Below are 112,050 nucleotides of genomic sequence, written 5' to 3' on the forward strand. Positions count from 1 at the left end.
GGCAAGGAAGCCTGAACTATCACTGACTGCTGACAGCAGACTGCTAGCTCTCTTCTCTTAAGCCAGAACACATGCTCAATTCAGGTCAATTAGAAAAAAAGTAACTCTTTTCTTATCAAACACAAAATACATCATCTGAAGGGATGGGGCAGAAAATCAGGCCAAAGCTGGACATTTTAAAGGAATAAAAAACAGTCAATATGAAATCAATAACATAATAAAAGCCTGTTATGTGGTTTTCTTTGAATAATCCTCTATATTAATGTCAAAGCAGTTTATCTTGGAATGAATATATGTTTTCATCCACAAACAGCAAACTTCTGTGCTTTCAAATTGTTTCCTGCTCTGTGTTGCTGTAAATAGGGCACTTACTTATGAAAAGGAGCAGTAAGAAGAACCATAGCAACTATGCACTGTGAAGAGGGGGATCTCTACACTTCTAGGTTATCTACTCAGTTACTACTGAGTTACTTACTCAAACTTTTTGACACTTTACCAGTTGTCCAGTTTTGATTTTTTTTTGTCAAAGAGTAAAGAAAAAATCAAAGTAAAGATATATATATTAGGATGAGAGGAAAAAAAAATCAGGTGGCAACAAACAGCAATGAGGCACAAAAAGCATTTTCTGAGAGGACCATTAAATTGCACAGAATTTCCAACAAATTGGAAAATGCTGTGTAGGGCAAAAAATGCTTTTTTCTCTACAGACTGGACCTGGTAAATTGTATGAATCCTACTTTTTTTGCAGAAACCTGCTGCACCATCATGCAGTTGTCCTGTCAGAAGAGACCGACTTACAAGTTCTACTTCACAGCTATACATGAAAGCCAAAACACAATGGAGGAGGAGCCTGTGGTTCCCTTTTTCCTACAAAGAATTTCCAGATCACCAGAGATGGACTGTAGAAAGAGAGAAAGACAAAGGTGACAGGAAGGCATTATTTCAGCCTTGAAGTTACATAGAACTTCAAGGCAATACCAGGTTGGACCAAACTGTTCTACCTGTCCAGGCTCTGGGCAGTCTCCAAAAGCATGGATCACAGTAGAGGCAGAGGAAGGGACAAACCACGTGTAAGAGAGAGAAAGAAGCACATTGCTCCACTCACAATGGGCTTTTCATAAACACTGTTGGACTCCAAATAGAATAATTTATAGGAGATGTACAGATATTTTCTTCAGAACAGGTCTTTCAAATACCGATTTACAAATGAGTATTTGTGAAAACGAAAAAAAAAGATCCCACAAAACACTAAACACATATTCTTGGGTATGTATTTTTCTGTATTTTGCAGAGGGAAGTTTGTAAGAATAATCTTTGACTGTTAATAACCTGTAAAACTTCATGGAGAAAAAACCCGATTTCATCATGTCCTGCTGGGGTTAGGAGGGACTGTTCGCAGTGATGTATTCAAGTTCCAGTTCATAATTTCTGATGCTGGCTGATGTTAGAAAAAGCCCACAGTTTTCATAGAAAGAGGTAACAAAGACTTGGATCAGTTTATGCAGGCACAGATCAGTTTGTAACAGGTCCTTTGTTAAAACAAATCATCCTTGGAAGTTAAGAATCAGGTAGGAATTTGCAGGATTTCCCTTCTATAAACAGATGGAGGAAATCACAAGCATTTTTTCCATCCCTCTGAAAGGAGAACCAAATGACTCTCCAGATGAGTTTTAAATGATCTTATTACAAATAGCTGGAAGTGACCACAACCCAGCTTGTGAGACAGAAATTGTCTTTCTATGTAAAGCTCATGAAAAACAGGTTTCTCCATTATACACTTCTCTGAGGGGGAGGTGAAGCAGAGAGCAAAAAGACTTTGGTTCACAATATTCTTTTGCATAGGTATTCAGGTAGGTCTTTAAAAGCTAGTGGCTGTCCAGGCTAGTAACAAAATACCTATGCTCTTTCCTCAGTAGTGGCCGCTCCTCTTTGGTATCCTGTTTCATAAGGCAGACGTCTTACAGCAATGAAGAAGTCATACAGATGCACCTTTGAAAAGGAAGACAGTGTCACTTGTGTTGCCACAAACAAATTGATCTACTTGATTAAAGAACACACAGGAAACCTTTTGGTAGGGGGTGGGAGAGGGAGAAGAGGAAGCACTGATATATTCACCACTTGCTAGAAGCAAGTTATTTTGCCCTTGTAATTAGTTAGCCGCTGTCAGTAGTTGTGATAATATGTCTGTGTTGACAGAAAATATGGAATTATTACTTTGTGAGTAATTTTGAGTTACAAGCAACAGGATGTTAATAAAACCTTCCAGGTAGGCACAGCCCTATGTCAGAAAATATAAATACTCATTTTGGGAAGCATTCCTGCAGTTACAAAGTGTGATACTTACTGGTTGACTGCGTGATGCATGAAACCTTGTAGGAAGACCATATGCTTAAAACACAAAGGATGGTAGCTATGAACCCGAAAGTCTGGAGGAGAAAACAAACAAACCACAAATACATTAGATGACACATATTCCATGAATGTATGAACACTCCTCTATATCCAGCTACGTATTTTACAATGTTAACAGTCTCAAAAATGTGATTTTTTTACTCCATTCTGCCAATATAATAAAAATATAAGCATTTCTGTACTGTAATAAGCAGTTATGTCTTATCAAAAAAACAACAGAAAGAGAGATGGAGGATTTTATACAAGGGGGGAAAGAAAGCTGGACAGCAGCATAGTCTCTCCTTGTAGACTTCTCACTAGGGTTCTGCAATAAAGAAAAGAATTTTTCTCACACCTTTGAGTACAGTTCTTTTGCTGCCCCATTCAAACAAGTCTTTCCCTGCCACCTGCCAAGTAAACAAATCAGGTAAAACGAGTCTTCTAGTCTGTTTACATCATCAGGACTAAGTTTCTGAAAGCAATTCTTTATTCTAGAGGAGCTGTATTTCAGGTCCTGCTGCTGTGAAAATGCTGCTGTGAAAATACTGCTGCCCACACTCAGAAGTCATGCCTCTCTCTCCAAAGCCAACAGAGGCAGAGAGTATCTTTCAGTAAGTAGGCCCAGAACCCCAGTGGCTTTTAGCTCAGGAGAAATGATCTTGAACAAGGCTCTGTTCAGGAGCAGGTGTCAGAAGCTGAAGACTGGGGTGAAATCTTTTCAGTAACTTCTAGCTGCTGCAACAGCCATTTGTCAAAACTGAATTGTTTTAATTCTTTCCCTAAACATATTAGTTCCTATGAGTTAAAGCAGAGGGCCTTTGGTTTTACCTCTCTGACAGGACAAATACCCACTTTAGTGGTGAGTCTGGAGTCTCACAACAAAAAGTTTTTGTTGGCATTGCACTACAGAGCATTCACTGAAATTCACACCCAACCAAGACACAAGGAAGGCAAGTTTGTAAGAAAATTATATTACAAGTAATAGATTTCCGATGTCCTACTTAGTATATATGGCAACCAAAAAAGTGTCAGTCTTACCGCTCCAGCCACAAGTCCAGTCAAATTGTAACTCTTGGATGCTGCTACAATCGATGCAATGAGAAGCAGAATTGTACCAATTAGATAATGAAGAAACTCCTGTAAAGACAAGCACAGCCTGCATCAGAAGGAAAGCTGATTAGAAAAGCATTTTGATATGCCTCAGAATGAAAACAAGTTGGCAGAGGTTACTCAAACCCAGAGGACAAAACATCAGTCAAAAGAAGAAAAAGAAGGAAAAGGAGTGTGAGAGGGAGTGGAAAGAGACACATACCTTATGAATTGATTTCGTACCATACTGAATTTCTGTTCAAAAAAAGATCAATCTTAAGTATACTAATGTCACTGGAATAAGATCTACTTACCAGTATGGATGCAATCCTTTCAATTCAACGTGGTACATTACTGAGGGTGTATCAGCAAATACACACCTTGAGACAGTTCTGGAGGAAGGCAGAAGCCTTAATGGCATATTTCTCTTGCTTATATGAAAAGGAAATAAATAGCTACAGTGAAAATCATACGCTCCTACTTCTGTTAACCTTAGAAAGTGAGCAGTGGATATACTGCTGGATTTACCAGCAGCTTACATCAACCAAGACTGGAAGCAGAAGGGAAGCCATGAGGAGCACAGCTACACAGACACTCATAACCAAAACCCATGCTCCTATGTCTGAAAGGGTGGCTGCAGTAAAACATGATGCCATGGGCTTTCCTGAGAGACCACTGAGGCACCACGTGTAAGCTCCTCTCTAGTGTGACAAGTATCAGTCCAGGAGTCAATTTTACCTTGTTATAAAGCAAGAGTTATCTATGGATTTAGAATACGAATCCTCATAAAGCTTATGGAAACCAATATGGGTGTTCACAAACTGAACATGCGTTGTTTCTTTTGCATGGTGGGGTGAGCAGGAGTGCTTCCTTTATCTGCATTGCACTACCAGCATGAGCCAAACAAATGGCACGTATAAGGGAGAGGAGAGATTCTGTCCCTAAACAGATGAGAGAGAAAACAGTTCCAAAAGGAAATTGTCCAATGAAATCCCAGTCTGTCATACCATAGCACAATTTCCCTCTGCTCAGGTGTTTATAAAAAACTGAGGAAGATCTTTGCCATAAATTAGGCTCTGAGACTGCAACTTACTTTCCTCATTTGTGACTTTGTTTCAGGTAAGTAAGATCTTAACTCTTGCTTTTGCTAGAATAAATTATTTTTGTAAGGAGGCTTCTCCACCAGGTAGCAAGCAATTTAGGCATGCCATTGATTACTGAGAGACACCAAATAACACAGTGTACAGTGTACACAGGCCATTATTTTAGAGGAATCCAAGGGATGGGCAAAGGTGTAAAAGAACACTCAAAGGCAAAATTAGGTGGAGAACCAGCCCCTGGCATGACCGAGAGAGTGTCCCTCTGGAGAAATACTTCCCAGTTTTAAAAGCTGTCAGTGATGAACAACCTTTTGAGCAACTGCAACTTTAACTACTGCAGATAACACTCCTGACTGCAATGTGGAGACCCCGTCAGGAAACTCGGCCAAACACTAGCTGTAATTTCCTAGAGGCTCTGACAGGTCTTCCTATCCTGGTCTAAAGATATTTATATATGTGAGTGAAAGGGAGGTTGGTTGTAAAAGAAAAGCAGTGCTCAAGCATCACATTCCATAAAGCTATCTGAAGCTGAGTAGCCCAAAACTGCAGAGCCTCAAACTCACTAGTGACTTTGGAACATTTAGGAATGATTAAACACATAACAAGAAACAAAAGCAGCTTTTGCATAGCTCTGTTGCAGCAATGCACACATTAAATGCTGCATTCCAAAGCTGTCATTCATTGCTGATTTCAATCCCTGAATGTGTATTATCTCTAAATAAATAAGTACTTTCTAGAGACAGATAGTGGTGGTACACATGTAAGAAAATAAGAAGGGGTGCAAGTATAACCATATTCTTCAGCTAAAAAGAAAAAGAAAATTAATATTTCCCTCTGGGTAGCAGTGGATGGAAGGACAAACAGTTCTCTTAGATTTGCAAACAGCTTACACAGCTTCCATTAAACACCATGCAACCACTTCCTGGATTTCAAAACCCCTCTATATCTCTCCAGTTGGCTTTCCCCATTCTCTGTGGAACTGACATGTTATTATGCACATAAGGGAGACATGTTCTATGGGGTTATTAAAATCTGTTCTCCCACACTAGGATGCAGGACTCTTTTCTGTTAGCTGATCTGACCCAAAGCTACTGAGGAAGTTCAGGTCTCACATTTTCTGTGCTGCTTGTTAGTTCTCTGCTAAGATATGAGAGATGGATGTGCAGGGGAAATGCAGGAACAAGGTAGGAACAACCTGCAGGATATCCCAGAAATACCCAGGCTATGGAAATCAGGCTGAGGCTGCTATTGTTTTCTATTGCTTAGGTTACCTAAAACCATATCAAAAAGAGACACACTTGACTTAAATAGCACTCACAGACTTTATTTTGGGACAGGATGTAGTACATGAATTCTAATGCTATGATTTAGTTGACTCTACCAATCTCTTAGCTACTATAAATAATCTGAGCTAGGACCCATCGGCTGAAGGCTTGATAATCAGTAGCTTCTTTTCAATTGTCTCAGAATAACACTATTGCCTTTCCTGGAGTAAATCTATACTGGTATCTGTGTAAAGGAGGGCAGGATCAGATCCAAATCAGCTTAAAAAATGACAGTTGCAGCATGTACTCAACTGAATATTAATAACAAAAGCAACAAAAGGATTTGCATAAAAGACAGAAAAGAATTATGTGGAAGACAGCCTATCATTGTGTTATAGCATAAGGAAATGGACTAAGTAATCAAGCCATCAACCCCTAAGAGAGGCAAGGAACCCAGGTCATCTAAGTGGCTTACCGCAAGTGGCCAGCTAACGCAAGTGAGCTTCCTGTAGATTCTGAAGATATGGATAACGTAGAAGAACAAAATCATAACCAAGTCGCACATGGTCACAATCTGAAAGTAGCTGTACACGCTGTAATCTGTCCATGGAGAATTATTCACACTGATAAATCCAACCACCAGTGAGATCTGAAAGACAAAAGGCACATTAAAGATTTTTACAATGGTGCCTCAGAGGGCCATGAAGATGATTTTAAATGCAATAAAATGGCACTTAGAAAGAGAGGACAAATATCTAATGTAAATTGGAAGGTCCCAACAAAATGGAGGACAAAGTAAGGAGCTTGGTAATAATGTTTTAAAAATTGCTGTTAAAATGAGCTATAACAACCAGTAAGAGTGGGGAAAGAGCCAACTGCTAGAAGGAAAGCAGCAGTTTCGGCCTGAAGAATCCAACCTGAAGAAGTCTCAGAGAAGCAGCATTGAATGCCTGCAGTTGTACCAGTGGCTGAAGCATTTAAACCTTTCAGAAGGAAACCACTGAAAGCTATGAAAATGAAAGTGCCCATGACCACAGGCACCTTTACTGCCAGTTAGTGAGATTACTCACATGCAAATTCAGAGGACCTGGATGCAACTAAATTAACAGTTTTACCCTTCCTTTTCTACCACCTACCGAGAAGCAGAATAAGGAGACAATAAAGTAGTATGAAGGCAAATAACATAAACATTTAGAGGAACTGATTAATTCATCCCACCCCCCCAGTACAATAGCTATGAAGTTTTGATACTTTAGCACTGTCACAAAAAACATACAGCATTGTTGTGTATCTTCTTTCTGTTTCAGGCCTGCAAAGGACAGAAGCTATTTTATTTTACTTTTTAATCTAAAGCTACTTGTTTGTCTTACTGATCTTGCTGCTTCTCCAGCCTGGCTAGCCAGGGTGATAAAAATAAATCGACCCAGCATATACCCAAATATTTTCTTACTACAGACTCTGTCAGTGCTTTCAGCCACTGTAATATTTCGTTCATCCAAAGCCAGCCAGAACCAGTAATGATTCACATTTTAACTGTTTGACTAAGACATTAAAAAACTGTCTGAGGAAGCCAGCACATCAAGACTGCACCATCCTGTCCTGCACACTCATATTTCAAACTCCTAACTAACTACATCCATTATTGGAATGATTTCCTTAAGATTAAAAGAGAAAAAACCCAAATCCAACACCCAAACAACATATCCTAGATTTTCCCTGTTGTAATGTTAACAGAGTTTTACTTGCTCAATTCTATGTGGACAGGCCAAACATACACAACCTCAAGGGCAACTGAAAGCTCTATACACATGTAAAAATTTAGAAAGAAGAAATAAGAATATACAAGGTACCAAAGTAGTCAGTGAAGAATCTGCTCAGCTACTAAGAACAGGGTAGAAAGGTGGATCTGAACAAATGTGCTTTCTGTTTCAGATGTACTTTACAATTAATTCCGAAACCAGTTAGTAAAGAACATCCCTTCTTTGATCTTATATGTGCTTCAACACACAAGTAGGAAGAAATCACTGCATGGCAAGAGATAGTATGTCTTTCACAGATTTCCTTTCTTGGCATAAATTTCACAACATGAGATTGATGTGCTGTTTCTAAAAAGGGCTCTCTGAACAGAGGCACATAATGCTATTTCACAGGACCATATCAACAACTTCATATAAAGCTATACCATGTTTGCCACACTATATTGCCTGCATGGCTAGGAGGTACAGTCTGAGTTTAAAACTCACCTGTTGAAAAAGAAAGCTAACAAATGTAGGAAATATAGCAACATAGTATTATTTGTCCTTTAAAAGTGACAAATACCAAAGTTCCTTCACCAGATATTGGTTTATCATGATATACTAGGTGATGACTCTGGGATTTTTCCCCCTAGAATTCCCAGAATGCTCCCAGAGAACTTGAAAGATTAAATGATTAATATGTAACTGTCTGCGATACAGTTCAACATATATCTTAGAAGTCAGTTTGTAGCACACAGAGAGAGAGATAGGAGAGAAATGAATGGCAAATCACTAAAATTATCAAATATTATGAGTGTTCTTTATGTATCCATGCTCAGGGGAGCAGGTTAATACATCTTGAAAATAAAAACTAGAAGTGTAGAAAAATCAGGACACTGCCATTTCCATTTCAATACAGTATTTCACCAACTGAGAGCAGCAGCCATGTATCCCACAGCCAGCAAGCCAGTCAAACCAGAAGTACAGGTCAAGTGATGGTCAGTCTCATTAGAATATTTGAATGTGCTCCACAAAATATATCCAGGCTTCAGAACTGCATTACAAAAGGGGTGAAGGACACATTGCAGGACACTACTATCCATGTGTTTTCTCATTTCTGAAAAGCAAAACAAGCATCATTCATCTCCAGTGAGGGATTTTTTATTTAAATGAAGTATTTATTCTGTTTCACAGAAATCAGTTGGCCTAAACTAATCCACTTCTTCCCACTGGACCAGATATTTGAAGTGAGTCATGAATTGTGTTTAGGAATGCTGAAACTATGGCACAGTGAAGCCAATGTGAGCTAAAGGCAGTCAGCAATTGCCAGGAGGTACTCAAGACCTTACCAGATGAAACAGGCATGATAAAGGGAAGATGGTAAGAGCCTGAATTCTCTTCTCTATTTTGAGCTGGAGGCAAGGCAACCACATCCTCTGCAACATGCCTGTGGAAAATGTTGGCTCTTGAATAGCACTGACATAAGCTCTCAAGCCTAAACTCCATTCTGTTTTGTAGTGAGCACAGCTCTACCAAAAAACAAACATAGTTTACTCTTTTTTATCATCTACAAACTGCTGAGGGTGCAAGACCATCCACCATGTGCCAGTAAATATGGTAGAGCCTTGGTCAAGCCAGCAAGTTCAAAACAGCTCCAAGGAAGGGGCAAGCAGAAGTGCATGCCCACCAGTCAAGAGATTACAGATACAACTGTCCACACTAGTGCCCTGAGGGTAATGAAGGAACCATAACACAAAAAAAGACTTGTTTTGCTCTCTGTGTGCTCACAGGCCAGCTGGCACCACTAAGCATTTTCTGACCATGTGGTAGAAAGCCGTAGTTTGTCAGACAGCAGAACAATTTTATAACTCAGGAATCAATTTGTGCAAGTGCTTTGTATTATCTTTTTCTACTGTCCTGCTCTAATGGATGCAATAAATATATTTATTGCCAATACGTAATTCTTTTGTAGCATTTGGAGAGAGCTAAATGTTCCTCAGACACAGCTACCTGCACAAACATAAATCCAGCATGATCTCCAATATTGACAAGAACCTACTCTAAAGGAAAGCCTAATGCTCTGAGCATTACAGACACATTTCCACAGGCAAACACCGACACATCAAGGAAGTAATTGAATGTCACCAGCTCTTAAATTCTGACCCTTTTTGTAACCATCTTACTGTTTGAACTTCAGTGAATCATGGATTTTGCTGTTTCAGCTCCCCCATTTGCCAAATGACAACTAATAAAGATTTCACATGCATTGTGTAATTTTTTTTCACTTCAAAACACTTCAGATATGTAAAATAAGGCAAAGATGTTGAGCACCGCTAACAAGTATCTAGGTCAAGGTGACTGTTTTCCTTCATAATGTGAACTAACACAGCAGGAAAAGGTTAGTCTTTGAGGGCTGCTTTTTCATTGATTTGTTGCCATTACACTACACAAAACAAACAAGGACCCTGGCTCACTGTAAAAATGGGAATTTATTTCCTAATAACTGTCATTTATTTACAATAGGCTTTGTTATCATGTGCCACAAACCCCTCACAATGCACAAGATATTGCAATAATCTTTAATGCTAAGGATGCTTTACAATTCACGCTCTTGACCATTCTTGACTGTTCTGTACCACACATTATCACTCGCCCATATTCAACAGTTCTTTCACATCTCCATTAATGACTGTGAAGTAAGGGTGACCATTTCCCACTGTGCCTGTATAACATCCCATACAGTAGGGATGTACTGGGTGTAGTTGGGATAGACTAAATTGCCTTCACAGCTGCTCGCATGTCACTGTGCTTTGCATTTGTGGTTAAAACAGTGTTGATAACACATCAATCTTCTGGCTGCTGCTGAGAGGCGCTTGCACAGCACCAAGGCTTTTTTTCTCCTCCCTCCCTCATCTCAAAAGCAAGTAGTCTTGCAAGAGGGTGAGAAGCTGGGAAGGGACACAACCACGGTAGCAGTCTCCAACTGACCAAAGGGATATTCCAGACTATTTGATGTCATGCTCACTGACAAAAGCTCAAGAAAAATTTGTCTTCCCAAGTGATCATGACACATGCTGAGGTCCTGCTTTCCATGAAGTGGAAACACTTGCCTCCCACTGGGGAGAAGTGAATGAATTCCTCTTTTTGCCTTACTGTCATGTGCAGCTTTAGATTTCCTCACAAAACTGTCATTATCTCAATCCATGGGTCTTTTTTGCCTTCCTTCTATTTTCTCACCATCCTTCAGGAGAAGGGAGTGAGTGAGAGGCTCAGTGTGTTTGGCTGTTGACTGGGGTTAACCCACTGCGGGTAGCTCATTCCTTGCCTGGGACTTCTAGTTGCTGCAGTAGTACAAAGGACAATATTAGAAATCTTCATTGCACAAAGGAACTGAAGATAGTGTTTGCAAATCCCACTACCATATACTGAACTGACAGGCTGAAACTGCTGCCTGTTTGTGTAACTATTAACTATGGGTAATAATTTTCTTTTTCTGTATAGAAATAGAGATGTGAAATGCCAACTAAACAGCATGGAGGAAAGATGATGTCGATAAGAAGCAAAATAGCTTCAAGGTGCCCAGTTCCAGAGAAACACTATAACTCTTACCTCAAAGATTCACCATCATACTGTGACACACACATCAGCATGTATAATCTACCCAGGGCTACATTATCTTTTTATTGAATTATTTTATCATGCCATGTAAAACCACATTCTTGCTTTTCTCAGGGTATTTTTTCTTTCTTGACTGCACTCCCCTCTGCTACACTCCGATAAGAAGCTGTATTGTGACTTTTTGTCTCCAGTGTCTCCTTTGTGCTCTTTATTCGCCTTTCCTCTTCTTTCCCTATATTACAGTCGATATTCTTCTGCTTTGTATCTTTCATTCTCTTCCATCCAGATTTCCCTCTACACATGTGAATGCATGTAATTCTACCATTAATTCATTGAATGTTTCCTAGCTTTCTTTTCCATTGCCTTGCATCCAGACATTTGCTGCAATTAGCTAACTAAAAATTAGCACCATTCAGAGGAAAAAGACCAGGGGACATGGTTCAGCACATCACTAGACCTGTACAGACACTGCAGGCAGCAGCTCTGGTTTACCAGTCTCCACTTGGTAGTAGGCAATACATGAGAGTGCTTTTCCTTTCCTTTTTTGTTTCCATAGATGCTGTAAAACAGTATTAATAAGGGAGCTTCTCCATTGCACTTGCTGAAGCACCGATGAACCTTTGTACTGCTTTAACTTCCCTCTTCCTGAATCTGAAAGGAGGAGGGTCATGAAATTGATGAAAAAATGCTCAATTTCTATTCTTAAAACTTACACAAGTGCAAGCAATAGTACACAAACTGTCTGCAGATTTGGAGCAAAGCACTGACTCTCATCCAGTTCTACCACAGCCTTTAAAAAAACCCCACAGTATAATAACAGCTAAATACTTTTTCTATTTCAATGAAATAAAAGTCAAAGTTTCCAGTTTGTGATACCAGCCAAGATAGTAAGTAGAATTTTCCACTTGCTTTTCCTAAGCAAGCCTATCAGGGTAACCATGCCCTGGAGAAATGTCACTGGCTGCAGCTGTACATGTCTGAATATTACACCTCAACACAGTGAAGCAACACCCATCCATTATTAAGTACATATTTCTGGACAGAATAGAACTTTTTTGTTTAACAGCTTCCCAAAACAGAAAGATGAGCGAAGCGCAGACCAAGGTTACAATTGTAGTTCATGCAAGACTGGTTCGGCTAATTAAAGCAACAGCATTGACTGCTGCTGCAATTGAGATTTCCTTCTTCCAGGGTGGCATTGGAAAAGTCAGCTATAACAGCCAAACCCCTTTTAGAAAAAAAAAAAAGATAAAAACCCCAGCCCATTTAAAACTTCACTAATGACAGGTTGAATCAGCTGCCTCCGAGGGCATGGCTCTGTGAAGCAGTCAGATTTTGGTTGCACAGGAATCTCTCAGCCCCTGTGTCTCAGCAAATTTCCTTCTTGTCTGGCTGCTCAATTAAAATACGGAGGCTGCCAGGCCTCTGATTGGTGACTTCTCTTGTACATCACTGTCCACAAGGCATTGAAGATTAAAATGGTGGGAGGGTGACAAAAGGCAAAAATAATCTTATTCAGACCCTCTATGACTCCAATAAGAAGACAATTCTAAGTACAAGCAAGTGGTATTCTTTATCTATTAGTAAGAAATTATATGTCTGCTCAGGCACAGTCCTCAGTCAGAGGTAGAAATGTATGTGGGGTAATCACAGAGCCAGCAGATGAATGACATTATTGAAGAGCCTCTGTTACAGGGTGTTAGCATGGTCATTAAAAAGGCAATTCTTTGTACTTATTAGATACAGTTAAGTTCTGCCTACCTACACAGTGTATGTGATATTTCAGTCCCACCACTATCATCTTAACTAGCGTGCTACCTCAGTCTCACAGCTGCCTGAAAGGTGCGCTGAAAGGCAGCATACAATCCTCTGTGTCATTTACTGAAAGCAAAGAATTTAGTCACATGGCAAAGAGTACACTACATTCTCATCAGTTAGTGAATTAATTAAAAAAAAACATTTAAATCAACTTAAATTTAAAACATTTCGACTGTAAAAGCATTATCAGTTTTTCCTATCTACATAAAAGATGCAACACTCAAAATACTGCAGCAATTTAAGTGATACTTGAGTAATATTGCACAAGTGCCATAGCCATGACACAAACAATTCCCAAAACACATGAAAATCATTGCAAAACAATATTAATGGCATAGCTGACTATTAGTATGTCTGGAAAGGACAGGAACGGAATTCTAAATGCAGCAAATGCCCTAGCAGGGTTTTAACTCTGGCAAACACAGCTGCTTTCTGATTTGGAGGCATGTGGCCAGCAGGTCAAGGGAGGTGGTCCTCCCCCTCTACTTGACCCTGGTGAGGCCACATCTGGAGTGCTGTGTCCAGTTCTGGGTTCCTCAGTACAAGGAAGACAGGGAGCTACTGGAGATGATCCAGTGAAGGGCAACAAAGACGATGAGGGGTCTGAAGCATTTCCTTTATGAAGAGAGATTGCAGGAGCTGGGCCTGCTTAGTCTTGAGAAGAGCAGACTGGGATCTCATTAATGTACATACGTATTTAAAGGGTGTGTGACAGAAGGATGGTGCCAGGCTCTTTTCACTGGTGCCCAGTGACAGGACAAGAAGCAATGGCCATAAACTAACACATGGGAAGTTTCACCTCAACATGAGGAGTAACTTCTTTGCACTGAGGGTGCAGAGCCCTGGAACAGGCTGCCCAGGGGAGTTGTGGAGTCTCCCTCTCTGGAGACATTCAACTGGAACACATTCTTGTGTAAACTGGTGTGGGTGGACCTGTCTTGGCAGGGGCAGTTGAACCAGATGCTCTCCAGGGGTCCCTTCCAACCCCAGTGATTCTGTAACTCAAATAGAGGCCTATGTCCTTCTAAACACCTGCAGTGACTGGAGGTGCTCCTCTAGATAAACCCAGGAGACCCCTGCACTTTGCAAGCACGTTCAGAAATTCAGAAATGGCATGATAAGCTGTAATTGTTAACTTCCCTCCCCTGCAAGGCAGGTCTTTCAACATCTAGATCCTCTTGGAGAGCCATGTTAACAGTTCTTTCGCTCTGGTAAACCCAAAGGTCATGCCGAATGACAGAAGACACTCCATAGTGTGAGTAGGTTTGTGTAAACAGAGAAAGACTGCCTCAAGCACACAACATGCTTGAGGCAAGAAAAAGACCAAGAGGAGAAGAGAACCAATGGCCAACAAAAGTGGGTTTTGGAGAACATAAAAATTAAGAGGTCTTAACTGCCTAAGGAATGGCAAAATAACAGTGGCTTTTGATGGCAGAAAGGAATACAATAATGATGTACAGGAATATACATGCTCATGAAAGTACAAAGACACCTAAGGTATGTAAACATTGCTTGAGAACTTTGTTCTTCAAGGTTGCTACTGCAAAAGCGGCAATAGAGCTCACCAGCCCTGGGTCTGGAGAGGGAGCCCTCCTTGGGACAGGTAGATGGCCACCTCACCAACCGTACTTCCTTTAAGTTAGGTTGGAAGAAGAGCTTGTAGGAGCAAGGCACCTCTAAAACCACTACTCTGAACAGTTCTGATACATTGTTTGGGTTGTCAATATTGTTTGCCCTTCAAACAGTCAGAAAAGTCCCATATTATCAGTAATATACAATATAGAAAGAGCTTAATCCCTAATGGCAAACTATAGAGCTCTTGTACATAAAGTTCATGGTTGTCTAAATATGAATTTACCAACCATGCATGGCAATGCCACCTACAGAGAAGGAGCTCATATTGGCTGCCCAGCCAAGCCTGGCTCAGACTGGCTGACTGCTTGAGCCCAGGGTAAACAGTGCTTATTATTAACAAATACCCACCAACTTTGCACAGCAAGCTGCAAAGTTTGCCCCTTGACATGGATATCCAATACATATCTAACATATACATATCTACATATCTAACAGTATACAGGTACTTAAAACTCGAATACGAACATATAACACAAACCAGCGCCCCATGGAAATGATCATTCCAGTAACCTATCGATCTAGATGCACAAGTAATTAAAAGCATATGCAATCTCAACTGCCTGAAAATTGTTACAGATAAGGAATACCTCATAAACCTCCCAGTGCCTACGGCTACTAACCCTCAGCAGGCAATCTGTTCATCACTTGCCCTTACAGATGCTGCTCACAACACAACCTGTTCTCACTGTCTGAGGCGTTTATTGCTTGACTGATTTAAATCTACAGTTAACACCTGCCATAGCTCTACATGCCCCAGAGAACACCGCACTAACATTTGGCAGTCACAGACGGTAGTTGAAAAGTTCATATCTGTCATCTCCAGCAAAGGCTTTGCTAGCCATGGCAAGGAAGCCTTGAGGAAGATCTCCTGGAATTGAAGGAGGACCTGTTTATATCGCTGAAGACCATGTTGGTAGCTGTGCTGGCATATCATAATGATTATCAGGTAAAAAACAAGTGTGAGCTCCTGAAAATGCTAACATCATGACAATTTCCATAACAACAGGTATCATAAACTGGCTGCTGGATCAGACTGGACCTTAGCACACAAAAGAATGACCTTTTCTAAGTGCAAATACCTGATGCTTGGTAACATGCCAGAGAAGTGAAGGGCGATGAATGAAGGGGGAAAATGAGAACAGCTAAGATTCCCCAGTGGCACTGTTGCAGCTGACAGCTTTCAGTGTCTGCCCGGAGACTGACAGGGCTCTTGAACGCACTGGAACAGCACTCCTTTATGTACTAGGAAGCTTGACTCAAGCAATCTACAAAAGGCTCAATTAGCCAGCAGGTGACAAGCAGCAACTGGGGACAGTGTTTTTCCCAAATGGATAAGGGAGCTCTTGAAGCGGTCTTTCCAGTGTGATTACAGACTTACAGGGGAAGTATGCTAAGTTGTTCTGTAGTCCTGCGGCTGCTGGTGGCTGTCTCAGGCTAAGAGTACAATTCCCTCCCAGCAGCCAGTACTTCTTTCTTGAACTCACTAATGGCTTTTTTTTAATAAAAAACTACAAACCACAAAAACCATTTTAAGACAATTCCCCCTTGAAGCAGCTTCTTGATCTTGTCATCATCACACTTCCATTTTCCTTATGTGAAGCTGTTATCAGGAGAGGAAGGCATAAGTGCTGCAGCTGCTGCTATTGTTGCAAGAAGAGCATTGGCATTGAAAGCTGCAGTCACCTAGTTTTGACCAGTCAGACACATCTTTACTCACTAATACATTTGTCATACTAGAGCATCACAGTTCTGGGAGTTGTTTCAGTCATGATGATCCCTTAAGAATCCAAGTTATGCAAAAGAGAGGAAGCTCACAAGTGGGAGAAAAGAAATCACAGCAGGTTTAGAGTTTGATTTCTGTGTACAGCGAGTAGAAATTTCTGGCTGCAGTATACTTTACATCTCACCACAAAATAGGAGGACAAGGCCACAGCGCACATGACATGACAATGGCACAAAGGAGACAACCCAGCCACAGTACTGAGTGAATACTTCACATGGACTCCCCAGTGAAGGGAATGGAGGAAACACTTACTCGTAGTAAGCAAACACTGGTTTTGGGGGACAATACCACAGTAATACAGAGCATTACTTAACAGAGCCTCATGGTCAGGTATACTTCCCTCAGTGATGTATCACCACGGCTTTACAGGGTCATGATGAGACACAGCAAATTATTCCAGCACCTACACTTCTGGAGCCCAGTGAAGGTTCCTTGGCAAGATGCTCTTTAACACGTACAGGCTTTGAGCAGATGGAGACCACATTAGGCATGAATGAATCCCCTGGTTTCTGTTTCTCCGTGGCAGGAGAGTTTCAAAGGGACACCATCTCCAAAGAGAGTGAAGACAGGGAATATCCTGCACTTGCCCGTCTTAAAGGGAAGTCACACAGCAGTAAGAATCATGCTTTTCACCACATCTTATTGTCCATGGACACTGTGTACACTTGATTAAGATTTTAAGTGGCATTTGCAAATTTAATTTCCTGTAAAATGAATGTGTCAGGAAACCACTGCCAATACTTCACTTGGCTCTGTCAAGCATGCCAAACACATCTCAGGTGATGTGGTAAATTTCTAGGCTTCATTTCAGAAAATGTATTTGCTAACCCTGGTTAGTAACCTCCTCCATATAACCACCTCTGAACAAAGAGCACTACATGCACTTAGGTTGCTAATGAATGAAAGTATTGCAACAAATTCTAATGGATGCGTCAAATGAGAAAGGAAAGGTAGTTACAACTCCATGCTTTTAGGAAGCCTCTTTTAGCATATAAATAAAGCCTTCACTGACACATTCAGAACAGATTCTTTGGTGTTTAACAATGAATGTAATTGTCTTTTCACAAAATGTACTGGAGCTGATTTTTTTTTAGTATTCTAGAGCAGTTTCAATGTCATAAAAATTACTAGTTTCTTTTTTTGCTGAAAGAGATAGAAATTAAAACAGATGGTACAAAACCTTCCCTTGCCCAAGAGAAAAAGGACTATATTCTCAGCTTGTGATTTGGAGCACATGGAACCACTTCAGTCTTATGTACTTCCTGCCTTTATGTGCCAGACACTTGCTCTTGCTGACAGTAGTCTCTATGGCTGCACTGTTCTCTAAAAACTCTTATGGAAAAAGAAAGCTGAAGGGGAGCTGAAGTAAAACTACATCAGTTCCCTGGTTTGGTTTACTGTGTAACTTTGTGAACAGCTGCATCAGTGCAGCTCAGAATGGCTGCATGGAGGCAAGACAGAAAGGGAAAATCCATTAAACTGATCAAGTTTTGCTTGTGGAGTTTTGTCTCACCAAATAAAACTGTGTCAACCTACCACCAAGTGCTCCTCGGTTAACACACAAAGAACACAGTCTGCTTCCAGCTCTTAAGCAATTACCTGGGCAGAAACTGTAAAATGGCCACCCAGAGCATGGAAAAAACACAACTGCCCAAGCCAGCCTGTTCGTGTGATCTCAGCATGGAAGTAACAGGACTTCCCAGACTTGTTGGTTTTAATTACCACTCTTGGACATTCCTTACTCGAGTGCTCCTTGCTACTCTCAAGACACTAAAGACTTAGATAATTTTTTCTCTCTTTGCTCAGCACGTCACACAAGGTCCTTTTACTGCAGCTTCTAGTAGAATAACAAAAATAATTGGCAGCTACAACATACAGCTCTTTCACTTGAAAATAACTTCACTGCTGAAAAACATGTCCCATTTCTTATTGCTTTGCCAGTAGTCCATCACATAGTTGCAGACTGAAGACACCTGCACATTCTTGGGGTGGTTTTTGGCAATTATTGTTTACTTGGGAAATATAAAATGCCTTCTGCATACCTCAAAATAAGATTTTTTGTATAATATGTCATGACAACACTGATAGTTCTTATGACATTATTTTTCATGTGTTCTGCTATCAGCCAGATGAAAAGTCAAGCATAACACAGAATGGTTTTGAATCTAAGCTTTGTAGGTCAGCATCCAGCAATTTTCACCACACTTGCTACTTTGGCCATTATTTTCCTTAGGAAGAACTAAAGACAGAGTGATAGTAGGGGAAAGTTGAGAGTGGAGTCTGCACAGCACCCAGAGACAGGCTTACAGTTTCAGTACCTCTCAATATCACCAGAATTCTCTCTTCTGCCTGAGCAGCATTATTACTACACAGGCAAAATCATGCATTACTGATGTGCTGCTGCAAAGTATGAGACATTTTACTTCAATTACCTCCACAGACAGAAAGGTTTTTCAGGCTCAAGATCAAGTTAGAGGATCTGAGTAGTTCTCAAATCATTCCAAGCACCATCTGCTTTTGTGAATTTTCTTTTCTTGTACCAATGGTTTTGATTAGTTATTGTTTTCTTCCACTAACACATTTTGCTTTCTTTCCATATTTTACCTTCCTCTGAATACAGCTCTCCAGCAAATTTGTTTGTTGTCATCCAACACCTCATCCAATCCAGAAATTGACTGTGGCTCCAGCAAAACTAACTACTAGCATTTTCTAGTTTTCAGTTTTAGATGTCTTAATATTCTCTTGAATACTAATATTCACCTGTATGTCAGTATGCAAATAATAAGAGAGAGGTTTCAGCACACTTCAAAGTTACTCAGAATTACAGACTGTCTAGTTGACCATTCACTTGTGAAATATGTAATGGCTTTTGTCAAGACATGCTTAGGAAATTACATAGATACTCAGCAGAAAAGCTTTAACTATTACCTTAGGATTTTTAACAAGTTCTAATGATGCTGTTAAGTCAATTTTTATTGAGTTTATCCTTTATTACCTTGAAATTGTTTGTGTATTTTTCTTCTTCAGCCTTGAGAAGATAATTTTGATTTTCTTCTTTTTTGTCTGGTGAATCTGCTCTTTCCTTGTTCATTCTGAGCTGAAAAAATCAGCACTGGTTTTAGCTTCAGCCACCCTGCGTTCCGAGGCTGTGTTTACTGTGCCAGAACTATTGTCTGCTCAGTAACAACAGTGTCACTGTGGGAACAATCACCTTCATTCTGAACAGTGGTCCAAGTTAGCTTGGCCCAACCTGAAGGAGGTGAAAGAAAGGCAAAAAAGTCCAAGAACAGTTTCAGAAGCCCACAAGCATGTGCTGTGCTGGCTCTGCTTCTACATTTGAGCTCTCAACACTTCTGTCTTTTCAGTCTGTCAAATCTCTGCATCGAACCCTCTAGACAGGTGATACAATCACAGCTATTCCTACCAGCCAGATTTCTAAGATGGGGGGATACCTCTATAGGCTCCAGTGTCAAACATGGGCTGTACCGAAAGCAGGACCTAGTCCAGTACAGTGTCTGTGGCATCCTCCAGACTTCAGCTGTAAAAATGCAAAAGGTATGTAAGGGCTTCACAAGAAATTCTGCTGATCAGACTTCCTTCAACCTATGAACACTGCCCCTCAAGCCACCCTGGTGACAATACACATGCAAATTCATACTGCTGTCTCTAAGTGTACATGATGCCCCAAAAGGCTACAAGGAACCCATCTACTGCGAACTTGCCAAGGTAAGTAATATATGTTCCTAGAAAGTCTTACAATAAAATTAACCAGCAGTAGCATGGACACAGAGCAGACAAAGAAAAATAAGGGGGGGGGAGAGGAGATGAAGAAAATAAAAGTGGGGAGAAGAAAATAAAGAAAGACAAGACAAAAGCTACATTAGTCACCATCAAGCTAAACCAGGTGAAGTGGGTTAGATGTTGAAGATACTTCACAACTTCCTGTTAAAACCAGTTTTAACTCCTGTTAAAACCAGAGTTTGAAAATGGAGCCCCTAATAACATTAGTAATACAGCTTTCAAACTGTCTTACTACCATGTAAAATACAGAAGTTACAGAACTATGCTTTCTCCTCCATTTTATCTCAAAATATTTACAGACCACTCCAAAGCATTAGAAACCCAGGCACTCAGTGCATAAAGTATATGTTTGCAAGGTTAAAGAAATTATAAAAAAAAAACCAACAAAACCCAACCAACCAACCAAAAAACCAGGAATTAGTGCAGGCTTACAGACAAGAAACATGTTTTACTTCCTAATTTCATTCTATGCCAGACCCCACAGAACCCAGGATTTGAAGAGAAAGCATTGGTAACATTTGGATATTAGCAAAAATTCAGTAATCACCAGATCACTGCACCATCTCTTCATCTTGTCCAGGATTGCTGAATTTCAGTCCTTATGTTATGATCTTTTGCACAGAACAACAGCTGCATCTTCCATTTCCTTTGTGTGATTTCCATAACATATTGTTGTCATCTATTAGAATTATTTACACATACAATGGAAATACACATATACATATGGAAATGTACACATACATAAGGGAAATACCCATACACATACCATGATTTTTTTTAGCTTGCAAGCACTGCCAACAGCCCTTGATATTACAGTAAATGATGAAATGTTTCTTCCTTGTTCTCTCACATCTTTCTTCTTGGTCAAAGAGATTGAGGAAGAAAGAGAAAACAGAAGTAGTGATGCTCCCTTTTCAAAACCATGGCCATTCGGAGGCCCAGTATGCAGTTTAATGTGATGTCCCTCTAACCCAAAAGATTTTACTGCTGTCCCCTGCCAGCATAATGGTTCTCCTTCTTAACAAGATTGCAGTGCCACCAGCCACATTAACACTAGTGCAGGAATGTTTATAGGTTTAGCATGAAGAGTTCTTTTCAAAGAAAGATACGGCAAACACTTCTTACTAGAAGAATTGAATGCTAATACAAATGGACCCATGGATACAGTGGAAATACTGTCTGAGAAGAGATAAAGGAGAGATATGAAAATATTTATCTCTACATATTTTACTGGGTGCAGGAGTTAATCTAGAACTAAACTATCCTGATTACTTCTACCCACTGCAGCACAAACATTTAGTTTTCTTAGGAAATTATTTGAGAAAAGGACATTATTGTGATACCATATTAAAAGAAGTTAATTTGCCAAAAGTTCCTTAGATACCTGAGGTAATTCCTAATGCTGTTATTTACATGCAAGCTGGAAAGCAGAAAAATGTAGGAAGGTGAAGCTGAAAGAGTCCTAAGGAGAAATAATTTACATTATTTTAACTCCTATTAAAATTACCACAGAAAGCTGCTAGCTTAAATTCTGATTAATTTTATATTGAACAGCATTGATAAAATATTACTTTATGTAAAGTATGCGAAGCATTACACAAAATTACAGATTTACGTACAGTACAGATATTTATAAACACACACTCTATATGTGCACCAAAACCTGAAATTTCAGCACAATTATGCATGCCTGTGCTAGCTGTGTCACAGGTCATAGCTGTAGTGACACCACAGCAGGGTGGAGAGCAGAGAGGACTAGGCATTTCTAGCCCATGAAAGGAACTGGTCTTTCCACAGTGGTGAAAGAAAAAGGTAAATAGACTTATACCTCATCAGCAAAGCACAAGTCTAAACTTTTAGGACTATGTGTTCATTTGCAATGTAGACACGTGATTAAAATAATGTAGTTTGTCTCCTAAAAAGATTCTCCAGCCTCATTTCTAAGGGCAGGTGATGGCTGTTAATAAACTGGAAGCAACTGGGTGGCTTTTAAAGAGAAACTTTATCTGATATTATCCCACAGTATCCTAGAAGAATTATTCCTAACTTCTAATGTCAGTTTAGGAGTCTGTATGCTAATAAGTTACACAAGTTAAAAAAAAATGACTGGAAAAATAAAGGCAGATGGGAAAAATGAGTTTTGGAAAATAACTCCAGCATAAAATGTCATCAAAGTACAAGTTTTTGCAGAATGAGAACGTATGTGAGGAGGTATCACTACACATTGTCTTACATGCTCTTTCCTAGCCATTATTGTAATTAAGCTGACCACTCTGTAGACAATTCTGTGCCATGGAAATGAGGAAGAGCTTACCCATCTCTTAATCCTCTTTGTATTTGGATGCAGCAAAATCTCCTGCATTGAGTTAAGGCATCAGCTTGAGTCCTGGCAGTCCTCTACTATCCATTTCTTTGGAATTTCTGCTTTTCAGCTATACATCTCCCACACTATTCCCTATCTGGGGTCTCTGATAGACAGGGCATGGAGCCAGCTGGACTAGTGGTGCCCACCTCAGCCTAACACCTCAGCCATGATGCCCACCCTTACCAGACCAGTGCAGGCGCTGGCATTAGCACTTGGCCTCACTTCCCTTCTAAAAGCTCACCCATGATAGGGAATGAGGTGTTCCACTGGAGCACGATGCGCCTTCGCACATTATTATTAATGGCAAAAAGTTGTTAATACTCACCATTGCCACCAGCTACCATTATCAAGACAATACCACTTGGTGCTTCGAAAAACTGGCGTCGCTCTGGGCTCACATGAGTTTGTCTGAATACAAGGGCGTGTTGCTGCATTGGGAAGACGCAAAGGCGGCTTCTGACAGACCATAACGCTTCGTTTTGCCAGAGGAACCTGGATTTCCCTCCTTTCCGCGAGCAGCGAGAGGCAAAACCACCGCGGCCAACGCAGCAACGAACGGCGACCCCGGCTCCCCCCGACGGGCATCCCCACAAGGAACGCCCAGCGCGGAACAGCGTGACGCCCGCGCACGCCGAGGGTCCCAACTGCCCAAACGGTCCCAACGGCCGTTCCCCGCCCGGCTCGTCCCTTACCATCTGGGCCACCTTCAGTATGCCGGCGCAGGAGCGGAAATAGGCGCCGTCCATGAGCTCCGCGTCCGAGCCCGCTGAGGAAGAGGCGGCGGTGGAGCCCGGCGGGGCAGCGGGCCCCGCGCTGCTCACCCCGGTTCGGATCACTCGCGCCCCGTGAGACATCGCTCCTTCCCGCGCTCCCCTCGCCGCTGCCCGGCCCGGGACAGGGACACTGGACAGGACGGGCTGGCAAGGGGCGGGCAGCGGGGCTGGAGGGGGCCGGGCGGAGCGCAGCACCTCCCCGCGCTCCCCGCCCGGCGCTGCCGCGGGGCAGGGGCCACGGGGCGGGAGGGAGAAGGGAGGCAGCGGGGGTTCCCTCGGGGGGACGCCGCCGCAGCCGTAGAGGCGGTGCCCCGGGAGCAGCCTGGCAGCTGGGAGCAAGAGCCCCGCTCGGGCGGCGAGGGGCGGCCCCGGCACTCCCCACCCTGCCCCGTTCCGGGTCGTCCCTGTTTGCAGCTGGGTGACGTGAAAACAGAGGCCGGAGGGAACGTTTGCAAGCAGGGAGAAGGACGGGTATATGTACATCGTGTGGGTGAGGCAGGGGAGCTCCGCAGCGAACCAGCCACCACAGCAGCTTTACTCGAACGGCGAAAGACCCCGTCGGCCTGTCAAAGTTTGTCGGCGATGTTGTCGGAGGGGAGTTGCTCCGGTGCTTCACTGTGGAGGTACAGCTGCAAACGGCCTCTGCGTTTATTCTCACCAACAAAAAAAAGTCTCAAACCATCTGTTTCATGGTCTCGTAAAGAACCCCAAAACATTAGCATTAAATGGGCAGCAATAGGCAAACTGTAACGACTGTCCCAACTGCTCAGCCGCAGTTTTTGGATTAAATCATACAGAGATACTGACAAAACTCAGGAAGGAAGCTATATGTTTCCTCAAGTTTATAAATAATTTGGTTTGCTTTTTCACAAGTGAGGTAATAGTGGGCCTCTGAGCTGGGCATGTGCTGCTGTTATACTCAATAGAGTAGTAACCCAGCTTCTGCTTGCTCTGGTCTGCAGTTAGGATGCACAGAATCACAGAGTCCCAAGGGTTGGAAGGGACCTTGAAAGATCATCTAGTCCAACCCCCCCTGCAAGAGCAGGGTAACCTAGAGTACATCACACAGGAACTTGTCCACATTCTGTTCGTATTTAGTATTTAAAAGCTCCTTCAGCAAATTACATTGGCTTATTAGGGAAGACAGATAATTTCAGGTGATCTAAAATACAAATAAGGGACTAGCACAAATAATTTACATGAGCAAGCCAGGGTTTGCCAGTGTGGGTAATGGTATGTAATCAAGTAAGTAGAACATAGTTTCGGGCTTCTATGAACCCTGCTAGTCGTTTCAATGAAAGATATTACACATCCCACCAAATTTTAGGTCATGTCATTAGATAATCAAAGCTACAACACTTGTAATCTCCACAACAGTAAAATGCTAGCTGCTGAGAGAGTGGTTTGGTTTGTTCTTCTTCTTACAGTTCAAATTCAGAAGCATGTACACTTACAGGATTCTTTTGCAAGCCCTGTAGAGGAAGATTCTGGTAACTTCTGTACTTCCTATTAAGAAATACATTTTTCTTACACACTGATTCAGCTTCTCAAGTTCTTAATTTCTTTTGAAAGTACGCATATGACTGGGGCCCTGCTAATCTGAGTTCTGTGCAGTGAAACAGAAATACCTTTAAAGTAATACAAGTAGAACATCAGTCATTTGCTACCCAGAAGTTTTCTGTAAACTACTGGCACAAAGTCAGTCTAAACCATGGCTGAAGTTGAAGTTTTATTACAGTACTCCTGCTATTTACTTCACGCTTAGTGCATCACATATGATGATAAAAGGTACTGACAGCTCCTTAATAAATGAAACATGATGGCCATAAGTTGACATCAAGTATCTGACTTCAATTTTTCAGAAACCGTTTGTCTGAAACAAGTTATTTATAATGTCAAATCCCTTCACTTTACAAACTGTTTCTTTGTTTATTCTTATAAATATCTGTATTAAGAATTTCACTAATGATTTCATCACTTACTAGATATTCTTTTTAATAAGGTTTCTTTCAATCTTATGAACACTAAGCAATGCCTTCAGGTACAAATCTTGTTTTGTTACAAGATAAACGACTGCTAGCTTATCTTCTTTATCAATATTAGAATATACAAATGCATAAGTCATAGCTTGCAAGTCAGTATTGAAGACTAATACACTGAAGAAACAGATAACCTTTTTCATGCTTATGCATTTCTTCAGTCCTGAAATAGGAGGAGCAAATTTCAGAAGTAATTTTCAGCTTGTACAGATTCCTCCAATTTTAACTAGATATTGAACAGTTGAGAAACAGCCAGTTGGTATCTGGGCAACAGATGAGAAGTGAGAGAGATGAGAAAGAGCACAGGAAGTAAGGTAATTACCTTTCTAAAAGCAAAGAGCAAGGCAGGTAAGTAGGTAAGTTATGATTTGGAAAAACAAAAACAGCCCATCTTTCCCTGAGGATGAGCACTGAAGACTCAGAGAGGAGGTAGATATTTTGTGAGAATAATTCCTTAATTGGTAATAATGTGGGTGTGTGCTTCATTAATGGGTTTATTCTGACATGTAACACACAGTTTTCATGACAGTTCTTGGTAAACTGGATGAAACATATTACTCCCTTTTAGCTCTACTCCCTTTTACTACCTTATCCATGAATGTCATCTGGGTTGTGACTTTAGACCAGACCATCACAGTTACCACAAATCATGACACATTTGTGCAAACATAGTCACATTCTTTGGATTTAAAATAGGTACATCAAACATCATTTAAGAAAGAATTTTTATTAATACTAAAGCATTATTCCTGATGAGATTTTAATTCCAGCTATATTTCTGGTCACATTTTATCAGTTGACATTTGGATCATTTTTATGCCTTTGATTTATTTCCAGCAATGGAAAAGAGCATATGGGATTTTAATGACACGTTTTATCTGTGTAGATAATATGCATAGTTGGTAGCCCTTCTTCTTTCTCACAGCTGAGTAATTTTAGCAGCAGCAGACAGCCTGACCTTTGTTGTGCGGGCCAGATGCAATGTGCAGACAAATACAGGTTTTTAAATAATATCTTGGCTTCCCTTACTCTGAAATCCTGTGACTCTGACAGGTAATCAGGAACAAAACAATGTGATCAAGTACAGAATTAGCTGGCTGTTGATAAGTCTTCTTTGCTACAGGGCACACACATAAGTAAGTGCACACCATTTCACTACAGGGAGGAATAAAAGAAATTCTTTTAAGCAGTAAGATTTCCTGCTACCATATATAACTGTCCAACTAAGTTTTGGAAGACTGAAAAGAGTCCAAATCTTCCAAATCCAGGAATAAAAGTTTCACCAATAGTTTTACGTGAGGATTACATACTATAGGATTTAGAAGCTCAGATTTTAATTAGGACAGATTACTGGCCTAATCTGAGGAGAAAAGAAATGAAACACAGTCCCCTGAGAAACAAAATGTGTTACCTTTTGTAGGTGTTTTGTCAGTAGGTTAAACAATGAGCACCAAGGGGTTGTTGTCTAGACTTATGCCTTGGAGCTTGCTGGATTTGAGAAACCTGTTAAGATAATGTGTCTCAGGCACAGTATTCCTTCAGCAAGCTTCAGGCCTACAGTAACAAGTTCCAAAAGCAATCTCATGACTGTCAGAAGCTGTTAGAATCTGCAAACTGAGGAGTTCATCAGAATTCTCAGTAGCATATATTTCACTACGAAAAAACAATTTTAAAAATCCTTCTACTCCCAGGTTACAAAACATGCACAGTTGGGTCATTTATTTATTTATTTTAAAAGTTTTAGGTGGGTTTTTCTTCACTGTGTCACTTTTTATACATAATAACAAGACAGTATCCATCTGAGTTTCAATCTGTAGCATTCCATATCAAAAGTATATCTGTAACATTTAAAAGGTAACATTTACAAAATTGGCACATTCTTCCAGTAAGACTTGTTAAAGGTTTAGTAACAATATCTATACAATGTCTAGAAAAATATGGTGTTAATTTTAGAAGAAGCAGTAAGAAATTTTACTATGCAGTACAGCGTTAGATGTCTGTAAATATGGTATTGTACTATAAATAAGCATTTAATCTCAAAGCATATAGTGTCAATTCTAACAGAAATGTTCAAAAAGACCTCATTCCTCTTCCAAGCTTTTGTCAAGAATATAATCCTCAGGATATTTTCTACTACAGAATTCATTGTAACAAAATAGTTACTGCAAAGTTCGTGACTGCCAAGATATAAAGCTAAAATATGTATTTCCAGCATAGCAGGAGGTAACCACAAAGGCAAAGAACTGTAAAGAGAAGGGAAAAAATACATATTAGGAAAAATATATATTTGAGAGCACTGTCATTTCTATTAAAAAAAAAAAAAGAAAAAAGAAATCGATATGGATTTGGAAAAAGGAGAACAACAGGCTCAGTAAAATGGCACTTTTCGACCTTCTTGTACTTGTGTGGCCATCACAGTCACACTATGTAATCAAGATTATATTATGCACAGAAACATGGGCCTAGAAGCAGTCAGAACATGGCATATTTCAACTCATATCTCCACATTATACTGCCTCAGTATGGATCTTATAGATTGGACTTCCACCAATCCTAAACTTGCTGCTTTTAACATCACTTGCTGGTAAAGACTGATGATTAGTCCATGGGACAGTATCAGCTCAAGCTAATACTCCTGCACTGCTGCTATGTTCCATGAATTGCCTACAGCCCACCTGTACTTCAGTATGGCACACTGAGTCAAAATAGCTTGGTTTCCTGAGGAAAACTTAGATTCAAATGCAGGCCCAGACATGTTCTTAAACAGTACCAATTAGGTTACCAATTCCAGAGATCCTCTACAGGTGACTAAAGTATTCCTCAGTGCAAGCACCAGCCACAGCAATCACTTGAGATATTACTACTTTGTCAGAAATTGGTTACAAAATAAGCCTTCTGTAGCAAGCTACATTTAGTTTAGGTTTAAAGATTAAAACTACACAGTATCAGTGGCAGCATATGCACAAAGTCACCAAAGAATAGTGTGAACTATTTCAGTGGTACTGATAAGGCCAAGTTCAGTGCCACTGGTTAAGTTCCTGTTAATCACTACATGTTGTTCAAAATAGATCATGTTCAAAATGGTTTTATGATAAGCCCAGAATATTTTGTGCTGGTAACTGAACCAAATAAAGCTCACACTGCAAACAGAATTAATGCTACTGCTCTTAGAGGTGAGAAATAAGAGGACAAGAGAGAAAAACATAAGTTACAAGAAGGGACATTTCAAGAAGGTATTAGGCAGGGAGGAAATCACAGTGAGAGTAATCAAACATGGCAACAGAGGCTCAGAGGCACTGTGAAAGAGCCATCCTTGGAAATACTCAAAACACAAGCGGACAAGGCTGCAATAGCCTGATATGAGTTAGCCCTATTTTAAAGGAGGGAGAGTTGGACCAGACAACCTCCAGAGCTTTCTTCCAGCCTAAAAATATTTTATGATTCTACCAGTGTTTCTTGCTAATATACCATCATTGGCCTGGGTAGGCACTTCAGCTCTGAGAACAGGGCACCACTAAGCATGCATACAGGCAGCAAATCTAAGCCCTCAAACAGCAGGCTCTTGGTGAGTCTTGTTTAATGTAAATTTACTCTGTGGCACCAAAACCTGTAGATGATGATGTGAAATATTCTTACAATAGAAATTTGTAGTAGTCACCTTCTCCAATAATTTTATTTTTTATGAAATAGAAGCTCCATCTAAAAATCTTTAACAGAATGACTGTTGGGGATAGAGGATTTGCTAAATTCTCACACGTGTCTAACCATGAAACTCTTAATGGGTTCAGAAAGCAGGAATCTGCATTTAATAGTTTATTTAGACGATGTATCAGATAAGCACTATTAGGAGGTATTAGAAGAGATTCCAAGCATCCCATAAGACACTGAGCACCCATGCATTTTGCATAAAACCTATATCAGCATGGAATCTTATCTAGTAGCAAACAAGTTCCTGTCAATGGCAGGGGCTGAATAACAGACCAATAGTTATGAACTGTCAATGGAAGAAGACCCTGAACACCTCAGATGACAGGGATATAGTTATCCAATTCCCAAGAAAACAACACAGCAAGTGTTCTTCAAGTCTCTGTGTTCATGGCCACATACAACAAGCTTCAGAGAGAAGACAGGATTTGTGAATAGTCCAGAGAGGACAACTGTAGAAGCACGGACAAGCAGCAGAGCAGCTGTAATTCAGAATTACTGTTTACAATTGAATTTGACCACTGTTGCCACAACATGCAAAAAGCTCTTTTACAGCTCCATTAAACTGGCTACAGAATGTGTTCCCTTACTCAGCAAGTGACAAGGGTGGGTTGTTTTTTTTTTCACTCCCTTTGACTGACTGCTTTAAAATCAGCAGTTTGAAATTTGCTTTTCCAAATCTAAGTAGTAAGACTAACTAATGATTTCCATCCACACTGGGAAGTTACATGATTTTTCAGGCATTGCTCACCCAACTCAGAAGAAAGACTATCAAAGGATGAGGAGGTACCAGGAAGATCACTATAGAAACAGCAATACCATTTCAGGACCTTCCCAAAGGCACTGTATATATGGCTTAGCTCACAAAAGCTGAACGCATCTTACCCACATGCATGCAGAGTTAGCTGAGTCAGTTTAAACTGCTTTTGAAGTTGTCCAAGAGCATTTAAGTGACTTGGTGCTTATACAGTTTGTTTCATCTACTCTGATGTGCAGGCTGTAACCTCTGTCAGCGAACTAGTAACAAAAGGGGGGAAGGGAGGGGAAAAGCAGTATGATCATGAAAATATTACAACCTTTTCTGGTCTGTCATGTGCTGGTGGAATTTCTAGTCACAGCCAAAAAACATGAACTAAATTACAGCTACCTATAGGTTTTGTGTGTGAGCTTCTGTATCAAAATCTGCAGATTTTCCAAATCCAGGACACACACATTTCAAACCACACTTCCAGTGAGCATATTTTGATACAACTTTACTGTATATAGAATTGATTTCAACAAAAAAAAAATGAACTCACTGAAGAAGCTGCCCAGCTGTTGTAATTGTGACTGTCCAGTTCTTTGGTAACTGAAGATGCATCTACAATGGCAGCAATGAGATACAAAACGAAGGCACTTCCATTAAAACACAAACCCTGTTGAAAAACCAAATGACATAATTAATAGGCACACACATTTGATACCATTTCCTATTCCAACATTATAAAATTCTCCCCTAAAATATAATGCACACATGTAATATACACAAGAAATGTGATTCTTAACTATTTTTACCTTCATCCAAGTTCCTATTTGTAAGATTAAAAATTAACTGCTTATCTTGAGGATCCATAAACATTAAGGCACCTTTCAGACAAACAGTTCTCTCCATCACATTAAATCCAGAAAAGTTTTAAAGCTGGTGTGCTTTGATTTTCCAAAAGTGAAAATAAGGATACAGCTTGGTTATCACAATCTGAGTGTTGGGCAGTAAGAATATGACCTTACATGAGAAACGAAAGTGCAATTTGTTTACATTTCTAATCTACACAAAGATACACTGTAGGAATCAGTAACTTGTGGCATGTGAAGAATATTTGTAAAGCTTCCAATTCTTTCTTTTTTCTACTCCGAAGGAGAAAAAGAGGGCGTATTTTTTTTCTAATCATATTCTCACACATTTCAGTACCTTTCCCTTCTGCCTGATTTAGAGGGGAGAAAGAAACAGGTAAATCCAAAGAGAACAGTCTGAATGGACTACATGGGTCAGAAAACCCCATCCATGGCAGATGATGCATCTTCTCTTCCAAGGAGCAGTTAATGTTGCAGGGTACCTATGTTGATTACTAAGAAAGAAGCAAAGCTGATAATGTTGATCTCAGACAACAGTACGGACAACAAACAAAACCAGTTTGTTCTGGTTTTGCATGTCAGAGAGAATAGGAAAGGAAGGGAGAATTGAAGCCTAAGAAGATTAAAGACAGATAAGAAGGTATGAGTGGTTTTTTAAAATATGTTATTTTAATACTTTGTCTTTTACTCACTACTTGGCCATGGCTAAAGGAAGTTCATTCTTACAAAAAAAAAAATAAATCCCCTAAAACTCCACCCAGCTCCTTGTCTAATATATATGAATTTGGCCATAAAATATACTTTTTAGCTCACTGAAACCATGTTTAAATGGAATACTTATGACATACTTTGCACCTACTTACAACTGCAGGAAATGGTAACTCAATTATACCAGGTCCTAGCAATGTATGTGATCTGCTCCCTTCAGCTTTTGGCCCCATGTATGCACTCCAGAGTGTCAAACATATAACCCTTAACTGTTTCATCAGATGTCTCTAAATGTTACTGTACTAATTCAGCTCCACTTCTTCCATGGTGTGACACAGTGGGTGCTAGGAATATATGCCAATTATTCACTATTGACTTCACTAGTTACCAATTCTTGTTAGAATCCTAAAAAAAGCCCAAGAAGTTCAGAAGGGGGCACTTCCCACAGTGCCTCAAATCACTGACCAACAGCTTGAAGTGTTTGGTATGGAAGCACCTCACATCCGTCTCCAGGACATTTGGTTCTGGCAGAGTTTACTTCAGCCTTGATGGAGTGTGGCTCACTGCTGCATGCTGCTGTGACACACAGGGCTCAAACCTTTCTGAAGGGAAGCTATTCCCCAAATATGCTTCCTCAACTGCAGGCCCCTCCAGGGAGCAGCATGCTGTGCTGTCATCTTTCCACACATCAGTCTTCAGGTCACCACTGGCTATGTGAGATTCCCCATGCAAAAAGCCTTCTTACAGTTTTCAGAGTAGGCTGAAGGACATGCCTGTCACCCTGTAGCTCCTAAGTCCTCACAACTTCAGGGCATTTGGAAAAGAGCCACTTATCTACCCTTCTGCAGAGAAGCACTCAGATGAAGTCCAAGGCTTGGTACTTGAGATTTGATTCACACATTTATAAATGAGGGGGTTTATCTCACCTGTACCAGTTGATCTAATAAAAGGTACTATCTCTGTCCACAGATCTGGCCTCCTGTTTTATCTGGGCACTGCAGTATTAAAACAAACTGTCAATCTTAGGACAAGATATCAGCAATTGGCAGGTTCAGGTGAATTTCTGTAAAACACTGGGTTTCAGACTCCTAATTTGGTTGCCTACAGTATTTGTTGTGGTTTTTTAGATTTCCCATTCCAGAAAGACTCAAATACCCTGGAAAGCTACAAATTCATAGAATCATAGAATAGTTAGGGCTGGAAAGGACTTTAAGATCATCAAGTTCCAACCCCCCTGCCATGGGCAGGGACACCTCACACTAAACCATGCAATCAAGACTCTGTCCAACCTGGCCCTGAACACCATGAGGGATGGAGCATTCACAGCTTCCCTGGGCAACCCATTCCAGTGCCTCACCACCCAGTAAAGAACTTCCTCTTTAAACCCAATCTAAACTTCCCTGTTTAACTCATTACTGTTTGTCCTATCACTACAGTTCCTAATGAATAGTCCCTCCCCAGCATCCTTAAAGGTCCCCTTCAGATACTGGAAGGCTGCTATGAGGTCTCCACGCAGCCTTCTTTTCTCCAGGCTGAACAGCCCCAACTTTCTCAGCCTATCTTCATACGGGAGGTGCTTCAGCCCCCAGTCATTCTCGTGGCCCTCCTCTGGACTTGTTCCAACAGTTCCATGTCCTTTTTATGTTGAGGGCACCAGAACTGCACACAATACTCCAATTGAGTTCTCACGAGAGCAGAGTAGAGGGGCAGGAACATCTCCTTCAACCTGCTGGTCACACTCCTTTTGATGCAGCCCAGGATATGGTTCTGGGCTGCAAGCGCACACTGAAGCCAGCTCATTTTAAGTTTCTCATCGACCAACACCCCCAAGTCCTTCTGCTCAGGGCTGCTCTGAATTTCCTTTTTGCCCAACCTGTAGCTGTGCCTGGGATTGCTCCGACCCAGGTGTAGGACCTTGCACTTGGCATGGTTAAACTTCATGAGGTTGGCATCAGCCCACCTCACAAGCGTGTCAAGGTCCCTCTGGATGGCATTCCTTCCCTCCAGTGTATCAACTGAACCACACAGCTTGGTGTCATTGGCAAACTTGCTGAGGGCATGCTCAATCCCACTGTCCATGTCACCAATAAAGATGTTGAACAAGACTGGTCCCAACACCGATCCTTGACGGATACCACTTGTTACTGGTCTCCAACTGGACACTGAGCCATTGGCCACAACACTTTGTGTGCAGCCATGCAGACAGTTCTTTATCCATTGAGTGGTACATCTATCAAATTGATGTCTCTCCAATTTTGAGACAATGATGTCATGCGGGACAGTGTTGAATGTTTCTGACAAGTCCAGATAGATGATGTCAACTGCTCTGCCCCGTAAATTCCTGCAATATCTTGTAATATAGAGAAAAAAAAAGCACATAATTTTTGAGAAGTGCTGCTCTGCAAAATAACACTGTTGGGGAAGATGGAATGAAGTGCAAGCTTATTGGGCCTTTACTGCCAATATATTACTCAAACCAAATGGTTCATGCTAAATTACCATCTGCTTCTTAAGTTCAAGTTTACCAGATTTTAAAAGGCTGCATTGACTGTTTTAGCAAAGAACACACACTATTAAGGAGAATCAGTTTTTAAGCACATCCTTTGGGCTAATTTGCAGTAAAAGTAAGTGCATCTTAAGCAATCTGGTAATGCGCTTAAGCTGCAAAAAGTGAATTTATGACAGAGAAGGGCAGATGTAATTTCAGATTCTACATACAATAGGCATTGTTTGAACTAACTGTCGCCTAAGGAGGCAGAGTAATAAGTAGCAGAAACTGAAATTCAGGGTACTTCAGAGAATGGGATAAGATGGATATAATCTCACTCCTTCAGGTAGCTGTATATCATGCTGTCTTGACTGAAGACATAAACAACATCTCTCTGAAAAGAGACCCAGCCTTTCTCTTGGCCAGCCAGGAGTGGCAGAGGTCAAATTCAAAGGCTGTTCCCTACAGCCTTTAAATTTTACCTTAGGGGAAACCAAGCTGGAATGCAAGCATCTTTTATTTATTTTGCATTTATTTTCTCTTCATATTACCCTTTTCTATAAAAGGAGATTACCTTTTGGATCTACACTTACGTGAGCTTATCTACAGTATGTCTGGAACTCAGAGCAAGAAATACACTCAATATGAGGTAGAAACAAATCAAATACTCCAGCTTGTCTACTACATAGATCAGGGGCAACTTACTGATGTGCAGCTGCTGTCTGAAACAGTTAGTGCTAAACTGATGAAATAGGGCAATGACTAAAACTGTATCCGAGTGGATACAAAGATGCTTTCCCTTTAAATGTACTTTACTTACATTTAATGCAATGGGGAAAAAACAACCAACCTACACCTTCAAATGTACCCAGACACATAACTGCTGTAATCAAAATAATCAAACATTTCTATACCAGTGTTATAGCCTTAATGGCAATTGTTGGTCATGAAACTTAGAAGCAGAGAAGCTATCTGAACATAAGCTTGGTTGTTCTTACTAGTAATTACTATAGCTGGCTATTTATTACAGCAGCAAATGGGAAGACTAAAAGAAAAGAGTATTCCATTTTGGTCATGTACAAAATGCAGTCGATAACAAGCTGTTTGCAATATAACAGTCAAATATCACTAAAAATAACAGAATTCTAGTCAATAATCCTTAGCTAGTAGGGAAAAAAAGGGGCAAAGAAGGCAGATAACAGCATCTCACTGCATCAGACAAATGCACAGCTAAAATTTATAGTCATTTTTGGATGAGTCCCAAACTTCGGGTGAGTTGGCTGAGATGACAATGACTTTCAGGATCTATTACCCTGAACACCAGCCTGTTATGAAAATCATGTAAAAAATACCATTGAGAGGTGCAGCTAGCCAGGTTTGATCCATCCACAAAAACTGGATCTGAATTTTAAGTGCCTGGGAAATTTTTCTGTAATTATATTAGCTGTTTATCTGACTTGCATTAAGTCTTGAGCTCAAAGCAAAGAATTATGTAACATATATTTAACATTTATATATATAACACTAATTTTCAGCACTATTTTCACAGTAGATGATATATGGATTCTCAGACTGTTGCCACCTCTGAACCACCTTTATTTTTACTGTTTTAAAAGCCAGGGTCCCACTTCCAGTTCATGATGTTGATTCAAATAGGGATTTCTGCTGTTTAAAACATATGGCCAGGTCTGTTAGCTCAGAGGCAGAAACAGACTTATTCTTCATGGGATATAATCACTACATGACTAAAAAAAGCCACTGTGCATAAGTATCAGTCCTGCATAGATCATTAAAAATCAAGTAATTGCACCAACCACTAAAAAAAACAATGAAACATCATAGGAAAACTGTTCTAAAAGTGTCTGGGTAGTATGGAGGTTAAACACTGCAAGTACGCAGCCACACAGTAATTAAGGAAAATTCTGTAAAAAGCACAAGTACAGTTGGTTAACTACACCCATAGAATGCATTAATATTTTAGTCTCTTCATAATGAAGTAAACCTGAAACAACAAAGAAGGGGTGTATTTACCACTGTGGTCCATGGCACCTGGGGTATCCTAGTGTAGGTCATTGTCATGTAGATGATCAGAAAGAAGACTGTGAGAACCCAGTAAAACACAGCTACAAACATCACCCAGCCGAAGGCTGGATATAGAAAGTATTCTGTTCCAGCAATCAAGGTCCACACGAGGAGCCCCAGTACCTGCAAAAGTTATGGAGAAGAAAGGAAACTGTTATGGTCTTGGACCTTGTACATTTGTTTTAGGTCAAGGAACAACACTACTGCCATTCACATAACTATTTGATGACCTGAGCTGGGATGCTACACTGGGAGAACACTAACAAAAAAGAAAACCATATAAAACTGAATTTGCTGTGGCAGGTTGTCACAAAGTGAAAGGCAGAATGAGATGTCCCAGTGTTGATTTAGCTCACCTTTAACTGTGATGGAGCCATACTTGCAGCTAGTTCTTATGTTTAGATTGCTTATTATAGCCTAGTAGCTTATGTGCATAAAGGTAAATACTATTATTTTGCAGTCAATGAAGTCACTTTAGAAAGAGAAGCCTATGAAGGACTACTGGGATCTTAAGATCCCATCTGCCACAGTCACAGGTAACTGGAGTAGGAGGGGTCTTGTTCAAAATGTTTCATGCCTGCTCTGTGGGCTGATAGGGACCACAGACACAAAACAATTCCTAGGACTTACTATAGTCCTAGGAGACTAGGACTCGGTACTGCTATTATAGTAGCAAATATTATACTAGGACCTAGTATCAACAAAATATCAACAGCTACCACTATTGTAACATGCTTCTGGACCACAGCAGGTCGGGTTGGAAATGTCATTATATTCCACAGTTCTTAAAACACCTCCCAGGTGAACTGATCCTAAGTACTAGACAAGAATTCACACTTGAGCTAAGCAAAGCGCTCTGGGGAAAAAAGCTCCCTTTCTGATCCTCAATCTGGCAATCTGTTCACATCTGAGGGAAAGAAACGCATGAAGTAGGTATTTTAAACATAACCTCTCCTATTTTTGATAAGTGTTAGGTGATCTTTAATGTATTAAGAGGCATGAGGAGCAAATAAAACAGAGGTCATACCACAAGAAGAAAAGCTCTGCATTTTGCAAGTTGTCCAGCAGTTATTAAAATCATAATTATAAAAAGAAAGGATATTTTTATACCTTAAAACCAATAACAGTTCATCGTTCAGATTTCCATCCAAACTTAATTCAGCCCTCAATTTGTTGTCTTGTGTTCACAGTATACTCCTGTACATTATTTATACATTCATTCACATCCGCACTATGCATACATAAAAGCACTGCACAATTGTCTGTTCCACTCTTTCTTTGGTCTTGTAATAGAGAAGGCACATAATGGTCTTTTTAAGAGTATTCTTTTCCTTCATTTTCACCAATTCAGCAATTTCTTTATAAAGGAAGCCCTTGAAATTGTTCTGACTGGGATAAAATCAGCATACCAGCGGAGGGCAGCACTGCCTCACAAGAACATTTCAGTGTTACAGAATCACAGAATTGGGTAGGATTTTTCCAGTAATGGAGAGCAGTTACACCTCAGCAGCTTCAGCAGTCTGACTTTACACCTTTTTTCACAGAGTGATGATGATTGTGTCCCGAAAATTTGATGGTAGTTTACCTTGTTCCCAACAGCGCACAACTAGCTCGTGTAATTTAGTATGAAGTGCCTGGCCTCCATGCTTCCAGATTTTGGGTGGGATTCTGTTGACTCCAGCTGCCTTGCCAGTTTTCACCTCCTGTATCGCCTTAAGAGTCTCTCCCATGGTAGGGGCTTTATCCAATTCGTTTTTCACCGGATGTTATAAAATGTGCTGGAATCCTATGCCTTGGACTACACAGCACTAAAGAGTGTTTGAAAATGTTCAATTGTATGTACTATTTAATGCAAAGTTATCAGTTCAGCAATGTTTCCCATAGTTAATTTTAATTCTGGTTCCAACATTTACTAATAGCAGCAATTCAGTTAATAATGCCCCAAATTGCATGAACTCCCCATGATTAGATTAAAACCCAACTCAGTTTTAGTCTAAAAACTGAGGATGAAACAACCTTGATAGACTAATAAAATCAGCTAACAAAATACCATTTTCTTAGGATACAAAGTTGCTTTCCATTGTGCCCATCCACTTTAATCCAAATTTAAATTCATCATCCAGAAATTATACCAATTAATAATTGTCTCACACTTCATAAGTAGTAATTAAGGACAGGTTTATCCTAGATCTGAATATCGAGTAAAATACCATGAACAGAAACTTTGAAGATGACACAAAGAAACAAAGAAATTAACCATCATTAAGCACCATAATCTACTGACAACAGGGTTGGGTTTTAGAAAGCTTTTGAAAATAGAAGGAGACTTTCTGATAAAAAAAAGCATAAGACTATGAAAAATGCTCAATACTAAATTCAACACCGATAAGATTGATAAGAACATCTCAGAGATTATATAATGGATTATTTCTGGGAAGAGTAAAAACTTCCCAAGCAGCAAATTATTAAATCTTATAAGGGGAAAATTTGAGGTTACATGAGACCACTAACATTACCACACAGTGAAGCTAGCAAGACAGTAACTAGACGACTGGTACTCTCACTGGTCACTGTTTTTTTTCCAGTTATATTCTAAACTGGTGTTATCACTCCTCTTTCAAGATCATTTTAATACTGAAGTGGCTGCACACCTCACACTTATTCCAAAGAATTGCTTTTGCATGTTTTTAGCTAGCCTGTATCAATGGCAGAACAACTTATCTAAGCAATTGTGATGCACCATGGATGTTACAGATTTATATTCCTAACCAGTTCCTGGGTTCATATGCATCATAACTTTGATGGCTTGCATATCAGAGTGCAGCTGACATTTTCAGCTACATCCAGATACTCTTACTGCACATTACTGGAGCTGACAGCCTGAAATAATATTTCAGATTTCTTGATTAGACCTGAAAAGGTCATATCAGCTCACGGTCAACAATTCACTCTGTGTAGTTAAATGATATGGCAAATCATTTTATTGCATATATAAACATACACAATAAATTGATTTAAAGCTCATTTATCTACAAAATACCTAAGGAGCTAAAGAAACAGACACCTAGGCAAGTCTCTTGTGATAAGCTTGTAGTCTCAGCATATTAAATACTGAGATAGCTTATGCAGTGTTAAAAGCCTGTCTCATAATATTCTCACTGTCCCTTATACATTTGCTATTCAACAAACTGGATGACACTTGTGCATCTGCTGGAGCCAAGAATGCTGCTTTTCCTGCTGACTTGATAACAAACCTCCCCACTGGGAATAACTGGACTATATTTAAATGCTATTTCCATGAGCATCTAGTGTACAGTCTGGCAACTGAGAGGTATACGATACTGTAAAGCAAAGACCAGCAACTGCAGTACCTGGGGAGTGCCCATAGTGATTCAACATGCACAGCGTGCACACAGCTACCTTCACTGCTTCAGATCAGCTGAAAGACAAGGGAGAAAGCCCCATGCAGTAAGTGGGAAAGGCCTGTATCTCTTTATAACCAGGTATGCTACAGTGCATTAGTAATAGCTAAGTACGTAATTTATGAGCACGTCAGAATACTGGGCTTATTTAGAATTACAGGATCATAGTATGATCCTGTCAAAATGGGCCTGAGTAAGGGAGGAAAAGGAGTAAAAAGATTGAAGAAAATACTACGTGTGGTAGTTGATGAGAGGGGATGCTGGGTCCTGAGACTGTGAGGGTTCCAGCAACATGTGAAAAGTACTAATGCATACTTCAGCAGTTGGCAGATACCATAAAAAAGAAATAACTTTGTAGCAAAGTCCAATAATATTGAGTGTGCAGGTTTAAAATTAGATGCTTAATTGCACATTCCAACCCTTAAGTAAGCACCATAACTTTTCCACAGTGCTGAGAACTTCAGAGGAATAAGTCTGTTTAGTCATTTAAAAACTAATAAAGGCTTTGTTGCCTAGTAGATGTGACATATCTTGTCATCTGTCACTGGTACAAGTCAGCAGGTACAAAAGCAGGTCTGAGTTTGAATCTGTGCTTTCATTTTTTCTGTTTAAAGCAGCTTAAAAACTACAGAACTGAATCTGTACTTGCAAACTGTATTCAAAAAGCCTACGATGTAGTGATTCCTCTCCAGTGACACTGGTGTTACACATTCTGCTGCGTTCATCTTGACTGGTTAACTCAGCAGCACAATTCCTTTCAAAGGAAAAAAAGAGTCTCATTGTAGCAGAACTGACAGGGAGGAAACCCCAAGGCTCATCTAGTTTCATGAAATAAACAAATGAATAAAATAAACAACAGTGTGTCCCGTTCCTCCCCCCCCCCCCCAACTATTTGGCATGTTTGCCTGCAGCTTTTCCTATTCTTTATCCTAGAGATGCTTCCTAGGACCATTTCAGTTCTCTCTATGCATAAGTATTACAGGATTTATACAGAGTTGCTATTGGCACATATGGAAGTTATGGTAGAAGAAGACTAGAAGAGTTGTGCATTTGCAGCAACAATTGTCTCCTTTATTCAAGAAATCTATTATTCAAGACACATAAACATGGACAGAATTCAGCAAGTAGAAAGCAAAACATCTTGCATCACTTTCCCAAGAAAGGAGATTTACAACTAGAAGAAAGACCATTCTAAATTACTGTACAGCATTATTTCACATTAAATCACAAGTTAGGAGTTAAGAGCTACCTCAGCAGCCGCACATGCAGCCTGTGAATGTCTCAACCTCAATCATTTTCTTCCATTGGCTATTTTCTGCAGGCAAAAAGAAAACAAGGGAGTCTCCTGTGAGCACGGAGTGCAGGAACATTTCTCATGCTTGCTCCCTAGTTTCTTATCTCACCTTCTGTGGCCCTTTGGAAGACATGGTGGAGGTGCTTTTCATTAGGCACTAAGGGGGTAAGCAAGGATTCCCTAAGGGCAGCTAGACCAACAGTTCAGCTCTATAGGGGCTCACTTATTTGAAGGTTGATTAGTCAACACCCCTTGGGTGTTTGTAAGCATTTGGTAAGATAAGCAAACATTCTTCCAAACCTGTCATGACATGGATCACACAAAAACACAAGATCTTATACTGTGAATCAAAAACAGAGAAAAAAAAAGAGGGAAAAGGGACATTCTTCTTCTATTGCTTCTGGAAGACATGTCCAGGACAACCAGTCGTAAGAACAGGCAGATTTAACCGTCTTATATTTGACAGATACAGAATTATTTGCGTTTTCTTCCAGCTATGTCTAAATGGAGAGTTTGCACTGCACTTAACGTCTTTACATCGAGATCTTGTTCTCTTAACACCCGACCTATGAAGTGACATACAATGATTCCACCTTTTGCCACTAGAGGGAGCACAATCACTGCTTTTTTGTTAGAAAAAGCTTTACGAAAGGGGCACTTGCAGCTTCAGATGCTAGCGGAAACATCACAGAAGTGATTTGCACACAGTGCCAAATCCCTTCAAATTAAAAGGGAATGCTCAAAAGAAGCGAGCTATATATAGAAATCTTTCACAAGGGTTATACTAAGTTAGAGTGCCCACACAAAGCAACTGTGATAGGTTCACTTCGAGACTGGGTACTACAGCAACACCAAATGTAGGTTTATCCACAAACTGCTCAAAATAAGGAACATTTATTTGTTACACCTAAAAAAAACAAAAAAACAAAAAAAAATCCATACTATTTAGAAAACTCTATTTTAATGCCCATGGAGGAAAAATAAGGTGAAAGCCTACAAGTACTGAATAAATCAATCAAATATCAATCCAGACTAAAATACTTAAAATCTTGTTTGTTCTGCCATCAGACAAAAGGTGCTAAACATGTTTTAAACCTTAGTTTTTAAAACTGGAAGGATTTAAACATAAATAAAATTTGTATTAACAGTGTTGTAAGGATGCAAAGGTGATAAAATCCAAAACCACCTTTCAACTACATTTTTAGATATACAAAATCCTTGCTTAAGGGTCTTTGAAATTTCAAGGACCACCTTAATGTACACTGTAATAATGTAATAATTTCACTGCCTTAGCCTACTGCTTCTCTTTCCCAGTCTCTTTTAACACTTTCTTAACATGAAGCCTTACAATGAGTTGACATCAGGCAGTTGCTACTGTTACCCTCCTCATTACTGACAACAGGTTACTCTGCTTTTTCTCCCTAAACATTTGGTTATCAGCAGCAGTTGGAAGCATTTACTTTGCCAAGAGCTCCTAGGTGGAGGAAAGCTTTGTGATTCATTTGGGCTGTCTTCTGGTGAGTCAGTTTCACATAAGAGAACTTGTGAACTACACAGAAACACAGAATGGTTTGGGTTGGAAGGAAATTTAAAGCTCATCTAATTCCAACTCCCTCCCATGGACAGGGACACCTTCCACTAGACCAGGTTGCTCCAAGTCCCGTCCAACCTGGTCTTGAACACTGGCAGGGATAAGGCAGCCACAGCTTCTCTGAGCGGTTTCAGTATCTAACCACCGTCACAGTAAAGAGTTTCTTTCTGACATCTAATCTAAATCTCCTCTCTGTCAGTTTAAAGCCATTTCTCCTTGCCCTGTCACTACAGGCCCCTGTAAGAAGTCCCTCTCCAGATTTCTTGCAGGCTCTGTTTAGGTATTGGAAGCTGCTTTAAAGTCTCCCCTTAGCCTTCTTTTCTCCAGGCTGAACAAGCACAGCTCCCTCAGCCTGTCTCCATAGCAGAAGTGCTCCAGCCTTCATAGCCCTCATCCTCATGGCCCTGCTCTGGACTTGAGGGTAAAACCAAATTCCTTTGATTTCTGTATGTTTTGGCAATTTGTACACTAAATAAAAGGGTGCTGATTTTGCTGAGACTTCTCAGGGCTTTGCCTTTTTATCAAAATTAAATAATCCACAGTGCTCACAGAAACATGTCAGTGGTCATGATAAACATACCAATGCAGTATTGTATCATTTATACAGTACAACTCTTAGTGTCAAGCTGAGTAGCAGCTACAGATCTCAAGTCTCTCCTACCTTTGAAAACACTATTTGTAATAAAGCTGTGCAAAATCCACTCTTCTACGTTCATAGAATTTCTAAAAATTGTCTGAATATCTTCTGAATTATTTTCAAACAACCAGTTCTGGTGTTGAAACTTCCCACAAGTCTTCAAAGTTTATCATGTTCTTACTTCCATGGAAGCACCAGCAAGTACTCCTCACTACAGATCAAATGTGAGGGCTTGAAATACTGGCAATACAAACCATCACTTGAGAGGTCTCATCGAGAGAGTTGTTTTTTAGAATGGATTTCCTAAGAAAGAAAACTACTGGGAGCAGCATATGTCAAAAATATGCTCCAGAAATACATCTTCACTATAGACTGAACTCACTCAAAGAGTCTAGTCCAAATCCTATTACAAGCCACACAGAAAAACCACCTGACCCAGACTCAAAATGAGTCAAGGTCCAACTGGCAGACATTCCATTCAACAGGGAGCACACCTGTTCCCAAGTGAGAATTCACACCAATCCCTTCAACAGCTGACAGATCTCTGGTGCCTTTCACACAGCTCTACAGAGCAGAGAAGTCCTCCCACATCTACCCTGGCTTTCCAAGGAAGAGTCCAAGAGCACCTTTGCCTAAAAGAAATGGGCACTGAACCAGTCCTGCTGTTCAGACAGTGACGCTCATTATCCAGATCAGCCATGGAGTGAGGATGTACTGGCCTCAGCGCACACAGATAAGGGTGTCAGCATGCACTTACAAAAGGATTCACACTGAGAGGCAGAGCCAGCTTTCAAGAGTGCCCAAGAAACTTTAATGTCTCATTGGGAAGAGCAGATTAGCGATGGGCATGCAAGTGGGGAACTTTCTGGTCAGAATGGGTACTGCAACACTGCAGTGCTGCCTAGGCATAAAACAAATAGTCCCTGAGCAAAACGCAGTCGCACACCCCAATTTCATATTATAATGCATCTACCACCTACTAAAATGAATAAATCACAAATGTACTCCTCCAGCCTCCACTGACCACACTGAAATTCATGCATGAGGAGCCTTCTGTGATACGGTGCTCTGGCTCACTTCAACTGACAGCTAAGAAAAGTAACTTGGGGATGGGAGAGAGTAAGGAAACTGTACTGTCCATCTCAGCAGCATATTACAATGCTCAAAGGTTGCTTCACCTGAGAAATATGCATGGAATGTGTGAGACCAGAGCTAACCCCAGTAATACAGATCAAAAGATAGTTTAAATAAAAACCTAAGAGATGTTTTCTGGAAAACACAGACTATCCCATCTCCCATTAAAATTGTGAAATCACTACAAAATAATTTCTTTCTTACAGTTTCTCAGGCAGTATTATCTGAAAAAAAATAACCAGAGGTAGAGTGGTGGATAATCAGGAGGTAAACAATAAATAAAACCAGGTTTGGGTTGTAAATTTTGTTCCATGTAATCAAAAATGTCACAACTGAAGATTGGAAACTGTTAGGAAAGTAGTAAAATAATGAAAACCTCCACCAAACATATCACAAAGCTTTATAAATCAGTGATATACCCACACACTATGTTATGTTCATTTCTCTCTCCCATTTCTAAAATTATTTGGTTGGTTTATGCAAGGCTCAGAGAATGGTTCCTACAGGAAAAGAAAGTTAAAAGTTGGAAAAAAGTCCAATTTTCTATTGAAAACTTAAGGAGGTCATGACAGAAGTTTGCAGAACGGTGGGTGGCATGGAGAAGGGAACAAAGGACTGGATTAGGATTCACAAGCAGCACCCAGTTAAATTTTCAGGAAGAAAATAAAAAAAAAAAAACAAAACCGAGAAATTAGTGGTATTAAAAAAAATCCAAAAGAACTAAAACTGCAATACATAACCAAAATCCATTGCCACAGGGAACATCATACACATTCCTGGAAGACAGGCTGGCCTTTTCTGCATATATTACATATATACACAATAGCTAAGATGTAACCTTCAGCTCTGGAAATTCCTAACCATGCAGTTTGCTAGCAGCTAGGAAGCTACAGCAGGGAAGAATTGTGCTGTATGTGGTCGCTCTTACATTCCTCCCTAAGTTTGAAGCATTAGATATTATCAGAGACTGAATATTGGACTAAACAGACCACTGACAAGACCCATTGCAACCAACATTACTAACTTCTGATTTTAATTTGCCTTACTTTCCTGCAGGAGACTGACAACAAAGTACCGGAAGCTGCAATAGTGTTAATAGAATAGAATGGGATGACTACATGCCACATCAATATACCATTTGTTTCTAAAGTAGGATTACAAGGAATAATCTCAAACAATGGTGAAGAAACTGGTTTGAATTATATCATCATAAAATCTATCTTCTTTGCAGAGCAGTGGTTGATCATTAACAGGTCATTAAATGTGTACAAAGCATAAAGATTGGTCCTTGTGCCAGGGCACTTTCCACATTAAATACTTTTAAGGTTTGAGGGCTGCATGCAGGAGCACACTACTGTTTACTGATGCCCGTAACTTCTAATTTAAGGTTCTGCCTGAGGATCTGAACACGCAGAGACATTTATATAGGTTATTGTGTACTATGCATATATTAACTTGTGTACCCTTGCTAACACAGTGCTACCCATCATTTTATATACACAGACACCAACTCATCTTTGCCCGTAATGCTTTATTATATGCTGAAAGTACCTTTATGCAGAATACAGTGTGATGGGCATGTCCCAGGTCAGTCAGGAGAAAGACAGGCCACCAACAGCCTTATAGCTACTGTACTCACTGGGAATGCATTGGGGTTACTACTACCAATGGCTCCATCATGGTCACTGTTTAATGTAAAAATAAAGAGGGATAGTGCAAAATGTCACTGAAGACAAACAGCCTGTCCTAAAAAGCACTCACCTCTCCAGAAGGGCACTCTGTGAAACAGTTGGAAGGCAATGACCTCCACAGTACTTACCTCTATAAATATGACCTCTGCAAGCAGACCACTTGGCCTCTTATCTAACAATAATGAAGGATGCGAACAAAAGAAATGCTGCTGCTCCCTTTTCCTTCTATTCCAGGAAGGTCTGCCTGAGGTAAGGATTACTCCCACTACTTAGCATTTCCCAAGAAAAAACACCTTGCTATTGTGTAGTAATGCTGTTGATTACAAATTCACCGTCTCCAGTTTCCTGACAGAGTTAGGACAAGTGATACTTCTACAGCAAACACCATGATATCATGGAGCTGGGAATTACTTGCTTTGCTCCTCAGCAGCAGAGAATGAAAAATATAAAGCAATAGCATTTTAGACCCAAAACCAAAATAATCTGCCTTTTCAGGCAGATTACTGAGTTACTTTCTGAGGATGTTTTCACTTAAATACTGTTTTCAAGTATAAATTCTAAAGTAGGCAATTACAAAGCAATTTAGTCACACAGAAACTCATCGAACTGGATACATATTTCTTTGTTTCCTAGTTGCTTTTGCAGCCTCTAGAGGTGTTTTTTGGCGGGGAAATCTTGAAGATTCACTACAAACACCTTCAGATTTAAAACTAGCTAGTTATAAATCATTTAGGTAGATGAAACTACATGGTTAAATATTTTTGCATTAAACATTCAAATATTAATACATTTTGGAGCTTTGAGTAGAAGTTATAGCTGATTTCTTTAAGAAGCCACATTCACAAATTGGTCATCTGAACAGTCCTGTCCCTGTACAGGCAGTAGAGAAGCAAAAATACATTTTATATGACCCACATGAAACATAGGGTAATTCATTAAGTTGATTTATGATGAGTCTTATCATCGAATTAATACAATGCCATATGATTTAGATTGATTTAAAGTATCTTCATACTACAAAATTATGTGTAGATTTGAGAGCTCATATTAGTAGGGAACATCAATTAGTTTGTGGAAAGACTTAAAAGGAAAACCATACTGGCAGGCTTTTTGAATTCTTATTTTGAGACTTGAAGCTGAGATCTGGAGAAAGGAAGTTTCCTCACATTTAACAAGAATTAAAATTGATTAATTTCTTATCTCTTCTCAAGGCAGAAAGGGTTTCAACAGTGCAGTTTAACTGTGGGATAGGGTCTGGATCCTCCCAGTCTATGTGGTCTTGGGAGGCATTCCTTGGCTGGAGGAGATGGCAAGTTTAACATACTACTGTGTGGCTGGTTCACAAGCACAGTTTTTCTAAGAACTGCCGCAGGCTTTCAAGTTCAGTAGTAGAGGTGTATTTCTGGAGGTGAAGATATGGTATAGGACTTGTGCTCTGAATACGATCTCTTTTTACTTTTTATTACTTAAGCTGCAAAAGCTCAGAAGTAGATGTTGAGTTCAAAAGATACAGGGTCATTTGTGTGTGTCTATATCTGTCTTCCCCAATGGGGCTATTTTTTATTATTTTTATTACTACAACTAGCACTCTTTCTTAATGGAACATGATGGTAGGAAGGGTATGCTCAATGAACCCATATAAGTGAAGTGTTCTATATTGGTCTTGCCTCTTCTATCTACTTATAAAACTTTCCTTTGTAAGAAGCTTTATAGCACTCTATCTTACTTTATCCTATCTTTCCTGAAGGGATGCAGCTCCTGAGGGCAGAAAAATACCAGTGTCTCAATAAATGGCAATGGTTTGTGTAAGCTACTTTTAACATTTGGTGTGTGTGTCCACGTAAAATACACACACCCACAATGTCATTCTGCCATTATTTGTACATTAATAAGGTGAACTATTTTTAAAAGATAATTCCTAACAGTAGCTACTTCTCAATTATGACTGATTATTTATGTACTCCACTTTGTTTAAATGGTGTCTACGTTTTTCAAGAGAACAATGCTGTATACAGCTGCTTTATTAATGTCACTGCCTCTTTGTTGCTATTTTTACATCTTCATCTTCCTGTTAGGCCATGTAAATAGAGATGCCTATAATTAGCGGACACACAGCATTGTTTCACAAATCTTAGCTGTTACATTAAAACAGAAAGCTTATCACTTCTTTGGGAATAAACTGTATTTTGTCCTATACTTAAGATACACAATCATGAAGCCAGATATAAGGCAATGGAGAAATCAGAGTATCTGCTAAGAAAACCTATTGCTGCATTCTACATTAATTTAAACATCAGGAAAATGTGAACTGTTCATTAAAAAAAAATAAATTTTAGAAAGAAAGTATTTTTTCATTTCCAGCTGAACAACACAGGAAGTGGTGTTATTCAATACTGATTTTTTTCTCCCTCATTGTGGGACAAAATCCTCTGGTCACCAGAAGCTGAAACAGTTCCCCTTGTCTGACAAATAGAAGTCATGAGAAAGTAAGTCTGCATCTAGATCTGTTGCTGTCTGCCTATTTAGAAGCTTACTGTACCTCTTGATCATACCTACATTGAGCTCCAAATATAAAAGTCCAACCCAAAGGACAATTATCGATGTTTTTAGATAAGATTAAGACTTTTTCAAAGGCTGATCCAGATGTTACAGAAGTACCTAGTTGAAAAATCTTTTCCCTTCAGTGATAAAATTGTTTATATTTCCTGAATACATTTTGCATTAACAACATAGAAGAACAGCATGCCTATAAATATGTAACATATGCATATGCTTTTTTGTGTTCATGGACTTCACAGTCAGGAAGGAACATTTTGGCCATGTGAGCAATGGTATAAAGACTTCAACCTACAACATGCTTTTTGGAAAGAGGTGACATCTTGGCACAGCCATTGCAATGATAAGATTCCTCTTGTCTCTAAATAAGCTGCCATAATGTCTACTGCTCCCATTGTTGAAAAACCTCAGCCTCACTTCTCATCTGGATTTGTCTTGAAGTCAGTTTCCAGGCACGTTATTTTCTTAAATCTCCACCTGTCACTGATATATCAAAGATAACTTTGTACTAAGAGCTGTATTTAAAATTGCTGACAACTCAAATAACCATAACATTGCTTCTGCCAACAAGCTATGCTTCACACCCCATACGCCCCTGCTTTTTTTCTTTTCCTTCTTCATCTCTTTCTCTTTTTTCTTTTCATTGTAGTAGCAAAAAGAGTTTACTTTGAAGAAATCAGGAACAGGGCTAATCCAGAACTGAGTTTTCAACAGAGACCTATTCAAGAGTTGTTACCACTGTCCAACAATTACTGTTTGCAGAGAAGTTTAGTGTATAAAAGCAACTTTAAAATGAATAATTATGCAGAAGTGAAAATATTAATGCCAGAAGAAAAAAAAAATTAATTGGACAAACACGTAAAAAGACACTGCAATGCTTTTAGAGAAGCCCTTGTTACCCTGCTCCATGACTTGGTTTTTAAGGTTCTGAAGAAAACCAAAAGGTCCACAAGCCTGAATACTTCCCACAGCCTGTCTGCTCTCCATAATAAATACTCCAGTGGTGCATGCAGCAGAAGAGAACAAAGTAAAAAGCTCTGTTGGATACCTGACACTTGAAATTCAAGGTACCCAAGTCATAAATTAAGTATATATGCCTGTGTGTGTGAGGCAGGGTATTACATTCTCCAACTGCTTCAATGGGCCTTGTGTAAACAAAACACAGAACAACTGGCTGCAAATGTCAGCTTTCTGGTGCAAGAGAAAAAAAAGTCTCCATTCAAGAAGAAAAGAAAAATCAGGATCTGAAGATTTTAGTTTATTCAGATTTAAATAAGAGAGCAGAAATGATTTAATGTCCCTCAAATGTCTGCTCTGCTTTTCTGCGAGAGGTTGCTGCTTTGCAAGGACGGCTGCATACAAACCTGCTCCTGAATTATTGCACTCTACTGTCCAGTGTCCAGTGTCCAGTGTCCCAAGGTGTCATAGGTTGAGCAGTAACAGTCATTTCTTCTCCTTCTTGTGGCTGGTGCAGTGCTGTGTTTTGTCTTCTGGGCTGGGAACAGTTGCTTGATAGCGAGTATGTTTTGAGGGTGTTTTTGTTCAAGGCCTTTTCTGAGCATGTGCTCTGCCGGGGAGGAGGGGAGGCCGGGAGGAAGGAGAGAGAGGACACCTGACCCAGGCTAGCCAATGAGGTATTCCATACCATAGCACGTGATGCCCAGGATGCATACTGGGAGAGAGAGAGCTGGAGGGGTGGAGCTCTGGAGGAAAATGGAGGACAGAGCACGCGGTGCTTGGCCGGGCAGGGTGGAGTGAGTTATGGGTCGGTGGCTGGTGGGGTGTTGTATTCTTTTCGCTTGTTATTGGCTTTATCATTATTATTTGTAGTAGTAATGGCAGTAGTGATTCTGTGTTATGCCTTAGTTATTAAACCGTTCTTATCTCAATCCGTGGGGGCTACATTCTTTGGATTTTCCTTCCTAACTCTCCGGGAGTTGGGGGACTTGGTTTAAACCACGACACGAGGTAAACAAATCACTGGTTTGAGGTATCAGGTACACTAACCTGTGAAGTGCAGTGAACAGCGAGGCATGGAGACCTTCGCAGCTGTCTGCATTTAAGAGCTACCAGACTGAAACTAGAACTTCTGTATTTGCCTCCCGTAATACATAAGCACAGAAAAGTCAAGAAACAAGCAGGAACAAGTCCTGCTTATTTGCTACTCTCACTGTCCCCACAATACAGCTAACAGATTTTGAGTTTTCAAACATTCTAACTTCCATTTCTTTCTCTAAATCTGTTTTTCCAACAGATGTCAGAACTGCTGCAAACTACAGGGATTGCTATAGATTAGTGGATCTCCCATGCCTGAAAATTACACCTCATAGCAGACAGGTATTCCCCGTGCATTCTCCTTCTAACTCCTCTGCAGGTACAGCACTTTGCTCTGGGAGACGAACATGTTGTTAGACTGAAAACTGGTACAACCCCCAAACATACCTAGCAAAGCACACCCGCAGTCCTAACACAGTTTAGAATTTTGCCTTAAAATTGAAGCAAATTTCCTCAGCATATGATCAAAATATTGGTCTAAAGTATAAGCACTGCTTGCTTCTCATTCCATCCAACCTCCCCCATTGCCTGCATTACAGAAGCTGAATTGGCAGATCAGGACACCGGCTCTGTCATAGGGCATAACCTCATGCATAGGCACAGGCTGACTTGTGAGAATAACAGACAAGGCCATGAACCACTGGTAGATGAGTAAGGCAGATAACTACAGGGCAGTCACTTTGTCAGCCGTCAGCACCAAGATTTGCAACTGCTTACCAGTCAACTGCTTCTGCAGAGCCCAGGTCACAGTGCATCATGGTTTAAGGTGAAGGGAACTATGACTGGGTCAGCAGCTGGTTCAGTGGAGGTGGCCTCATCCTGACCTGGCAAGCAGCTGGCAGTCCCAAGAGCCAAAAATGCAGCAACCGACTTTCTCAAAAGCTATCTGCATCTGACCTGTAATTTATTAGCAGTAAGTGATGCAGCCAAAGTTATAAGGAGGAAAGCTCTAGATATGGTAATAAAAGGCAAGGTGCTAAGTAGGTACAGGCTTAGGGTGAATTCTGGGCCAGCAACAGGCTCCCTTCCCACCCAAGTGGTTCTTCTGTAAAAACCCAAACCTTTTCCTGTAGTTCTGTTTATATTCTACTATCCCAATATATACAATCAACTGAACTGTATTTACTTAGCTAACTGCCACACCTCTTCCCCTTTCTCCTTCCTCAGATTTGTATCACAGCTTTCTTCTGCCCAGTATTTTCTTCCCTAGAATGACAATAATGCCGATACAATAATGAGGTGTTACCAGCCTTTTTCAAATACTCTTTGTTGAGTACTTCAGCTATTTACCTCCCACTCAGAAGTTCCTGTTTTCCCACTGAGAGGGGAAGGGAAAGGCCTAAACCTGCACAGTGATATGGCAGCTTTTTGTTTAAAAAGTCTGTGTGCAGCCAGAGATAGACAGTACATTTCACTGCCCTCCCGCCCCCGCCCCAAAGCATGATATTACTAGTTTCAAAGCAAAGAGTGAAAATTTTTTAAGAACCAAAAAAAAAGATTTGACTACAAAAGTAGGATTTTTGCAGGTACCCTTCTTTTCAAGCTACCAACTATGGCAGTATCTAAATGCTCAATCCACACACACTGAAAACTCAGCCCACTATCATGAATCATGCACAAACCCAGAGGCATGTAATGTCCTTCTGCCAACAGTATTACAGGTCTTAGCAAACAGAACCAAAAAAGCAGAAAAGAATTAGGCCACTGAAAGGCATCCCTAACTGGGAGCTTTGATAGTTCACACAAAGGGAAAAGGAAAAACAATGGATGCATAGGGATTTGCCTTTGATACAGAAGGCATATGTCATGTGATAAGGCAGAAAACCCATGGGGGGACACACACTGGACTGAAGAAACACGTTTAGATTAACATTTGTGATGTTAAGCTGTTTTGACACCTAGGATTTAACAGTATCATGAGGTAATGGTGATGTGGATGTAACAAAATGACCAAAGATTCATCACAAAGTAAAATACCTCCATGTACTGTGACATACGTGACTACAGGATTTAAAGGAATATGGAAATTAGACATTTGGGTTATAAAAGGGCATGTCCAAGGAATGGATTTGCTCAGCTTCCCCTTTGACCATCTACGAGCTACTCTGTTCAAGCCAAAGAAACTGTGCATATTAAACAGGTAAATAAACTGGTAACAGACAAGGCTTTGGGGGGGAATTTTGGTAACAAGTGGGTTAATTGTGCCTTTTGTTTTACCCAGAGTCAGTGTTTGCAGAGTAGGTCAAATCAAAACAGGTAAGAAGTGTTAATTAGGCTCCTCATGATCTCAGCGTAATTTGACAGCAAGTACTCTTCACAGCGGTATTGGAGAGGAAAGGCCTTGAGGGCCATGATCTCTTATTAGACTAATCCATGGAGCTGGCAAAAAAAAACAAGTGGGGAAAGTTTCTGGGCATACACTTTTATTCAGCACTGAAAGGAAGAAACAACAGAGCTGCCCCTTTACCAAATGCTAACAAGTGGATAGGAAATGACTATCGGAAAGGAGCTGATGATCTTTAAGAGCCCAACAAACAATGTAAGCCTTCCGGGTAGGTAGGCTTTCATGCTCAGGTTCATGTTCATTGCATGTGCAGGTATGCTGGCATGACCTAAATAAATGGGAAATTTGCAATAGGTTTTAACAGCATCACAAACTTATTTATTATAACATTAGAAGCTCTTTATTTATTTTTTATTTTATTATTTATTATTCATTATAACCTCTTCAAAACAATATTGTTTGTGTACATTAGATCTTAATCTGATTACATTCCCATCAACTCATCTGTTCTCTATTTGCACCTCTTCTCAGGGTCATCTTCCTGTTTGTGTACACTGCCTAATCTGACAGAAACAGAAATGACCAGAAGTTAAAAATTAAGTGTTCTTCTGAAATGCACTTCTTTACCATGTTTTCTAACTGAGACCTAAACTGAAAAGGCATTTTGAAATAAAGCTCAGGTTTGTAAGTGAAAAATACTTCACCATAGTTTGGGGAGGGTTGCTTTGGGTGGTTTCTGGTGTTTTGTTTTTTTTTTTTTTTCTCTGAGGCTAGCATTACATTGTCCAGCTTAATAAGAAAATGAAAAAATAGATGTAACCAAGCTTAGAGAATTCAATTTCTTTTATTGGTGTGTACTCAGTTTTATTTTAACTTGGGCTGGTAAAACACTTTCTAAGAGACCCCATCTCACCTTTAATACATTATCTTGACTTACTTACTTCAGGCAAACATTTGCTAGATAGTTCTCAGTTACTGCATAAAAAGAATGTCAAGTTCTCTATACAAGTGTCTGGTCATGTCTCATGATTGCCAATGTCTAGAAAGAAATGCAAAGTTTGAGCAAAATGTTTGGAAACCTTACTCTCCTGGCTAAGATTCCTACTCTTTGTGCTGAGAAAATAAACAGGGAAAATTCTTTGGATGTACAGAATTGAACAATGAAGATGTAATCAGTAACATAAGAAGTTGTTTATCATTATTCCACTCTTGATAAGTCTCATCATTCATCTATAGTTCTATAGGCCTGAGTCATATGTTCAAGGCTGGTTTTTATATCCTCAGATGGAAGTCACAATTGAAACAGAAAACAACACAGAGAAGTCATCTCTTCAAGTAGATTATTACTTTACTCTTACATACTGCCTTGTAAAGTTAAGTCCCATCAATAAAGTTAAATCCTATCTATTCAAGAGAGTAAAATAAGAATTGTGGTTTTCCAAAACTAGACAGTAGTTTTTGAATGACAATGGTTTTTCTGTTCAGTACTAATTCCATTTTACTTTTATTTGATTATCCAGACTCATTCATTTGCATTACGGGAAGAAAAAAGTACACTAATAATGTATTCATTTGTTACTATGCTACATGTTAGTAACAGCACAGGGAAGGAGAAATATTTTCATCTTGGACATCAACTGGCAATCCACAGTAGTAAGTAACTGCTGTAACTGTATTGCACAGTCCAATGAGCATGGCTTATGAACACAGCAAGGTTTTCAAATATCAATAATAAATCCCAACAGAGATCCTGCTTTTCCACGCATCCCCAATTTCTTATACTGAAAAAGTTTTCAGCCTTTTTCTAAAAATCTTTCATTGAGGTTATCACAAGATTGTGGTAGGTCTGATAAAATCCAAGTCTGTCCATCTGCTCTACACCTATGGCTCAGCCAAAAGCATTTATTTAAAGAAGAGCACATTCCACAATGCAAGAACCAAACACAATATACCCCAATAACCTCCTAAATCACTGTATCAGTATTTCTAATACTGTTCTAAAATACTACAGTATTTTTCATAGTTTTGTCCACCTACAGCTTTATAAAACCATTAAAGATGAATGTCTCATACTGAGCAGAGCCTGTTCTTTCAGTTGCCTCACACCTCCTCTCCTAAGAGCCAATTATGCCAAATTCTTATAGGAGCTGCATCTTTCTATGTTGACTATCTGTATCAAATCTGAAGAACAGCAGACTGGGTAAAGATCCTGCAAAGCAGGCCTCTGCAAGTTGCCCTGAGCAAGAAGGCTTGAAGGAATGAAGGGACGAAAAAAAAACCAACCCCAAAATGACAAAAAACCCCATCCAACAAAACAAATCCACAACTTGCAAGACTGGGACAAAGAGGCGGAAGAGTGGACAAGAGAGAAACAGGCATAAATACATGTTGAAATCCTTTCAGTTAAGTATGCAACACCACTGAAAATAAGTACTTCACACATCTTAATTCTTCATTAGTTATGTATACATTATAATCAATAATTACATGACCACAGACTTTCCCAGTCTCCACAACAACACCTGCATGCAGCAACAGAAGGGAGAGCCTTCTTCAGGGCTAATGCCTTCCACTGTTTTGCTTTCTCTTTGTTTACTTACCTGGCATGCAGACTTTCCAGCAACTCAGAGCTTTGTATCTGCTTGGGCTCTTTAAAAGTACTTTGCTACCTGAATTATCTTGCAGGTCATTAGTAGACTATTAAATGCATTTCTGAGATAAACAAGTATGGTATCCTAATTTTATAGCCAGTGCACTAAAATTAAGGTCAAGAGTACTTCTTGGCAGATTTCACTAGAAAACTTTTCTCCCTCCATAGCACTCAATATGGCACTGCATTTTGCCTCTTCAGAACTTAGCTCCTACTGACTACAGCCACAACTGCTATTACTTTTGCACTCAAAGTTAAGGATCCAGAAAACAAGGACAAAAGCAAGCACACTGAAGCTCACTTGCATTTATCTAGCATCCCATGGGAACACCGGTGCAAGCATAAGATAAAAATCAAATTTTCCAAGGAAGCAATTAGCCAAGAGAGGATTCTTTCTTTTTAAATAATCCCTTTCCTTACTCACAACATGCTTTCCTCCCTGTACACTGTATGTCTTGTATCCTGGTTACTCCCAGAGAAACTCTCCTGTGCAATGACTATGACAGAAGTTTCTTCACAAAAATAACATGACCACGCAAGTTTTGACTGGCTTCTAGTGCCCACACACAATCCTGTAGAAATCCAGCACTGCCAGGGAGAGCATCAATTCTGGCACTTCTTAATGGCTTCAACTATACTATTTTTTAATGGTCTCATCTGTGCCTGTTACACTCACAAACTCTCTGAAACATGATGTTACTGGCAGCAGGGTACCATACGGTTTAGAAATTAAACTAAACCTAAATCACAGAATCACAGAATAGTTACGGTTGGAAAGCAGCTCAAGATCATCTAGTTCCAACCCCCCTGCCATGGGCAGGGACACCTCACACTAAACCATGTCACTCAAGGCTCTGTCCAACCTGGCCTTGAACACCACCAGGGATGCAGCATTCACAACTTCCTTGGGCAACCCTTTTCAGTGCCTCACCACCCTAACAGTAAAGAACTTCCTCCTTATATGCAGTCTAAACTTCCCTGTTTAAGTTTCAACCCATTACCCCTTGTCCTATCACTACAGTCCCTAACAAAGAGTCCCTCCCCAGCATCCTTAAAGGCCCCCTTCAGATACTGGGAGGCTGCTATGAGGTCTCCACACAGCCTTCTCTTCTCCAGGCTGAACAGCCCCAACTTTCTCAGCCTGTCTTCATATGGGAGGTGCTCCAGTCCCCTGATCATCCTTGTGGCCCTCCTCTGGACTTGTTCCAACAGTTCCATGTCCTTTTTATGTTGAGGACACCAGATCTGCACACAATACTCCAAGTGAGGTCTCATGAGAGCAGAGTAGAGGGGCAGGATCACCTCCTTCAACCTGCTGGTCACACTCCTTTTGATGCAGACCAGGATACGGTTGGCTTTCTGGGCTGTAAGCGCACATTGCTAGCTCATGTTAAGTTTCTCATTGACCAACACCCCCAAATCCTTCTCTGCAGGGCTGCTCTGAATCTCTTCTCTGTCCAACCTGTAGCTGTGCCTGGGATTGCTCCAATCCATGTGTAGAACCTTGCACTTGGAAATCAATGCAGATGCCATTATTTTGGGGTGGTTTTCTGCCCTTCTAAGGATTGAATAAAAGCACCACCCTCCCTGGCACGTATCACAGTTATGCTCTGAGCCTATAGAGGGCAACTGTGCATTTGTTTATGCTTTCCAACCTACAGGAGTAGTAGCAGGCATCTAACCACTGGTTCAACCTTGCCTCCCCTGATCTTTGTCAGTCTGCTCTACAGAGGTTGTCTCCACTTGGAGACAACCAAGCCTGACATTATCAGTTGTATCATTTTAAAGACAGAGACTTTGCAGAGGTTTTCCTTACATTGAAGGCCTTTTTTTTTCCCCCGCTCCCCTGCCCTCAATGCTTGATTCCTGTCTGCAGCACTCTGGATCTGCACTTTAAAGTTTCTCCTACAGTTTCTCAAAATCACCTTCAGCTGTTACCTACTGCAGGAGCTGCTGACTTGGTAACAGCACTACTGTTGAATAAAGAGGACAGATGATAAAACACATATTAAAGAGACTTTCATGTAATCATTATGCACACATACAGATGGAAGGGAATTAAGCCAGTTAGTGGCTGTATAGCCCAGGCTAAATAAACGGATTATATGCAAAAACAGTGGCACTTCAAAATATTTAAAACCAGACCTGGGCATAGCAGTCACTTTTAAAGCTCATAATATGAACCAGACTGTGTGAAGTAGAGGTTCTTGACCCTTGTAGTTGTGCACATCAGGCCATCAACTAAACACAAGCAACAATTACCAAAGTAGTATCAGAGAAGCTGCTTTGCCCACCTGGCCTCTTTCCAGTCCTACCTAGGATTTTTCAATATATTTAGTCTTTGTAACTAGATTATGATGAATCCAAAGACTGACAACATCTTTCTGATTATTACCATGCATATTCAGTTCTACAAAGTCTGATTTTAGAGCATCTCATATCAGACCAGAAAGATTGTGGCTGTCCAGAACAAACTGCTGCGACAGCATCACTGTAATAATGCAAGTTTGTTGAAACTGGTGTAGTGTTGCTTTGAAGATTTTTGTCTCAGCAAATCTGTGGTTGCATCGACATCATCTGCACACCCATACCTTGCAAAAAGGAACAGTGTAAACACCTAATATTGTGCTCTACTGGCAAAAAAGCAGTCCTGACCAGGACTGGTTCAAGTCTGCACAGTCAAGTTCTAGCAAAGCCTGGATCTGCTATTAATGAATACTGAACCAAGACACAGACTTTTACAGTTCACTGATATAAACTTAACACTAAACCTTTCTTGGACCAGACCCAGCTGCCACTAAAAGTGGCAACTTGATTTTTTCCTTACTTAGTGCCTTCTTTACTTAAGTTTTACCAGTCTTACACCTGAGCTGCTCCTTTCAGAGGCAGGTGCATTGGTGCCAGCAGCTTCCACAGGAATTGGCTCTGGGCACACGAACAGAGCTTCTTTGCCAAAAGTCTGATGGATGCTAAAATCTGTTTGCTATTTATTTGACCCTAGAAAAGAGGACTTGGTCCTCTCTGCAAGACACACTTTCTGCTGCTCTTCTGGAATTGGAACAAGTGCAGAAATACCATGCTGTTACAATATGTACTTTATCCAAAAAGAAAACAAAGCTAAAAATAGATATATAAGAGCAGGATCATTAGAAACACAATATATGACACTTGTTATTCCCAGGAAAGAACAAGAAAGAACAGCAGGCTGAATGAGAAGACATCAAACAACAGCAACGCACCATAATTCCCTCTACACTTCCCACTTAGAAGGGTTCAGAATCCCCAACAGAATTTCTTTCTCTGTGGTTTTAAGAATTCAGTTTTTAAGAATCATCCTTGAGCCACTGCTGCTCCAACCCTGTCTGTTGCTGTTATACAGTCAGTGCAGAACATAGCACAGAGCAGACACATCTGCAAGTTCCCCAGGTACACTGGACTGCTCCCAGAACCCTAGGGCAGGAAATGAAAGGCATCTGCTCTTGCTGAGGAAGCAGCACTTTGTTAATGCTTAAGACCAGGAGTCAGAAGCCTGGTGGCCATTTGTGATTGTGCAAGAGTGCTATGTGAATTACTCTCAATTAACCTTCTTGTTTGCATTCTTACTGCTTGGCCAGCAAATACACCTCTTCATCATACACGGCATGGAAAATGTTTTTTAGATGGGCATCATCTACTTTAAGATTCTCTAATTTGAAGTCTTAACATTGTGTAATAATTCAGTCCAAGGAGAAGGCAGGAATCCCCATGCAGAAAGAAGAAAATAGAATATAACACAAGGGTAGGAAAAAACCCAACAAACCAGCAAACCAACAACCACAAAGAAAAGGGGCAGAGACAAGTCCAGGATTTATATTCTTTCTAGAACAAAATGTAGCATCAATTATCACCATCACTTACTGTATTTGACAATATCACTCTCTTCACAAGCAACTCAGTTCCCATAGTACAACTATCCAGGGATATGGGACTTCTGGGGAAACAAAATATAGTCTTCCATATGATTTTTATTGGACCAGCTGGCATAGCTGGAAAAGGCAGTTTTCAGGGATGCAATCCCAGTCTCCTTCCAACTATATTATCTACCTTTGTCCTTAGATCCTGATGGTTTTAGCTTCAGCACTCATCCTCATGAGCCACACACCCAAGCACAGCATCATACAAAGCTCCTAGGAAGCTGTGCCTATTCCATTAGAAATAATGGGAGGACTGCATGTTTCACCAACATACAGACTCAGGCTGCTTTAGCCCCCCCCCCCCCCCCCCCCCCCCCGAATCTTTAAAATTAGCTTTGTAAGTACAAAATTTTTGTAGGTACAAAAGAAAGAAAGAAATTGTTTTCTAGGGTTTGGGGGGATGAAGGAAAAGGAATCCTAGTCACTATCCATCCAAGAACAAAGCTGATGTTTAAGTATCTCTTTAAAGCATTCTTTTCAGGAAGAGATAATGACATTTCATACATATTCTACCTTAACCTTGAGTTATTGATAATATTTTGCTTATTTGACCTTTTGTAAAATACCTGCATTCAGTCCAAGAGTCATTTTCACCCTCTTGCCATATCAGTCCTAATACTGTTTCTATCTGTGCTTGGAGCTCATTCCAAATCACACTTTCCAAAGCTTCTGTCTTCTTCTGTCCCCCAAACAGTTCTCTCTTCCCAAGGAAACATCCTGATCTTGTCCAGGAAACCAAAAACCTTTTAGGAAACAGAACTTTAAACAACTATATGAGAACTTTAAACAACTTCCTAGAGGAAGACAGAAATCATGTAGATGCGTATATTTCCTACACTAAGGACAGCTAAACTAAGGGTTAGCATTGGAACAACAGAGCACCTGAAAAAGAGAGAACTGAAACCTGACTTCAGTGAGAGTTTTGTCTCATCAGGAGCAAAGGAGAGAGCTTAGACTGTATGGGGGTTTTGTTCATGCACAGGAAAATGAAGCTACCGAATGAAGTGTCTGACTAGTACAGGATACTTCATTTTCACTCAGTAATACGAAGTATATTATTTTAAGACCATGCATACGTACATCTCCTCTAGCTAAAGCACTTATTCAGCATGTCAGAAAGTGCCTCAAGTTTTATCAGCTTCATGCAAGCAGGGATGCTATGACTGGAGTAAAAATTGCATTAAAGAAAAAAACAAGACAAACAGAAAAATAATCTCTACTATTCATCTTAGAAGAGAAAGTCTTGCTGTTACTCAGGTGAGGAAAAGGGCTTTACAAAACTTCTGTGCACCTCAGGGCTATTCCAACAACTGGGGGTGCAGGAGGAGCATGGAATCTATATACAAAACTCTGAGCTGCAGTCAGAGAGGGCACAAGACTGAAAGAGAAAGCTAAATACAAGAAGAGATTTAAAAAAAAAGTAAAACTTTTGTCTTTCGTCTTTTCCATAGTACATGGTCCCACTCTATTATTTCTGTTTTTCTTAACATTTATTATTTGTATTGATAACTTAATTCAAAATTTGAATATTTGTAGATTATTTTGGTACATCTCAGAGGAAAAAAAAGGGTGAAAGCCTACTGAATAAACATTTGGACACACCCAGTTGTTCTGGATTTGGTAACCTTAATATCTTAAATCTGACATACCTTTCAATATCTATTTAATATTCAGAGGCTCACTACATTACTAGAAGAACAAACAAAGTCACCAACATTTCTTTTCTGAATTAACCCTTCAGAAAACTTATATTTGAGTAATAATGAAAAAGTGATCAAAATTATTTTCCTTGTCCTGAAATGTAAATTCGAACCATAATTTTATGTGGTGCTAATAATGTAAAGACCCTCCATTCAGGCTTCTATTTCAAGTACACATCTTACTCTAAGCATTTCACTCCAAGAATAAAGAAATGCAACTGTAATTACAATTTACTATAATTTACAAGATCTCACTTGCAGCAGTAGCATAATAACCTTCCAAACCTTTCCAAGCTATGGAGTATTTGCTTTGTTAAGGACACAAGCCTTAAAATTACAAGGGCAAGTTTTAAGAGAGTGCATCTAGCAATACACCAATGTGAAGCAACTATCTGAAGTAATCGGTGTCATCATGGTAGAAGGTAAGTATTTTTATAACTACAACCACAGCAACCACAAAACTCTCTACCTCTCCAAAGTGATCCATAATGTTTGAGAAGCTGATTTAGAGGTCTAAAGACATATCACTGTCATTTATCTTGGCCATAAAATACCCAGAAAGCCAAATACATAGCCTTTCTGGGCCATCACTGTACAGAAAAGAAACACTTAAAAGAAGTCTCTGGAAATGGCTGTACTCTCTTCTTCTCAAACTACAAATCCTTCTGGGGGGTTAGGTGTTACACTATAGAAATTAGTATCCTATCTTCTATAGTACGTATTTTTACTGAAGTGTCAACCCAGGTGATGGACATCCAAATTGAAGACTTCATGTAACACTGCTTATGTCTTATATACTAGTTTTCACCAACGGATCTTGGTGTGCCTGAATAGATAAGGCATTCAGAGAACTTAGATACAGATAAATTTGTTGTCAGTAGTCACTGGCCAGATAAGGCCAGTGAATCCAATTCTCCAGAGCCAGAACTCCCTGCGCTGTTCAGCAAGCATCATTACTTCAGTAATAAGTATTTTTGATAAGCCAATTCCCAAATGCCTCTCTCAGAAACCCAGTGGCATTTTCTATTTTCCTCTTTGCACTGAAATAAACTAACCCTAGTTCTTCTACAGTGAGTGGCAGGAAACCATGTACACTCTCTTGTCACAGAGGCAGACGTAGAAGGCAAAGGAAATCTGTCAGCACAAGGTAATTTAGCCTACACTTCAGGCTGCGTTCCTGGTTCATTAATACTAGATGTGTGCAATGCAAGGCCAAATGCATTACAAAATTAAATTGAACCATGTTTGGGTACATGACGCTGTTATTGCTCAATATGCACAGTCAATCTCATCCTAGATTTATGCTGGCTTAAAGCAGCTATATAAAGAAGAGATAATACCTGATCCACCATAAAACCTGTCTTTATAAAAGTAACTCATTTTGAACAACTTGGAACAGCAGACTGAGCTAATGGTGGACCTGTGTTTTGCAGCACTGCAAAGAATCACTCAGTAGAAGCAGATAAGCTGAATTTACTGTCATTAAACCACAGCAAACATGGAAATCCATGTGGCAGTTAATTCAATCTTCACAGCACCCAAACTAGGGAAGTAAGAGCAAAATCTGATCTAGATCCTTCATTTAAGGGGCTGTAAGATTTAATAATGTGCTTTTCCGTTCTCTTTGGTTGAAGAATAACACAGATTTGCCCTTTGCCTATACAGAGAAGAGAGCTCCAGTTTCAGAGCCAGGGGTGACAGACTGTGCTCTTCCTGCTCATACATGTCATTGACTGGCAGCAGCAGTAATCAAATATTTATGCAGCCCCACAGTGCAAACTCTTAGAACATTTAGCACTGTTGTTTAACACCCCTAGCTTAGCTTTAACATAGTATCATAATGAAGATGGGGTGGGGGGAAGGGTCTGGCAGATGAGCAGCTACAGCAATAACAGATATTACTAAACCCAGCTCTCTTCCCTGTCCATTTTGTGGGTGTCTCCAGAGCAGGGGCAGCAGAAGCAAACTTACGCTCTTACCACAAAATGATCTGTTGGGGTCCAAACTCGTGAGGCTGAAATTCAGACACACACATGAGTCTGTCCTATTTGCAGGTTTGCAGATTCTTAGCGGAAAGTTCATTCTCTGAGCTGGGGGATCAGTACTGAGGGTCAGAAATAACTCAAAGAGCCAAACTGTGCAGACAGGCCTCAACTTTTATATATATATAGGATGATCAGAACAGTCAGTAACTGACTGGTTTAGAGTACAAAATTCCATTACAGCTGAAAAGGCACAGGCAATTTTGAAACAGAGATCCTGTGTAAAGCTAGTAATGCTCTCTCCCTTAAAGCCCATTTTCTCCCAGAATAAAAAGAACATACACAACTGGTGGAAGAGGCTTGACCAAAACCCAGTACCAAACATCTATATGCACACACACACACATAGAAGCTCACTTACTGGATTTTAATAACAGGTTTTATTTTAGTTAATTCCACATCAAGATATTCACTAATACATTTTCCTTTCCCTTTAATTTCACAGAACAACAGCTCTTCTACCTTTTTAAAAAAATAAGTGAAGAACCAGAAGTCAAAGGCAGTATCTAGCAATACTCTGCTTCTGTAGGGCCTGCCTTACTGCTTTCAACTTAGAATTAAAACCATCCTCCATTCTCTCAAATACATCATCAAAATCCAGTATAAGTTCATCTACATTAGAGACTTCTGTTAGCTCCTTGGAGTTGGCCAGAAACAACACATCTTCACACTGCTGATCAATAAAAATACATATGTGGAAGCCTGTAATGAAGATACAACTCTACAGTAGCCTGCAAAGTTAGGCAGTGCTGAAGTTCTTTCTGAAGCTGGTAAACATGTTCTCAAGTGCTTACGAAACTTAAACCAAAGCTGGCTCTAAATTTCAATATTAACAAACTCACCATCAGTGGACTCAAACCTTTCAAAAATGGTAGCTGAAGAACAGTTTTATAATTATTCCAGGAGTCAGGAGTGGCTGATAGAAAGTCCCCCTAAACCCCATCATCACTCTGTTTAGAAAGGTAAGCTATACACATATCACCACCTGTCAACACAAAACCAAAAGCACACTTCCAACAAAGGGTAAGCAAGAGCGTGTCTATGCCCTATGGCCATGTAGCTCAATGTAGTTGCAGCTCATGGAATGTTAGCAGGTTGGCTGAATATACCACATTCCAGCAGGGCCTGGGAAAAGCCCTGAGCACCTCTAGTTCATAAATGAAGACTTTTTTACTTACAGATCTACCACAACCCTTACAGTGCCTAAACTGAAACCAGCCTACAATCACCTACCTGCTAAATATCTCCAGAATTCCCAACCATGCTGGCATACAAGGTACCTTGTAGCAGGCTCTGACTTCACACTCTCACCACTACTGTCTTGCACAGTGGCTGGCATCTCAATGTGCATCCTCTCTCTCATGGCACTGTTCCCGCCTTAGGTCCTACACCATCCTTCAGCCTGAAGCTTCATATGGTTATTTTAACTTTAAAGTCAGCAAAACCAACAGTCATTCCGCTGCTCTGGTGAAGCACAATGTTTTCAAGCCTTGAAAATTAATCTGGTCGGATAAGTTAATCTTTACAACATCATCAAAGCAAAATGACATTGGAAACTCAAAAAATTAGTGGGGGCAACCAGCCCTTTAAGTTCCTTAACTACTAATCATGTAGATAAGCAGACTTGAAAGAAACACTGGCTTTCAGTGGAGATGCTGAGTATCTACTGCTTAACACGACAAGAGTAGGCGGGCTTTAAGTAGAAGTAAGACCTTTCGACAACTAGGGTTGTGTTGTTAGTGCAAACAGTACTAAAACTAAACCCCATACTGCCTGGCCCTCTGTACATTCATTTGCACATTATAAAGTACCTCCAAAAGTAACACCACCAAAAGGTGTTAGTTCATATTCCGCTCTGCACAGATATATCTAATCACCAAGGGCATAAGGAAATGTTTTTTACTGACCCACAAAATGAAGATAAGTTACCTAATTAACTTTTAAGTAATGGTTATCTGTGTGCTATAAAGTACAAAGTGTATAAAACCAATGTAGTCAAAGAAAAGCCTCCAAAAAAACAGTTCCTGGTCTGCCAGAACTTATTTTTCCACTATGAGAGGTGATGACACCGCAAGCACTGATGTGCCCTGTGTTACTTTTGCATGTGTCAGTAGTTTTGGGGCAGGAGCTCTGTGTGTATGCCCCCCTCCCCATAAAGCCGCCCTTGTTTCCTCACCATCCTTTCCCTTCGGACCACGGAAGTCGCATCAGGTGATGAACCGAGGGGAAACATCCCAACCTCCAACCCACAGCGGGGACCCCAAAACCTGCCCCTCTGCGCACCCCCCCGCCCCGGCCACTCACGATCTCGGTCACCATGAAAAGCCCGGGAAGCGTCCGCAGGAACTCCCTGTCGTAGGCAAGGGTGCTGGAGCTGGCCGACAGGTTGGCGGTGAAGGAGCTGCTGGTGGTGGTGACCGTGTGGGACCGAGGGCGCGGCGGCTGCTCCTGAGGCTGCGGCATCGGCGGCTCCATGGTCGGCGCCCCGGGGCTGCCCCCGGCCAGCGCCGAGCCTGGCGGCGGGGCGAAGGCAAGGCCGGCTGCCTCCTCACGAGCGGCGGGAAAGGGCCCGCCCCCGGCCCCGCTTTGTGTGGCCCCAGCCCCGCGGGGACTGTGCTCGGCGCCCGACCCCAGGCAGAGGGGCGGGCCTGGCGGGAGGCCACCCGCCCGGGAGCCAGCCCAGCCTGTCCGGAGCTGCCTCTCGGCGGGAGCAGGGCGGACACCTCATGGGCTGGGAACCGGCCGCCGAGGCCGGTGTAAGGAATCTTAGACCTGGATTGCCTGTCGCCAGAGAAGAGCCATCTGAGGGAGTCACCATCCCTTCACCTCCCGGCTTTTATACAGATGGAGGCCTTGGGATCAGTGCAGCTGAGGGGCCAAGCTGAGCCAGACCTCCTCTGGAAAAACACCCAAGGGAAACCGTGCCATAGCCTCATGGGTGAGCATGGTTTGGGGTCCAGGGTCCTGCCATCATTGCCCATCTAGATTGTTGCCCACGCTGTGAGTTGTTGTCCCCACTGGCTGCCATTGCTCCTCAGTGGCAAGGTGTTGGAAGAGGAACCACCATGAAGTGCAGCAGGAAGGGAGCAAGAGGCATAGGAGGTATCACAGCCTCCCGAAAGCTGGAAATGAGGATTTAGCTGGCATTTGTCAAACAATCAGGGGTCTCCATGATGAAAAGACTTTTTATAAAGCCATGAATGTCACTGGAAATAGAAAGTATGAGGTCATTATTGTCCTACCACTTGACAGCTTCAAGCAGTTCCCTCATCTACATTTTCTGGTACTTTTCCAGTCTAAAGTGTCAGTCTAAAGTGTCACGTTTAAAAAAAGATAAATAAAAAAATAATAATTTCCGGGTCACTTAAAAGCTGCTAAAGTGATCTTCCATTACACAGAAAGTATGGTGCTTCAACAACAAGCTGTAGGTTTTTTTCAGGGTGTAGGAATTCTCATTGGCAAAGTATTTGCATGTGTCAGCTCAGTGAAAATGAAGTGTTTTCCATATGCCTGGTGGCTATTGTCCTCGAATTGTTTACTGCTGCTCTCCTGCTGGCTAACAAAGGATGAATTTTGCAGTATTACCTTTCAGCAATAGATTGAAACAGCTGGGAAGGGAGGAGGAGTATGGCAGATGTGAATTACGGAAAGGAACTGGTTCTTGTGCGTGACTGTGCCTCTGCTCACAGTGTGTGTCACAGCACAGGCTCCATGGTCTTCTTGGAATGTGTGTCTTGGCTCAGGCTCTGTGGAGCCTCATTGTACTCATAGGCACTGGTGACATTTTTATAGAAGATGGTACAAGAAATATGACAGTTTTGCAAACATGAACTGCAATGCAGGTCATCAGAATGAGATGCTAGCCGCTCTGCTTGATGTGATACACAGATCATACGAGATTTTCTTTACGAGAAAAAAAAAAAGACCATTAGCAAACCACACACTCAAACCATTTAACACAACATCTCAATCATGAATGAGGAATATAACACTTCCTAGCAAAACCTTCATTTTTTCTGGAGTTACCAGCATTTCTGTACTGGTCGTGTTCCTGTTTTATCCCTTTCTCTTAAATAAGAGCTGAGATTTTAAAGGAACAGAACACAGCTGTGCACCAGTCTGTTTAAAGACCTGCTTCAACTGGCTGTAAATGAAAAGTGCTTTATCTGATTGTTCAGCACTGCCAAGCTTCCTTCCAATGCCAGAGAGCTCCTGGTGCTGTTTGTGAGGATCCATTATAACAGCATGGAGTTTCTTCTCTGAAAGACTCTTGTCTCTGGTTTCCCACTTATAAGATCAGTAAGTAAAACTGAGTAAATCTGGGGTTAAAATTCATGCCAGTAGCAAAACTAACACCAATTTAAAAACATCTTGAGTCATTTGCATCACTTGCCTTTGGAGAGCTGATTTATTTTACATTAGATGTGTATTCTCACTGTGTTTCCAGTACCTTATTCAGTGGCCTCAGTTTCAATGCACAATGCTAAAACTCTTTAACATTATGCAGTATTTATTTAGTTTTTAGTATTTATTTTGCTCCCTGAACTTCTGAGGTCAGTGTTGTTTGTCTTTCAACCATCATCAGAGCAATAAACTTCATTGCTTTTGATCTGCACATCTGTCGTTTGAGAATCCCAGGTCCTGTGGGGAAACAGTAAAACAAAAACACAGGGAAACATTTGTTTTCTGTTTCAACTATATTAGACATATTAACATAGTGTAAGTTGTCAATGTCTGTTACAGATGCTTAGTATCATGACTAATTCAACAAGAACTGGATGGGTACATTCTGGGCAGCTTCTCTGAACACTGGGTGACTTTGACTTCCTTAGTTAGCACATTTTTCTCTGGCAGATATTCAAAGAATGAGTTTTCACTAAAAACAGGGGGCAAACACTCCAGAAGCTTTTCAATGTCACTGGTATTCCTGAAAGCAAATTTGCTTTTTTAACTTGACAACGTAACACTTTACATTCTTAATGCTGTGAGGCCCTAATTTTCTGGTTTTGCACCCTTGCACTGAAGGCTGGGGCTGGAAAGCCTGCAGGGACCATCTGAGCTTAGCCAGATTTTTTTACATGTAGATAGCATCAGAAACAAAATAATTGAATGCTGCTACTTGAACAATCAACCTTTTATTACAGAACTACCAAGAGAGAAGAAGGTGGCCCATTTTCTGTATTTCAAATTAACCTTTCAAGGGAAGGATTGGGGAGGCTTTTAAACACCAGTCAAGATTGTAACCTTTGTTTGTCAACTGCTGTAATCAAGTAAACTGTGACTGCAAAAAAAGTGTGTAATTTGATGAAACTTTTAAATGTAAACATTCTAGTAAAAGCAAAATAGCTGATACAAATATTATCAGGTTTCAAAAAAACCCTTGAAATCTAATGAACAGATTCTTCCATTTAAGCCAGGTTTGTTCTCAAATCCTAAATTATCAACATTTTTGAGATTTCTGCTACCTAGAACTACCTTCTTAGCAGCAACGTGGCCAATTGAAAGTGCTAATTAAAGTAGACTCACAGGCCCAAGGAGTGGACCTGACTGGAATTTCCTGAACTGATATTCTGCTTTTGAAATACAGCTTCCCTTTCCCCCCTCCCAAATCCCAGATTTTTCAAATGTCAAAGCTATTCTGACTTTGGTGGTTTTTTATGTAAGTAAGCAACTAAACACATAAAAGGAAAGGTCATTGGGATTTTTCACTTGTCATCAGCAGCTATCAACCACCAACAAAACCACACTGTTTTTAAACCACCCAGGAGTGATTTAAGAAAGTGCAGGAACTGTACTTTGGAACCTAGGTCACACGTAAGGTTAGATTCATGTCAGATGTCCGGGACAAATATTCTCACCCTTGACATCCCATTGTGCTTACCTGAGAATGAGATATTTTTACTTTTAAACCAAGAAATGTTTGGAATATTTCCTAGCAGCTTTTTGGAATCAGCAAAACATAGGCTTTGAATTACAGACATATTTAAGTAAATCATACTATATATTACTCTTTGGTGGCTTATGACCATATGGTCAAAGCTGATTTATGCTAAACCAAACCAGAAATACTTGATTTATACTTTGGTAGTGACACATGCTATATATAGACACGCCTAATGATCAATCAAGAAAAATTACTTTTTGCATGAACTGGTATTTTGCAGAACAAAGATGGTATTCATGATTGAGGTACTTGGATGTCCTAATGTTCCCGCAACAGAGAGAACAGATGAGATACCCATGTTTTCAAAATGGCTATTCTGCAAATCTGTGGAGGATCTGTGTTTGTACATGGGTTACTGAACATAGGCCTTTTTTGGTTTTGCAGCTTGGGCACCCCAAAATTAACAAATGTAAAATCAATACCAATTGAAACTGCAGTCCAAGTAATGACAGCGCATGGGATTTGTTCATCAGATGCATGAGTTACTACCCTACTGCTGGAAAATGCACTATTTAGCTGTTTATGTTCTGCACTCCTTTTCTCTCAAATATTTCTCTTTACATGAAGGTTACTGGAATTATATAGACAAAGATCTGGCTATAGACACACAGACATTTTACCTGCCAGAAAGTTGTCTTAGAAAATATGTACTGCCATACAGAGAATTAACTCCATGTGTGAACAGTAATATACTGACTTTAAGTTTTCATTTTTCTAGTTTTGAAACCCGTTAACATGACATTAATAAACTATTTGGTGTTGGAGACTGTGCTAAGAAAAGAAACTATAAAGTGTATAAGCTATATATTTTCTGTGCATTAGACTTTCACCAGCCATTTTATCTCTTCTGAGGGTCTAAAAAATCCCTCCCAGCCCTAAAACACAGCCCTGTGTTAGACACTGTGCTGAGGAAATACTGTTTACTTCCTCCCTAGCTAGTCTGCACTTAGAATACTGTATGCTGTACATTTATGCTTAATGTCAGGGCAGAGAGCACATCTACTCAAGAGTCTGTAATGAGAATGTACAAATTTCAGAATGGGGGTTGTGGTTTTCATACTTAGGGGTCAGGGGCCTCCAGTCTGTAAGCACCTGCAAGAGAATGCCTGTATTCCCTGCAGTGAGCCTGCAAGCACAGCTCTGAGTGCAGCTGGTGGTGTGCCCTTCTCCCACCTTCAAGTCACAAGTCAGCCAAATGCTCAGGAGTGTCCAGTGTCCTGTCATGTGAAGAAGGCACTTACTCTGCCTCTGAGCATGTCAAGATGGACTGTCCCTGCAGAACACACTCATAAATACTTTCATTGGGGTCACCAGTCCTCCACAGACCTTTAAATATTACTGTGATGCAAACACATACTAGTGATTGCAGTAGCTGAGAATATAACCACTTCCACTGAAGACATGTATATTTGCTACTCCTTACAGATTGTGCTTGCCTAAGTGTTTATGTAAATCACAGCAGATAATGTTTATACAGCCCTGTGCAAAACAGCTGGAGGCAAAGATGACCTTCAGCAACTGTCAATGCCATATCTGGTTTTAGATAATTAATGAAAGAATGAACAATTCCACCATGGTTTCATCACAGTATCATCCATGTTTAGGCAGAGAGTTTACAGGCACCTCCTAACTTCTATAATCAGCTTGCTTGCAGGCAGTATTAACAGGCATCTGTCTTGCTGTGCTGTGCTTGACAGAACACCCTGAAACATGCCTGTATCCTGAAGTGTGGCTTATATTATGCTAAATTATTAGATGACTTGAGCGTGCTGTGTGTATACACACAGAGAGAATTTGTCCGGTAGCTGGCAGGCAATAACCTAAGTAGATACCATGCTGAAAGCTGGAGTTGGACAAATTCAGACTGAAAAGAAAGCATCTTAGTTGTCTGGGTTTTTTTTTTTAATTATCTTTTTAATAGAGCATTATTAGCTATTTGAATAATTTATTAAGCAAAGCAGTCAACTCTCCATCATTTTAAATCTATGAGTCAAAGCTATGGATTTATTTTAAATACAGTCTTTACCAAGCTTACAGTGACAAATTTTGTGGTCTGTATTATACAGCACATGACAAGAGATGACCCAAGTGCTTTGAAAACCCACAGAAATTAATCCCAATTAATTCCATAAAGCTACAACCTTATTCACAGTCTTGTCACCCAGCTGCACAATAGGCATGTGGCCCAACACAACACTTCCTTGTCCTGAAGCAGAATAAAGGATCTCAAGAATCTCAGTGGCTGGGCTGCTCCTGACTGACACTTGGGTAATGGAAGTGCTGTATGGGAAGAATCACTTTCATGCAGGTGTGCTGCAAAGTTTAAGGGTGGAAAATCCTCATCCAGAGAAAGAAAAAGGCTGGTGGGCTGATGTGCTCTGTCTTAGGTGTCTGAGGTGCAGGAGAGGAAAATCTGGAGCCTGGAAGGGTACTGACCTAAGTCTGGAGAAGACAACAGTGGAAGGCGAAGGTGAAGAAATGCGGGCACGTGTTTTACTGCTCTTCGCACTGGTTTGCACAGCCATTCTGTTAGTATGGATAAAGACATTTGACAGCTGTCCATTAACAGAAGGAGAGCAAAATGTTAACAGAAAACCCATTATGTCACATAATGGTCTGAAACCTCCAAGTGGCTGAGCGGTATGGTATCAGTATGTTCAAATCAGCAGTGTATCTTTGGAAGTGCTAGAAGACTTCTGTGAACACAAAGAGCAAAATGACCCTGGTGTTTGTAGTCACAGAACAGTCTTAGCCCTGAAACAATACAAAAACTCAGAAGCAGATCTCCCTAGCACACAACATAGTCAAATTCAACTCAAAGTAGGACACACAGGGGTGCAGGCACTTACGGCTTAGAATATACAGAACACTGTTCATGAATATGAATAATTATTGGATGCTTTCATAGCATTAGTGTTGCAGATGTGCACAAAGCCAGCCTGCAAAGTTGCTGATACCTGTTAAGTCTTGTGTCAGTGCATGAAAAAGTAGCTACAGTGATGCAAGGCACTTAGTGCCTTGTTCAGTTCTAAGGTTCCTGCAAACACCTTTTGCAAGAGAGATACAAGGCTGGAGAAAGAAGAGGTAAACAGGAGAGAGTGACTTTTCTGTTATGGCTGCATGTATTTATGGGGAACAGAGTGTGCTGTCGGCAATCTAGCAGAATCTTCTGGGATCTTTAAATGACTTAGGAAGCCAAATTTTGTTAAAATGTGTCTATTCACATAGTTTGCTTTGAAAATTGCAGGCTTTGGGCTGTGTGGGATCAGTGAATGCTATCAGACTATAGAGCAGTCAGGGGGTGGATGATGGGCTGCCTTTGGAGGGACTGAGATTTCTCAGAACAAAGGCTTATCCCATTTATGACATGTCTTGAGAAAGCTTATCCTGTCAAGTCATTTATCACCCTACTAACTAGCTGCTCAGCATGGATAATGCTTCTTTGCTAGATAAATGAGGGGAAAAAAAGAATTTCAGAAGAAAGGAAGGTTTTCATTTGGGGATTTTAGGAGATTGGGAGAGGAGTTGATAGTAGTTAGGCTATCTAAGCTCTTTGAACTACGAGAAAAACATACCAAGAAGGATTTTAGAAATGCTTGTAGTGCAGCTGAAATACATCCATTTTGCTGAGGGCAACCTCATTACCTTGGTATTTAAATTATGTGAATTGGCACAGCCCTGTGGCTAACAGTATTAGCTTTGGAGTAAGTAGAGGATGCTCTGAGATGGATGTGGCTCTAATTACTAATACTCAGGTGAATTATGTCCATCATATATTTGGCACAGAATGATAGAACAATCTGGCTTGGAAGGACCTTAAATACCATCTGGTTCCAACCCCCTCTGCCACCGGCAGGGATACTTTCCACTAGACCAGGTTGCTCAAAGCACCATCCAACCTGTGAATGTCTTGCTTAATGTTAACTATGAGACAATGCTGACATGAAATTTGATGGAATATAAATGTCCCCATAAGCCCCACAATTAAAAAGCTTAATTTCCTATGAACTTTGAGGTTGGCTCACCTTAAAGATCAAGAAAGTTCAAGCTCCATTGGAAATGCTCACTGCAGTGGGGGTATTTGTAAGGCCAATGTAGCTTTTTTCTAAGAGGGTATCCTCAGCACATTTTCTTTGCATTTACAAGAATTTGACATTTTTTGGTACTCTTTCTGTCCTGGGTTCAGGAGTAACAGTCATTTTTCTCCTTCTTAGTAGCCGGTGCAGTGCTGTGCTGTGCTGTGGAGAGTCTGTGCAGACTTTCAGCCTGGGAACAGCGCTGATAACACTGATGTTTTTAGTTGTTGCTCAGAAATGTTTACTCTGAACAAGGACTTTCTGAGTCTCATTCTCTGCCAGGAAGGAAGGGAAGCTGGGAGGAAGCGAAGACAGGACATCTGACCCAAACTAACCAAAGAAGTATTCCATACCACAGCACATCATGGCCAGTGTATAAACTGGGAGCAGTTACCTGGAAGAGTTAGAGCATTGCTGTGGTCAGGTTGGGTATCAGTTGGTGGGTGACTTCGTCATGTTCAGCTGGAATTAACCTATAGGTTAAAAGACTATGAAGGAAGATGAGGACAGGTAGTGTGCTAGCTTAACCTTTGCCCCCTCAGCACATGAGAATGAGTTTATGTGTCTAAATCTACATAATCCCTGCTTTGAAAAATAAACCATTATTTAATAGTATTTCATTAATATGACTGAAAATAACCTTTAGCAAGCATCAGCTGTAAGATGAGCGATGGAGAGAGGCATAGTCTCTCCATTACCATTACACAGAGAAGCTGCCTTTTAACCTGCATATATGATAGTGAATCTGCTGACATAAGTCATGCCAAAAAAAGCTACCAGTGCATTATAATCAGTCAACAATCCTGCCTAAAGTAGATGCAGTAAGCTGTGTTTGTACAGAAAATTAAAGATTTGCCAACCCAAATCACCACCAACCCCAAACACTCTGAATCCATATTGAAATGCAGATGAAGATCAGTTAGTTCTTGAGATCTGCCTACTGGATTTCAGGATTTTTTTTTCTAATCATTCAATGCTTTTGAAAGCAAAATAATCTTTCCAAAACTCGAGCTACACAAAGACTTGTGACTAGGTGAGCCCAAGAACACTGCACTAAGTAGAGATAAATCCCATGTTAACACTAATACTTCAGAACTGAAAGCAGACTTGAAAATGAAGCATTTCCCTGTTCAAGTGTTGTCTTTGTGTGTGCATTCATTTCCTTTTCTAAAATGTGAATTTAACGCACTGGGGCAGGTAGACAGCACACCGTCATGGGGAATGAAGCCACTGATTCCTCAGGACATTTTAAGCACAGTCAGCAATCCAAGGAACATTCTTGTAATGGCCCAGCTGAAGTGATCTCATCCTGACTCAAGCATGCTGCCTTGAATAGTTTAGGCTCCCCACTTATTTACCCTATAACTTGTACAACAGTAAACCACATTGTCATTTTAGTGATGCATTCAAAAATGACTCATCCAAGGCCTGGTGATCTAGTGCAGAATTTCCAGTAATTATAAGGAGTTTTAAATCAGTCTGGTCTAACTCAATAATTAACACAAAGTTAACCTGGAGCTGTGCTGCTCAAATTTTCCCATACCACACCACTCCACTCTGTTTCCTGAAATCCCTCTGTCTATCCAGTCTGGGCCTAATTACTCTCCCAGCATTAGAAGAACAGAGATGTTGAAACCTCCCAACATCTGCTTACTGCTCCTTGGATGCTCCCCTGACTCAGCCCGCATGCTGACATAGAATCAGCCAGGTTGCAAAAGACTTTTAACATGATGGGTTTAATCTAAATGGGATCAGTTCACAGAAGTGCTTCTTGTGGCCCGATCACCACAATATCTGGTAATTCACAAATCCTGTAACCCAGTCCCTCACACTTAAGACTGATCACAGTAGCAAGAAGAAAAACAGTGATGCTGGCTTTGCTCTAAGGCAGAGTTTCTATACAACATACAAGTTCTTGACTGGAACCAGCATTACCCATTTTAGATGGATAAAAATGCACCATCAGTGTTCCTGGAGTGTCCCTGCTCTATCATTTAACTTCTGCCTGTGGTAACACTAAGCCATAGCTGCTGATAGTATTATGGTTGTTAAGATTACATAAAATAATTAATAGCCAGGGTGATGGGTACCTTGCTATTACAAGGGCTCCCACTTCTAGCTCTGCATCTGCAGTTGCAAGAGAGAAGGAAGAAAATTTCCTGAGAATTTCAGGAAGAACATTTTGAGGAGCTTTGCTTTGAGGACTTATCGCTGACTATTTATGCCTAATCCTGCTTGCTTCAGCTTTGAGAAAATTCAGACTGATGAAGAGGTAGCCAATACTTCTGATTATGTCTCAGTTGTTAAATGCAGCATGTTGCCATTATTTTTCTTGCTAGCCTTTCTCATGACTACCAGTGCATTTTTCTGAACTCTCACAATCCTACTGCAAGGTGAGAAAAGTGCCTATTTCCTCTGTATAAGCTGTCTAGAGTGCATGAACAGAATATTTTTCTCATCTCAAGGGCTTTCCATCTCATGCTTGGAGAGTGGTAAATGAAAAGGAGAGGAAACTTCAATAGCAATTGCTTTATCTTGGTGCATTTTGGTGATACCAAGTGTGCTCGTGAACTCTTTCTTCCACTTGAGCAACTGCTAAGTTCTCTGAGATGACGTTTCCTAGGTTTAGTTTTGGGGAGAACATTACTCCACTAAGCTGTTAGTGTGAAGCAGTGCTTGGTACAGAATGACAGGCCAAAAGGGACTCTCAACATCTTTGTCTTCACTCCTAGTGTGTTTCACTGCTTGTTCTTACACTACTAGCTCTTGCACTGGTTAAAACTGACTTGATCTCAACTCCCTATTTCCCAACAAGTGCAATAATTCAAATTGTTTCCTCTTTTCCGCATGCATAGTATATACAACTTACAATTTATTAGGTACACTAAACATAGGTGTAGTGTATGGCTATACTCCATGTTCATACTCACAGGTTATAAGCTACAGTTCTAGAGTCGGAATACATTGAAATCAAGTTAACCAGCTTTTGTTACAAAGTTTAAGCATGCTGGCTGCATGAAGAAGATCACAGCTAGCTCCCAAGATTATGATCTGATTACATAGTCTGGAGATTTAATGCTCCCCAAGCAACTGCGCCAGGGAATACCACTACAAAAAAAACTTGAGCTTCTGCTGGTTTAATGCTGCTGAATATGTGAATAGAGATATAAATGGCAGAAGAAGTAAATCCAACAGTATGAAAGTTTGGAAGATGTTATTCTCACACTTACCCTCTCTACTGAGCAGCAAATATAAGACAAGAGTAAATACAAATGGCAGTATGCTGATGGTTTTTGTGCTATGCTGGCTAAAGCTCTGGGAGTAAGGAAAAGTTATATATCTATATATTATATAGATATATACTTCTATATAGATACCTATAGATATCTATACTTAGATATAGATATATATTTCTTATAGTAGCCTGCAGCCTGAAAAAAAAAATACAAATGAAGAAAACCAGAGTGTTTACCCCTGGAAAAACAAGCAAGGGAAGACTGGCATGACCAAGTGCTACTGCAATTACTACCTAATTTGGAGCTTGGAAAAAACGATGCTGATGAAGTCAACATGAAAAAAACAAAAAAACAAACAAACAAACAAACAAAAAAAAACCCCAACCCAAAACACAAAAGCAAATCATAAAAACAAAGCATCTCTGTCACATTCAAGTGCAATGCACTTTCTGCACAGTAAGTGGAAATTACAAAAATCTCTAAACTGGGTTTAAATACAGCACTAAAAACACTTTTACGAAACCTGGGCTTTAATCCAAAGCACAAACACAGCCAAGGCTGGCTCTGCTCAGCTATAATACAAAACAGCTTGCTTTTAGCTCACTTTACTAGAATGCTTTCAAGTGAGTATTTAGAGCCTTCAAAGTCATGTATATACATGTTGGCTTATCTTTTGATGCAACAATATAGGGAGTAGGTGCCACAAAAAAAGACAATAGGATATTAAGAAAAAAAAAGGCTTACAGGTACTGAGAAGCTGTGGTGCAAGTACTTGTGTTCGAAGTTTGCATTTTAAATAGTAGCTAATGCTTCATAAATATCTCTATATTGCTATTTATGTAGCTTGGGAACCCAGCCAGTGCTTGCTTGTGATTTGGCTTGTCTTTCAGTTCTCCTCAGCCTTCAAAAAACACGAAAGCAAACAAAAAATGCCCATGGCTGTACTTTCTGAGCCCACCACATGCCTGCACTCAGTAATCATCCAGCTGAAAGATACTAAATACTCAAACCACAAACTATTCAGAAGGAATCTGTCCCACTGAGAGCTGAAGTGTGTTTCTTTGACAAGGATGTGATTTGGTAATTTGCAATTTTTAAAATGGGGTTTATAATGTACCCCTGGTTGGAGAAAGAAAGGGCAAACGTGTTCATTTATGTCATTATTATATTCACCTAACCATGGAATATGCTCTATTTCTTACAAATGTGGCATTTTACAGCTGTAATGACTGGTAGCATAGATGTGATACTGTTCCCCTAAAACAGCAGCAATGTTTTCAGTTAACCCAGCCTCACTTACTGCCACCCCAGACACCACAGGATGGTCTGGAAGAGATCTATGCACCAGCTTCACATGGAACCAGCTTCAAATGGAACCAGCTAGCGCAAAGGCAGCTGAACATAGGTCCTCTTGGTGGCCTCACTAAGAGTCTGTGCAAAATTCCTAGCCCCTTATAAGGCTTATTTGTGCACACAGATGTTCAGTAAAAGATAAAGAGAGGTTTATTTGTATGGGTGAGCATATGCATGTGTACACTCACCTTTTGGTATGAAGAACCCTTCTTAAGGTTCATTACAAAATAGCACATACAGGTGCAGCTACGTAAAGACAAGAGGGAAGCTGGAATAGATATGAAGAAAAGCTGTGGGGTGAAAGACATTCAGTGACTCACACCCAGCTAAGGAGATGAAAGATGAAATGTAGTGACAACGAGCAGCACTAACTTCACAGGAGTCCACTGCTGATTATACTGAAGATACTTTGGCAGTTCCCCCACCCCTCCACCCCCCCTTAAACAATCAAGACTGCTCATAGGTCACAGCTGTGCTTTATTATTCACTGATTCCTTCAGCTTGAGTTACAAGAAAAACACATTTAAAAGCAGTAATTCATGGTGTTCCTAGTAACTTACTGAAATAATCAACATACAGTTCCCAATGCTCTCTACAAACAACCTTCACAACATCTCTCTAAAATAGATATTGCAGGCAATAGGTAAATTAAATTTGGAATGGGGAACTCTGACAGAGATACCATTCTGCTGGGCATCACACTGATGTTGTCTTAAAATCCAGTTGTGCAACTACTTTCAATAAGAGTAGGACTAGACTGATAGATCAAGAGTATCTGGAAGTCCCTACCCAAAGCATATTGGCAGGAATCTGAAATCAAGTTAGAATAGACTGACAAGAAAACTAGGTTTCATTTGACTTGAATACCAAACATCTCTCCTTTGCATATGCTGGGATTGAAGGCAGATACTCTTCTCACTTATTATTCAAAACAGAAGTGCTATCTTTAGTGCTCAGATTTCTATCAGCTCGTAGCAAATCACAGGAGGAAACTCTGTGTGGCCAGGAGACAAGCAGAAGAGAAATAGTTTTACACTTTTCAATAATATTAAGTGCGATGTGTTCTGGAACACCGCTATTTCAGCATTAACCAGCCCATGTGATACTGGTGTACTTCATTCATATGACTCCAGCCTTACAATGAAGTTAAGATGGAAGCATCATGAAGAAGCATCAGCACAGGCTATCGAAATAATTTCTTGTCTGTCATGTTTGCTCTATCTGAGGGTCAGCCTGGGTGTTATTTACAGTCAGACAATCAGAGACACTGAGCCTGTAAGCACTGATTTAGTGAGAAAGGATCACCCCTTCAGAAGGTAATGCCCATGTGAAAGAAACTCACCATCCTAAATCTCTTGTGATGGTTTTTGCTTTCCTGCTGACTCAGGCTTACTAGAGTAGTATGATGGTATGTTTTAGATATCTACATATTTATTTTGCTAGTTGATTTCATATACCCTTAAAATAAAAACAATTTTGAGCTGAAAGGTACAAGGAGAAATGACCTGATGGCTGAAACTCTGGCTTAAAATCAGGAATAAAATACATCCAGTCACAGGTTTGCTGTGCAACTGCCTTTACCTGTGTCAGTATCCCTATGTGCAAATGAAGGAATTAAAACATTGCCCTCATTTTATGAAATGCTTTGAGGCAAACAGTACATTATTCTGTTCACCAAAACACCCCACACTTCTGTAAACAGTATGGTGCCCCATGGCTATGTAGTGGACCCTCCTTTCCCTGGTAAAACACTTGATGCTTCCCACCCCTTTTGCTGTGAAGACATTGACACAATGTGTTCCCGTCATCTTCCAGGCTCTACCAACTTCAAGATGCAACAGAAATAAGCATTTCTGGATGCACACTACAGGAATCCGAGTGATGCTGGAAGACCATACTGTCCCAGAGCTGAGGTAGTGGTGTTAAGACAGACAAAAAGGCAAGGCAGGCCCTTGAGCAAAGGTAGTAAGTTGTTGGGTGTTTTATAGCAAGCTCTTTTCCTCACTTCCAGTGGGTCTACAACACATGCATATGGTGCTGAACTAAAACCATCTCCAAATACAAGGAATACAGTGAAACCCAGGGGCAGTCTTACAGGAACTTAAGGAAATTCTGAAAAGAAACTGCGGAGCACGCAGAATTGGTTACTTACCCACCAGTGCCCTCCAGTGGCTCACAGAGCAGCTCAAAGTACTGAAGCCAAAAACCCAGTGGTCCAGAGCTCAAAGACCCCATCATTGTTTCACTAATGGACAGAAATGAAAATGCTAACATCTAGATGTCAAATACATCTTTTTAAAATCCAAGTTCTTGCATGGCAATGTCACATCTGCTATCATTATATACCATATCCATAAAAACCTACATTCTATCAAGTGAATAAAATGCCCATGAGCCACGTAAAATGAAACAAAGACCAAATGATTCCAAAGACAAAAATGTTTATTTGTACTAACTCTTCAAATGGGTATACAGTCACAATCTTTAAACAAAATCAGTACACATCTAGGGTGCATTGAGTAGATACCATTAGAAGATAATGCCTTCCTTAGTAATCCGTATTCATAAACCAAGCATTATTAGTTACACATTTAGGATCCCTTAACACAGGAGTGAATGCTCTCAGTAAGACTATCCCAGTACCAGGCAGAACTGTTTGTAGAATGTGATTCCAATCAGTTCCAGGATCGTATCACAATCTTTCAGTGAGCAGTAACTATTAGTGGGATGAAAGTGTCTAGTGACAAGCTGATGGTTCTCAAGCACTGAAAGGCAAATACAAATGGTGAAGTATTTATAGAAATTTAAATAAATGATTTAAGTTACTGAAACCTTACTTTTTGTCTGAAAAGAAGAAGAAAGTACAGACTGGAGGAAAGAATTTCACAAAACCCTTTCCTCTGGATTTGCCTTGAAATAGGCTTCTGTACAAAACAAGAATAATTAAGATTTTGGGGTTTCAGTGGTAGTAGTACTGGAATAATAAAGAAGTCACTTTAATATATATATTAATTTACCACATTTAGCTTATATAGCCCTTTATGTATCTTACAAAATGCTACTGTTCTACATACTGCATGTAAAAAAAGTTTACATATTTATGTATATATACACACAGATGCAAAGCAAATCAAATATATATATACACACAGATGCAAAGCAAAGCAAATCAGCAAAGTATTAAAAAGCCAACAGAATCCATCAGAAGACACACTGAAAGCCATGCAGTAATGAGGGGTGTATGCTCTAAGTGTGCGTGTCACAGTGCTTCCAGTCTCAAACCAGCCTTTTAATTGTCTAAGCAGAGTCCTTATTCAAAGTCAGCTCTACCAGCTATTTCCTCCATTACCACAAACGTCTGATGTTACTTAACTTCTGACCATCTGTTGTATTTAGCACTACAGAAATAAGGCAAAATAACTTCTCACACCCCTGAATATCTGAGGACATTCACAAGATCTTCCAAAAAATGAATGCAAGACAAGAAATGGTAGCCCTAAGCTGAAGCATCTTCCTGTCTATACAAAGCTGTCTCAATGCTCACCTCTTTCATTGCAATCCAGGCTACTTAAGGAAGTGTGACAATTATTCCCAGGCATCCTTCTTTGTTTTAGCTAGCTTTGAATAAAAACTTGAAGCTTCACTATGGGTTTGTGCTCATGATTTCTGGCCTTAAAAACATCACTGAGCACACTGAACAACAGTTCTGATACTGCTCAGAGGTTTGGAGTGGATATTCAGAGTTATGAGCATTTGTTCTGAGCTCTCTAAATCTTGATGCTAAACCTTGTATCACAGCTGCAAGAATGAGTCCACTTTTTATGCATCTAGATATATTTTACCCCAAAATCACACCTTAATACACCAGAAAAGCAAGACAGATTTAATTTACCTATCTTGCACAAACCTTCTTGCAACAAAAAACAACCAAGCCAACCCTACCTCTAAAACTCCATGAAATCACAACTTTTCCAATAATAGATGAAATGAACCTGTTCCTGTTCCTGATAAAGCAAAGGTGCCTGAGAAAACCTAGTTGTGATACCTGGAGAATAAAAGAGATGGCTTTGAGAAGCTTCCTGGGAGACTGGTCAACAAAATACTTGATCAGGCACCCATTAAAGTTTATCCAGTGAAAAAATAACTTCAGAATTCAACATCTCTGGGGGTCTGGTTCAGAACTACAGTCCAGTTGACATGTCAGTCACTGGCAGGCACTGAAATGAATGCAGTCATTGTACTGGCACATAATAACTCTATTGACAACTCAAGCATATCTACCAGGGAATTTCCCAAACATTCCTTGGAGTGCTGTGTGGAGTACAACACCTTCCAGCTGATGGTTAAGCTAGAAACATAGCATGACAGCTTTGGGTGTGGATAACCAACAGTATCCTTCCCCACCCACCAAACAATACCAATGAGAATGACCACAGGCAACACTGAAATGACCCCTAGGATCCAGGGTTTAGAATCCCCAAGTCAGTATCTCCCGCTTGTTTTTGGGAATGCAGTTTTAGAAGAGCCTAACACCTAGGAATGTCAAGGGAGAAACAGAGAAATACAAAAATGTGAGGATTAAAACCAGGAGGGAAGGTAGTGATCCCCCTCTAACATATTCCCTTTAAAATTGTGTAATTTAAACCTTTAAATTCACTTAGAAATTGGTTTCAAAATAGTCTGAGAGTTTTAAAGACTTTCAAAAATTATGTTTTTCAGAGTTCATTAAAATACCCCTGTAGCCCTTGAGCAACTGCTTATTTTGCATTAATATTGCTTAAATTAATACAATCATGCCCATGCCAAGTATTAAATTGTCTATACAGAGCAAAACCAAATTTAATAGAAAGACTCCTAACATTTCAAGGTTACAGGCTTGATTCAGTCTCCATCAAAACCAGTGGGGTTCTTCTCAGAGTATCCAGTGGATTTTGGACTAGGCCTTAATGAGAAACAACAAAACACTGTTGTTTATGGTGTAGGAACACACACAAAAGTACACTTGTGTATACACACTGGATATGTAGTGTAACTTTTGCATTGCCTATCTTAAACCAATTGTATTTTAGCCAGTAAAGCAACAATCAGCAAGCCAACATGGCATGCTGTGTCAAACTAGGCTGTATAACAAAAAGCAACACCCATTCAGAGACATTCACGTTGTTACTGTTGCCTAGTGAACAGCTTTGAACAAATGTTAATGAGACATCCACTTGAACTCAGATATGAACTTGAAAGGCAGAAACCTGCATTAGGATGATGCCCGATTGATTTTATATGTGCTCTGGATGACTCTGAAGGCAGGATATCATCTCTCTGACAGGCTTCCCTTCATAGCAGATTTGATATACAGCAGTGAATAATGGAAACCTGAGGAAACAGGGTAGAGAAAGCAAATGCAGCGTAAGTTTATTCTGTAATATTTTCTTAAATGAAAGCAATAAAGTGGGGTTAGGAAAGATCAGTTTCTTTTAGTATTTGCCAAGTGTTAATGCTGGGCTGAAAAGCACTGGCTAAATACAAAACCTCCAAGCATCTTTAAAATGACAATAAAGTATCTGTAAAATGCACAGTCACTCTCAGAAGCCTAGCTAGGTCTAATGGGGCCTGCAGCATTCAGTATGTATGGCCCACCCATTAAGTCATCTAGAAAGCTGAAAAAAAACTAAAATCACTTGCATCTTTCCTTGACAATCTTACAGTAGTACTCACCCATGGTTAAAAAGGATGACTGGCACAACAGTTGTGCATTATTTCTGAGCAATAATTTGATAACACAATTGCAGAATATGACACAAAGAAACCCAAGAAGAAATTGAAGGTCAAGTTTTTAATGGGTCCGGAACTAAACATGGATTTTGAAATGTCAGATTCTTCAGAACCAAGGTTGACTGCAGGCTCAGCACACTTCAAATGCATCTTTTGTCTAAGTACATTAAGAGGGCTAGTTCTACAATGTTGAAATGAAAAACTAATTGCACTGTAAATTCCAACAGGCATCAACTCTGCTACTGAGGCTCTTCTGCTGAACTTTGACTTTTGCCTATTTCTGTGTAGCCTTGAGATTCTTTTTGTAGGATGAGAGTGTGAAATTTTATTCTTCCTAGACACTTAACTCTGCTCTTTAAAAACAGCTGGTTTACTGTGCTTTGTGTTTTAAAGCAGTAACAAGAAAGTCTGGGAAAACCACTCTGAAAGATGCTTTTGAAAGTGTTGAATGGGACATTTTAGGAAGAACTGACACATATACATTAGTATACCAATGGTTTTCATATCTTTCATTAAGAAAAAGCAAAACCTGAAGTCTTCCATAATACACTCTATTTGTTGTAAGATAGGGAAAAAATAATAACTAATCCCCCCCAAAACAACCCAAACACAATCTCCTGTCTCATTTAGGGCATCATTATCAGCAAAGAATGAAGCCAGTGTTTAACTAGTTTTTTTTTCTGCAGTTAGCTTCATGCATTGCAGAGACAGACTTCAGTACCTTACATCCAAAGGAAAATATAAAAAAATAAGTAACTTCATGCAGCTGAGCCATTAAAACTATACTTTAAAGACTCCTTTGGGAAAAGTCAAAATAGCAAGGCTTGGTCTTCTGACTGGCAGGCATTTATTTTCTGATTTGCATCCTCTTCAAACAGGAAGAGATACATACATCCCTTAATCTCACATGGAGACAACTGTGCATGTTGCTCTAGGAATCATACATGTTCTGACTTGAATCCATATGAACAAGCCAGGAAAACCTGCTTCGTTTCATACCACAAAATAACCCCTGACCTGTACAAGCAGATGGCAAGTTTTATCCTACAGCAAACTGGAAACCATATTAGGAAAGAAAACTGCTATTTGAACTAGAATTCATGTGGAAAGAAGCAGCCACTCTATTCAGATGATCACCTATACAGAACCTTAATAACAAAGTGCCTCTCCTTGGAGGCAAGTAATGAATTTACTACAATGAAATTAGCTGTAGAGTCTTTTCATAAGTCTCTTTAGGAAGCCCAGCTTCCATTTGCATGTATTTTATTCTTTTCAAATATTAAAACACACTTGCTGTGCTTTTATGTGATAGCAGAAGGCAACAATACATTCTGTACATAGAACGGTGTTCACAAATTTAACATCACACTATTAGCTTGATCTACAGCAGTATTATTTTGTGATTCTATTAATTTCTCTCTGTGGTTTTAACTGGGGATTAAGCTACTCTTATTACAGCGATTTTCTTCTTGGCTGTTACCTTCACAAAGATATAAAATATGCAGAAAGAATTATGGACACAAAAAAGGGGCATGTGGAACTGGCTTTATCTGTTCTTACTTACTTTTCCAGCATTCCTTTCTGTTTGAGGATACGGTACACTTCTGCAGAAGTTTGGGGTCCTTGCAGTTTCTGACCATTTAACATTTCTTGCTCCAATTGTTCAATAGACTAAACCATGAACAGGGAAAAAGAAACAACAGGTGGACAAGAGTTACGATAAAGTTTTCATAAGACTTATAGCATCATCTGAATGACAATGAATAAAAAAAATTAGTTACTGAGAGCTTTTCCTTTCTCAAAAATTATCTTAAGTGAGCATATAAAATATTTTCCTATATTATTGTTTGTAAAAATTCTCCCTAAATCTGCATCTCCCTCCTTTTTAACACCTTTACCCCCATTCTAGCCTTGCTACACTCAAAAACAAGAGGAAAGAAAGGGGTTCTCACTTAGCACAGTTAGCATGCCTCAGATAATTGTACTCTTACTCCAGTAAACAAGGAGTGTTAGTACTTGCAACAGTGGATTTCACCCAGTGAATGAGGTACCTTTCCAGTTTTAACGAAGGCTTCTGCTACGCGTCGGTTCCGGCCACCGTAACATGTTGTGATGAGATCAGCAACCCCACAGCTCTCCAGAAAAGTGGCAGTAGACACCCGCCCTTTACAAAACACTCTGGCAAAGGCAATCATCTCCATCAGGCCAAGGCGAATAACAGCAGCTTTGGTATTGTCACCGCAGCAAAGGCCATCACAGAACCCAGCTCCTACTGCTACTATATTCTAATGAGAAGAGACAAACCAAAAGGGAAATGAGTCAATTATTGCTTGCAGAATTCTATGAGGCACTGAAACACAGAGTGCAGATGTCCTTAAGAACTTCAAATACTTTACTATTCTAAGACTCCATCCTTGTTTTATTGGGGTTTGGGTTTGGTTTTATTGTTTTGGTTTGGGATTTTGATAGCTATGGGATAATTGCTACAAAAGAAAAAACAACCAACCAACCAAAGATGGCAAGTCTTATATTACTAGGTTTTTTAAAGGATAAAAGCAAAATAAAAGCTCTGGAAGAAGCTGCCCTAGAGGCTGTGGAGCTATTATTATTTACTATCTTTATGAACAAACAGCTATCACCACACCCAAACAAAGCTTTATCTAGATTGAGCTGTTCCTGCCCTGAGGTAGGATAAAGTTAGACTGACATCCCATAGCTCTTTTATCCATATTTTCTTTATGATTAAAGTAATACTGAAGCACAGAATCATTTGTCAGCTTCTATGCTGATACGCTAAGGGCCCAAATTTAGCTAAGCTAACAGAATTCAGTCCTGTTAAGTATACAGAGTTCCCGTATCATCAATAGTTAATCCAGGATTCTCAGAAGGTTCATGACACAGGATTCTGAAGAAAAAAATGTAGGTTTTTTTTTTCCCCTTCAGACCTGGTGACTGCTTCTACAAAGCATGTGCTGTCTCTTCATGAACAACCAGCTATACAGACCCTTCTTCAGTTTACGAACATAGGGATTAGTTGAGATATGTTTGAGTGAAGTGATTATAAAAGCTATTTTCTGGCTGGAAAAGAGAGACTAGCCAGGATTAGTTTGCTCCTACAAAAAAAAAAACCCACAAAAAAACCAAACAAACAAACCCCAAAGCCCAACAACCCTTACCAAACTCCAAACACTCCCAAAAAGATAGCATTATAACATACTCATAAAGCAAGGAAGCAATAGATGTAGCAATACCTTTCAGCATGTGATAATAGCAGCAGTAACCTTAACAGAAACTATAGGATAACTAACGTTATAGCACCTAATACAGCACTGAGTGCAGGGAAAAAAAAAAACAACCAACCAAACCATCTGTAACTACTGCTGAAGAAGCAGCAATTCAGAAATTGATAATGAAAGTAACATGCTGACTTTCACCTAGTTTGGTTTGGTTTTTGGACTGTAAGAACCAAAACCTGCAGGTACCTGCAGTGCTGTGTGGCCAGTCATGGCTTGATGAATCTGAATCAAATGAGGTCAGAGGACAAGTCACTGCATTTTGAGCAGCCAGCTGAACTCTAAAGGTGACCTTAAAAATTGCAGACAGATAACCCAACATCAGACGTGAAGCAGCAAATCAAGACTTTTAAAACTGGTACTTCAGATCATCCTGGCTTAAATGCTGCTTGTGGTGATTCAGCCAGGGCATGCTTTCATCAAATGCATCTCCCAGAACAACCTCCAATATATTTTCATTTGGTAGCAAAGCAAGAAGAAGTCAAACAGGTATTTAAGAAGTTTTCAGATGGGATAATCCATTTAAATGGAATGTACACATACACAAAGTCGGCGAGTGTTTAGTGCTCAGCTAAAACCAACATTTTTTTAACAACCTCTACACTTTTTCCATGTACCTCTTGAACACTCCAAAACTAAAGCTTTCCCTTCCCTCCAATTTTGCCTGCTTTGACTTTCCTTTCCACTTGGAAGCAGCCTATCTGGCCATAACTTACAGGATGATTTGGCCTATGCTATTTTGTTGTCTACTTCTGCCTTTTGCAGTGTTTGTGTTTGGAGCAACAGGAATATAGTTTTAAGCAAGTCATACCAAGACTATTTACTTCTGAGGAAATGGGGTGGGGAAAAGGGAAGCTGTAAGTCTAACTCTGAAACACCAAACTCCTTGTTTGTACAATGTCCCCATTGTATGTTCTTAACCATAGTTTGCAAATAATGAGGAAACAAGACAACTGGTTATACTCTGGAACACCCACCCACCCCTAGGAGACTGTTCTGTCCCAGTCTACATAACCCTCAGGCCACAACTATTATTTTACAGGGTCTACCACCTAGTTTTACTCAAATCCTTTAAGAATCTGTGACAACTCTCCTGTGTCTAATATGCTGCAGAGAATTGAACTACACCACACTGAAAATTACACCTCACTGAAAGACAAGTCACTCCTTCTAGAAATAAACCAACACAAAATCTCACAGAACTTGAGACTGAGTCATCTTTCAGTCCAAAAGGAGACCAAACCAAGCATCTTGGTCCTTGACATTTCTGGGCACAGGCACTAAGTTGAGTTTGTTTCAGGAAGATGCATAATGATCCAGTATCCAGAAGCTGGCATTAGTCCTAGTCATTTTAGAACATACACAAATTAACATGCAGGAGCCTTATGGCACTAGCACTGTAGTGATCTTCTGAGGAGCAGACTCTGGGGGAGAATCTATCTGGTGAACACATTGTTCTGTATCCAACACAGTTGATCCTGAACACTGCCACTGCCAAAGCCTACACTTGAAGTTACCAGACTTCCTGCAAATGTACATTTGTGTACATTTCTGTGAACTCAAAGACTGACTGTATTTGCATGTGCAACATGGGGATTCTGAGAGCCCAATAGGCAAGGAAACTTTAGCTTACAGACAAACTAGTTGTTCCAAAGGCTCAAAAATACTGTCACAACACCACCAAAATGACTGCAACGCAACATTCATCTTGGCCTGAGAGATTCAGAGCTCTCAAAGCCACCTCACACTTGAGCAAGCACATTTCCTCCATCTTAGCATTTAACAGCTTTTTACATTAGAGCACCCAGCAGGCAAGATACACAGAATGATCTTACATTGCGTATGGTTTTAAACTACTAAAACACTCTGCACTAACAGGCAAATTTTTAGCTGATCCGGTATCCAGAAGTTGGCATTAGTCCTAGTTATTCTAGAACATAAGTGAGACCTGGATTCAGTTATTTTACAGTGAAATTATGCTCCAGAAGAGAAATGGTAATGCCAGGCAGCTCTCACAGTATGTGTCAGAACAAATGAGAGAAACGTCTTTCACTTGCACATGACTTGACGCAAACATACCATTTCTGATAGAAGTCACAAATGCAAGGTCAAGAGATGACCACAAAATCAAAGCTAACAAGCCTGCAGATTTTACTGACAGATGTTCTCTTACACAGTCAGTCAGTGCTCAGAAATACCCAATTTCCAATCCTACTCTGTTTACAGTAGGTTTGTGGAGTGCCACTTCTGAGGCAATCATTACCTCTCTGTAATTAAATGGATCATTAGAGTACTTCCCTAATGCAACAGCATTAGTAGCATTTTAGTAACAGAAAAACTAATTCACCTGGGATGTCCAGATAGTACCTCAAGGGACTTCCTTGAGGTAGTGTCAGCTCAGCACAGCCTGCTTTTCCTCCTGCTTACACATGAACTTGGAGAAGCTCTTTGCTTCACATCATGGCTGAGAGGTCAAATGAAGACTCAACAAATAAAAGACAGTATCAGCAGCACTGTCAGGGAGGTTAAGCATAAACTGCTTACTTGCTTCTAGCAAACTTGAAAGTAAATAATGGATTTCATTTGCACTTAATGTCAGGAAAGAGTAATTACCACAATCAACTTCTGCAGTACCTAGACTGACTATCCAACAGTGACTGCCATAAACCACTTTGCAAGACCACCTTTGTAAATAGTAATGCACATAAGCTGGTAAATAATAAATCATCATTCTACTTCTTACTTCTTTGCTTAAGGTTAAGCTGGAACCATGAGATTTAGAGATGAGCCTGAAGCAACCTGAAAAGCAACCACATCAACTGCTCCTTCTCCTTTCTAAAGTAACCGTCATATCTGTCTTGGTCCTTGGTTGCTGCCACTTGAGGGTTTTTAACTCTCCAGATACCTGAATGCATACATGAGGCAGTGGAAGCATGGCCATTCTGCCATATCCAGAGATCAGTATCACATCCATGAGCATCCAGGAGCACATCCATACATATGCACAGCTACTCATACTACTCTTACAGTGCTGTCATAATCTTCAAACACTTCCTAGGAAGACTCCATCATATGGCAAATGACAGCTGGAGCCTGTAGGTGGTCTTAGATCACACTGCCTGTGAAGTCAACTGGATACCCTGAAACTGAACTATCCAAAATTGAAGTTTGTTAATTTCTGACCTCAACCCTTAGAAAAGGTCAATAAATAAATGGGAAATGTGTTCAGATCCTCAAAAGAAAAAAATATCATCATAGAGAAGAACATGCCAAGCATGCCAACAAGTTATTTTAGACAGTAGGTCTTCCTCCTCAGCATTATCAGGATCATTGCTTTGTAAAGTGACTACCATTGCCTGTTCAGCCAGTCTCCAAGCTGACACAAGACTGCAGTTCCTATACTTCAGTATATTTCCGTTAGCCCATTGTCACAAAAAATAAATGCAGTAAATGAAGTGGATATTTAATATATATATGTATATAAACAGCAAAAGAGCACATGTTCTTACATGATCACCCACCTGCAATACCTATTATTACAGTTGGAATTTTAATGTGCTTCAAAAACCAAATTTCAAACCTAAATTATCATTATTGTAAGGGAAAGGTGTGCTCAGAGCACACTCTGTTACCCTTCTACATTTGTTCCCAACCTTTAGGTAAGCATCCACATTGAAAATCTTCACAGCTTAGAAAGGCTTGCAGAAACAGAGAACAAGCCTAGTGTAGACTTTTAACAAGATGTAGTATATTATGCCAGAAATACCACAAAAGTCTGCTTTTCCCAAGCTGGTATTTATAGAAAAATACAAAAGCTGGGAGAATATACTATTTCACATAGTGTACTATTTCTCACCCTTTAAACACCAATACAGGAATTGCTTTTACTATTTCCACTGCCAAAAATACAGCCTGGTCTGGCATGTGTGCTTCTTACTTCTGCCCTCTAAGCTGTAGTTTGCAGAGATGCTGCTGACATTTTGAATTGGCACTGCCAGAGAAAGAGCACTGTCATCTTCTGAAACAGGAATTTCCTCTTTCCAGCAAGTTAAATAATGCTAACATTTAGTACTTTTTCATGAAGTAACTTTCTAAGTTTAATAAAGCAACTGTCAGTTGACAGAAGCTACACTTTAGATTCTCCCCGATAAACAATCACATTAAAAGATGCTTATTTTTCACTTTTTTTTACAAAGATGATTAACCATAAAAAAGCCAAGTGCTTGTTGCTACCTTTAGCAAGCAGTTGTCTTAAGAAAAAGAATGTACAATTTCTAAGAACAAAAGCTCAAGTTTACATTTCATTATTCACATCTGAGCTTTGCATTTTGCTTTGCGCAGGCAATAAAAACGTACCCAACTGTTCAATTTTAGCTTCTACATTTTCTTTCAAAGGCATAAACATGCCGCCTATGCATTAATAAAATTTTGCAATGTTTGAGTTCAGACTAGCTCAGGCAATGATTTACAGGCTGTCAGCACAAGGGTTAGGATCACACTAGAAAGGGTTTTAAAAGAAAAATTACTTTTAAAACCATGATTTTAATAAAAATGGGTTTGAGATTAAGGAAGGGCTGTATGTTTAAAAGCATCATCCATACTTGCATGGCTGATCTATGTCACTTTATACCAATTCCTGCCTTTTAATCAGGCAAGAAAGTCTTTTTAAACAAGCTAATCTATCCTGAATTTGCTGTTTGTTCAGAGCTCAAACCATCCATTTCTTTGGAAGTCTCAACTCAGTGAACAAAATATATTGCAACAAAACCAAATTACCAGAGCACACAAAATATACACAACTTTTTAGAAATGAAATTGGAGAGTTCAGTCTGCAGATGCATGATGAATAATGAAGCAGAAGGGAGGAACAGAACAAGACTATAAAGAAAACACACAAATTTAATCTCAGTTTCTTTCCAGGTCAAACCCAACAATTTAAGTTCTTCTGCACTTTCAAAGATACTAGTATCTTGCCTGGCCTTTACAATTGATTTTCAAAGTCTGCTGACCAGCTGCCCAGTTTGATGGGCACACTCATCTCTGGCATCCTTTCACAAGATTTGTCTGGAATAAGAATGACCTGGGATAGAACTCCTCTATCCAGCAAGAACTGAAGCTAGCCAGACAGCATCAGGCTGAGCAGATTTCAAGGAAAAATAAAACTGTAAAACATTCAGACCAATTTTATGGGTCTATACACAGGGATTTCTTTTCTGCTAACCTCCCACATCACCACATTACTGTTTTAAAGTAATGGCTGTGAAGACAAATTACAAGCTTCACAATATTGAGAAATTTCTATAAACACAGTAAGTCTAAAGTATGCATGTTATACCAAAGCGCAGCACATTAGCCCCGTGCATAGACCCATGATCTCCTTCTCAGGACTTCCAGTATGACAGCTCAAGAAAAAAATTACCAAGAAAAACAGTATGCCAAAAATTATGTTATTATTATATCTATCAGTCTACTTTCTGCTAAGTAGAAATTATAACTCCTTAAAGACATTATCCATTGCTATGGTAGCTTTGCAAGCGAATAGTGTAGTTTGTGCATAATTTCAACAGAAGAAACAAAGCAATACAAAATAATTACACACACAAAAAAAAATTAGATAATCCACACTAAGCCAAATTACCTACTAAATGACTACACCTATCAGAAATGCTTCCATGATTGATATCAGATAGTGAGCTACAGTCCTGTTAGCCAGGGTGCCAGGCAGCAAATGCCTTCCTTTCACAAATGGCCTGCAAATTCACATAAAAAAATAGCAAGAAAACTATGTTTAAGCTTTGCTTCCTGTCAGCATCAATTATATTACCAAAAAAACCCTCAGTAACTAACTGTCAAAAATAACTTTTTTCTGTATATGGTTATCCACAAAAACTTTATGCAGTGTATGTCCACAAAATATAAACCATAAGAATGCCTACGTTGTGTAAGTCAATGAAGAAGGGAATAGGTTTGTCGCTGGACACAAAGGATTAATGCCAAATGTCGTGGTTTAAGCCCAGCTGTAAATTAGACTATGCAGTCCTCTCTCACGGCCCCCATTCGCCACTGCCCCCGCTCCCAGACGGATGGGGAGGGGAATCAAAAGAATGTAACTCCCACGGGTTGAGATAAGAACAGTCCAGTAACTAAGGTATAACACAAAACCACTACTGCTATCATCAATAATAATAATGATAAGGGAAATAACAAGGGAAGAGAATACAACTGCCCACCACCCACCAACCGATACCCAGCCCAACCAAGCAATGATCTAGCCCTTCTGGGTAACTGCCCCCAGTTATATACTGGGCATGATGTGCTGTGGTATGGAATACCTCTTTGGCTAGTTTGGGTCAGGTGTCCTGTCTCTGCTTTCTCCTGGGTTCCCCTCCTCCCTGGCAGAGCATGAGACTCAGAAAGTCCTTGGTCAGACTAAACATTCTGACCAGCAACTAAAAACATCGGTGTTATCAGCTCTGTTCCCAGGCTGAAAGTCAAAACCACAGCACTGCACCAGCTACTAAGAAGGAGAAAAATGACTGCTACTGCTGAACCCAGGACACCAACATTTTTTCCCCCTTTCTTTTTGTGAATACACTTGCAAAAAGAAAAAGGGAACTAAAATGGATTCAGAAATATATTGACTAATTAGATGAAATCAACACTGGTTTCATAACTCCGTGTGAGCTAAGCAAAAGATGTAGAAAGAGAACTTGGGAGATGATACGACAAGCATCTAAAAGCCTACTCTTAGAACATGCTGCTCCCTAATTTTCCATCTGGTTCTTCCGTAAATGTTATGGAGTAGATTTATGTAATATATCAACCACAATAAACTGAATTCTCTAAATGAAAATACTCTCTTTTCTATAAGCACCATCATTCTCTTTGTGTACAAACTGCAGCTTGTTAATCTTACCTTTAGGGCACCACAAAGCTCAACTGTATCTGCATCATCTACTACAGTTATTCGGAAGTTTGGAGTCTGCAGAAGTTCTTTGAAGAGAAGGCCATTTTCCAAGATTTTGCTGCCTGTTGAAAGAGAGAAAGGAAGGCTAAGAAATCAATTATTTATTTGGGTATTATTTAGCATTTCCTGTACAAGCCAAAATATTTAAAAGCAGAGACAAGATTTTTCTACCTTCATCCTCAAAAGAGTCCTGCTTTAAGTGACTAAGGATACATCTACATTGCACTTCAAAGCTCTACACTGAGTTACTCTGGACTACTTCATAATTCATTGCTCAGCAACAGATTCTAAAAACCAATTCCATTAATTATCTATACAGTTTTTTTGATCAGTCCCTTAAAAACCCCAGTTAATAATAAAACAAAGGTGAATTAAAAATACAGCAAATGCAATTGTAACCATTATTTCAAGGCCTGAATTCCAGAGAAAAACCTACTGATGAAGGCGTCAAGACTGCTTTATTAATTAAGCATGCTACCACTGGCAAAAGTCTCTAAGCAATAAGAGGTAATTCAACCTTTCAAAAATAAGTTCACTGCAAAAGCTGTTAATGAAAGGTTATAGAGCTAAAAATGCACAAAACTGTAAAAATTAACTTTAAAAAATTAACATGAGCTGTGTGCTATTATGTACAACTATCTACACAAAACACATATGCCTATCTAGATACTGTGAAAGCCAAGACTAGGCACATCCTTGTGCTGCAAAGGTATGCATCAATATAGAACTATGACAACATCTAGCTTTTGGGAAAACTGATTATTCTAAGAAATTAAAATAAGATATTGATAACTTAAAAAAAAACCCAAACCAAAAAACAATCCAAACACCCTGCCCCTCTGCTCTTGTGAGACCTCACATAGAGTACTGTGTACAATTCTGGTGTTCTCAACATAAAAAGGACATGGAACTGTTAGAACAAGTCCAGAGGAGGGCCACAAGGATAGTCAGGGGACTGGAGCACCTCCTGTATGAAGACAGGCTGAGAAAGTTGGGGCTGTTCAGCCTGGAGAAGAAAAGGCTGCATGGAGACCTCATAGCAGCCTTCCAGTATCTGAAGGAGGCCTATGAGGATGCTGAGGAGGAACTCTTCGTCAGGGGCTGTAGTGATGAGACAAGGAGTAACAGGTTCAAATTTAAACAGGGGAAGTTTAGATTGGATATAAGGAAGAAGTTCTTTACTGTTAGGGTGGTGAAGCACTGGAATGGGTTGCCCAAGGAAGCTGTGAATGCTGCATCCGTGATGGTGTTCAAGGCCAGGTTGGACAGACCCTTGGGTGACATGGTTTAGTGTGAGGTGTCCCTGCCCATGGCAGGGGGGTTGGAACTACATGATCTTAAGATCCTTTCCAACCCTAATTATTCTATTATTCTATGATCTGTGATCATAACACCTGAGCTGAAGCACAGAATATATAATTATTTATTCATATAAAGCCATGCAGACTCAAGAAAAATCTTGAGCACAGCAATAAAATAAAGCAGTTTGTTATGTGGAGGGTGATAAAAACCACGCTCAGTATTTTGCTTGCTAAGGTCACAACCCTAGTGAGACTAGGTAAAATGGCACCCCTCTCTCTCTCCTTCTATTTCTGGTATTGTCCTAGTACTTCTGGAAGTGTAAACATTTCAGGAAATTTAATATTAAAATAAGAACTCAACAGTTTCTGGTAACAGCCAGCTCATGTTGAAAACAATAACATTTGAGCTATCTGCTGTGCAGCTGTGAGGACAGGAGTATATTTTAAATATTTTTATTATTTGGAACAGTACCTATTGTGGTTTCACAGAATTTCTCTGCTGCCACCTCATTGGCAATGTTAGCTCCCATCAACACACTGATGTCTATTCCCATCTTCTCTCGAATAATGTCAGAGATCAGTTTGAGTCCCTCTGGGCCTTCATCTATACCCTGCAGCCAAGATTAAATGGAATTACTAAGAAGTCATTCATTAGACACAGTAGAGAAAAAAGCACATCACAATTAGTCTTGTCCATGGTTGAGAAGTACAACAATGTCTAAGATAGAGATTAAAGATAACATACTTGCTACTGATGAAACTCTGCTGTTGTGTCCCCTTCAAGCTAACTTCATTAAGAATTGGGACTAAATTCTAGATAATGGTAATAGTTAAGAACTCATCTTAAGAATATTTGTCTTTGTTAGTTCAGAATCTCAGTTGTTTATTTTCAGTGTATCTTTACTAAAACCAGTGAAGCATCACCAACCCATCAGTTGTGAATCAGGCCTGCATGTGGATTTGAAACTGCACCAGAACTCACAAAATGGCATCCCAATAACTTGTTTTGCAAAGAGGTATCTGAATTTAAATATCAGAGGGATTCTCTTGTATATAATGCCAACAACAGTTTACAAGTAGAAACCCAGTTTAATCATTTTGAATACTACTACAAATGGAACAGCCATTCACAAGACACATAGAAAGCTGAACAGCTGAGAATAACTTAACTTCTATGGACATTCTTAATCTGCATTTATAAGGCACAATCTGCAAAGCATGAAAGTAGGGGCAGAAACAGGACCCTGAACAGAAAAGGATCACCCCAAAGATTAATGCTGCAATGAAGAGTCTGGTACCCTGAACTGCCTGCACCAAGAATTCCAAATGAGACCACCTTCTTCTTACAAAATCTTTTTCTCCTAGTCTGCTAAATGCAGGCTCCTTTTGAGTTTTCAGAACCAGGCATGGCAGACAAGCTACTGAAATGGTCTGTCTTTTCTACACTATACCACCCTTTATACAGTGCTATTTTTTAATGCCAAGGAGTCAGTACTTTTGAGGATTGGTAATTTTAAATTATGACTTGAAGGCAAAAAGGCAGAGTGGTCCTCTACTGCTTCCAGATACACATCCACAGACATTTGTATGTTGGCAGTAGTGACATTTCAGACAGGCAGTAATCTGCATTTCCCCAGATCAGAGTTACTTTTCCTCAGATAACATGGTGCAAAAAAGAGACATGAAGAAATGCCAGTACCAAACCAGACAATTAGACTAATGCTTGCATTTCTAATGCTTGCATTTCTGCCTTATTTTTCAATATGTATCACTTAATGCACAGCTCTGCCTTCTCATCTGTAATGACCCATACAGAAAGGATGTGAAAGCAAGCACACATATACATGTTGTATTTTTCCCTTGAAGTGCCAAAAATGTATCCACAAAATAATTGTAAGGCCCCTACTCCTAAGCAGGCAATTAATAAACAGAAAAGCATGCACACATGGGAACAAATCCAAAAAATGTGAGTATGTACACAACAATTATTCACCCAAGCGAAAGAAGATCAGAGAGATTTAGGTGCCAAATTCTGCTCGACTATGAAACAGATGCAATTTCTGACAAAGTCAGAGAGCTACACCCGTTTCTTGCAGAGTTAAATCCAATACTGAATGATAGATGACAGGAGAAAAAACAAACACGGAGCCCTTCCTCAAAATCAAGGCTTCAAGTTGGGAATTTCCACTAGGCATCAATGATCCCCAGGCAATGCAAGTCCAAATCTGTGATCTTACTGCCTTGCATCCTAATATGCCTGAGAGTAATCCCTGGGGCCCACGTATATGTAAATGAAAATGAGATTGATGTTGAGGCTGCCTGAAGAATGTTTTGAGTGACCATCTAATCTGCTTCCTGTGCTCACTGTATATAGCACCACAAGCTGTATACAATTCCTCCCCACATACCTACTCAATGATTAGCTCGTTTTTCTTAGACACCCGTGATCAGAACTTATGTAAAGCAACACAGCTGCAGAAGTTTCAATAGGAACATAGAATAATTACCAGACAAATGTCTTTATTTCCCAAAGGCTCTGTTTTATTATTAATTATTAGCCTCTGCTTGAGGATTAGACTGTCAGAAAAAGGAAAAAAAAAAGACTAAAAAGACCAAGATGCAACACTACCAACTTGCCAAGCAATTTAGAAAGCACAGAAACAAGACCTCCCACTAATGATGTTTTTAAGAGCAGAACTGCACTTTAACTGACAAAGTTAATACAAGCCACTTTAATAGCATTAGTGTTGAGCATAATGAGACCACTAAAATATGACTTTGATGAAAACAGCATGCATAAAGAACCTGCAAAAGTAAAGAATACATTTCTGCCTCTACTACCTAGTTTCACTGCTGTGTTAAATCTCTGCCCTTTCTTCTTAAATGACACCTTTAATGATGCACAGTTATGCCTTTTCATAAGGGCTAGCATGTACTTTGTATTCACCTGCAAAAATAAAATGCAGCAGCCTCACATCATTTCTTTCAAAAGACCACTTACTGATGCAGTGTCACAATGTGCCAGTGCGAAGCTGTCTGGTAATCAACTCAGCTTTGCATGGCAGGTGCCACTATTTTACACACCGTAAACTAAGTATGGGCTTCCTGTTATGTTGGGGAGTTTTTGTTTGTTTGAGGTTTGGATTTTTTTTATTTTCCAACATAAGTACACTCCCCCCCTCCTTTTTTAAACATGGGCACTTATCAACTCTGCACTGGTAGTCAAAACCCTGAGCAGTAATCCCACAGGAATTCAGGGCCAGACTCTGATTTCAGATATGCTGATATAAATTCCCATTTGCTTCACTGATTTCGTCAGAGTTATTTCTGTCACTGAGGGCACGAGAACATAAATCAAGTTTAGCAAACTGAAGGAGAGGAAAGTTTACCTCGAGTTTGCAAAAGAAAGCATAAATGGACAACTTCAAACTTAAGGACATCTAGGACAGTTGTATGGATTTGTTGCTATGCATTCAGCTTTTAGTATCTCCTTGTTTTATCCTACAATATGAAAAGTTTTTTTCTGCAAAATGCAGCAACCGCACTTAGGAAGCATTACTTTTTCCTACATTTCAACAATACATCAGGTCAGCCGTGGCCAAACAATACGGATTTGATGGGTTTAGTTAACCAAACCAAAAGACAAGCTTGCAGGAAGCAGCAACAGGGGGCTTTGTTCTTTTTGAGCACAGCTCAATGTAGTTTTTCAGAAATGATTGTAAACAAGGGAATGTGTGCTCCAAAAATGACCTACTCTCAAATAAGTACAAAGCAACAACAAAAAAGAATTTTCCAGATCTTATGGGAATAGCTTGTTCTTTGCAGCTCATCCACATTTAAAAATTCTCCTGCCACCAAAACTACAAACACTCCAGTGAAACACTTCCTGCACCTCTGCCCCCTCCTATTTCCTATGCTCCAACTGTCTTTTTGGGCAATGCTGATCAGACTCTCTTGTTGCAACATAGTATTTGACATGAGCAAAAGCACTGTCCTCTCAGTCAAATGAAACTCTCTCAGCAGTTCCTAAAATGATCAACTTGGTGTGTGGGATGTGCGCTAACAATTGAAGCATTATGCTTGTGCTCTGTTCTTCATCTAATGATGCATTTGGAAACAATAAATAGAAGATTGGAAAGCTTGGTCATGCAAAAAAAAACATGCACTCCCTCTTTTTACAAGCCTTGTGAACAGTCTCATTCTCCCCCTCCTGCAAGTGCCAGCCAAAAATAAAGCACTGCAACCAATCCACTAATGACCAAGACAAATTCCAATCTTACATCTAGAAATACTCAATGGAACAACTGAGTGAATAATGTAAAGGGACTTTCCAGCTCAAAATATCATGCCATCTTGGGTTAGAAGATTCCATTACATGGTCTCAGTTATTAATGCATAGTATTTATTATACCTTTATGAGAGTTATACCAAGCGCTTTCTTGGGTACTCGTCCTGTGATTTCATCGCAGACTTTATGAATGAACTGATGAGGAATGACAAAAACCAATAAGTCTGCATCCTGTACAGCTTCGTTAAGATTTGGGACAGCAACCTGTGTAATTATGAGAGAGAAAGGCCACATAACTTCTTGAAATTAACACTACATACAAGCGTTATTCGATAGGTAAAAGCACATTTTTGTCTTATACTGAATGCTACAAACTATTGTGCTTCATCATTGAAAATGAGCAGTAACATAAACTTCCCAGAAAATCAAAAGAATTCAAGCTTTCAAAGAAGCCATTTTATGTCTTGAAATGAGCATCTTAACAAACACCAACGTGGTTAGTGCAATGAACATTCAAAATGTTCCTTAACATTTAAACCAGTACTTTGACTAAGAAAATATGAGTAAGAAGCTGCCATCTCTTTCACGTAATTTTTTTTTAATAAAGTATTGCATGCAGAAAAGTAGTTTCTTTACTTAGTTCCTTATACACTCAACTTTCTTCTCCAGGCCTCTTACACCTAGTAGTTTATATTCTTTCTCTGCACTCATAGATTTTGTTTACCCTTTAAGAAGGTGACCTACTTTGAAGTCACTTGCCAGACTCCACTCTTTCTAACACTTGATAACCACCTTAAAATAACAGGTTTAAAATTCAGCAATAAGCTCTACAAACCGATGAAGAGATTAAACTTGAATGAGCAGAAAGTGAGCAGCAGAAACACTGCTTCTGGGAAATGGCATTTCAGCATTATTGTTAAAGAGAAATCTGCAGTGCACAGCAATTCGCATTTTTCATGCCCAAAATATCTACAGGAAAAGGCTATAGCAGCTGACAATTCAGTAACACCAAGAGTCACCAACTGCCCACTGACCATCATGTTACAACAACAAAGAATAGATGTGGATACCCAGTGTCCTACCCTGGCAATGCCGCATCTAACACACTGATGTGACTGCACATAGCTGAAGCTCAACTGAGATCCAGATAAACTGCAAATGTTTTGCAGTCTGCTTGAGCAATACTCTAGTTCTCCTGATGTAATACTTCTCAAGTATTTTAGCGTATTTTAAATCCTCTTCAATTATCACTGACCAGCCAGCACGCTCCCAGTGCCGAGGCCGATTTATTTTTTGTACTAGGTATGATCAGAGCTTGTTATTGTGCTTCTTTTGCTTTCCTGTACAGAAGCCGAAGCAAATAAATGAAATTGTGATAGTGGGAAAAAATAAGAAATACTAATACAGAATACAGTGCACTGGATGCCTACCTACACAATTGCAGAATTTTACTTGTTCTAATCTTTGATCTCATCAGTAAAATAGCATACAGTCTCAAGTATTATAATCCCTAAAGGCGTTAGCAAAACAACTTTCTACCTCCATTCACAGCAAGGGCAATATTCCCTCTGCTCCATAACTAGAACTTAGCTTCTGAGCCTTACCACATTATCTGGCAGCTTGTGTCCAGGGAGGTATTTTACATTTTCATGGTCATTATTTATGATCTCTGTCAGTTTTCTCCCATTAATATTCTCCTCGAAGACCCACATCTTCACTGTGGAAGCAAACTTCTGCAGTTTTTTTACATTATTGCCTACGATTTTGGCAACCGCAGAACCCCTGCAGGAAACAAAAATATTCTAATAAAGTTATGATTTTGCTCTAGAAGAAAGAGATTGTCTTTAAAATAAACAGAAACTCACAGCACTTTGACCTAGTAAAACAAGTGGAAAAGTACACCAGTCATTCACATGTGCTGCTCCCTCTGAAGTCTACCTAGTGCAGGTTGGACTGAAGCATTTATTGAAAATGTCCTTCCTTATTTTGCCTGCATACTGACTACCCAGTCAGAGTTTGGGTTACTGTATTTCCACAAATCAGATGGATTATATCTTCAAAGCAGTGGTAAAAGTGACACACCTAATTAAAAAAAAAAAAAGGGTAATTTTTACCTTTAAGGAACTGGAAGCTTTCTTTGCTAAGGTGACTGACTCAGCAGTCACTGTGCAATACTGACATGCATTTAAAAGCCAAGAAGCATTTCTATCCTGCATAACTTATTAGCTTTATGGTTATGCTGCCAGCCTCACAGAATTTAACTGTTGCAACAGCAACCTCTGAATTTGCAGGCAGACAATTCCATTACCGTTAAGTCAGCCCCATTTCCTCCCCAGGAACAGCACCCAATGAAACCTGTAGGTCAGGGATTAATTTCACTGCTCAAATTTCTAAACAATGATTAAATTAATCAGAATTACTGAAGCTACATACATGAAGAGCACCTAATGCAACCTCCCCTTCCTAGCCTGAATGCTACATGAAAGAAAAAGATGCAATTTAGCAAACCTCTTAACCTAACTTCCTTTCCTGGGACAAAAAGGTGGCTTCATGATTACTGATAACCTACTAAGCAAACAAAAATAATTTAGAAAGGTGAAATAAAAATACAGAGTCACCAATCTAAGTCTTATGTGTGTGTCTGTGGAAATGCATACTTTATTAGGTAGGTAAGGACACTCGAACTTTTCCAATCTAGTGATACACACTCCCCTAAATTTATTATGGATATTGCTTGTAATAAACTCATAGCTGACAACTAAGCCAAATAGATTCATTCCGCTCCAGAAGCTTTTAGTATGGCACAGCTCATTGTGCTGTATTCAAAATGTGTGCTATTGAAGGCCACTTTCTAAGTTGTGGCAGAAAAGATTACAGTATCTTAAGAAGACCTTCAGATAAACCAGAAAACCATATGGGTTAAGAGACTGGAATTTGTTTCTCTAACAGTGCTTCACACACTACAGATTCCCCTGGGTTAGGAAGTCATACAGAAGCCACAATTGTCAACCATCTCTTATCAAGCTCTTATTCTAGATCTGCATGCACACAGAGTGTTTTCCACTGCAATGATAGACAACTCACCAGCTCATCCCCAAATTTCAGATCCACACAAATAGTATGAATCACATTGAACACAACGCAGGTATGTGTTCCTCAAAAAGCTGTTTGAGTTCCTTGAACAAAAAGCATGTTTACTACTGCATATTTATATACAAAGCCTGGATCCCGGCAAACCATTGTCTTCAGTTTTGAACTTCACATTCCATGTGCTTAGTGTTGATAGACAGGACTGATTCAGCAACTGTCCAACTAGGATTTTGAAACTGCTTGCCAGCATAAAGTTTGGCAGTGTGTACTACTTGAATGGGACATTAATTCCATTACTATTTAACACTTGAATGCCTCAAGCTGTCTTTTTTTCAGCCTGTGAACATAGTATTAACAAAGCAAAGATTTTCATTCAGTTCCTGAATTCAAGAAGATTCTGCTGACTGGCTTCTCTGGCTCTTCATTTCCTGTTATGTTGCAACTACTGCTGTAGAACTGAATTAAGCAAGGTTAAACAACTGTCACCAAGTGCAAGCAGCTCTGTGTAAGGTGAAATACCAGCTTCCCACACCTGTTAATCCAACAAGCAAGCCTGTATTCTCTTCTGTGCCACAAATACTCAGTGTGGACTCTGAAATAACATGCTGGAATGTGTGGTCTATCTTGTATACTCCTGACACAAGGCAAAGGAACAGGAATTTTTATTTATTCTTAGCAGTAACAGGTCTAGTTGAGCTAGGCTGCAAGTCGTGGTGCCTACAACAGCGCAGTTACACAAGAAAAACCATAGTGAAAGATCCCCTCATCAGTCTTAACCCTGACATGCTCTGAAGGATGGTTAATGCTATTCACATAATACAAGGTATCTGCATCCCAAACAGCAGTTCTTTTCCTATGCCCAAATACAATCACATACATTTATTTAACACCTCCAAAGAACTGTATCTGATGCTTGCTGAGCAAGACCATGCACTTTGTCTCCCACCCTTCACTGTTTCAGTGTATCTCAGTTGGTCTGCTTTCTCCTCATCACTTTAAAAGTAAAGGCCAAAACCCAGGAACTCCTAAACTTGTCCTGATACCAGAATCAGTGGAGTTTACAATATGAAAGTGCAAACAATATCATTAGCTCTAGCTCTATAACACTCGCCCCTGTAAAATCTCCTAGTTAAGTCACACGTTTTACCTCCCATTTTTCTACAGCAAGTTTCTAGCTGTATGAACTCCTGTGTCTCGGTATCTTCCCTTCTCATTCCAAACTCTTTCTGTTCAAGTCAGGCAATCAGATTAATTAACAACTGGTTCCAGCAAAAGACAGGGATAAATTCTGGCTGTGCACACTTCGATCACTTGCCCTGCAAGAGTTACAGAAAAGTGGGCTATAGTACATGTACGAGGCAGCTTTTACTGAATCTGGGCACTGCCCTAAATCCTGAGGCTCCAAGGCATATTCCCAAGGTGTGCTCTCTTCACATTCATGAAAGCTTATTCTATTCCCTATCTTAACAATCCCAATACAATCACTTATCCAGCAGCTGAGTAACCCTAAGTGGGCAAGGCCAGCAAATAGCATAGCTCCTGCTCTTCCCCACCTTGCAAGCAACCTGTCTTATCCCTGTCCCATGATCACAGTCTTTCATCAGGTGCTGAGTGACCCCTACCAAGTCAACTTCATTGTTAAGGTGACCTTCCCTCTAGCAAACCTATCAAACCAGTCTGACTGGAAGGAGTTTATCATCCAAGGTGATTGGCTCAACCCTTCTAAATGGTTGTGATCCTGCCAAGCTCCTTTCACTGTTTTTTTTTCCATACAGGTTAAAGTGCTGTGAGAAGGCAGAGATGTCCCTACAGCTACTGGCACTTGTAAGACTCACACAGAACCCCACAGTCTCCGAACTGTTACAAGATGCCAAACCCCACCCAGTTCAACTACTTATATGCTTACGATTACCTGTCATACAGTCCTGTAAGTCAATCTTCAAAAAAATATAACTCCAAAATATCAGTGAATATGAATGCTTCAGTTTCTTTCCATTTACTTGTTTTTGAGCATTAAATGCTTCCATTTTAAGACCACAGGCCCCAGTTTGAAAAGGCATTTACAGGTACACAGGTACACAACTCAAATGAAGTCCTATTTATTCCAATGGTTGCATATATTATTGAATCATAGTGCTCTTCAGTCAGGGTTTGGCATCTGTCATTGCTTGAACTTTGAGGAAGAAATCACCTACCTCTCCAATAATTATTGTTTTCAGAAACATATTTTTGGGGGGAGGAAGAGCAGGAGATGAGAAAGCTGTTGTACACCATATAATTTGCAATTTAGGGGTTTTTTATTATTTTGGTTTCTGCTTTCCTGCCACACTGCTGTCACATATGAAATAAGCTATAAGTTATTTGAATACATTCATCCCCCTAAGAAAGAAAAAAGCTGATGTCCCATAACAGCATTATCTCTTTCTCTCAGCACCACAGATACAGGCATCTTGCCACCCAAACATCCACCCAATGAGGCCTGAACTTTTCTTGAGTCAGTTAAACTGATACAATAAGCTGAAAACAAAATATATATACACGTGGTTATTGCTACTAGGTAATATCTACAAATCTTTCTGCTTCTGCAAGTGTGTTTCACAATGAATCAAATATAAATGCAGTCAAACTCCCTGTAAAACTTCTTTGCTAGATCTCGAATATGAAAGAACATCAACACTACTCCCAAAAAACAGACAGGGCTAATTGTGTAATTTCCTTCTGTCATGCTGCAATGCACAGTATCTCCCCATTTGTTTTACAGACTAGTGCAAAGCAAGCAAGAGATGCTGCGCTGAAACATCAGCCATTCCCTCAGCAAGCCCTCACAAAGAAAAACACAACCTGGCAGCTGCTGCTATTTTTAACTGCAAAACAGCACCAAAAGCCAGCTGGATGGAGGGGGCAGAGAGTGAGCAACAAGCCCATGGTCACCCTCACAGAACACTAGTAAGTTTGGTTTAATAAAACACAATACTTTGCTCTATACCAAACTCCCCCCCGTTTAGATTTAATGTCTTTAAAAACAATGTTATCAGAAATAACACATGCTTAGTGCTTGAAGTGACCAACTGTGAAGATACATTTATATAGTAGATTGCAGTTGCCTTATACATTGTAAATAGGGATGTAGTGTAAAAACAGTGAAGATGAATTGTATAAAAATTGAAGACAAGACAAATGATGGTTAATGTGTAAACTTTTGAGATTATTAGTAAATCTATCGCTTTCAGTGGACACAAGACTGAGTTTATTTAAGTCTAATTATAAATTAGTGATAGATGTAGCAGTAAAGCCACATCTCAAGCCTTCAGTGTGCCTCAGCACAATCAATTTAAAAAGGAAAACATACCTCAAATAACCTAGAATTTTACAACCCTTCTCTGACCTACCCTGGGAAACACTAACATGGGAAAAACATTTCTGGAGCTAAGTGGACGTGTTACAGAACCCTACTGACAGTGCTTAGCTGCTGAAATGGACATTAAAAACACATTCAGCATCTTTAATGTTTACATCACCTGACACCGCATAAATCACACAACAAACACCAGGTTAGAAACAACCTAACGTAACTTCTTCACCGAGCACACAAGTGCCTATAAGCACGCCACAACAGGGCGCTCGATTCTGCCACTTCTTCCTCCGTTTACTTCAGGACAATTCCACTGCCTCTGAGGGATACCCAGGGCTGGAGAAGCCAACCCATATGTCACAGCCACAGACCCAGCCCCACTGCAGATACCGGAGACACCACGTTTCACCACCAGCACCCAGGGCCACCGCCACCCACAAGCAGAGTGCGGCCACGGCACGAAACCCCTCGAGCTGCGGGCACGACGGCAAGGGGCGGGAGGCAACAGCAAGGCCCAGGCGGGCACAGCCTCGGGGAAGGGTGAGCTGGGGCCGCCGCTGAGGTGCCAGCCCTCTCAGCACTCACCAGTTCCCCGAGCCCACGATGCAGACCTTGAGGGGCACCGTCGACAGCGCCATGGCAGCACCGCCCACACCCCGCCAAAGGCCGCGGCGACGGACTCCGGGAAGCGACCGCCTTCACGCTACCCCACCTCCGCCGTCAGCAGATTACCCTCACTTCTCTCCGCCCCTGTGGGGTGCCGGGAAGTGTAGTTCCCCCCCGCGTAGCTCTCGTCCTCTTGCCATGGCCCTGTGGAAAAGTCGATGGCTCTCCGTGACACTCAAAACTGTTAGTCTTTCAGGCACTCTGCCACATCCTTATTTGCACCGTTTTCAACTCAACTGATACCACACATTGCACTCAGGTTTGTCATGACAAAACTCTTTTGTTCTCATCTAGTGCTGGAGCAGTGCTGCATAGCTTCAGAGTATGTCTGTGAAGCACCAAAGTGTGGAGGAACAAGTAGGGCAGGCCCATGGGAATCTTAATGAGAGTGTGAAATACGAATTCACTTCTCTAAACAAGATAACAAGGTTTTATTAAGGGACAAAGTCAATAAAGCAAAAGCAAACAGCACTGGGTGCATGACCGTAGCCAGAGGCGCAAATGATTAGTATTTGTTACACGTTTATATACTTTCACAATTCCATTAGTCACATACAGATTCATAATCCCTGCATATAGGCAGGGAACATTATAATTAAGTCCAGTAATTTATTATCATAAGTCTCCTCCTCTTGGCGTCTGCGCACTGCTCTTCAATAATTGTGGGCAGGGGTCTTGAGGATGAAGTAAGCAGTCTTCCTCATGTGAGTAGGGGTCTTCAAGATGAAGTAAGCAGTCTTCCTCACAGTGTGCTTTTCACCTTTGGCACAGTTGAACGCTCCAGTAATCACACAACTGGCTAAAACCAGCCCTATCTGTAATTATTCTGGTAACTGGCAATGACTTAGAACAGGGTGACCTTCCTGCAAAATTTATAGCAGGATGGGCAGACAAGGAGTAATCCCAGGCTAGCAGATGTTTGGGAGGCTCTGTCTCTAAACTAACTGGTAAGTAGAAGGATGGTGTGAAATAACTCATTCATGTTTAGTGGGGTCACTAAATCTTGTTATCTCACCACAGACTTACAACACAAACATTGTTCTTTAAAACTAAAGATACTTTAGAGGACTTGTGTGAAATAATTAACTCACATTTAGTGGGGCCACTAAATTCCACAGGCTAACAACATAAACATTGTTCTCTTTCTACAACCTAAGTTAAGCTAAAAAATACTTTATATTTTACAGGCACTAGCTTTTCTTCTATCAAGCATGCAACACCCCCCCCCGCTTTCTTCTTTTTACCTTTACAGATTCTTCTACTATATGACTCCGTTTTGCTCATCTTGTGTCTTTATCGAGCTTTGTTTTTGTTACTATAAGTTTGTATAGTTATACCCACATAACCACATCTATGATAATTGCGAAAGCCAATACATTTATGTGTTTATCACAAGAGAAATAGAAGTGTTTTCAAATACTCCTTTTCTCTTAGCCTTTGGCTAAAATCATGTTCTCTATCCCCATGTTTTTCCAGGGAAAGACGTGGATTTGCTGTTGGTTTCGTGGTGGAAGGTGGTTTTGAGTAATCTGATTACCTTTTTCATCAAAGGTGTTTTTAAAGGTTGGATCTTTGTGGTTTCTTCTAACCTGGTGTTCTATGACTCTACTGATATCTTTGGCTGTATTAAACAATAGCCTAGAAGCACTCAAATACAGTGCTCTTGTCTCTGTACAAAGATCGCGACCTCCTCTCTTCACTGAAATATACCATCTCTCAAGACAATGCCCTATTGAGCTTTTCAACCCAGGAAGATGTGTTAGACTTCTCTTGCACCTTTTCCAAGTGGCTTGCGGGGGGGCTGATGGTATTAGATTTCCCTGAAATACTTCAATTAGAGGCTACATGAGAGGAAAAGTTTGACCATTTTGGTTGCCTTTTGGGTCATCATAACTGAAGCAGTGTCAACTGCTACCTGGTGTTCTCCTTTCTGTTTAAAAGTGGAAGTTTCATTTACCCCATTGCTGGTTTGCTACCACATTAAATTAAACCAATTGATGGGGAAAAAAGAAATAAAACAAAACATGCTTAAATCCAGTTTGCTTGCAGTATCTTCATTTCCACTGTAGCATTTCCTAATTATTAAGGCCTGTGAGGGACTATTTTCTTGCGCTTGCCTTAAGCATGCTGAGACCAGGGCTGATAATATCCAGCCTAGCTTTTGGAGGATTGGAAAAGGGGTTATCTAAGTGCTTAATGAAATAAGGGAATGAAAATGAGGCAAAAAGTAAATACTTAACATAAGCACTTCAGGGTAATTTTTGTGATCTGATTGGAAAGGCTAAGGTCTTTATTAAGCTAAATGTGAAATACAAAAAACACAGGAAAAAAATTTCTAAAGGTCTTTTCACAAAACTGACAGTTCTTCAACAGTCTGAAAGACTATGGCTCATCAGTCTGCAGTATTTTATGAGGTTGTGTGTGTACTTCTGTGTTTACACAGAATTGTCATTGTCTTGCTGGCAGCCTGCAACCTGAACTTTAACATATATCTTCACTGTGACCTAAACTGCAGCCTAGTTAAACAGTTCAAGTTTATACAAGCTCTGTTAACAGCCAGTATATAATGTAAACACATATTCATCTTGAAGAATCTTTGGATGCCTTGCAGAAGTACATTGCGAAGGCCTACTCATACCATTCCAATTACAGACTTGCCTATTTGAACAGATTATTTCAGCCGGAAGACACCTACAACAATCATTTAGTTGAAACTGCATGACCAGTTGAGGGCTGTTAGCCAAGTTCAAACATGGTATTAAGTGTTTCATTTAACTTTACACATGTTGATGAAAAAGCATGGATTAATCATCTGTGAAGAACAAAACCAACTTGTAAGGGCAGTACAAAGTTCTCAGATTCTCTAGTTGCGTGTTCTAGACCACTTATATGCAGTCACTGCACTTACAGCTTAATCTGTTAATCTATTTTAACTATTGTTAAGATATTGTTGGGATGTTAGTTCCTCTTTTTTGAGAAGTTCTCTGTTTGTCTGATGTCCAAGCATTTATCAAAATCTTTTAAGCTCCTTTCAAAATTCAGTACCCAGAAAAAATAAGACAAGTCAGTGCTAATCTACAGTTGCATGTTTTGTACAAAGCAGAAACATCCAGCTACTAGTAAATACAGGAGAGCTGCAGTATTCTAAAATGTTTAGCATTATTGCAAATTTCTGAAAATAATCCTGATTACCTACATGGAAAATTTTCTTTTAATATGCTGTTTTTCTCATTGAATGGACTATTATGAAAATATAGTTTTCTTAGAATACATTTAAAAACATTAGTTAGCAGCTTCATTTTCTTCTTAGTGTTCTATACAAAATACAGGAATCTCATATACATATAATTAGCTAATTGTTGCACTGGAAAATATGGGGTTCTTGAAGCACATCCTGAGTTATAATAAATTCTGATGGTTTTGTAGGAATTTCTTTTATCATGTTTTATGAGCATGGGACTGGTAAAAATGTGACTTCTTTAGTAGTCTAAACTCTTTAGCCTAACTATGGATATGTATTAGGTAGCACATCTCAGCCCTTCTGAGTAGATGACCTCAAAGGGAAGAAGATACAACAATTAATATTTTTGTAAGACGCCTGAGTTTCTAAAGCATCTTAAATGCAGGTATGAGAATGAGGTCTTGCCTAAATTAAATATAGGTGTAACTGAATAGTAAAAAGAGCTCTTCATATCCCACAGCCTTTGACTTTTTTGAAGGTGTACAGAATGAGAAGTTAGGTATGGATTTTAGGGGGGTTTGTGTGTGTTGTTTTGTTTAGTTTGTTTTATTTTATTCTCAGTTCCTGCTGGGTAGTTTTAAAGTCCCCAAAAGAGAAATGCACATGAAGACCAAGAAATGTTAAGAGGCAAACATTTTAACTTCCTTCACACTCAGATTTCTTCACCTTCAACTCCACTTCCTATTCCTCCTCATCCTTTCTTTACATAACCTGGTTTTCCATCTCTTATCTGTGCTTATTTTTTCATGTCTCCATATTTTTATTCAAGTGTTTCTTATTTATGCTGGTTCTCACCTCAGACTTCCCAGTCCTGCTCTACTTTGGCTGACTATTCTGCATTTTTGAGGATAAAAAGTTAATAAGGTAAAGAAGGTATTTGGAGGGTTAAAAGCCATTTTACTTTTTCTTACATTGAAGCAAGTGCACTCACTTTATTTTTAGAGAGCTACCTGCCTCATGCGAGTTGACAGGTACCTTCAAAAATAAGTCAGTCTTCCAAATATATCACCTCTCTGTTCTCAAAGAAGAAAGAGTGTTTGCAGCTTTGCTTGGAGATTGTATTACATTTTGGTAGGCCTTACAAGATAAATACAGTTTTAATGTAGCTGGGAAACTAGGTCAAGCACAAATTGTAAAGCTTAATAGATAAAAAAAAGAAATCTTGAAAATAAATCTCTCATTTTAGCTTCATAAAGACTTTCTCTCTGTATCTTACAAATCCTTCTGGTACTGTTTTTTCCTTTGCCTCCCCAACATAGTGTTCTTCTTTCAGTATTGATGGTACTTTGTTACATCATTATTCCAGTAAGCTTTTGTTTTACATCATTATTGCTTAAGGTTATAGCACAATAAAACTTTAGGGTCTGTAACGTCATTCTCTTCCAGGTGCTCACTCCCCTTTCTGTACTTGCTTCCCCCACCTTGTATTGACACGCTAGTTGTTTGTGCAGTCCATGCAGTAAATCAAATAGGAGAATTAGCTGTGTTTATCTGCTTTTTCTAGCTCAAAATATTTGTTCAATAACAGCCTCAGCTACACTCAGCTGAGTCACTCTGACTCAGCAATTTACTGCTATTAGATTTGTATTCTGGAATAGAGAGTCTAAATATGAAAAAAACACAGCATTATGTGGATTGAGGGCAATACACAAAACTGATTTTGGGAAATACAGGTGTCTGTCAGGTAAGTGTTTCTTGCTTACAATCTTTAGTCAGTGAAGAACTATTTTTAGAACATTTGCTTGTCATTGCTGTCCTATATATAAACAGCATTAAAAGATACTCTTTGCAAAAGAAAAATAAAGGCAAGCTTTGATCTATATCTGTGGATTTTTCTCCTTTTTTTTCCCTTTTTTCTTGAAGTGCAGATGGCCTCAAATAATTAATTTTTCTATCTTCCATTCTTACAATCTTGAAATTGAACTAGTCTTCATCTCACTCACTGAACCATTCTAATGCTTTCTTTCTAATGTGTACTCTGCAAAGCAAAGAATAACAAAGACCTTTGTCCTTGGAAGCTCTGGGAATGGTGGTAACATAGGCCTAGTTCCCTGCTGTTAAACAGTCAGCTTTGACAAAGCTTCAATTTGCTAAGCATAGATCAGCATCTCTGATGTGGCCCTTACAGCTGCTAGAGACTAAGTAGTGCCTCCACTCTGCTATTTATTGCATCTACATCCTGCTCGTCACTGAGTTCTGCTTTGTGGATAACTCTTGCTCATGTTGCTCTGCCTTCCAGAAAATGCAGTGGCCAAATCTCTTAAGGAACTCTAAAATGACACTCCTATTACTGTGTGGCCCTAATCCGTGGAACTGTGTTCCTATAGCTACGCAGGGGTATTATCAAGAACATAGAGAGTATAATTGATGTTTAGGAGGAGTTAATTAAAATTATTTGCTGTTTATCTTTATTTCAGTGGAATTCTACTAAAAATTTTGGTCAGGTTGTCAGTCAACA

General features: G+C 39.9%; 3 protein-coding genes across 11 annotated transcripts; all 3 read right to left on the reverse strand.

Moving 5' to 3' along the window:
• Window positions 1-1,255: 1,255 nt before the first annotated feature.
• On the reverse strand, window positions 1,256-23,676 carry CMTM7 (CKLF like MARVEL transmembrane domain containing 7). Of its 6 annotated transcripts, XM_031052456.1 has the most exons (9): window positions 23,294-23,653; window positions 22,927-23,029; window positions 21,003-21,092; window positions 19,888-19,973; window positions 19,431-19,532; window positions 6,321-6,494; window positions 3,430-3,528; window positions 2,345-2,426; window positions 1,256-1,989 (listed from the first exon to the last, which is right to left on the reverse strand). In XM_031052456.1, the coding sequence occupies exons 1-9, from the start codon at window positions 23,453-23,455 to the stop codon at window positions 1,976-1,978; spliced, it is 912 nt and encodes a 303-aa protein (XP_030908316.1). In that variant the 5' UTR covers window positions 23,456-23,653; the 3' UTR covers window positions 1,256-1,975. The 6 variants fall into 6 exon arrangements, with proteins under 6 accessions (XP_030908316.1, XP_030908317.1, XP_030908318.1 ...); XM_031052457.2 differs by lacking the exon at window positions 21,003-21,092 and having other exon boundaries at window positions 23,294-23,649; XM_031052458.1 differs by lacking the exons at window positions 21,003-21,092; window positions 22,927-23,029; window positions 23,294-23,653 and adding an exon at window positions 20,784-20,910.
• Window positions 23,677-27,126: 3,450 nt separating this feature from the next.
• Window positions 27,127-65,640, reverse strand: CMTM8 (CKLF like MARVEL transmembrane domain containing 8). The gene is made up of 4 exons (XM_005152848.4): window positions 65,321-65,640; window positions 35,957-36,130; window positions 30,417-30,533; window positions 27,127-27,656 (listed from the first exon to the last, which is right to left on the reverse strand). Exons 1-4 carry the CDS (start codon window positions 65,489-65,491, stop codon window positions 27,573-27,575), a joined length of 546 nt encoding a protein of 181 aa, XP_005152905.1. The 5' UTR covers window positions 65,492-65,640; the 3' UTR covers window positions 27,127-27,572.
• A 14,409-nt stretch (window positions 65,641-80,049) lies between these two features.
• On the reverse strand, window positions 80,050-106,434 carry GPD1L (glycerol-3-phosphate dehydrogenase 1 like). Of its 4 annotated transcripts, XM_005152847.4 has the most exons (9): window positions 106,271-106,404; window positions 100,848-101,025; window positions 99,367-99,507; window positions 95,428-95,566; window positions 93,604-93,716; window positions 85,446-85,679; window positions 84,959-85,065; window positions 82,872-82,995; window positions 80,050-80,390 (listed from the first exon to the last, which is right to left on the reverse strand). In XM_005152847.4, the coding sequence occupies exons 1-8, from the start codon at window positions 106,321-106,323 to the stop codon at window positions 82,899-82,901; spliced, it is 1,062 nt and encodes a 353-aa protein (XP_005152904.1). In that variant the 5' UTR covers window positions 106,324-106,404; the 3' UTR covers window positions 80,050-80,390; window positions 82,872-82,898. The 4 variants fall into 4 exon arrangements, with proteins under 4 accessions (XP_005152904.1, XP_030908402.1, XP_012985459.1 ...); XM_031052542.2 differs by lacking the exon at window positions 106,271-106,404 and adding an exon at window positions 106,418-106,434 and having other exon boundaries at window positions 80,050-82,995; XM_013130005.3 differs by having other exon boundaries at window positions 80,050-82,995.
• Between the last annotated feature and the right edge of the window lie 5,616 nt (window positions 106,435-112,050).

This window comes from Melopsittacus undulatus, chromosome 1 (genome assembly GCF_012275295.1).
Source record: "Melopsittacus undulatus isolate bMelUnd1 chromosome 1, bMelUnd1.mat.Z, whole genome shotgun sequence".
In the NCBI taxonomy this organism is placed as follows: Eukaryota; Metazoa; Chordata; class Aves; order Psittaciformes; family Psittaculidae; genus Melopsittacus; species Melopsittacus undulatus.

What these genes read in the sequence shown, in the direction of transcription:
- CMTM7 (XM_031052456.1), bottom strand. Translation starts at nt 23,455, where the DNA reads ATGTCTCACGGGGCGCGAGTGATCCGAACCGGGGTGAGCAGCGCGGGG. An exon ending in AATGGTAGCTGGTGGCAATG is followed by an intron (nt 21,093 to 22,926) that starts GTGAGTATTAAC and finishes TTGACCAAGAAG; the next exon opens with AAAGATGTGAGAGAACAAGG. An exon ending in TGACACTGGAGCCTATAGAG is followed by an intron (nt 19,533 to 19,887) that starts GTATCCCCCCAT and finishes TGATTTTTTCAG; the next exon opens with CTCAGAATGAACAAGGAAAG.
- CMTM8 (XM_005152848.4), bottom strand. Translation starts at nt 65,491, where the DNA reads ATGGAGCCGCCGATGCCGCAGCCTCAGGAGCAGCCGCCGCGCCCTCGG. An exon ending in TTTTCATGGTGACCGAGATC is followed by an intron (nt 36,131 to 65,320) that starts GTGAGTGGCCGG and finishes TAACTTTTGCAG; the next exon opens with GTACTGGGGCTCCTCGTGTG. An exon ending in ACAGCTGGGCAGCTTCTTCA is followed by an intron (nt 27,657 to 30,416) that starts GTGAGTTCATTT and finishes TTCTCTTTACAG; the next exon opens with TTCTTTGCCTTTGTGGTTAC.
- GPD1L (XM_005152847.4), bottom strand. Translation starts at nt 106,323, where the DNA reads ATGGCGCTGTCGACGGTGCCCCTCAAGGTCTGCATCGTGGGCTCGGGG. An exon ending in ATCGTGGGCTCGGGGAACTG is followed by an intron (nt 101,026 to 106,270) that starts GTGAGTGCTGAG and finishes TGTTTCCTGCAG; the next exon opens with GGGTTCTGCGGTTGCCAAAA. An exon ending in ATTCTGTGAAACCACAATAG is followed by an intron (nt 93,717 to 95,427) that starts GTACTGTTCCAA and finishes CTCTTTCAACAG; the next exon opens with GCAGCAAAATCTTGGAAAAT.